This window comes from Ambystoma mexicanum, chromosome 9 (assembly GCF_040938575.1).
Source record: "Ambystoma mexicanum isolate Mex_15411 chromosome 9, UKY_AmexF1_1, whole genome shotgun sequence".
NCBI classification, from domain to species: domain Eukaryota; kingdom Metazoa; phylum Chordata; class Amphibia; order Caudata; family Ambystomatidae; genus Ambystoma; species Ambystoma mexicanum.
The window spans coordinates 957,415,612-957,559,790 of NC_090931.1; the positions used below are offsets into that span (position 1 = coordinate 957,415,612).

General features: G+C 47.1%; 1 protein-coding gene across 1 annotated transcript; it reads left to right on the forward strand.

Moving 5' to 3' along the window:
* The first annotated feature begins 971 nt into the window (after nucleotides 1-971).
* KLHL41 (kelch like family member 41) lies at nucleotides 972-94,983 on the forward strand. Its single transcript, XM_069616161.1, has 6 exons — nucleotides 972-2,154; nucleotides 44,430-44,587; nucleotides 44,676-44,783; nucleotides 63,764-63,949; nucleotides 75,152-75,298; nucleotides 94,559-94,983. The coding sequence occupies exons 1-6, from the start codon at nucleotides 1,057-1,059 to the stop codon at nucleotides 94,668-94,670; spliced, it is 1,809 nt and encodes a 602-aa protein (XP_069472262.1). The 5' UTR covers nucleotides 972-1,056; the 3' UTR covers nucleotides 94,671-94,983.
* The last annotated feature ends 49,196 nt before the right edge of the window (nucleotides 94,984-144,179 follow it).

The window sequence follows — 144,179 nt, forward strand, 5'->3', positions numbered from 1 at the left end:
GGAACATTCCCAGTCTCTAGATATTTATGTAGAGAATAAGTACCTAATGCTTCTACAATGCCCTTTCTGTTTTCACAGGGAGGTGGTTTGTATGCTCTTGTGTGTACTGTGGCAATTGACAATTTACATAGCGCTTCATGTTGGATTTCTTGGGCATTTAAGCGCTCGACCAGTGATCTAACCCATGGTGCACTGCACTGTCATATATTTCCAAGGTGAGCGCGTTGCCCCTGAGAAATCAGACCCTGTCTACGGCAGCGAATCCTTACCACCAGACCACCAGGGAGCAGCGTGCGTATTGCCAATATGCCCATGTGCTGCAACTAGATGAAAGGCCGCCGGGTGCAGGGGCAGCAGCCATGATAAGAATACTACACTTGCAGTGGAGGGATTACAAATGTAAGCATACGAAGAATGACTGTAAACAACGGCATCAAATCAGGCTAAATAACAAAAAGAGGCCGAAACACTGACAAATCATGTTAAAAAAGCTTCCAGAAACAAAGAAGACATTTTTATGTGCACATTTCAGTTTCGGAAAAGAGTAGGATTAAATGTTTAAATTGACGAAGTGGCTAAATATTCATTCGTGGCTGAAATGTATGTTGTAAACTTTTTTTTTGTGAATGTTGCAAAGCTCGAAATGCATCCTGTGTATTTTAGAGGGTATGTATTGTTTGTTTTGCGAATCTTCTGCAGACTAGAGTGCTTTTTAAAACTTTTCTACACGTTTCAGTGAAAATAGTGTAAAAGAAATGTAGGCTAAGCGTTATTTAAGGGCTGGGGATGAGATTGTGAGGTGGGCCTCGTGCTTATTTCCATAGCGACCATAAGCTACAGTTGTTTCTTTCCGTCTGTGACAGCTGCTGTCGCCTTTCCAAATATACCGGCCTGAATTCCAGACTGCAAGGGCCTGCACCTATATTTAGCTGGCGGGATTGCGTTACAGGGTCTTCACGCTGGGCAGAGCAGGCTTCTCTGCCTTTTTGCAGCCAGACCCCTGAGCGGAGAACATCCTGGGCCAGCTCCTTCCCCAGCACCCGTCCGGTTCACAAAATGGATCCCCGCAAGGACCTCTCAGAAGAACTGAGGCTCTATCAGTCCACCCTTCTCCAAGACGGTTTAAAAGAGCTCCTGGACGAGACCAAGTTCGTTGACTGCCACTTAAAAGCGGGCACCAAAAGCTTGCCTTGCCACAGGCTCATCTTGGCTGCATGCAGCCCATACTTCCGTGAGTACTTTTTATCAGAAGAAAATGAGAAGAAGAAGGAGGTGGTTTTGGAGAATGTTGATCCGGCTGTCATGGAGGTGATCCTCCGATACCTCTACTCGGCCGATATCGCCCTCGACGACTCGAACGTACAAGATATCTTTGCACTGGCTAGCCGTTTCCAAATCCCCTCCGTCTTCACTGTGTGCGTTACATACCTCCAGAGAAGACTTGCCCCCAATAACTGTCTGGCTATCTTTAGGTTGGGCCTCCTTCTCGATTGCCCGAGGCTGGCGGTGACGGCCCGAGATTACGTGTCCGACCGCTTTGAGCAAATCTGCAAAGAAGATGATTTCATGCAACTTGCCCCCCATGAACTCATCTCGGTCATCTCCACCGACTCCCTGAACGTAGAGAAGGAGGAAGTGGTGTTTGAAGCTGTCATGAAATGGGCCCGGACAGACAAAGAGAACAAGGTGAAAAGTCTAGGCGAAGTCTTTGACTGCATCCGCTTCCGCTTAATGCCGGAGAAGTATTTCCAAGAACATGTGGAAAAGGATGATATCCTTAAAGGCAACCCTGAGATCGTCAAGAAAATGAAGGTTATCAAAGATGCTTTTGCTGGAAAACTGCCGGAAGTCACCAAAAGCAAAGAGGCGGATGCGGTCAACGGAGACGTGGGCGATGAGGATTTGCTCCCTGGGTACCTGAATGACATTCCAAGGCACGGCATGTTTGTCAAGGACCTTGTCCTCCTGATCAGTGACACTGCAGCTGTGGCCTATGACCCCCTCGAAAATGAGTGCTTCCTGGTGGCTCTGGCCGAGCAGATCCCTAGAAATCATTCCAGCATCGTCACCAACACGAACCAAGTCTATGTGGTTGGAGGCGTGTACGTAGACGACGAGAACAAAGATCAACCCATCATGTCCTACTTCTACCAGGTACAGCCAGCACTTTCCTTTAAACATTGACATTCTGCAACTCAGATAGGTTTCTAAAGCAGTAGTAAATAGCAACGTGTGCAGCAAAGGAAGCACACACCTCTTTCCCTTCCTTGCTACCCCCCTCCCCCAGCCCCTCTCTGCTGCTGTAACCGGTGGCCTGATCCTCATGAATCACAGGCTCTCAGGCCCTTCCTCCCAGTTATTACCAGCACCCCCCACCCTCCCCGTTTCCATTGTCCTGCTGGCCCCTGCATGGTGGCTCCACAAAGCACCCCTGAGAGCCGCTTGCACTACCACTTAGCCTGAGGTGCTCCTCCTGGCTCCCCTAAGCACTTCCCTCTTGGGCTCTCCTCCAGCAAAAAGCAACAACAATATATACAGTCGTGGTCCTACTTGGCATTGTGGTATTCAGCTGTGCATGGGCATTGATGAGAAGTGTGGGGGAGGGGGTGGAAAGGGGGAGCTATTTCAAGCCAAAGTGTGCAGTAAAGGGAGCAATACAGGGCATGTTTTGCAGCACAGGAAGCAATAATAGAAGGCATACTGGGCAACAAAGGAAACAGTAATGCATGTCAAGGTGTGCATTAAAGGACGCAATAATGCATCCAAGATGTGCAGTAAAGGAAGCAGTTATGCAAGTGAAGCAGTGAAGCATGCCAAAGTATCCAGTAAAGGAAGCAACAATGCATGACAAGGTGTTCAGTAAAGGAAGTGGTGATGCATGAGGATGTGTGCAGTAAAGGAAGCAGTGATGCAAGTGAAGCAGTGATGCATGTCAACGTGTGCAGTAAAGGAAGCAGTGATGCAAGGGAAGCAGTGATGCATTTCAAGGTGTGCAGTAAAGGACACAATAATGCATGAGAAGGTGTGCAGGAAGGGAATCAGTAGTACAGCATAGGCTATGACGTATACAGGAAGCAATATGGTATAGTATGGTGGGCAGTAAAGGAAGTGGCATTGCAGTCCCAAAGTGAGCAGTAAGGGGAGTAATAATACAGGGTACGGTATGCAGCATAAGAGGCAGTGATAAATGGCAACATTTGCAGTTAAGGACAATATAATGCATGACAAGATGTGTGTTCAAGAAAAAGAATACTAAATGCAAACTGTGCAGTAAAGGGAACAGTAATATAGGGCAAGCAATGCAGGCACGGGGGTAATAATAAAGGATAAGATGAGAGGTAAAGGCAAGCAATCATAAAAGGTCGCGCGTGACGTGCAGTAATAAAAGCATTAGCACATGGTAAATTGCACAGCAAAGGATTTCGCAGCATGGCTTAGGCGCACAGCAAGCGGCGCGGAGGGCAACCTTCCACCCCACCACTGTGCTGAGGAGAAGCTTTAGGGTAAAAAAGTAAGACTCATGTATTTCCAGAAACAATATGTGCATTCTTTCCTACTCTGTAGGCGGGGCCCGCTGGGAGCACTTCGGCTGACTTCTCACCGCTCTAGTGTGTGATATCCAGAAAGAAAATCCTAGTTACTTTGCTAGATCATGAGCGAGAACCCTTTTATAGCACCTCGAAGAGTGTGTGGACCTCAAGGCTTGCGTTGGGATGTGGTGCTGGCGTTGCCCGTGTAGGAGTTCTCCTCCTCGGAAGTGCGAGGCATGCGGCTGTGTCGGGGCGCATTTATAAAGGCAACCTTAGCTTTTATCATGCACCCTTAGAGCTGAGAGGTGTCTCGTGAGGAGGAAGAAGTTATCCAGGTGACTGGCTGCACTCCCGGCTGCAGTGATGCCGTTCCACCCGCACCCTAGTGTGGCTGTTGAGTATGGTTTGGTACCTAAGGGGAGCCAGGCCTTGAAACCACCTGAAAGTCTTGGGTCTCAGAGTCAGAGTGAGATTACACAACAGTGTGGTAGGTGAGAGTGGTCTCTTGGCTCTGAGTGCTTAGTGTGGAAAGCGGCAGTGGTCTCTTGGCTCAGAGTGTTTAGTGTAAGAGGCCTTCCACAGCACATGTGTGCCACAGATTACATACACATCAGTGTGGTAGGTGAGAGTGATCTCTTGGCTCAAGGTGCTTAGTGTGGTAAGCAGGAGTGGTCTCTTGGCTCAGGGTGCTTAGTGTGGTAAGCAGGAGTGGTCTCTTGGCTCAGGGTGCTTAGTGTGGTAAGCGGGAGTGGTCTCTTGGCTCAGGGTGCTTAGTGTGGTAAGCGGGAGTGGTCTCTTTGCTCAGGGAGCTTAGTGTGGTAAGCTGGAGTGGCCTCTTGGCTCAGGGTGCTTAGTGTGGTAAGCGGGAGTGGTCTCTTGGCTCAGGGTGCTTAGTGTGGGAAGTGGTCTCTTGGCTCAGGGTGCTTAGTGTGGTAAGCGGGAGTGGTCTCTTAGCTCATGGAGCTTAGTGTGGTAAGCGGGAGTGGTCTCTTGGCTCAGGGTGCTTAGTGTGGTAAGCGGGAGTGGTCTCTTGGCTCAGGGAGCTTAGTGTGGTAAGCGTGAGTGGTCTCTTGGCTCAGGGTGCTTAGTGTGGTTAAGCGGGAGTGGTCTCTTGGCTCAGGGTGCTTAGTGTGGTTAAGCAGGAGTGGTCTCTCGGCACTGAGTGCTTAGGGTATGATGCCTTCCACAGCACATGAGTGTCACAGATTACACATCGGTGTGGTAAGCAGTTTGGGGTATCACACATGGTGTCAGAGTGAGATTCCACATCACTGTGGCAGGTGAGAGTGGTCTCTTGCCTCAGGGTGCTTAGAGGGTGTCAGTGCATGTGATCAGTGGTTAGCGGGAGCCCTGTGGCAAAGTGTCAGTTTGGGTCTGGCTGGATCCAGCGCAAGGACTCCGAGTCCAGAGCGAGAATCCGATGGGCACTGTTAACCTCGGAGTGAATATAGAAGCCACAGAATGTTCAGCCATTTTAAACATGTTCTTCACCCCCACAGCCACTACCCCGCCTTCTCTGTCTCCTACACGTGTACCTCCAGCGCCTGTAGACTCTGGCCTCTTTGGCTGCATGTCAGTGGAGATCCGGGCAGAGTCCTCTAGGCAGCACAGTGGGTTCGGCCAGTGCCCCGTTTGTAGTTTCCACTTCCCACGTTTCATGCCTTTCCGACTGAGCTGCCCTGCAACCACGGCATGAGGATGGGGAGTGGAAGGAAGTGTCCTTGTGATTATTTAAAGCGATGCATCTGTCACTTGCCCCTCCCCAGACACTCCTCCTACCCGAGAAGGTGGCTGCCTTCAGCAATCTCGTCATGGCGATGCCGGGATATATTTCTAGACTGACCTCATGCTTTCGTTATTCCTTTTGGTCTGCAACCAATGGAGCGCGCCCTTGTTCTAGAAAGAAGGCCCTTCTCCAAGGCACAGACATGTTTTAGCCCCACAGCCTCGTCCAAGAATCAATACATTGGGCCTCATTATGACTCTCGCGGTAGCATTGGACTGAATGGGAATGGGGCGGACGGAAGCAGGTGCTTTCGTCAAAGTGTGCGGCCGGGTGCCGTTCCTCCCAGCAGGTCAGACCTGGTGGGAGGAATGGCACCCGGCCGCAGTACTCGGAGTATGCCAGTCCGGTAACAACGGTGCAGGTAGCTTACAGGCACCTTTGTTCCAGACCGACACACTTGTAATGAGCCCCATTGTATGGTAAAAATGTAATTTTCCAACATGAACAGTACAGGAAGTTAATCCATCTATGGGCCTCATTACGACCCTGGCGGACAGCCGTGCCTGTAATACAGGAACGGCTGCCGCCAGAGTCGTTTTTTTTTCGGCGGACCCGGTAATTGCCCATTCCAGGGCACCGAAAAAAGTTCTTCCCCATTCCCATTGAGCCCTTTGTGGGTCAATGGGAATGAGGAAGCCGCATGCTGTGCTCACGGGTGCCGCTCTGCCCACCAGGTCCGACCTGGCGGGCAAAAAGGCACCCGCGAGCACAACTCGTAGTCTGCTGGTCCGGGAACTACGCTACTGGCAAGCTTACCGGTACCGTAGTTCCTGGACTGGCAAACTTGTAATGAGGCCCAATGACAGGTGACGCTTTAATGTTCATTTTAAATTGCTGTATCATTCTCTTATGAATTATTTTACTTGTTCAATAGCAGTAATTTAGCAAAACAGAAATTCTAAACTTTGGGCAGGCCCATCCCCATACTGCAAACTCAATGTGCTTTGGAGTTGCCAGTAATCCCCCAGCCGCAGCCACTTCACTTTAAATGCATCCAAGCATTGGCAAAGACAACAGTGTTAGCCTGTATGTAGGCATAGAACAATCATTTGCCTGTCGCTGCCATAATGGTGCCAATATGTCATAAGATACAACAGCTGGAACACAGTGTGCTTATCTAGCCATATAAGTATCTGGCATATGCGTGCCTAACACCTAAACACAAACCGAGACTGTTGACTTTGTCAATGTTTGCTTGGGCAGGACCTGCAAGGAACAGATATGAATCGAGTGGCTGAGCGCACACTTTTTTAAGGCATCTTTATTACACCTTTAGTGCATTTGCAGCTGCAATTAGGCCATTAACTCTCAGAAGACTACTTAAAAATAACACTGCAAGGGTCAGGGTTTGATGCTACTGCTTGATAGGGCTAGCTCAAAGACATCGCAGGGGGATGAGCTTTGGGCGGGGAGAAGCAGCTGGTGAGTGGGAATTGCCGTAGGGATCAACATGGCCTGGGGTAGTCAATGGGTTGGTAAATACCTAACCACCACCCTCAAGCTGTGAGTCCCTACTCACATGTCATCTCCCTCCTGGCTTTACTCCAGTACTCACCTGTGCCTAATAAGCCCTGCCTACTAACCAAAACTAAAAATGGACTGAAGTAAAACTGCAGTCAAAGCAAAGCTCTGGGGTCAGTTTCCTCTCTGGTCATCGGGCCTCTGTTATTTAGCTGTTCTGGTGAGTCACACTCCTCTGATCCTCAGGTCCATCCCTTCCCTGGTGAGATACTGGCAAAAACAAACGGAAGCAAAACCCATCCATGTTCTGTGTGCTGCTGCTGTTTAAAGTGCACTTCGAAAGCCTTAAATTCTCACACTTTATTTTTTATATAGTGCAACGAACCCTCAGGAATGTGAGCATTGCTTATTACCCACGGTATGTGGTGCTCATTTATCGACCTTGGAAGGATGAAAGGCTGAGTTGGGCCCTGCCGGGATTCAAACCTCCGTGGGCAGGCTCTCCACGGATGTCAGAGCGAGCACTCTACTCGCTGTGCTATCTGACCGGCATGGTGGGTCCATGTAATCAAGTTCAGCACTGACTGGAGAAAGAGATAGGAACAAATGCTGCTTCAAAAGCACTTTACCAACTGCCCGAACTGACAATACACTGTGGCACACAACCTGTCCCCTGAAAAAACACTGGTTACACAATGGAACATCTATCCTCTGGGGGGCACGTGTCTGCACTCAATTCCCCTCACCCTCAAACTAACCCACCACAGATACATCAACACAACTCCCCACACTCTTTAAGCCCCACTCTGACAGAACCACAGGCAATCACACAAACAAGTATCTCAACACCCTGGAGTGCACATGAACTACTGTTGCAGGCAGGTCTCAAAATATCTAAACCTTACACCGCACCGAGGCCCGTCTTCAGATCTGCACACATCAACACTGTGGCAAAGCCCTCTTGCCCTGCTGCTGCATTAATCCCCTACCCCAATGCGTGAAGATCCTGAAGCTCCCAGAAAATTAGACAATGCCAGAAGGAGTGCTAGGAAAGATGCAATCACGTAGCATAACAGGACATAGCGAAGGGGTTCACTCATTCCCCCGTGGGGCAGTAGGCATGGGCCAAGCAACTTCTGCGACAGGCAGCAACAGGGGAGAAAACCAAGGGTGGCTCCGATCAGTGCACCAAACCCTCTGGGGCAGTGGACCGACTGGCTGCCAAGACCATACATTTCTATCCCTAATCAATTGCTTTAGCACTGAGGCAGGGCCAGTGCACCAATAATGCAAATCTAAGCGGCGACTTTGGGGGGCCACTAACAGGGAACCACGGGGGGTACGTTACTCTGTTCCTACCCATTCAAACTGTCCCATTGCAGGAGTGTCTGTCTTTCAGTGTGAATCACTAATGAGGACTCCAATGTGTGCAGTTAAGACCGAGTGAGATTCAGTGTTTGGACCATGTTCACGCATGTTGGCTAAAGAGGGAAGCGATGTTTTTAACCTACACTGCTAATTTGACCACATTTGACCACATACTTTCCCAGCTTTACTTTTACTCACAGTAAATCATCTGTCCTATCCGTGGAGGCCCTCCTTTCTCTCTGAAGGGGGTTGGGCGGATTAAGCATTAGCGCCCCCCCCCCCCCAACCCCAACCCTCTGTGAGGGGTAACATTGGGCATTTGGACCCTGGAAGACCGATTTGACAGTGCCGCATAAAGGGAGGTCCATTAGGTGAGCTTAGGCAGATAATATCGACATTGTCGGCTGCCGGGGCGAGGGGTTAGGTGGGGGCAATAAGGCGTTTAGCAGCCTCTACACTGTCGCTGGCACCCCACAAATAATATGTCTGTGGGCAAGAGGAAACACCCTTGGCGTGGGTGTTATCATAGTAACGCAGCACCTAGTTGACAGGGGGCAGGAGGATGGATGGCGTAAAGGAGGCTGGCGAGGAGCACAGGAGAGGGGGTGCGCAGGCAGCACAGTGGATATAAGAAAAGGCGCCAAAGCCACAGAGAGACCTGTGAGGCACCAGAAGGAGTGTGAGGGCGAGGCAGGTTGGAGAGGCGTCCAAGTGAAAAGGCGAGTCTCAGCCAAATGGGGACGCGGCGTGTATATGGGGAGCTGGCACGCGGGAGGTGGCATTCTGGGCACTATCAGAGAATAGTGCTGGGAACTCAGCCATCCTGATTGGCTGGGCAGCGCTCAACCTTAGGAAAAGGGTCTTAATAGGGCCATATTATGTTTAAATGAATGGGCTAAAATCAAGCAAAAACTTTGCAAATATTTCTGCCACAATCACACCCACATTTTGACAGAGAGCGCTAAATCTTCATACAGCTTGAAGGAGGGCACTGGTTTCCCTCTGAACCACTTTTTTATTCTTAAATTATGTTACACAAATATTTAAGTTTTGGGTTTCTAGGCACACAATAATACCGCCTTATAATGTTCACTTACGAAATACCCACGTTGCATAGTAAACCCACATGACAACATGTAAATCCTTAAAGCGACATGTTAAGCCAAAAGAATATCATTGTAGCTTTATGTTCCACAACCTGAATAGTAAACTATAAGTCCCAGAATGCAAGATAATGCACGCCTGAAGAATAGGGTTAACCCCACCTTACTTTCAGTGCTTTCAGACATGCAAAACAAGAAACGGTGGCATAAAATTAGTTGGACGTGGAGATTCTTTCTCACAGACCTCCAGCTCGTCGTTATGCCTGATGCTGAGAGCATTTGACTAGTTATGTTATGTTAAAGGTACTTATATAGCGCACCGTCACCAACAGAATTGGTCCCCAGGCGCTCTGGCGGATCTGTAAACAGGAAGGGTGGGTAGGGTTAGTCGGGAGGGGGGGAGCAGGAGAGTGGGAGAAGTGATGTGCTGTTGGCAGCTTTAGCTCGGTATACACCGAGTACTGGGCTTTGGTGCTAGTATCGGGTCGGGCGAGACCTTGAGTGCTGTAGGTGATGTTTATGTGTTGTTGATGCGGTGTGGTAAAGTGCGTGCGGATTGCTGGGAGAGAGATGGCTGTGTGGCTTTGTGTGGTTTAAGTATGCAGAAGATTGAGGGTTGGGTTAGTGGGGTCTGGATCCTGATTCAGGTACTCCTGATTCCGTTAGAGTTGTATACCTGGGGGTTGGGTTGATGCAGGTTCCTCGTGGGCCGACTCGCTTTGTTGGTGCTGCGCTGGCCCAACTGTATCATTGTGAGTATTGTTTGGGTTGGTAGGTGCATCTGAACCCTTTCTACGGTTGTGGGGACTGGGTAGGTAATATCTATTGTCTTGTTATCTAGTGTGACACTGGTCAGTTGAGGTTTTGAATGGTTCAGGGTCAGAGTGGTGTTGATGTGGTGTTCTAGTGCTTCCGTTTTAGTGTCATAGTGACTAGTGACATAAAATTAAACTTTATTTTTGTACATGTCAAAGTAAAGTAGACACCATGGATATAAACACATCTTAAATGGGTGCTTTGTGCTGCTTAACTATCACAGACGTTCTAAGTAACTGGTGCTTTGAGGTCTGTCCGTTGGAAATGGTCCATCAGGCGTGTGGAGGGCTCTGCTGCTGAAAAAGGAAATGTGTTTGCCAGGTCGTTAAGGTGCTCCGGCTGCAGACCCCCAGACCGCAGGGTGACTTGGGAATGGGCAGTGCTCAGTTGCCCGCCCCCGGCTGGTTCTATATTTGGCCCAGGAGACAGAAAATGCAGGTGGCTATTTAAAAAGAGAATGAACAAGCAGTATTATGTGCCAATGATTTATACTGCACTTCCACCTCCGGTTAATCACATTAAAAATGCTGCCCTTTTATCACAAAGCAGGGTGTCTGCTGACCCCCCCCGTGGACGGCAGCGGCAGCCCTGTTGGGTGCTGCTCCGGTCCACTGGGCAGCCCCATGTTATGGTCGGGTGGCAGCCGACCAGGCGCACATGGGCAGCGCTCACGCTGCAGGTACAAGGGGTGGGGAGTTCATCCCACTGGCTCCGGGGACACCGGAGCTCCACACATGGGCCGGATGGCAACCGGCTTACCGCGGCCCCGGCTCTGGGGGCACCCAAGCCGGGGTCGTCATCCTGGCCCGACTCATAGGGCCAGGGCGACACACAGGGACAACTTTGCCCGGCAGGGGCACCGTCCGGACGGCGTTGCCCGGCAGGGGCACCGTCCTGGAGCTGGGCTCCTTCCTTGGGCCCAGCACACGTGGTGGGGCACCCGCATGGTGCCCCCAAACACACACACACGCGGAGTCAGTTGGGTCTCGACTGACGAGCCGGAAGCGGCTCGTTTACTTCATTAACTTGGTCACGTGGTTCCCCACGTGACCACTGCAGCACACTTGGGCGATACCATGCCTCCCAACAGGGGAGACATGTAACACTCCTCCTTTTTCATAACAATGAAACAAACAAAAATAACAACGCCCCACCATAACCACCACTACTACCACTACAACCACTCTACTAATACACCCTTTATTAACCTGGGTGAGTGGTTTTACTATTACTGAATGCCGCCCTTGTTGACCCCCCTGGCACCATTTAAAGCATGGCCACAATATGCAGGATCACAGCTTCACATCGCCACTTGAATGGGCCATTTTAAGCAAGTCCAGGGTCTGCAGGGTCCCAGTCTTCATGGAGATGGCTATTGAGTCCATATTAAGTAATTGAAGGTCTGCAGGAGACCAGTCCGACATCATACGTGGGCAGCCACCCATAACAGTTCAGTTCACCACTCAAGGGCCGGCAAAGCCGCACCTGGGGGGGCCCAGGGGCCACATCGGCCAAGTCCACTGTCTGGAGGGCGCTTGTGATGGGCTACTGGCACCCTGGCAGCAGGCCCCTTATGTCCCACTTCTTCTCTCTCATGGGCAGATGTCAAAGTCCAAAAGGGCCGGCAAAGCCGCACCTGGGGAGGCCCAGGGGCCACATCGGCCGAGTACACAGTCTGAGGTGCTGCTGTGATGGCACCATGGCAGCAGGCGACTCCTTATGCTTCCCCTCTTGGGGCAGGTTTTTACTGTTGTAGCCGGCAGCCCGCAGACCTCCCATCGGGCCCTCCTTTTCAGGGGGCCACTGTCCTTCTCCTTGCGCTCCTCGCATGGCTGTCATCATCCGACATTGTGCCCCCCTTGCCTTCCCTTCCGTTGTGGGGGCGCCCTCTGGCTACGAGCCCTACAGCAGCCCTCACGACTGTTGCTCCATCCAGCTGCTGCAGGCCCAGATGGTAATGGGCCACCCATATTCTCCTTTTCCATTATGGGCTCGGTGATCATAGGCCCCGCCCCTTTTCTTTGTTCGAACAGGGCCTCCGCAGGAATCCGTGGGCCCATTTTACTTTTTTTCTCTTTTGGCTCCGGTCGGAGCATTTTCCATGTTTTTTTTCTCCATTTTCACCGCTGCGGGCCCGGGTCGTTCAGGCCCCGCCCCCGCACCCCCTCCTCTGCAGTGGGAAACCCGCCACGGGCCTCCATTGCCTCCGTTGTTTCCTTGCAGCGAACCTCGCTGCTCTTTCCCAGGGGGGGGGCGGCGGCTCACCTCCTTACTCCTGCCGCAGCCGCCACATCTCTCCCGCCCGCTCCTCGGAGCGATCTCCTCAATGTTCTGGCGGGCCCAGTTGGTATGCGGCCCGCCTCATATCTCTTCATGCGGCGCCCATCGCCACAGCCGACCGGTGGGGGGGGGGCTGCTCCGTGCTCCACTGTGGCGGATGCCACTCCATTTCTTCTTGGGGGGCCGCACCCCTCTCCCTCGCGGGTGACCACCCGCATTCTCCCTGCTGCAGCGGGGGCCGCTCACGCGTCCCTCCACCTCCTCGGACGGATGGGGGGGCGGGCAGCCGCCCCAGCGGTCGATGCCGCAGATCCTCCCTCGCACGGGGGGGGCGGCAGCCACTCCTCCTCCCGGGGCCACATTTCCCTTTTTGCGGCGCAGCTGCCGACTTGTTCCGTCTCCCGCGGGGGGGCGGGCGGGTAGTTCGCCATCCTTCCTCCATAGCGGGCCCAGTTGGAGATGGGCCCGCCCCACCATTTTCCTCCGGCGATGTCCGCCACTCCTCCACGGACAGAGGGGGGCAGGGGATCGCCTCCTCCCTGCAGCCGCTCCCTCCACGCGGCTGATGCCGCGGGCTTCACCCGACACCCTCAGGGGACGGGCAGGCAGTACGCCATCCTCCTTTTTCACAGGCCCAGTTGGTGTTGGGCCCGCCACGACATGTCTCCTGCGTGGGCCCCGTTGGAGATGGGCCCGCACCAAAACTTCTTGGGGGCACGCGGAGCCCCTCGCCTCGTCGCCATTGTTGGGGGCTGCTCCGGTCCACCGGGCAGCCCCATGTTATGGTCGGGTGGCAGCCGACCAGGCGCACATGGGCAGCGCTCACGCTGCAGGTACAAGGGGTGGGGAGTTCATCCCACCGGCTCCGGGGACACCAGAGCTCCACACATGGGCCGGATGGCAACCGGCTTACCGCGGCCCCGGCTCTGGGGGCACCCAGGCCGGGGTCGTCATCCTGGCCTGACTCATAGGGCCAGGGCGACACACAGGGACGGCGTTGCCAGGCAGGGGCACCGTCCAGACGGCGTTGCCCGGCAGGGGCACCGTCCTGGAGCTGGGCTTCTTCCTTGGGCCCAGCACACGTGGTGGGGCACCCGCATGGTGCCCCCAAACACACACACACGCGGAGTCAGTTGGGTCTCGACTGACGAGCCGGAAGCGGCTCGTTTACTTTATTAACTTGGTCACGTGGTTCCCCACGTGACCACTGCAGCACACTTGGGCGATACCATGCCTCCCAACAGGGGAGACATGTAACAGGCCCCCAACTCTGCCAGGTCAGTCTTTGCAGCTGTTGCGTGGCATGTGGTGTGAGAGGAAAGCCGTGGCACCTGGCGGCAGAGAGCGCAGGCGCGTCCTCTTGTCAGCAGGATGTCGTGCCTGCAGCTGAGCCGGCGTCAATGCATGTCACGTGGTCCTCGGTCCCTTAGACGGAAGCGCGACTGCGCCATTCAAGGCTCGGGGCGTCTGACGCAGCCAGTACTTTTATACCCGAAGGCCTTCTTTTCCTGGCAGCTACAGTTTATTTCCTGATAAACTGAAATCGAAGGGTATGTTTGCACTAAACCATACACCAAGTTACAGTATTAAGAAAATAGTAAATCATCTTTCTTATTCCTGGAGGCCCACCTTTCTCTCGGAAGGGGGTTGGGCGGATTAATCATTAGCGCCCCCCTCTATAACGAGGGGTAAGGAACAGTGGGCATGTGCTGCCTGGAAGGCCGGTTTCAAGGTCCAGAGCAAAGGGACGAAGGCTTTTAGTACCCCCATGCTCTTGCAGGGCACCCAAAAAAGAACATTGCCTGTGAGCAAGACGAAAACGTCTCGGCGTGGGTGTTATCATAGTAACACAGCACAGAGGTGACGTGGCAGGAGGAAGAATGGCACAATGGGGGACGGCGAGGAGAGGGGGGTGCGCAGGAACCACAGTGTTGTGTTCATAAAAAAAGCACCAAAGCCGCAGGGGTTAGTGAGGCACTAGAAGGAGTGTCAGGCAGTGGTCGAAGTGTAGAAAAAGAAGCAGTGGAACTATGTTCCCTACTGGCCTTCCCCTACTCCCCACAAACCCCATCACCACGTCCCCTCCCACAGACAGTACAAGCCCCCAAACACATGCACATGCTGTTTAAGGAAACGTGCAGTGCGTTGCCGTGAAAGTGCAAGTTTAAACTTCTTCCTACACTTTTATTTTAAAACAAAACCATTCCGGAACGGTTTCTTTTTAAAATAAAAGTATAGGAACGGTAAAACTTGATTAAAAAAAGTAGAGGAACACCGCTCCCGCTCACTTCGACCACTGGTGTCAGGGTGAGAGAGGTTGGAAAGGCATCCAAGTGAGGTGAGTCTCAGCCAAGTGGGGACGCAGAGTGTAAATGGGCAGCTGGCATGCTGGAGGGTGGCATTCTGGGCACTATCAGAGAATAGTGCTGGGAACTCCACCATCCTGATTGGCTGGGCAACACACAGACTTTGGAAAAGGGTGTTAATAGGGCCATATTATGTTTGCAGATATGTCTACAACAATGCCAGTAGCACAATCACACCCACATGCTGGCAAATAACGCCAAATCTTCATATCACATGAAGGAGGGCAATGAACTTTCTCTGGACCACTTTTTTATTCTCATGTTATGTGTCAAATCACCAGTATGCTGACCTCAGAGCACCCATGCTTGCCCGGGGGTTGGCATATTGGGTCAATGTCTGGGTTTTCATGGCCAATCTCTAAAAGAAAGAGGTTTATGGGAGGAGGGAGGGCTAAGGGTTGCGAAAAGAAGAGAGTAGGAGTGAGGCATTCGGATGAAGAGTGTTTGAAAAAGTGCATTGGTCCGGTTACCTACAAGCCTCATGTAAATGTTGTAGCAGGCTAATTGTGGAATGTTTTAAGAGTGAACAGTAAGGATGGATGCAGATTATCGTAACCATTCCCAAGTAAAACTGGTGAACTGGGGGCGTGTGGTTCCCCAAATGTGCTCAAGCAGACCGTGTTGGTAAGGCTGCTCAATTCCCCCGGATGTGTCTTACCAGAAGGTCAAACGCCAGAATCCTCTAGGACTTTGCACCATGAAGACCAGGGACGTCTAGTCAAGTCAGTATGCATCAAAACTACAATTCCGGGGAGGGAAAAAGAAGGGAGAGTAGAGAGACTATTGTTTTTAAATTGTGAAGAGTGTTCTGCCATGGCGTGCTGTGTCGGTGACTATGTGACAGCTGCAACAAACCTTTTGTGGGGTTCAGCCTTACTCTACCGGGCGCAGTGCTAAAGGTGAAATGAGGGCTAATATACACTATCAATCCTAACGGGAACCGTCTATAGTTAATGACTCGGCTATACTTTTGCACGTTTGTCAGGTATGTCAAAGATACATTCAATGCATGCCCACTTGAAAGGCTGTACTTGATAATGAGCAGACCTATAAGACATTCAAAGACAAGATAACTGGCCTTAAACCATACATGCATACAGTGTGATATATGCAAAGCATTGCAACAACACCCTGTTTTAGTGTGCTGCTTCATACTAGGATTTCTTTATTGCGTGTAAGCGCTGTTAAAGGGAGAATGCAATGTCCCATTCTCAGAAGGAATTACCACTCGCAGTCAGAGCTGTCCAAATGGACTTAGTTTAGTGATCGTTTCCCTCACTGAAGGTTTTTCCTATTTGGCTCAGGGTATCTGCCTGCCTAGTGTCAGATCTATCCGGCAGGGTGGCATCTTCACGACTCCCGTTCTAGCCAAAAGAAACGTTGTGGCAAGACTTCCACCTCCGCCTCAGACACCAAGGCACAGGTCAGACCTTTAAACTTACCTCAGTCTCCTGACATATCAGCCATCATAAGGTTATTGCAGACACAGGTCCTGACAGTTTGAGACGCCCACAGCGTCCTACCACCATGGGCCCTATGCAAGACATAGACCTATACAGGAACGCTACAGAAGTTCAGGCACTGAAGGCAGAGAACGCTGCCTTGAAACAGATGGCACTCACTGGAGACATCTTGTCTCAGGAAAATCTGTCTCTTGGCACAGTGTTGGACAAGTATGATGGTTTTCCAAAGTGGTTACAGAACTTTCTTGACTCCTGTACCATTCACTTTACTTTCAAACCACTTTTTTATGCTTCTGACAGAGCTAAAGTTGGATTTGTAATATCACACCTTTCAGGAAATGCTCTGTCTTGTACTGGTCACTGGACGTGATCCATTAGTGACAATTATGTTGCCTTTCTCACTGCTTTCAGAGCTATGTCTGATCGACCCGAGATGGTGTTTTCAGCACAATAATCCTTACTTCATTGTCGTCGGGGTTCTCAAGATCTTATGGCTTATACTTCTAAGTTCAAACAACTAGCTAAAGAAGCTGCACGGCCAGGTGATGCCTCTTTTACACTCTTTTGTAGAGGTTTGAAAGAAGGAGATTAAAGATGAATTGGCTAGAGTACCTTGACCAGATAGTTTCCCAGGATTAGTATCACTGGCTCTGCAAATTTATTTCTGTATTCAAAAGCGACCAACAGAAAAAAGAAGAAGCAGACACCATATCTTAGATCTCCTCCTATGACGTCTGGTGCAACCTCTGACGTTCAACCTGAGCCTGAACCTATGCAACTTGGAACCGCACAAGGTCCTCTAACTCCAGAGGAAAGAGCCATGCGGATTGCCCAAAAGCTCTGCATGTACTGTGCTTCCCAAAGCCACTTGGTTAAGGATTGTCCGGTAGTACCACCTCGTCACTCAGGAAACACAGCTTCCCGATCCTAGATGAATTACGGATTCAGGAGAGCTCTGGGTGCTCCAATCTTTCCTTACAAGTATCTGTGATTACACAACCTTCCTTGGTTGTGTTACAAGTAACTATAATCCCAGAAATGCAACAATCAATTTCAACCCTGGCTCCTGTACACTGCAGAGCCGCTGGTCTTTTTGTGGACATGTCATGGGCACAGACCCATACCATAACCTGACAGATTAACGAAGTCGAGCTGTAGATGTATTCTGGCCCCATAAAGGAACATACAGATTGTGTTCAGGTAGTCCTAACCCAACATCTCGAAGAAATATCTTTTGATCTAATTAAGGCAGCATGCTACCCAATTGTTCTAGGGACACAATGGCTGCAACAGCACCTCCGTACATAAACTGGACGGCTATCCTAGTCCAAGGCTACAGTTCACCACCCCGACAATTCCATGGTCCAATGGTCAATCAATTGCATATCAGTATCCAATTTGCAACATTTACCCCAGGAATACCAAGATTACCAGGATTTCTTTTCAGAGTCTTTGGAGAAAATGCTCCCCCCCACACAGACCTGAAAACTGTGCTAATGACACAATTCTGAAGGGCATAGTTCCTTTTGGACAGATGGTCATTTTCTCAACCCCAGAGAAGAAAACACTGAAGGATTATCTGGAGGTTACCCTATGCAATGGTTTAATCAGAGGATCTAAGTCACCTGCTGCGCCCTTGTTTAGTCTACAGAGGACTTAACCAGGTGACCTTGAAAGACACATACCCTCTACAACTGAAATCCTTTAAGCCTTGCATGGAGTTGTGATTATTTTCTAAATTGGATCTCAGATGGGGCATATCACCTGCTCTGTATTCGAAAAGGCGATGAGTGGAAAACGGTCTTCAGGACACCTTTCGGCCATGGTGAGTATCTGGTTATGCCGTTTGGGCTCATGAACACACTGGCCATTTTCCAGAGGTTTACGGACAACGTATTTTCGGATTTATTGTTCCAATTTGTTATTATGTATCTCGACGATATCCTGATCTTTTCATCCAACCTTGAAGACCATGTAAGCCATGTCCGATAAATCCTGGACAGCATCATCATTTACTGGCCAAGCCCAAGAAATGTCAATTCAATCAGCCATTAATTCATTATTTGGGATTTGTGATTTCTCAATCAGGCATTTCTATGGACACCCAGATGGTTGCGGCAATCTTGGACTGGCCCACTCCCTCTTGCGTGAAGCAAATCCAACGCTTTCTAGGGCTGGCAAATTTTTACAGAAAGTTAATTTATGATTTTTCTGCTTTGGTTCTGCCCATCACTGGACTACTGAAGAAAAGTGTTCCTTTTGACTGGTCTTTAGCATCTGAAAGTGCTTTTTGGTACTGTACTCAAACAAATTCAGGAAGATGGCGAAGAACATCCCTTAGCCTACCTTTCATGGACCCTGAATTATAGTGAAAGCCATTGTTCGGTGTTAGAAAAATAATTGCTGGCAATCCGGCAAGCTTGCCTATAGTTGCAGCATCTTCTTCTTGGGTCCGCTGATTCTGTAAAAATATGCACAGACCACAGACATATACAGGCCTTACAGTCTTTAGAGTGTGGGAACAGCTGACAGGCCGGTGGGCCTTTTTCTTCACTCAGTACTACTTCTTTCTCACCTACACTCCCGGAAGCCAGAACATCATTGCCAATGCCTTATCCAGCAGATACATTGATGTAAATGATTTTATCATGCCATACTCTAACATTCTCCAAGGAAAAGAAGTTTATCCCGTTGACAGCTTTATGAACCAAGTAAAAAAAGGAAACTGTCAAGTCAACTCTGTGCTTCAATAAAGTATCTGCAATCCCTGGAAATTACGGAGGGCCAAGGTCTATTGTTTAAAGATCACAAAGTATTAATTCCTACTGCAGCAGCAGGTGTAAGTGGATCTAGGTCACCTGGCCTAAGCCCCACCCACCTGGTGCCTTCCTGCTTGCCACTCCTTTTCGCCACTTAGCCAGCCCAGCCCTCCTGGTGCCTTCCTGCTTGCCGCTCTTTTCCCTACTTAAGAAGCCCTCCAGCCTCTTTTCCTGTACAGCTGGGGAGCAGGTGTAAGTGGATCTAGGTCACCTGGCCTAAGCCCCGCCCACCTTCTTAGCCCTGCCTCTTGCTTCCTGCTCTTAACTCTTAGATGAAGAGCGTCTCTTGCCCGGGCGTCCAAAGTGAAGGGCAGTCAAAGAAAAGGGCTATTGCTGTTTGGACCTGTTCGGACCAGGAGGATCCACGGTCAGACCCCCTGCTAAGACAGCAGGTAAGCATGCACCAACATGTGTTTACACCTTCTGTCCCAACAGGCCATCCCCACCCTCTCTGGTCCTCCCGTGTTGTTTCCTTGTGCACCCCCCCTCCTGCACACAGGAGTCTGTCCTGATGCATTCTGGTTTCACCATCACTGTCTTGTGGCCAATGTTGGATTATACTTTTATGGACTTCATTGATTCACGGTGTGTCACCCTTTCTCAACTCTCATGCTGGACTTCCTTTGCATCCTGTACTCATGGTGGCCCTGAATCATGCTGTTCCATCTTCATCTTGTATCCTGGCTTGCAACATTATGTGTTACTATTGACTTCTGCAATTGTATTCGCTCTCCTCTCTTGCTTCTCCACTCTCCACTCTTTTTGACTGCTTACTCTCTGTTCTCTCCTCCCCTCTCCTCTCCCTTTTCCTATCTCATCCCCTCCTTCCCTTACTTTCTTCTATGCACTTACTCTATCAGAATTGTCCCTGGACCTACTATGATAGCAACCTCGCCTGTCGCTCCCCTATCCCCTTACTGTTGCCCCCCCTCCCTCCAGCACTATCTGAAACGTTGTCAGGCCTAGTACGATAGTCACTTGTTTTGTTCCTCCCCTCCCTTTCTGCACCCCTCTCCCTCACCTTTTGTTTTCCTCCGGCTCTACCAGAAATGTCGTCAGGCCTAGTACGGTAGCCGCCTGTCTGTTTCCATTTCCTTCCCACTCTGCCCCTCTCTTCCTTATCTATGTCTTAGAACTTGCCCTATCTGAAATGTCATCAGGCCGAGTACGATAGTTAATTTCCCATCCTTACTGTTCATGGCCTGTAAGAATCTCGTTGTATTTCCCTTGTTCCCTTCCTTGCCTTGAAGCGCTTTGAAACACATTGTGTATAGGCGCTATATAAATAAACTATCATATCATATCATACTGAGAAGTCTAGAAAAACAGTTTTGCATCTGCGTCATGGCTCACTCCCTGTGGGACACAGAGGAAATACTACTACGAGAAATACTATTTTGCGTTATTTCTGGTGGCTCTCAATGACTTCTAGTATTAAACAGCACGTCAGAACATGCCACCATTGTGTTCAAACTGAGGAATCCAAAGAAAAGCCGGTTGGCCTTCTCTTGCAACCCGTTTTGTCTTCACGACCTTGACAGAAAATAGCAACAGACTTTATTGTGGAACTCCCTCCTTCTAAAGGTTGTATCGCTATTATGGTCACTGTTGAGTATTTTTCCAAAATGGCTCACTTTTCCCTATTAGCCAAGTTACCCACTGTGGCAGAGATGGCTTGTGTTTTTTAAGCGGATGTTTTCAGGCTTCACGGCTTGCCCTCAAACATCTCAAATCGAGGTTCCCAGTTTGTGTCTCGATTTTCGGCTGATCTGTGCTGTATCATCGGAATTCACAGAGCCTTGTATTGTGGATACCATCCACAAAGCAAAGGGATCATGGAGAGGGTTAACCCTATAACAGCATTTGAAATGTTTTGCCACACAGGTCGATGAAGACTGTGTTTCTCTGCTCCCTGTGCCCAAATTTTCATATACTAATTCCATCCACTCTTTTATTAATCAAAGTCCTTTCTTTTGCCTATGGATTTCATCCTACTGTGTTTCCGTTAAGTAAGGTCAAGTAAGCATCTATCCTGTCTGTGGAACAGTTGGTTTTGGATCTACAATTCATCAACAAATTAGCTGTTGAGCATTTGGAAACAACACAAGAAACCCTAAAGAGATAAGCAGATCGCAGAAAAAAAGAAGCCCCTTCCTATGAACCTAATGATCAGTTATGGTTCTCCTCTAGGTACTTACCGAGACACCTGTGTCCCTCAAAGTAATCTCCAAGATATTTCAGATATGTCCGGATCGTGTGGAAAATCAATCCTGTGGCATATCGTTTACAATTGCCCCCTTTTTGGCACAGGATTCATCCTGTTTTACATGTTTCTTTATTGAAGACATACCACCAACTTTCTACCCCGGTGTAAGTTCCGCCTCCTCCGGTCCTTGTTGATCAAGTCCCACAATATAAGGTCACCTGCATATGCGATTCCTGCTACCGGCGTGGACGACTTCAATATCTGGTGGACTGGAAGGGATACTCTTAGTGACCGCTCATGGGAACCCAGCTCCAACATCCACACCCCTCCTCTCGTACAGCGATTTCATCGGCTACAACCAGGTATGCTCGGCTGGCTGGAACATTGGAAGGGGTATACTGTCATGAGCACTCAGTCCAGGACTTGGTCCCTGTGGTCTAGGTGTAGGCTTCCCTGTCGTCGCATTGCTGCAGTGCTCCATTCCAAGATGGCGCTGCCATTTGACATGTTTCAGGACTCCATTTCTGATCCAACAGTGCACCCCGATGTGAGCGCCGGATGCCGTGTTTCTTCCGAAGGCAATATCCAGCCGATTCAGGAACGGCTCTGTGTGTCTCGACGCTAAGGTATCCTTGCCCTAGCTCAGCGCTCCCATTGTGCTTATCTCTTTCTTCCTGGCTCCTCCAGGACCCTCCTATTCCTTGTGTACCTGGTCTTCCTCCTTCTTGGTCCATCGCCTTCCTCCCTCCAGCCTCCTCCCTTGGTTCCGGTCCAATTCCTGGATTACCTTTGCAACTTGTGGTTTTACCTTGTAATCTGGATTCCAGTGTTCCATTTATCATCTAGATCAGGTTTTTCCCTCAATAGAGTTTTTCCTGTTTGGCGGCTGGCTCGGGGTGTCTCCCTGCCTGGTGTGACATCTATCAGGCAGGGTGGCGTCTACAGAAAACCACCCTTATCTTCACGACTCCTGCTCTAGCTAAAAGAAACGTTGTGGCAAGGCTTCCACCTCCGCCACAGACACCAAGGTACAGGTGTGACCTTTAAACTTACCTCGGTCTCCTGACTTATCAGCCTGTCACCCCTGGTAAGGTTTTAAGTTGTGTCTTATTAGCCCCAGCAAACAAAGCGGTACTATAATCAATTTTGGAATTGATGATTGCCCTAGCTGTAGTCGCCCTATTGTGATCATACAAGAACGGACTTAACTGACTCAAAAGCCGAAGGTAATAGCTACTAATGAGCCGATGGTAGCATTTATATGTCCAGCCACGGACATAGTGGTATCAAGCGTAACTCCAAGAGATTTGGCTTTACGCATGGTTTTACTCGGCCAATTATCCACAATTTAAAGATCATACGTTTTATCAAATCATTTTGGCCTTGCAGCGGAGGATAGTAAAAGTAATAGTTTACACGCTGTTAAGGCACATGCCATTGGCATTCCTCCACATTTGCACATTTCAGAAGATCAGGTTCAGGGCTGACGAGTCGACTTGATAATTCCCAGTCAGTTCTATCAGGATGTGCATATCATCAGCATCATTCTCGAAGGAAAAGCCCTGCCCCAAGAGGAGATCATGTAAAGGCTTCATGAAAATAACGAAGAGCAATGGTAAACTTCTTCCAAGTAAATCAGTGATACAGTCCCCAGAAGAGAGAGAGAGAGAGAGAGAGAGAGAGAGAGAGAGAGAGAGAGAGAGAGAGAGAGAGAGAGAGAGAGAGAGAGAGAGAGAGAGAGCGCGCGCGCGTGCGTGTGTGTGTGTGTGTGTGTGTGTGTGTGTGTGTGTGTGTGTGTGTTTTTCCCCTCCGCTTACTGGTGGTTGTGTTTGTAAGTATGCATTGAACATTGCCCAGGATGTAGCCCTACCTGTGGAGTGCGAGTCTCGAGAGGAATGGCCACCACCTAACCCCTAACCATCTTAGAATGATAAGGAGATGTTAATTCAATATTACCCATGAAGCTATGGGTGCCCAGGACTGTCCACCCCATGACCCTCGGTACCTAGTGTTTACCCCAGGCATTTGGCAAGGATTTAGCACATGCATATGCTTTTCAGGGTAGCCATAGATCATCAAGCAATACGTATGGAACATCACTACGCTATGTGTATGCGATTCTGAACACATTTTATGAACAAGGCAGTATGAGAAAAGAACGGATATGAGCCATTATCTGATCCTGGAGGAGCCACACACTTTCCATATTATTAGTGGCAGAAGCCATATGGCCTAAGGAAAGGGAAATGCCACCTTGGTTGACAGGAAGAATTTGAACCTGTGACAGGCACTGAAAATCACATGCATGTAGATAATCCAACCAGCCCTAGAAATAGCCTAGAAACAACAAGGACATGACTTATCTTGACACCTTCGGAGTTATGGCGTATCCCTGTGGCTTGAACCACCAGGCCTTCGATGGCAATACCTTCTCCCTGAATCAGTACTCTTTTGAAGTAAACCGGAAAGAAAGACGCAATCTCTGCAAAGGGGCAGGATGTGCCTTGCTGATCCTTGCTTAGCGTGCCAGTTTTCGAGGGCTATATGTAACAAAAGACTTCGAACTTCATGCATGTAACCTGGTGTGAAGGTGAACACATCTGACTCAGGTGAGAACAGGATACATTACAATTGGACTACTTATCTGAAAACCCACTATGGGCAAGGATTCTGCGTTCTGACCCGCAACAGTGGTAAATTGGGGCCGAACCAGAGGACAGCATAACAACCCAAAACATGACTGGAAGTTACTAGATACCATGTTGGGAGATCTAACAGAAGGCAACCCCCATCCATAAATGAACCCTGCAATACTCATTACAGGATGGGGACAAGTACCCGAGTGTGAGTGCCCTCATTTATTTACTGGTAGCTGGACCAGGAAACAGCAACCATTACTATCCATATTGGAAAACGACCTTCTACTACCCCTAGGAAGGAGGGATACTAGTCTGGGAGCCCAACTTGGGATCTGTCCATGCTTTTGCCTTGGTTAAGACCAAGGTATGCAGAATGCGAAGAGCACATACACCTCGTCAACCCATTTGTCTACGGGAATCAACATTTGCTGCTGATTCTGAGAGGATCTATCGATGTTGTCTACCGTGCAATAGGCTTGTTGAAAGACACAGTGTTAACGTCACCAGGATCTGGAGGAGGAGGAGGAACACTATGTGATGGACAAGTAGATGAACAGAGGACATGGCTAGAGGTGGCTCTGTGTCAGGGAATTCCTATTTTGCACAGCAAGTGATACCAGCATGCCAGAAAATGCATTACTAATCAGGATCCATTTTACCCATTCTTACTACTGAAAGAGTATCTTGCTCATTCATAATAAATACCGTTTGAGGTCCCGGCATATGATCCAGTGGAGCACAGCACCGTGGTATGTTTCCTCCGCCTGTACTGCATGACAAACCCTGATCTGGTGATGCAATAAATCTATACCTGGAGAATATTGGTTGTATCTTAACACATTCCATACTTTAAACCTTAGAGGGAATAAAGATTGCGTTCGCTCAAAACAGAATTTTCCCATTATGCCTAATCACCACCTGTGGTGGTAGAGGGTTGTGGCTACGCATACGACTCTTGATGTGACAGGCATACCTATTGCACACGTTCCAATCGTAGATCATGCAGAGCACTACTCAGTATGAGTGTACTTACTTTTTCCTGACCTGGACATCTCTTGTAGGAGGAACAACCGCCCATAGCGTAGCCCAGAGCACGATTCATTTCCTGGATCAAGAAGCCCTGTATGATCAGGAAAAAACACCCTTCGAAGGAAAGAAGCGCATGCTCTATCCATGGGACTAAAGATGTCCATGCAGTTATTCAAATGAGACATTTTTTAATAAGAAACATATGTATATCCGTTTGCCGACTGTAACACCCATGAGTTAAAAACATGGCTCCAGAAGGGTTGATGTATCAAGGAGTGACTCATCAGCATTTGGCAGAAACCCATGCATGAGGATGCTTAATAGGGTCCCGTGTCCTTCTCTCTATTGATTGTGATTGGAAGGAGAATCGCCCAACATGCAAGACCCGTATTCTTTCAAGACAGTCTCCCATCCAAGCACTAACCGGGCCTGTCGATGCTTAGCCCTTGACCTCCCGCCCACCAGCCCCCCCCCACCCCCTCAATCAGACAGCATCTGACATGTTCCAGCTGGTTTGGCAAAGCCTTGTTGCAGTTATCACGACCTGTGATTTCTTTTTCCGAAATCGTGGTGCTGAAAAACAGAAAGTATAGCATGATTTGCTTGAACCCTGAAACAAGGGGAGGGGGGCACACCTTCGAACCGATGACTATCCTTAATCCAGGCAACTGGAAACATAGGTACAGACCCAGTTCATACGTATTCTTTGGGCCATCTAAAAGAATAAACCTGACATATCACAAAACAAGATATGTTTGCTTAACATCATGCTTTTTAGTTTTTTAGAACTGGGAACTGCAACACTCCACTTCACCAGTGGTGGGGCCATGATACGCGTCAAGCTATTGGGTTTCCTTGTGTCATGGCTTCCAGGACAGCAATTAAAATGGTGATACCATCACCCCAAAAAACTGCTAACAGAGTATGCATGGTCTCGGGAATATTAATCGGAGTTTGCTAAAAGAAAAGAAATAGTCAGATATTGTATTCCAAAAAACGGACACAGGCTTTGTTTTGGCGAGCTATCAGTTTATTTTCTTGCAACACAGGCGCAACCTGCCCTCTGATGTATGTGGCCTAGTGTTTGCACTTCTATGAGGCGGGATTACCCAGCTCTTTGCATACATAGCATGAATTATATCTAGCGGAAGCGCCTGTGAAGCCCCCAGGAAGCCAACAGTTAGTCGCTCCCAGTCACTGAACAGATGGCTGCCATTATGCTTACCCTGCAGCGCCATTTGCATTGGTGTGCAAGCTACATTCTTTGCACTATAGAAATCAACTCATTATGCCTACAATGCTTAGGCCATTCTTTATGCAGAGCAGTAATGAGAGATATATACTTAACCTGCGACTAGGTGCTTAGTGGCTGTGAATAGGAACAAGTCTGATCAGTTAATTGATGTTTCTTCTTTTTGTTGTTGTGAAAACGGTCTTTCTGCTTGGCCGCACTCCTTAAAGTCCCAACACAGCTGTAAATCATGAAGTGCTTTGTTTGTGTCTGTTAGTGCTTCAAAACCAGTAGGCAGCATTCATGACTTCAATGCATTGCACACAGAAAAACACAGCGCCTGTCGACAGCTCATTGCACTCGGCGCAGAATATGTGTTGGAACCTTAGCATACTTGCCAACATTCTGTGACCAAAACGATGTAGGATTTTTTTTTAAGTTTCAAAAATAATAATTCCTATAACAATGACATAACAGGAAAATACAAAACATACATTGTTGGCACCTTTGAAGCATTCGAAAGTACACAACCCATCAAACAGTAACAACATGGCAAGAAGTTGAAATTCTAAAAATGTATAATTTTGAATGGTAACTTAACACCAAATTCAATTACCTAACTTCACAGAAGGTAATCACACAGAGCTTGTAGGCAACGTTTGCCACTACTCTGTAGTGGCAGCCCAGGCAGTACATATTTATTGCAAGTTGAACACTGAATGACATGGCGACTGATACCCCCCTCAGTCTGATAGGCAGGTGCTGTGTGATGGTGTTACACTCTGCCACTTGCCTTCACTGGTAGTTCACCTAAGGGTTGTCCCGGCAAGAGTGCAGGACAGAGTCAAGTAGCTGTCAGATCAGTGGATTGGTCTGAGCCTAATCAAAGTAATGACCTACCAGTCCACTGTATAGACAGACTACTCATTAATATGATGCATGCTTTGTCCTGGAGCCTGCCTTAGAGTCACAAATTACCTGCCACTGTAAAAAGCAGTAGGATCTGTCACTGAAATCTGTAGGCGGTAGGACTGCTTAAAAAGCAGAAGCCTACTGCCTAAATCTGTAGGGTGGGCAAGTATGCCTTAGTAATAGAAAAATCCTTTACCTGTATGTGAGCTGCTGACAGCCTTCACAAAGTTAGTCAGTTTGTAAGGTCTGTGCTGCGTTCGTTGACTGCAGCTAGACCCCAAGATGCATTCAGGTGTCATTTCATCTTTAATCAAGTAGTAGGTGTCCAAACCGGATCCGCCATTGCGCGACCCTCACACACGGTAACTTATTTTTTTCATTACTATTATTCATGTGGCCGGGTTTCCATGGGTGATGGCTACAACAAGGAATCAAATGGTTTAAATCCAGATTTGCAACCGCCCAGTATCAGTGGTGATTGTGTGGTGCCGCAATAGGCCTCCGCAACAACGTGACTGTGACGCGTAAAAATGCTCAAATGTTGCAATCGAGTGACCGCATATACTGTGAACTTTAGTATTTCCCCTTTGTATTATTTGCAACAGCACAGCCTGCATAGGATTTAGTGGATATAAATGACCCCCAGACCTGCAACAGTATAGCCATGGGTAAAGAGGAAATGGTGGGTGACGGGGGAGTTGAAGTTTGCAAAAACACTGCCTCCTTTGACCCCTTCTTACCTTTTGTAAACATGCAAATGAAACTGGCAACAGCCCAGTCCCAACCTTTTTCCTGGTCTCTGCATGGAGACAGAGAAACACAAGCAGAGGACAAGGAGGGGCGGGGGTACATACTCCCCTCAGGGAGTAGAGGAATATTCCAGAAATAGTTGCAAACTTCGCTGGTTTCTGCCTGGAAGGGCACGAAGCCTTAGTTTAGTAAGGTCTGTGACAAGACAAGGGTGGACGTGAGGTTATGTATAGTTTTCAGTGTTTTGACCAGAAGAAAATGTAATCAAAAGAAGGGACACGAGCTTCCCTCATTGGCCTGCAGAACTTTCCCGGAGGCCACTGCTCGTGTGGTTGGTGGTATTACGTTGTCATTTGGTGGCTGCATGATGGCCGGTAGGTGTGCTCAAGACTTGCCAGGAGTTGTGGGGGCTCCTAATCAGATAACCATATTGGATCCCCTGATGCTAATATTAATGAATTATTTATGCATTTCAAAGAACTTTGTTTGTATGATTGGCCAAAACATGACAGATGTAATTGTCAACTCTACAAAGCGATTTAGTTGAACCGCCCATGCTCCTATATTTTTTGTAATGGCGCTAAAACATTTTGTTATGCCATTTAATTTGCACCACACTGGTTTCTAGCACAATTCTAACAAATGTTTGTCTTCTTGGCCGTCCCTTCCCTCAACTCCCTCCTGAGACACTTTTTGTTTTTAAACACATCTTTCAACTAATTTATAGTGTAGCTTTCACCACCGTCCCAAGAGAAAGACGAAGGTGGCTGACCGCATAGTGTGATCCTGGGCAAATCTACTTCTTTCCCTCAGCCACATTTCCCTTATCTGCCCCAATCTCGAATGATCAGACACTGGATCACCCTACCCCCAATGTAAGGCAGTATGTTACCAATGGATATTTGTATTGACCTATCAAGATCCTGGACAATCCTTTTGTGATTGCACCTCTGCTCACTGGTGTTAGTCCTTATTACATGGAGTGGAATTGCTGAGTGCTCCCAGTGTTGGGATTCGTGCTCGCAGTGTTGTCATCCCTCTCCAACGTGTGATGACATTACGGGTACACCTCTGAGTCACATCGTAGGAGCGGAGCTGAAGGGGCGTGCTCTACGGCAACCTCTCCATGTGGGAAGACACCTCTGCAAGGGAAAGCTCTCAATCTTTCAATGGGGCCTCTCCTAGGCCCCATCGATTAATGTAACCATGGCGGGCGCTGGAGACAGCCCCCTACCACTGGTATGGGATCCCCATCAATCTTCTGGGTCCCATGGGATCTTGCTACCGCTGACCCCATAATGATTTCTGAAAGCCACTAGAGCATCAGGCTTGTTTTTTTTTATTGGGTGTTTGTGAGGTCACAACCTCTTGGGAAACAAAGAACACAAGGCAATGATATAACAAGCATTGGCAATGCCAACCGTTTGGGCTTTTGTGTAGGCATGGGAAAGGCACTTGCCAGGCACAGCCGTAGTGGTATTGACTGGCCTTTGGTGGTAGCAGGTGCAAAAATGGTACGAGTACCTGGGCATTTAATAGCAGTGCCTGGCAAATACCTAATACTAATACACAAGCCAAAACGTCTAGCTTTGCCAGTGCTTGTTTTTAACAGGACTTCGGCAAAGGACTCATAGGGCCTGATTAAATGCTCTGTGAATCAGGCCAATAGTGCTTATAAATCGATTATAGCTGGAGGGAGACCTGGTTAAGACATTTTCATTACACCAGTAGCGGGTTTACAGCTCCAATGAAGTCATTAACTCTCCAAAAACTGCTTTGAAAAAAAAAACACTGGCAGGCACTTCAAGTGCAGAGTTTGATGGTAAGGCTTGAATAAAGCGAGCTCAAAGAGTTCCCATGAGAAGAAGGTGTTTTGGACGGGGAGGGGCAGGAACTGGGTGGGAATGGCCATAGGAATTAGCATGGCCATGGGCAGTCTATCTGTACTCGAATGCAATAGTTTTGGCTTATAGGGATTGCTAGCAACACCTAATAGCCCAAAATAAAAATGGAGACTCTACCTCCATTGAGTGCCCTCATGCGCCATATCCTTCTATAGTGTCATTGTAGAGCCGGGATTCCTACAAGAAATACTGGACAACAGCGAAATACTTCGAAATGAGCCAACGTCGCTGACCTCTGGGCGAGTCAGGTGGGTACCCTATCCCAAAATGGATGCCGCAGATTTCTGCGATTAGTGGTGTCTTTGGATACCTGATGATCCCACAAGAGTCAAAAGGCACTAGATCACCAGTCAGGTTTTTATTTGCTTCCCGTAGAGGTACCCCCAAACAGAGGGCCATTATGGGCAACGAAAAACACAAATAAGGATTGATATGAGACTTCATTTTTCGTTTAATGTCATCCTCCAAATTTTTCCAAAGATTCCCTTTCGATCCACAGTTCCCTGCAAGAGCCACTGTGCACGCAGGGGCTCAGCGGAGGGGTCCTGGGAGGCCTGGCTCTCAAGAGACAGGCCCAGCCCATCTTAATCCAAAATGTCCTACTGACGTCACGGACCACATGGGATTATTTGATGCAATACGGTTCTGATGCCACTACATCGCTGGGCGTGTTTCGCTTTTGCATGCGGCCATAGAAGGCTTCATATAAGGAGTCTATAGACCCCCCCAAATAAAGACACAAGAATGCTATTATTAAATCTTCGCTCTCCAGTGATATAAGGTAGCTCGGGGCTAGCCCAATGGGAGGGAGCCTCACACGTTGTAGCTCAGCAACACTCTTGCATTGCCTCATTGGCCTCTTTGAGTTTAATGAAGTTCCACACCTGGAATAGTTTAGTTTCTGTTAGAATATTAACTTTTGGCCTGAAGTCCTCCTCATATCTCACTCGCGATATTTTCATAACTCCACCTCCTAACGGAACACCACACCATTATCGCAAGGAATCGTACAAAAATGTCAACCTGGGAATTGCAACGGCTGAAAATGTCGACTTTTTTTTTAACCCCCCTTACACCACATATATATGTGGGGGGGTTTAGAGTATAATATTTATGTGTGGGAGAGTGCGGGGGTCTCCCCCCACATATATATCTGGTGTAAAGGGTTAAAAAAAAGTCTGCATTTTCGGCCGTCGCAATAATCACATAGATCCGGAGGTTTATGTTATGCCCTCAGCCGCTGTGTTTGTAGAGGTGGTCTTGTAGAATGAGACTGCATTGGGGATCTAAAACGGTTGTTGATGACCATACACAATGCTAGGGGTGCAGGGGGAGACCAGCCCTCTCTGGGTTCTCTTATGTCATCTCTGGTTATTTTAGGGTATTGCGATAAGGATCTATATGATTATTGCGACAGCCGAAAATGCAGACTTTTTTTAAAATCCTTTACACCACATATATATGCGGGGGGAGACTCCCCGCAGCCCCCCCATATTAATATTATATTCTAAACCCCCCCCACATATAAAAGTGGTGTAAGGGGGGTTAACAAAAAAAAGTCAGCATTTTCGGCCATCGAACAAATCAAATGGAAATATGAGAAATCGGGCGATGTCAAGTTTTGACCCTGACATTTTTGAGTAGTTTAGCCGATCTTAGCTTTATCACTGTGTTCTGGTATTTGTAGTTTTGTGTTATAAATGAAGGACTATGAATTCTGGAATGCACCCATATCACTCCTATCCTCATCACCCACATCACCAGGAGCCACATCGCTCAGACCCACTCCACCCAGACGATCCAGTTACCGGCCTCGGCATCAGACTCATCCGCACTGCCCGGCACATTCACAGAGAAAACAGCGCCACACTCACCAATCACTCAAGGGAACAACTAACACTAATATTCACCTTGTGTTGCCCTGGAATATTGGAAAGCCTGAGCACCCTGAAAGAACAAACCGCACACTCCAACTACCTGAGGGCTGTAGGGAAGGCGGCTTGGCTTCCCTCCTCGGGTAAATGTCTCGTGATGGGAACCCACAACGGGGATGTTATTATCTCACCCACCCTCACAGCACTAAACTCAAAGAACCCATGCAAATGGTGAACGCTGTGCTTGAGTTTGAGAAGAGTCAAGTGACTGTGCTCTCTGCCATGGTTCCCACTCTGGCTGCTCTACAACAGGGATGTAAAACCTTTGGACTATAACTCCCAAAGGACATAGTCAACAGTGTTGAATCATGGGAGTCGGAGTCCAAAACATCGGAAGGGTTGCAGGGTCTGTCACCACGTTTTAGCCTGGTTATGGTAGCTCCGTAATTCTCTTGGCGAGCCTTGGCAGCAGGAGGTCATTAAGGTATTAATTGGCACAGTATATATGTGCTTCACATTACAGATCTGGGAACCAGTGGAGCGCAAGCCAATTCTGCCAAGTGACCCAACATCATGTTTGCCTACACCTAAAGTCGACCCTGGCTTTTTCAGCAGACAGCAGGGAGCCTTCTGTAGTTTTGCTTTTCCCTTCATCATTCTGGACCTGTCTGCTGTTAAGCACAAAAAGAGCACCTCTGATGTCAGCAGAGAAAGGTTAGTTGGCAAGTGTTGTGGAATAAGGACACAGTTACATCGATCTACAAGCCTGCAGGTTAATGCTTGGATTAACTATGGCAATGCAGCTTTTAAATTATTACCTTATACGAGTCCCTTAAGGTACTCCTAAATCATGGTTACCTTGTCATATGTGTCTAGAGAACGCTTGAGGTCACTCTGCCAGAGTTCTTGCAGCAACATGTACAGGGCCCTGGCAGCTGCCCCATTATGCAGCATGTTTGCATCAGGGTGAAAGCAGTGTTACATTGGCAGACATGTTGTGAAATCCAGTTCAACTGTGTAGGTTGGGGAGAGAGGTTTTGGAAGTTACTTTTAAGTGTTTCTTTGGTGTCTATGCAGCCTGGTATATTGATGTGTTTCCACTTTTGTGCTGCATTTTATATAGTATTGTTTTTCTTGTGTGGTACAACTTTGAGTGATAAAATGGAACCATACATTATAGTGACTTCTTATCTCTGCATTTTATTAGCAGGGAACATTGTCACTGGTTATGTTTTCCTTGTGTGCTACAACTTTTAGGATGGCATCTAATGCGACACTATATGACCCAATATGTACGTTATATTCTATGACTTCACTCACAGATTAGTGTTTTTGCAAGATAACATAATTGTTTCAGTGACTTTTGCAATAACGCTAACATAAAGGTAATTCAGGAATAATGTGCGAACATTAAAGATGTACATATATTTTTGTATTTCTTATTGTAACGTATATGTTCTGGTGTCATTAACAAAAGTAAAATTACAGAAATGAAAATTACACGTAGCTTCTCCTGAAGATAGTAACAACTTCCTTGGTTCCACTCCTAGATTCAAGTAAGTTAATATAGGTTCAGATCAATAATGAACATATTTTTATAAAATGTTTTAATACATGCCAGAAACATTTCAGAAATATTTGGAGACTATATGAAATATACAACAATCGAACTATAGGATTACCATGTGATGCAGGCAGGAACTTTATACATCAACATTATTTTTCCGATTATGATAAGAGTAAATCACAAGTAAATATACATTGTATATTAATTGGATAACTCTTAAGAGTTTTATTTGTATATAAAATATGTTTCAATATTTTCTTTAATTAGTAGTCTGATACTGTAAATAAGAAAAGCGCCCTGAAAAAGCTCACTATTAGGGAGTTGACTTTCATGTCCCATGTCGTGAAACACGTGTAGGCTGAAATCAATTTGTGGTATCATTCAGTAACAGATTGCTATGAATACGAAGGAGCTTTTGATTTACAACAAATGCTGTAAGTAGCAGAACCAAAGAAGTTGTTACTATCTTTAGGAGAAGCTATGTGTAATTTTCATGACTGTAAATTTTCTTTTGTTGATGTCACAAGTACATATATGTTACAATAAGAAATACTATGATACATGTCCATCTTTAATTTTCGCGCGTTATTCCTGAATTGCCTTGATGTAAGAGTCTATGTTTGAAGGCGGGGGCAGGTAGCAAGCTGGGTAATTGGATATGGTGCAAGTTTTACATTGGGTACAACTCAAATTTATATTTCTTCCAAGACTGATATGGCGCAAAAATGGGACTCGAAATCAATACGTGCAATCACGGGAGGATAGCTCAGGGGCAACGTGTAAGACGACAAGGAGCAACACAGTTTCGATCCCCGGGTCAGCGCTTTGAAACCTCTGGGTATTAAGTGCGTTATAAATCTTGCGTGAACATGTAAGATGATTTACAAGATCAACGCAGTGACTTCTGATCCAGAACAACAAGGCTTTGTTGGTATGCAAATGAGACCTGGCTGATTTTTAGTGCATGCATGATTGGTTCTGTCTGGTTAGAGAAGTTAACACACAAATAAGGCCGTGCAGCAAGCAGGGAGTTTAGCGATCTAGCAGACATTGTGAACGGAAACATCGATTATTCTCTCCAGGGGCTACAAAAAAGATAAACATTGGCAGAGACAGTAGATCTGACTTTGCAAATTCAGAGAGGAAGCCTTTCAGGCTCTGTGCTGTGTGGTCTTTACACAATACATGTACTTTTCACCAGTGGGTGGCAACCTGTGCGGCATCCTATCCGCTGCGGTCTGGATAGTCAACCGAGAGGGTCATGAAAGATCTGGAGGGCCGCCGGTCGCCCAACACTGTTCTACATTTGCAAACGCAGGTCTATAGGTCTTGCCAGTGCTTGTTCTATTTAGTAATAACACACACACCATATTGCGAATTTCTGCATCAAGCAGTACCGGGTGCCAAGATGTTGCCACTCTAGATCATACTGAGTAACACTCATTGACACACAAAGCACCCAATAAAGCTGCACAGTCATGCTCTACTTCCAAGTGTCATGCTTTCACCATGCACCACCGGCCACCTACACCTGTTTCACCTAGCACAGCATGTGTCCACCTTTACCGAGGCTGCATAGCTGTCACATTTATTGCAACATTTTTTTTATACCACAGATGGTAAGTCTGGGTAAAGGTAAATAGCAGGGGAGGGGATGGGGGAGTCGAAGGGGTGGTCGAAAAAGAAATTCTGCGAAGTTGCTGTTTCGCAAAAGAAAAGAAAAAAAATCACAGACCCACATGTTCTTTGGGTTGGGGTCTAGCATAGCATCATCCTGTGCTTGGATAACTGGCATAATGTTGCTTTGCTTTAAGAAAGCCCCCGCCACCATGGATGGGCATTGGCAAGAAAGAGCGAAGGGAGCTGGGAGTGAGCCAGACAGGACAGGTGATGGCTCCAGTGTCCATGCAATTCATCCAGGATGGCAGTGTCTAGCTGGCAGTGGGTTAATTGGGTTGTGCATACACGTGCTGACCTGTCATGAAATACCATGGATTCCATGACACGTCATATGGATATAGTAAAGATGCATTTCTGCATAATGCACCTCCCACCCCCTGTCGCCCTCTCACCAGATTAGAGAGTGAAGATGCACGTGGCCCATTACATTAAGTTATGGTCATCTCCCCCCAAAATGGCTCCCCTAAATAGCTAAGCAACATGGACCCTACTTCTTCATACACCCTCTGTGGAGGGAGATGAGGGGGAATAGAGAAGAGACTTGCACGAGAACTGCCAAGTGCAAAGAGAGCGGAAGGGGTACTGGCGGCCTGGATCTTCCCCGCCCTGCCCGATACATCACAAGGGGCACTGACGGCCTGGATCTTCCCCGCCCTGCCCGATACATCACAAGGGGCACTGACGGCCTGGATCTTCCCCGCCCTGCCCGATACATCACGCAACTTGGACACCTACTTGATAGCCAGAGAGGGCAGAGTGGGGGTGGTCAGCACCAGGAGGTTGGGTTGCGAGAAGGAAATACCTTGGCGGATACACAGATGGTTTAAAAATTTCCTATTCACTCAATCTTTTTTCCTCCGCCTTCGGATCCGATGTCCTGTCTTAATTTATTCGTATGATTTTGTAATTGTTTGCGCCCCGATGCCTGCAGGCTTTCGGCGCTCTAGAAATAAACAAATAAATACAAATAAAAATGTATCTTGCGGACAGGGTGGAGAAGAATGATTATGACCAGCAGAACTTTCCACCTTTTCGAGAGGAATGTATTTATTTATGCATTCATAAAGCGCGCAGAACCCTTGGAAATCTCAGGGTAAAGTACACCAAATGTACGAAAAGTGTAGCGATTAGAGAAGAGCTGGAGAGCAGCGCAAGTAAGGGAAAGAGAGGGAATTCTGCCGCCAGTGCCGCGTGAAGGAGGTGCGGGACTTTCCTGTCCCATGAGGCATAGAATGCAATCGTGGGTGCAGGTAGGGTGGCCAACTGTCCCGTATTTTGCAGGATTGTCCCATAATTGGGGACTCTGTCCCACAGTTCGCAGAGTGGTGTGCAGAACGCAGCTTGTCCCGACTTGCTTTGTTCCCTGAGTGTGACTCCTGGAAGACAGCAAATCCGGACAACCTATGTCCAGCACTGCCACTCTGCAAACTGAAGTGGCCATCTACACACCATGGCGCTGCCACCTGCTGCTTTCTTTCTCTGGCCGGCTCTGAGGCCTGGCTTCTTTTGAGCCTGCAGGTCGAGCTGCTAACGCCCTGACACCTGTCTTCATTCCAATGCTAATGCTTTGTTCCTGGGGACCTGATGGTCATGTTTGCAGTAAAAAAAACGTGATCATCACCTCCCAAGGACAAACCATTTGCATTGCAATTAAGCCAGGTGTTAAGAGCCATTAACACATTTAAATTACAAATGGGGCGGGCCAAACGTGAATGACGCTGTGATGTCATCACTGCCTTTTTGGCAAGTGTCCCGCAAAAGGATATCAAAAAGTTGGCCACCCTAGGTGCAGGCCTCTTGAAAGTCTCTTTCAGAAGGAAAGCTGCAGGCACCAGCCTGGTGTCCTGCAGGACTGGGGGAAAGTGCAGAGATAGGAAAGGGGCATGTATGCACAAAGGCGGCACAGTGCATGCCGAGCAAGGCCAGGAATGCAATCACTTCATGGCGCTCCGAAGGTAAAGACACGGCCCGATATGGCCCCAATGCGCGCCCTGCCGGCCGGCATGTGTATGCTTGACTTTATCACCTGGCCTACAAAGCTCAAAACGGTTTAGTGACTTACTCAATAGCGGTAGGTGTTATTTTTTCCCGTCCCTTATTTCCCCCACATCCCCCAGTAGTATAGGGGAATTATAAGTAGATAATGCGAGTTTGCCTGCAAAAGAAATACATATGTCATCTGGCAATCCCAGTTATGACCCCTCCATCCCTAAAAGATCACTCCAAGGCATTGGGCCTCATTACGAGTCCGGCGGTAACCGAGGCGGTAAAACCACCTGGTTACCGCCGGACTCGTATTACCATTCCACCTCCGTGATTCCCGGAATTACCGGGGCATTACAACCCCGGTTTTCCGGGAATCACGGAGACGGAATGGTGTTAATCCCCATTCCCATCGAGTCCTATGGGACTCGATGGGAATGGGGATCATGGAAACACCGGCAGCATCTCATAATGCTGCCGCTGTTTCCTCGTCTGCCTGCAGGCGGGCGGTGTTAAACGCGCCAGGTCAAACCTGGCGGGAACATCACCTCCCGCCTGCAGGAGTCGGGATCGCCCGGCATGGAAACAACAGTGGCGGCGGGTTTACCGCCACCGTTGTTTCCATACCGGGCGATTTGTAATGAGGCCCAAAATGTATTACTCCAAAACGTTGAACTTGTTGCCTGAACTATGGTGCCTGGGGAGATGAGGAAAGGGCTTTAGAACTTGCAAAGAGCAGCAAAGATCCCAATACCAAGTCTCCCTCCTGGTGGACAGGACTTCCCTGCAGCACTTCCCGGTGGCAAGACCCGTCTAATATGGATAATTAATCAGGATCTGCACGGCCCCACTCTTTCTATTAAAGATTGGAAGTGGTGTGAAAAGTTAAATGTCTCCCAAAAAAGCCAACTGCAGAGGTAATTTCTGGGGCTAATTAAGATATCTGTACAAGCCTGTTGATGTTCTCCAGGGTGCCACAGGGGATCACTTGCATGTTTTCAAACTAAAATGTGCATGGGGGTGTCCCTATAAATGCCGAGTTGAAAACCTGGCATTTTCAAAATTGGGTATCCCCCCTCTGACCAGATTATCTGTGCCGAAAGGAGTTGAAAACCTGGCATTTTCAAAATTGGGTATCCCCCCTGTGACCAGATTATCTGTCTTCCTAACATAGTGCCTCGGCGCATTGACCCTACTCGTGGCACGTAGCAAGTTATATACACCAGAATAAAATATAGTTAGGGCCCAACATAGCGCCTTGGCGCATTGACCCTGCTCGTGGCACGTAGCACGTTATATACATCAATAAAATATAGTTTGGGCCAGGAGGCTAGCTCAGGGGCAACGCACTCGCCTTGCTGCACTCGCCTTGAAAGCAAGATGATGCGAATAAATAACCAATTATAAATTAAAATTATAAATTATAGTTTGCTTATGATATGCAATACGCATTCATAGGCGTAACTCCCTGGTGTGATGCGAAATTGTGTGAAAATGCTCTTCAATAAAAAGATTTGGAACAAAAAACGTACAAAAGATGGTCCATTGTGGTTCACATTGTTAAAAAAAGCATCCCCCAAAAACATCTCCTTCACCCCGCCTTCATGTTTATTTTCAGCATTTTTTCAGGGTTTTATCATGGAATAACGTCAGTAGAGATCCCAGTGAGCCATAGGAAAAGAAGCATGTCCAGCTGGCACTGACTAGCATACCCCTTGGTCTGGAATCCCCGGGGCATTGGGTGTTTGCCATCCTGCTTGAAATCGATCATAGTTCACTTTGCTGTATATCAAGCCCACAACATGTTTGTGGACAGGGTCATTACGAGTTGGGCAGTATTCCAGCGGTAAATCTGCCAGAAAACCACCTAACAGAATTACCATTACCGCCACTTGGCATTTTCGGCGGATATGCTGCTGCAGTAATTGTGCCAAAAATGGGCAGAAAATCAGCAGATTTACTTTCAGCTTAAAGCTGGAGGTGAATCCTCCAACTTTCTGCCCAACTATGCGGTAATGTGGCAGTATATAGTAATATCGCCACATTTAACCTGCACCACAGAGTCAAGTGGTCAGTGAACTAAAAACAAACAGAAAATAATACTTGATAGAATATTTATAGACAATAAATGGCAACAAAACAACATATAAGTAAGTGGCTACCACCCCCGTTTTAGCATAATATCACTAGCTCCAAAATGTTGTTACAAGCTGTGTTACTCACAAATGCTATAGGTTAAGTAACCACCTACGTAAGGGCCTGAACAACAGGCATCTTGTGCCTATTCCATGCATTTAGGCAGGTAGGGTCTGCAACCTGTGTCTCTCCCGATGCCTTGGGCTGCTACTCCCATGATACCTCTTCATTGACCATACTAGCTACAGCTGATGGGAGTTGTAGTCCAAAACATCTGGAGAGCTACATGTTACAGACCCCGGCATTAAGGTATATGTAGTCTAGTAGCATTTCCTGTTGGGTCAGTCTTAGTAGGTAATATGAAACGGGTATGGTTCAGTTAAATAGATATATACTTCAATACTATATATAGTCTTCAGTATGTCTTTTATTTAGATCAGTGGTTGTGTCCGTCCGTACAGCCAACACGCGTTTCAACCTATAAGGGTCTTTATCAAGGCCAAAAGGCTATATTATTTCCAAACAGAATATGTACATAATATTGAGGAGCCTGTTGTATCATATACCCTGTCTCCCTTAGTGACGATTACAAGCTTGGCTTTTCCCCTTGGCTGCATTAAGTTGCAACAGCCAATCTGGGTTGCCACATTAGTGCCATAGGATGTGTGGTTCAAACAGGTTCTACCTGATTTCATAGAATCTAGTTCATTGTGTGAGAATTGGTGGATTTCTTTTTTCTTTAAAGACATTTTACTGCAAATGTATTTTGTGGGAGACCCCCCCATAGATCCCCGTCCCCTTAGAAAGTTGGGTGTGTGTGTAAGGGTTGCGGGAGGTCTACCCCACATTTCTTGCAGTAAAATGCAGTACAACAAATGGTGAAACAGGATTTGGTGAAATCCCTGTGATTAAATGACATGGAGCCACTATTCGGCTAGGGATGATGGGAGTTGTACTCCAAAACATCTGGAGAGCCAAAAGTTTTCCAGTGAACGGTATTGAGAGTTCCAGCTTCACCTAGACATCTGGGCAGGCGAAGAGAAACCCCTGAACGCTCACACCCAAAATAATTGCAACCCACTAGGGGAAAAAGGGCCAGCACACCTCTTGCCAGGAGAACAAAGTTTTATTTGTACATAAAATTGAAAAAATTGAAATGCACCAGCAAAGCACTCTGCTGCCACGGAACGTTCTGGCAAAGTTCATAAGTGCAACACTTTATGAAGGCACACATCGTCATCAGTGATGTAAATTACATAAGGTGCAAATCGAAATGGCTTATTGGTGTGACCTGTACATAGGCTACCTGCTCCATAAGGGATGCCAGGTCTTTGGTCCCAGTCTGTCTGTTCATCTTCCACGTGAGTTCCTCCTTGTGTGTCATAAGGTACAAAGATACAAGTAATTGACAATTATGTGAATAAAAACAATACATGCTTTATCTCTAATCTAATGTGCACCTGGTACTGCAGACAAAGCTCTGAGGATACTTCGAGGTCATATCATCACACACACTAACCTTTTTTCCAGACAGGTTTCGCCACCCATCCAAAGCTTCCCACACTCGTTTTAGCAATGTTGTCTAATCCCCCCCCCCCCCCCGGCACCAGGCAGCACAAATCACTTGACCTGTGGTGAAGGCAACTGGTCCCTGCTTTCTGATCTTTTCTGATCGATTGGGGGTTTAACCGTTTTATGGTTGGGGGTCTGGGACTGGCTGGGACCTTGGAATGTTGGAGGTCTTGGGATAGGGACCTCTAGGTACTATTACTTGGAACTGGGGCAGGGAAGGTTGGAGGCTCGTGCCCTGCTTCTCGTGGGATCGCTTTTCGCAGAGAGCTCTCAAACCCCTTGTGGCTTTGCAGGGCACATTCCTTCTGGGATACGAATGCTAGCGACATGAGACAATGAAAATTCTATGAATCTGGAATCTCTACAGCTCTGACCTTTCTCACCGATGCCCAGGCTACGCCCTATTCCCTACTCCGGCATGCATCCTCCCATGTCCATGTGTGGCTTAGGCTGTGACTCTGGCTGGGAATCAGTTCTAATATGGCGGCTAATTTCTAAAATGGTTTCTAAGTTCTCACTGTATGTTAAAGCTAAAGCATACACCACCCTCCCCGCACAACAGCCCCTGGTGACACCACCCTCCCCCCTGTAACCTCCCCAAGCCCTTACTGCACACTCCCAGGTCTCAGCCGCATTTGAAAGTGCTTGACGGTCAGGGCCGAACGCCCCCCTTCCCAATACAGGCAATGACTAACATTCCCAAGGAATATTCCAAACACCATTAAAACCTACATAACCATGACGAACAGACTAATTTAAGAGAACATTATTTTCAGACTTCAGCAGAGAATTGTAAAGAAGCACTTGCTCCAACTATTAAAGTAGTCGTCAGAAGTGTTAGAAAGAGGGGGCTGGGGGGATTCAGACTCGTGCACGATAATCTACGGGGGGGGAAACCGTGGATACCTGGAGAATAATACTATAAAAAGGAAAAACTGGTTACTAGCCAGGACCTTAAAGTGAACCAGTGCCCTTGGTAAGTACTGCAGAAAGAGTAGAGGGGCAAATGTAGAAAAAGACTTTCAATGTAAACACTAAGGAGAGGACGGAGAAATTGGCTCCAAAAGAGTGAGTGTAAAACCAAATTATGAGCAGTCATAGATTTTCCTGGCATTCTCTCTGTGTCGCATCATGTCTGTATCTGTAATGCCCCAAAGTGCTCTGCAGTGGGAGATAAGGCCAATGTCAGACACTGTAAATGCATTCATAAAATAAATATCCTGCGATACCCTGTGATTATGAGCCGACCTGCACCCTCCATGCCCAGGAAGTAACATATCTCTGGGAAGCAGACGATGCTGAATAGGCTATTTAATTAGACCCATATAAGACCCTATTAGGGCAGAATTTGTGGATTGTCTCCCTAATACAGGTTGGTGTAGTAGTTCAACCTCTGAAGAGGACCAGATACAGGTGGCTTTAATAGTCCAACCTCTTGATAGGACCAGACACAGGCTGGTGCAGTAGTGCAACCTCTTAATAGGACCAGATACGGGCTGGTGCAGTAGTGCAACCTCTTAATAGGACTAGATACGGGCTGGTGCAGTAGTGCAACCTCTTAGTGGGACCAGATACGGGCTGGTGCAGTAGTGCAACCTCCTGGTGGGGCCAGGTACAGGCTAGTGCAGTAGTCCAACCTCTTGATGGTGGCAGATACATGCTTGTGCAGTAGTGCAACCTCTTGGTAGGACCAGATACAGGCTGGCACAGTAGTGCAACCTCTTTATGGGAACATATACGGGCTGGTGCAGTAGTGCAACCTCTTGGTAGGACCGGATTCAGGCTGGTGCAGTAGTGCAACCACTGGATAGAGCCAGCGCTCTAGTAATTTCCACTGTTTGAGGCATTTCCAAGGTGTGATTTTCCTCTTGATGTGTAACTGGAAATGGGACTTTTGCAGGAGGAGGTTGGTTTGGGTTTGGAAGGATAGCTGTTTATCAAACACCATTCTAAGGTTTTTGTTTTGGTTCACTGGGATTGAAGACAAATCTATTAGAATGGGCCATTAAAAAGGCAAGTTTTTGGGGTGGGTATGCCAAAGTCATGGCTGAGTCATGGCCAACTGAGATCATGGCACTGATCTCAGTTTTAGTAGCGTTTGGGCGGCAGTTGTTGTCAATGGCCCAATCCAGGAGCATAACTGTGATCTGTTGCTCTGTCTCAGTTGAGGTTAAGCAGTATTTGGGATTCATTCATACACATGTGTGAAGCCAGGGTGACAGTTCAGATGGGGTTTGCTAGGAGTCTGACCTACACATTAAGCAGCCCAAAGAATGTTATGGAGCCAGTGGCACTACAGAGGTTAGATCCATCTGGACTGATCAGAAATCTCTGATGTTTACCTGGGTTGTTTGGTCTTTTATGGATATCTGGTCGTGCAACCTATGAATCAACCATTGGTGGTCCACCATATCATAGGTCGCGGAAGGGTTTAGAAGTGTAAGGGCAACTCGGGCTTTCTTGTCGGGCGATGAGACCATTCTTGCTCTCTTTCATGTAGAGAGCTTTCTGTGCTTCTTTTAGGACGGAAACTTGATTTATTTCCCCTAGTCGTGTTTTTTCTCTTCTTTATTGAGCAAGTTAGGTGGTCAATCAACATTTCCAATAATTGACGAGGCCTGGGATGTTGGCGATTGGGCAGTAGCTTTCTGGCCTGTTTGGGTTCCCATTTGGTTGTTTAGGAGGGGCTTTGCATGGTGGATTTTTAGAAGCCAGGGTATTGCTCGATTTTGTAGGGAAGCATTTCAGAAGTCTGGCAAGGGCTGAGTCAAGATAGTTGTGAAGTCTTTCACAAGGCTGTCTGGGCTGTGATGGCACTGCTTCGCTGATGAATTTAGTTTTTTTTAGTTACTTTAGTTAGTTCCTTTGTATTCATGGTCCCTGATGGCGCATGGTGAGATCTTGGTTTGATGTACACGAGACCTGAAGAATCGTCTGTGGCACTGACCTCGTTCTCAGACGATTCTAATTGGAAATCCCGCTAGTGCCAGTGAACCAACCGTTGGCATTGTAGATCCTATATAGAAAAGGTCAATTAGCAGGAACATCAGAGACAGTGGTCAAGGGTTAGTTACTTTAATAGAGAGATCCTGGAAAGCGCCTATTAGAAAACCTAATTGTATTGCAACTCAAATTATCAATGAAGAACCTGGTTCCAATAAGAGTAGACAGTAACAATTTAAGAGGGCTAGAGCAGGTTTAGTATATTCGCTAGAGAGACAGTTTGTATGTGCTTTGACTTTAGCTGTGGGCAGTGGTGAGATGTCTATGCTTGAACCTTACATTTCATTTGTTGCCTGGGGTGGAGAGGGAACTAAAAGTGGCCCTGGACATGTATTTCAAAGTGGCCCCATAGTAGACCGGATAAGTGGATCTAGAGAGCAAACTGAGCCCCTCAAACTAGGATTTGGGGGGTCTCCGCCAAAGAAAATGTAGAAAGAATGGTCCAACACTTGTATTTAAAAGCACATTTCTCCCTGTATTCAGATTTAAAAATAGTTAAACATAACAAACTGACATAATACTTTTGTTAACAGTGAGGAATAACAGACTGGAATCGTTATAACAAATGATTTGCTTCAAAGAGATATAGTGAGTGAAAGAGGAGCAGAAAAGTAGTTCACCACACTAAAGAGGCCATTGGGGCCCAGGCCTACCTGGAAATAGCCCGAGTTCCCTGTTGGCCAGCCCACCTCAAATTGCTGCCATTTCTAACAAGCTTCCACGCAGTACCTTAATGTTCTCTCACTGGTGCCCTTTGTGGACACAGTACCCGGGGGAGGAAATGAGGGAGGCAGATTGTTATTCCGGGGGGGGGGGGGGGGGTTCATGTATCATTCCAACTGCAGTCCTAGACATTTTGGGGGCGGTGTGGGGGCGGTTGCTGATTTCGGAGACCCGTGGGTGGAGCTACTCTGGACTGCTTCCGTAATGCTGGTCTTTGCTCTGTTTCAGCTTGACAACATCGCTGGCGAGTGGATTGGACTCCCGCCCATGCCTTCTGCCAGATGTCTCTTTGGCCTGGGTGACGGCGACAACTTAATCTATGCCATTGGCGGAAGGGATCTCCAGACGGAGGAGTCTCTGGATTCATGCTTGTGCTACGATGCCAAGTATGTTATATGTGTGTCTGTGTTCCATCATCTCATCAAACTAATCAAACATTTTGGGTTGACCAATCTTCCCATTTTCTGATTTCAGTGAAGTCGCTTGGAAAGAGGTGGCCAAACTTCCCATCAAATTGTACGGCCACTGCGTGGTATCGTACAATGGCATCCTGTATTGTCTCGGAGGAAAGACCGATGACAAGTGAGTGCATGCCATATTATAGTGTTTACCTCGCATGAGATTAAAAAGCCAGCATATGATCTTTTGGTGTGTCACTCTCAAGACACAGAATATTTAGGCAATGAAAAAATATGAAAGCTCTACTGCTGTGAAGATGTGTCTTGAGGTATCATGTTATTTTAAGTCTTTTTGATGGACACTGGAAAATGTAATCTATACCCATGTGAATACTCAGGTTTTGAATTTCTTTTTGATACTGCACTGAGTGGCTGAGACCTAAAACCTCCAACTTCAACTCCCTGTGTTACTGTATAATTGGATGATCTAAACTTCAGACCCACTCTCCCATTAATGTAGGGTGGGCTGTCTCTAGAAAGGGTCAATATAGAGTTCACTAGCGACCTTATATGTTTAAGAGTGTATATGTCTGCTCATCACGTGCACTGGAGCCTACTGGGAGATATCTCTGTTGGAGGGAAGCATGATGGTCCATTAAGAGTTAATGCCAAGGGAGACATTTGTTCAAAGGGAGGTTAGGCCAAGCAGGAGGTCACACAGGCCAGGTAGAGGTAGCTTCATGTGTCCCTGTGGGCAGACCCGGAAAATGGCTACCCTTTGAAATTAAAAGGGCGCAGAATTCCTTTGAGCTCTAGCTCCTCCCATTGGCTGGAGTCCCCTGTCATCTTGGATTACGGTGTGGCAAATGCTGTGGCCTCCAAGCAAAAGAAATGATGTCACAGTGTAGAAAACGTAGGTTGGACACTGGCCAGGAACCAATTAGGATTACCCACTGTTCCAAGTCCAACCCTAGCATGTGGGAACTATACACCGGCCACTCTGGTCCCACTGGACTTCAATGAACTTTACCTGTTGCCAACTGACCCGAGGATTGCCTGCTGACTGTTAACCAGCATTGAAGGAGACAACTCCCCCAACTCACCCCGGGATTACAGGAATAGAACTTTGCCAGAGATGGGCTTTCTTTGTTGTGGAAACTCTGCCACAAGCTCTGATTAGGTTGCTATGGCAATTATGTTAACTTGATGATCTATAACTAGTTAGCAGTTCCTAAAACACTTGGAGCCAGTGGGCTGGTGCTTTCCAATTAAAGAAGACATTGGGGACAATTTTTAGAAAATGTAAGCATGCACAAGTGCTAGTAGTTGCCATGAGAATAGGCAACCATGAAACATTGCAGAAAAGATCCAGGGGAGGACCAACCCGAGACCCCCGCAGGAAATTTCAGCGCCCTGGGCTCTGCTGGTGACTTGAATTGGTGGGAGATGTATCTCTCAGAAAAATGTTGACCTGGAGTTATCAAGATGGGTACCTGAAGCAGTGCAACTTGCAGATGGCTACAGCGAAACAGGACAAAAGACTTTGGGCCTCATTACGAGTGAGGCGGAACGGGTTAACAGGCTCCACTAAAGGAGGCGGACCCGTTAAACCCATTCCACCTCATTACAAGCTCCCCTCGTGGGACCCGGTAAGTAACGCCTGGTCAAACCAGGCGTCCTTACCGGGTCTCGCGAGGGGAAGAGGGAGCAAACAACGGTCCGCTCGTAATCGGCCCGTTGTTTGCTCCGTCTCCCATTCCCATTGAGCCCTATGGGGGCTCAGATGGGAATGGGGAAGGTCCGGGCCCGGGTTCCTGGAGGGAGGAATTACTGGGCCCGCCAAACTCGGAATGGCCCGGTAATTCCCCATTTTGGGAACCCGGACCGGGACCCGATTTCGGCAGCAGCCATGCCGCCAATAGCGGCATGGCTGCCACCGAAGTCGTAATGAGGCCCTTTGTCTCCCAAGAACCGACTAGGACAAGCCACTCAATGGATGCAATTTCATTGCATCCCAACAAAGCTGATGAAAGGCACATTCTCATGCTCCCTTTTATTTACAAAATACTTTAACATTTTTAATCATCACATGTTCATACAGTAACGTTACTCGTATATTAGTTTGAGGTTACATGAGTAAAGAAGATATTGAACAAAACATAACTCCATGACATATCACTTCCACCAGTTCCCGTACACTGTTCCATTGGGGTTGAACTAACAATATTCTCCCGTATAATACTAATCTGCATTGAAATAGCACCAGTCTCATCAGGCCTTAACAAAACTCCTCTGATTTATTGCAGATCATACTATGCCTTTGGGGGCTGACCCTCCATCTATACACGCTATGTTCCAAATACAAACATCTGTCCACCACTCCTCTCCAGGATGACAGTTGCGGCATCTCCCGCACTGTCCCACTTTCCCTGTTTAGTTGCAATTCCTCTTTTGACATTGGCCAGAGGAGCGGGTGCATAGGGTTTGCCATATTTGTTAAGGCCTACCTCACCATAGACTCCAAAGATAACCAGTGCACAGCCCCTCTCCAGTGGTCGTCGAGCAGCCTGACCATTCCAATTATTTTCCCCCAATATCTTTGAGTTTTGGGTTCCTCCTCTAGTAGGCGATTAAAAGGCCCTATTTTTTTCAACACATCAGAGACTACAGGGATTAGGAACACTCCCAATTGTATGTAGAAACTCCCTGGCATAACATACCCTGGGTAGGATTGCAAATTGAATTAACTGAAGCTTACTAGAAATCCTGCCCTCTCTAGGGCCCATCAGTGCTTTCGCCCGGTTGTCATCTAAAGTGCCTAGTCTGGATTCCCAAATGGACCTGAGTTTATCCAAGTGACAAGATGTAAAGGTTAATATATATTATTGGCTGTCATACGCCAATGATGTTGTATTATTTGATCATACATACATCGGCGTTCAGCGATCAGTGAAAGCCTTAAGCGAATATGCAGTGGAAAATAAAATGGACTTTAGGTAGCAACGTGGTTTCTCCATTCATAAGCTAAATACGGCGATAAGAAGCTCATGCCTCTGGAGATTCACCGTTCTAGGGAAGCACTACTATTATCAACTGTCTTCGGTCTGCCGACAGTTCACTTTGGTCATGACCTGTGTAAAATATCTTGAGCATATACCTGCTAATTCCCCACCTATTTATTCAATGGTCAAGGTCATTTGGCCCAGGGTTTTACCCAACTCCAATTGCATTATAGCACGTTCTATGCCCTACATCGTGATATCTGCCTCTAGTTCCTGCAAACCGTTTCTCAAAGTCTTTATTCAGAGGTTTTGGGGGGGCGGGGTGGGTATTGTTACCAGCCCAAACCGCTAAGGTGCTAGGGAAGTTTCATGTAGGTGAGCACCTAACCCACTATGTTTTCCTTTGGGTTTTTGCTGCCCCATGGGTAACTCCACCCACCCTGTTGCTGCAATCACATAGCCTCTTGCTAACTTACGTATAGAGTTCTCTATTCTGTAGTCATCTGTTCTTTATTTTTCAACAATTAATCATATTCAGCCATCGCCAACATGTGTTTCGACCTATTAACACTGGTCTTCATCAGGGTGTTAAGCTGTTCGCGTTCACAACTTCCAATTGCTTCTTGATCTTTTCGTTTTACACACTTTTCAACCCTTGATTAAATCTAAATGTATCCAACATAAATGAGATATTCTCAATGCTCCACGTTCTTATATCTACAGGAGGTGCAAAAATCTTGCGACCCATTGGCTCTGCACCAATCTTCACATAATTACTCTAAAAAAATCAGCTTATGTTGCAAGCTAGTGTGCCATCGGGTCAAATCCCAGCACAATGAATCATCTTTTGGGCTTATTGAAGCCCAGCCGCCTCTCACTGGCAACAGATTGTGACATTCCGCGTGGCGCCACTAGCTTGCAACATAAGCAGACTTTTTGAGAGTTTTTGGTTGGTTAGCCTAGTGGAGTCACCCCCTGCTGTTTAATTTTACGTATAGAGTTAGTTGCAGCTCATGCTGCCATTAAGGTATCGCACACTTTTGCCGAATGGCAACTTTCCCAAACACATTTCTGCCAAATGTTTTACCTCTTTTTTCTTTTTATCACAGACGGTAAGTATGGGTAAGATATTTAGAGGGGTGAGGGCAGAAGTGGTATTGCGGGTGTCTCCTTCTGCTTTCTGTGATTTAAAAAAAGAGGTTAAAACAGCTCAAATAAAATTGTCTAAGTTGAAATTCGGCAAAAAAACTGTCTCATAGATCCACCATTAATGCTCACTTGGATCAGCTGTAAGCCAATCAGCACCCTTTTCCAGATGAGGCACCTGAATTGAAGGGAGGGACATTTTCTCTCACGTTGGTTGATTCAAAACTAGGCCATACTCAACCCTACATTCTCGTTGGAACCTCAGCTCCTCTGCCTTGTATGGCCATGGCTGTGTCCCACCTGGCTTCACCGGACTGTTTCTGAAGATCCTAACAACTACTGTACGTTCTTGAACCAGTGCATGTTGCACGTTATTTGTCACCCTGCCGCTCTCCCTGACTCTGTTTTCAAGGGCGCATTCCTGCCCACTTTTTTGGTAGGGTCTCCAGTAGATTGGACAAACCCTTTGCTAGAGATCAATGGCCCTCTGTTATATGACTCTGATTCTCTAACTACAGCCTTGGCAAGGGTTTCTGATGCCATTTTCAAGCTTCTGACGTGAAACTCCTTGACCTGTGACAAGGTAACAATATTTTATTGCAGTAAAACACCCAGATGGCAACCACAACTGGATGGCCCAAATGCAAGAAAACGGGTTTTCTATTAAGGCTTGTGGTAAGAACTAATGGGTGCCTTACCATCCATGTCTGCGTGAACCCCAGAAATTATCAGGAAACTCTAGTGCTCATCCCTAAAGGGAAGAAAAGAGATGAGCATGAAGGAGCACGCTCCCAAATTTTGCCAGGCACCCTGCAGCTACCGGTTCCACATGTAAACCTATGGCTTACCTTGTCTTAGCCAGGGCCTCCGCCATTGGAGACAACAGTGCACTACATGCAGGCATCACTGGAAATGATCCTGACATAACATATGCACATTCTCTGCATATTTCCAATGACGCAAAGTGGACCCGGAACTCAGACAAGCCATAGGTGGTACTTCTTTGTTATCAAGGCTGGTGGTAGAGCATAGTATTGATCTCTAGATGGAATGGGTAAATGGATATCCTTAATTGATGCACCTCTTTTTTGTTATCCGTGGTACACTACATTGGCAGTCGCACCACAATTTCCACAAATGACGGTGTCTTTCTAACAGGGCTGTGGTACCACACATCTAAAAATCTAAAGTAGCTACCAAAGCTCTACAACAACAGGGAATGGCAATGCAGTGACTATTCGGGCCCATGTTCGTGTTGTCACCGTCTATACCGCCATGCTAATCTGCCTATTGTGAAGTATTTAGTAAGGTGCAGTCTTCCTCTTTACCGCTGCCCATAGATCTGTTCCCAGGAATGAATACATCACGTGGGCGGATATATGTACTAATGGAAAGAGAAGACACATATGTTCTGCCGTACCTCAATGAATGCCTTGCAATGGAGTAATTTGCCATCCAAAGTCTCTAGATTAGATTTGAATATTTGTAACGGGCTTAAGACGAACCTATCCGTATAAAGGCGCAGTTGGACCACAACACTTATAGCACAGAATGAAAGGAGGGTGGGAAGTCACCCGGTAAGCTGCCCTGATACTATTTAAACAGGTAGGTTTTTAGGGCCTTCTGAAACTGGGAAAGTGTCTGACAGTGACTGATCTCCAAAGGTATGCTGTACTAGAGTCTAGGTCTAAACACAGTAAATCTTCTGTCTCCTCTGGACACAAACATCGAGCAGGGACTACTCAGCAGCCACTGACCCCTTGAACGGAGTGTCTTCAGGGGGTTGTGAGGACAGATTTGAGTGCTTAGGTACTCCAGGGCCAATCAATTTACACACTTAAAAATCAAGCATGCCACCTTCAATTTAATGCTGTCCTCCACTGCCAACCAGTGAAGTGTTCTACGAAGCGGGGAGACATGGGCCAATCTACCAAGCCGGCCAATCTGTCTGACTGCCGCATTTTGGGCCTTCGTAACACTATACAGTTGCTTTTCAGGGATGCCCATCAGAAGGCTATTACAATAGTCCAAATGGGTGTTTGTCATGGCCCCCACCACTGCTGCATGATCCTCCTCGGGAATAAATGGTAAATCCCAAAGGAGCATCCGCAAGGAGTAATAGGCTGACTGATCGTCAACCCCAACCTTTGCTTCGCTGCCCAGGTTCTCTTGCCATAGGCAGCCTAAGTTCTTGATTTTAGTAGCAAATTGAAGCTCCTCACCGATATACGTGGGGCAAAGGATTCTCTTGCAGCCATGACCTGCTGCTTAGGTCCGAACAGGATAAACTCAGTTTTGGCAGCATTCAGCGGAAGCTGTTTTTTTGTCATCCATTTATTTATGTCTTCCAGACAATGATAAAGCCTCATGAAGGCCTCCTCAATGTTATCAATTTTAATATAGATTTGTGTTTCGTCGGCATATGAGTGGTAACTCAAGCTATGACTTTTCACAATGTTCAGCATGGGTCGCATGTACAAATTAAACAACAGGGGAGATGGTGAGGATCCCTGCGGGACTCCGCAACTCATCACAATAGGGTCTGAGATATAGCCCCAAATGTCACCTGCTGATGTCTGTTAACCAGATATTATCCAAAGAATTTCATGGCCTGTTCAGAAACATTCCCAGGCATTCTTTGGCGTTTGAGTATGATATCGTGATTGACTGTGTCGAAGGCCGCGTAAAGGTCCAGCATCACAAAAAGTGTAGGCCCCCCTTTGTCCGTGACCTCTAACAACTCGTTCACTGATAGCAAAGCCGTCTCAGTCCCATACTTAGGCCGAAATCCTGATTGGAATCGCTCTAGCAGCGCCTCCTTCTCGACAAAGGTCTGAAATTGAGAGGTAACCACTTTCTCTAATATGTTTCCAGGCCACGGTTTCTTTAATAATTGTGTAATGATGGCATTTTTTAACTCACTAGGAACCATGCCCTGGGCCAACGATTTGTTGACACATGTGGCCATAAAGGGAGTGATATTCTTGGCTAAGCGTCAAGCAGTACAGGTGGGTAGTGTAAACAAAGCATCGTTGGTGGGCTTGAGATTCAAAATGATTCAAAATGAGAGATTGATTTAAATACTCTATAACTGGTTGAAAAACATACCTTGCACAATTGTCATTGCTTCATACACCTGGCTGGATGCCCAATCCTAAGTCATCTATAGGATCTACAGGACCGGGGCACAACTGGCCCTCCTGGGCCTTTACCACAATGCTCTCCTGTATTGCTTTCATTTTTTCTTTAAAAAATACATTGAATGTATTAGCCTGTGCTAACAAGGGTTCAAGGGAAGCAATACAGCGCTGGATTGAATAATGCACATTAGATAGTGTTATTGGGTATAGAACAGTATCAACTTCCTCCTTAGTGCAGTTGTGTTAGACTGAATGGAGCATTTAACCTGGTCCGCATTTGATCAGGAGATTAATAGACAACAGCCTTCTGAACTGGGCCCCTGTCAATATCAGGTTATGACGTCTGGCCTGTGCAATGCACCTGCAATTTTTCAGCACTTTGTAAATGATGTATTTTATGAAATCCTGGATCTTGGTTTGTCGTTTTGTATCACAATTACCTTCTTTTATATCATGCCACCTTGCCAGGACATCAAAGACATGTTTCTTGGGTTCTGCAGACATTGCGCATCCGCCCCCTGCATGCTAAAGCGGAAAGTGTTTCTGTCATTATGCTACCGTGGAATTTCGAGGGTTCATCCTGACCTCCCCAAGGCATTGGTGTGGATTCTGCTGTGGTGGGAGCCATAATGAGGTGACTAGAATCGGAATAACTCGAGCTCTGCAGGCGTTTTTAGAGTTGGCTCCCTTTTACTCTAAATGTATTCATCGTTTCTCTGCCATTGCCAAACCTCTGACAAGAACCACAGTGCCACAAGTGTGGGCTCAGGACAGAGCTGATTAAACCCCGTGGAGGCCCCTAGGCAGCCGAAAGGTTGGGGCCCCCTCCACGCAAATTATCTCCTAGTACGTTTTTATTTTTCTGCACCGCTTTATTTTAATCTGTTGCCACAGGGCCCCTAAAAGGAGTGGAGCCCATGGACCAGTCATCAACATCCTTAAACAGGTTTTGACAACAGCACCAGTCCTGCAACATGCCAAGGCAGACTTACCCTTCATAGCCAAATGTGATGTTTCTTCATTTGCAGCCGGGGCTGTTTGAATAGGTGAAGGAACATCATGCAACAGCACAGAAAGCATAGAAGCAGGTGGACAAACATTGTGCTCCTGATCGTACAGTGCCAGAGGGAGACAATCTGTGGTTGCCAACCAAATACCTCGAGCTCCCAGGGCCTTGCAAACTCTTGCCTGGAAATGTCAGGCCTTACAGAATCCCAAGGTTGGTTGAACCATTGACTTTCATATCCCCAGATCCCTGGCGCGAGGCCACTGCATTTTTCAAATTTATCTTCTTACACTATGTCCTTGGGAGACTGTAGTACCCGTTCCACCACCAGTCTCCCCTAATGAATGTCACGGATCAACCACGTTTACAGAGTATACTCTTTGATATTCTAGACTCCCGACAGGTCTAATGGAAACTACACTAACTGGTGTATTGGGAGGGATATGGACCAGAAGACTGCTCATGGGAACCCATTTCCAGCGTTCACAGTCCACATCTGGTAGCAAGATTTCAGCTACAGCATACCTCTCACTTTTGCGGGGTGCAGGCCCGGAGGAGGGTTACTATCAGAGTTGTTACTAATACCCACCTCTTGTTGCATCACCCAATATGGCCTAATGTATCGCAGAGAGTGGAGGATGCACTGTGGGTATGCTGCACGCTGCCCATGAGACATTACTACATCAGTCAGCATTCACGTGGCACAGGAACCTTAATTGCATACTTGCGTCCTTTTCAGGAGGTTCCTCGATCCTTAATGAGTGTTTCTGTGTAGAGTGTTTCTGAGCAGAATTAAGTCCACAATCTCTTGTTCAATTTTGATCTCTGTCCTTCCTTTTCTCCACCCCGGGTTCTTCTCCTACCGCTTCTTCCAGGTTCTTTGGCCATTAATTCTCCATCATAGAAGCCACTGGACTTTTTTCCCATTCCTGTTTCCCTTCAGAACACTGTATTTCATCTGCCTGCCTACATCGGAAATTGATCCTTGGACCCTCTACGGACCGTCTTTGGGACTATCCTTGTACCCGACATCTACATTCGTCTTTTGAGATATGATGCTGCCTTCTCCGTCGGTTTGCTCTCTGACTTACGTTGAGAACTCTTTTCCTATCTAGACTTTTGACCATGGATTTCTTCGGCCATACCTCATTTTCTGGATTGCCTTTGTCTGCCTCTTTCAACTGGTTTCTTTCAGCCACGTCTGGCAGGTGTGTTTGTGGAACAACTTTGGTCTTATGCCATCAGGCATCTACATTCACCTCGACTAAATGTCCTCTGGATTCCTCGTTCACTCTTGCCCGAACCTTCACAGCACAGGTATTTGATAAGTGGAAGGGACGGGAGGTTTCTGAAGGCGGTTGCGTATATTGGTAAGATACAGTTCATATCCTTCTGCCTGCAGTTCCCCAGCAAACATGTCATGTATTTTATTACAGGATTAGGTCACAACAAACATGACTAGTCCCAATCAGTACTTGATTGCACTGGTAAGAGATTAAACAATGATCCCAAAAATGGCCTAATTACCTCCCCCCCCATATTTCCTACCACCCATAAACATCCCAAACCACACCTTAACTAGAACAAGCTTTTATGTTGAGATTGGGGATAAAAATAACTTTCAACACTCTACGACATTCACCCCTCAATCAATACCCCTTCAGCCTACAACATTGTTAATAACAAGATCCAAAGGATATCTCAAGTCACTTGTGGGGTCACTTCTTTATGCGTCTTCCATCACTAGTACGAGGGAACATTTTCTTCCTTCCGGGAAGGACCTTCTTCTCAAGCAGCTCCTCTGTTTGGCTTGATTTCACTGAGCGCCCATCAGTGAGGCTCACCCTGGTTAACGCACTCCTTTGATTTGCCTCTCCCCACCCCGACCTCTGTCAAGCCATACTTGAAACCGTCGTAATGCGTAGAACAGTCGGAGTACATGGAACGAATGGCGTACATGGAACTATTGAAGTGGGCTCGATCGCAAGCACCTAAGGTAAACCACCATATCACATCTCCACGCTTACTCTCTTCTTTACACCACCACTCAACTAGAACACAGCAATGCTATGACACCATTCGGTATGCCATCATTTTGCCTCATACTCCCGATCACTCTAACTAAACACTGCTGGTTACACACCCTCCAGCTTAGGCGTTCTCCTCAGGCCTAACACAGCCAGAATCGATCTGGATAACAACCTGCAAGAACAACCACATACTCTTGATCTCTCAACCACCACACCGACTGGTAAGAAACAGCTATCACACGAATGCCACACCAGCTGCACACATATCCGGTGCTCACACACACCTTTTGACTCCCTCTACTTCTCTCTACTGACTTGAACTTCAGTTCCCGAGGACGTTCAACCTACCAGCGCCTTGAGACCATACCAATGGTACATAAGGCGCTATATAAATGCAAAATAACATAACAAATGTCTGCCCAGTCCCAAGTCTCCTGCGGGTCTGAAAAGAACCGAGTCCTGTTACCTGCCATCACCTTCACAGTTGCCAGATACATTAAGTCATATTTTATTTTCAAGATGCAGTCTCACAGCTTTGAACCAGCCACCTTCATGACCCTCCTTCCTCCTGGACTTGTTTGACAACCTTCGGGCTCAACCTCAGACTGAAACTAATCCTCCTGACAGAATTCCTCTAAGGGCCCTTTGTGTGTTCAGACAAACCAAGCACCCTTATGATGCCTCTCCTGGAGCAACCCTCCACATCCTAGCCCTGGTCTTCGAGATCATTAATTCATTATTGGTTCTATCTGCTTTTTCGGTGTTCCTACTGTATCTTGAACCTCCAACTTTTCCTTCTGTCTCCCCCAGACAAAAATAATGTATTCACACGTCCTGTTGAAGTAGACTGATACCCACTCCAATGATATACTTTTTAAAAGTGTTTTATTCATTTCCAAATGGCTTATAGCACATTCGAAATAGACCAAGTTTCAGGCTTGCTCCGAGCCAGCGCAGGCCCAGTTTCTTGCCCTTCTGTCACGACTTATGTAGGCTTAGGCACTGTATAGGTTTCCCATCTTAATTTGCTGCCCTTGCTTCCGTGGTTTATTTATAGCCATGAGCTCCATCCCTACACAAGAGGCTTTTTTAGGCGAAGCCCACTACTCCAAATGGGGAAGCTTTGCTGATCGTCCCTCTTCTGTCCAGCACTCCCCATTATCTCGAGAACACATTTTTCAAACCACTAAGCACTACCAAATACCTTAATCCACATACTGCAGTCCATATCAAGCGGGGGATATCTGACTAGGGATATCTGAGCATAGAACACCCTCCTCCTTCCCAACTGTCTGCTGGTTGTTTTCCGTGTAAATTGCAAGTTGGCAATTACAGCCTTTAGAGTTCTGTAGAGAAATTGTCAATTTCATCTGCAGCTCCTTGTGGTGGTTTTAGGGGCAAATATGCACAAGCTAAAGTCCTCATGGGAGCTCTGCCTTGTCATGCCAGGGGTGGAGGGTCACAACTTCTCAAGTGTGTTTCCAGAGTTTTGGAATGTTCTGTATCCCCCGCCCCCTCCATGTTAAACTCCACACCAACATTGTCCCAATTCCACACTCATTAAAGGACACATTATTTGCATGCCACTTTCCCCTCTTGATGTCAATTTCCATTTATATATTATTTTTGTCAATCACACGTGTAAGTATGGCAGTTGCAACACTCAAACCACGTGTCACAGATGGCACAAGAATCACTCCAACTCTCTGAGACAGTTCAAGTGTTTTCATTGAACTACGACTGGACCCCAGGGCCGTCACTCTCCCTTCCTCTTCTCTCCCTCTCTCACCTTGTAAGGAACCTCCTTCCGAGCCCAGATGTCCTTAAACCGCAGATTAGTGCTAACGAAAGTTGACCGTAACTTTCTAAAGAGCTATCTTACGCTAAAGATGATAGTCTAAAAGCACTCTTACTAAATTCCCTCACAGGCTTCCTAACTGTCCCTCCTCTACCCAGTGGTTAGTGATCTACTGGAATGTGGGATAGTGCCTTACAAATACCCTGTAAGATTCAGGCTTCTTCTAATATCTCCACTCTCACCCCTCTTTCCTCTACTCTAATCTCCTCCACCTCGCCCCTCCTACCAACCATTTGTCCCTTAGATGTTTCCACTCCTATTAGGTATGGCCTCCATCCATTGATTTTATTCTTACTTCTACTACGCCGCCACCGCTCCCACTAGTACTCCCTTCTTCACACTACTGCTCCCTTCTCCACGCTATACAGGCACCCTTATTTCACTCCGTAACAATCCCTTCACAACCACTCCTTGCATTAGCTTTCCTACACACTCAACACACACACTCAAACTGCAGAACTACTTTCACTCCTTATCCAATACCTCACCTGTTCAACAAATCGCCTCCACACTCCACTGCCCCTTCCTTCCTCCTTCTGATCTCTTGGTCATCCTCCACCTCTGACCTTGCCTGAAAATCCCAGACTTCTGTCACCTGTTTAAACCCCCGTCCCTCTGCTGAGATTGGGTAACTCTCCCTCGCCAATCTGGCCCAGCCTTCCCCACCTGGGGCATGTATGTGTAACAAAAAGTCACAAGTAGGGGGGTTAAACTCAGCCCAATTTCTCCACACAGGTGTGTTGCATACGTAGGCTGGTGGCCTGGAAAGGCCAATGTTCATGTCCATGTTTCAGGTCCCCGTTCAATGGGGTCTCTCAGTAAGAGGGGGGTTGTTCTCCTTTTCTGGTGCACAGTCATCTGGATGTCGTGCAAGCTTGTTTGTCTGGTTCAGGAGCGCTGTGAGGTCTGCAGTGTTGGGAAGCGGTCTCGGTCTCTCTCTCTCTCTGTCTCTCTCTCTCTGTCTCTCTCTCTCTTTCTCTCTCTCTCTCTCTCTATCTCTTTCTCTCTCTCTCTCCTGGTTGTAACGTGTCTGTCGCAGTGCAGGTTTGCCTCTGTATGCCATTCTCTTGCAAAGACAAGACATGGCAAGAGCATACAGCAGTATGAAAGATTTTGGCATTAGGTGGAGGGGCAGGAATTGGGACACTCTCTGCTGCCGCCATCCACCTTAAGGGGTTCTGGGTGGCTCCTTGGTAGTCCTGCCACCCCTATCTGAGAGGGATTCCCATCCCCTCTTAACAAGGTCAGGTTTACTGGACTTGTCACACACAATACATTTTCTTCACACAATGGGACTTCAAATGATCTGTATCACTGATCATTTTTCACAGTATTATTTTTAGCTCTAACTGAACTTGGTGTTTGCCGGCCAACATGCCACAAATTGTTTGAATCTAATCGAAGAAATCTGGAATGGCAACTGCTAAAAGTGATATATTTTAAGCAACTTGATCATCAGATTCCAAAGAAATCCATGACTTGATTAATATGTTTCTCAATGAATGACATTCAAAACCTTTGACATCTCTTTAAAGACTCATACTCTCACCCAACAAAGAAAGATGTGCCAATTTGAACAGGGCATGGCATCATCTTGCAGTCACATAGTTATTACGATAGTACTCCTGGAAAAAATGGTAGCAGAGCTAAGTTAGAACCGAACTAGATGTGAAGGACATTCCCTTGTCTGGAATTCCTCATTTGCTTAAGTCTTTATTCAAGGCTCTTATTCACAGGCCAATTTGAACAGTTAAGCTTTAAAGGGTTTCCCCAAGCACAGGTGATTGGACTGCATCCTCAGGTTGGGTTCCAGCGCATTATAGAGCCTGGATTTCTGGTCTCTGAGAGAGTGGCCTAGGTCTTTAAAACATTTATATAACTCTTGGATGGTTCACAGATCTAGTAAACTTTGTAGTTTTGATTGTGACGTAGCGAGAGGCTAGTACCTGGAGGCATCGCCATCAAGCCATGTGCATGATGCACAGAATCTTGATTCTAATTCTGGATGCCACTAGCCGCCAGCTGAGTGCTTTTAAGACCAGTTTCACAGGTTCTGTGTTTGCCAGGTTAAGCACATGTTATCAACCTGTGGATATGTTGCTTGGGGATATGGGAATTGGTTATCACCAATGCACTGATTAACTTGGTGTACAATTTGAAGGAGCAGGGAGACATTTCAGAGAATAGAGAGCTGGAAATTGAGGACCTTGAACGTAGCATTAACATTGGCCATAAGAGAAAGATACGCCTCATAGATGATAGCATGGTTCTTAGCTTCATAGATATGTTGGGGGGGTGCTCCAGGTTTTATGGGTGAATTGATAGGGCTGTTTCGGGCATATATGCTCCCAATAGCAATATCTAATGTTTTCCTCCATGTAATGATTGATCCATCCTCTGGTATAAATGCTCTAGGCATTTGCTGATGATTTACAGACACCCTCTGAGTTTTCCCGAAATTGAGCCGCAGGAGGGAGATGGAGAATCCCTGTTGCAGTCTTGTTAGTACTTTTTCCAAAGAAGAAACCTCCCAGCCTATCTAGACTTCAGAGCTTCTTTTAACAAGAAATTATCTAATCCATACTCTGCTCATTTGAGTGATCAAGTGAGTTGTTTCCCGCAGAGAAGTTGAGTATCAGGACACCTTGCCAGTCTTAGTCAAACATGGCAAAGATGTTCCCTCTGATGTCTGGCAGGGTGATTTCAATACCTTTCCCTGGCTTGAAACGTTATGGTGGATCATTAACGAGAAGTTTTCTTTTTCCCCAGCTGGTCTTGTTACTTCTCTTTCTAAATGTTACAGGGTATGGCAGTGAGATTGACCTGTACGGGTATCAGATGATGATTTGACAGGATGTGTGGCTTTGCCATTGATTTCCTCACAAGGGGTGTCATGATGTTGGCTTTCTTTGTACATAATTCTAAGTTGATACACATAAAAGCGCCAAAGCTTACAGAAAATAAGGTAGCAGGAATAGTTGTTAACTGTATCACAAGTCTTGGGAGAATCAATGTGCTTGTCAGCAGATAAGTAAATATCTTGATTGACCCTTTTGACAGGTTGGAGACAATATTTCCTGCCAGGCCGGACAGGCCCAGGCGGGAGAGGCCCAAGTTAAGGTTAGGAGAGAAGCAAGAGCCATTACAGTACCATTAATGCAGGTGTTGGCCCACTCTGAAGGCTAAAACCACCACTATTACCTACGTTCCTGCAAAGCACTCAGGAGGATAGCTCAATGGCAACGTGCTCGCCTTGGAAGCAAGACAACACGATTCCCGGGTCCGCGCTTAGAAACCTCTGGGTATTAAGCGCGTTATAAATAACATATCATATCAAAGCGGGTGCCAAAATCTGGTTTAACAAGTTTTTTAAAAATTAAATCTTATTTTTATTCCTGTAACTTAACTCTGTTTCTCTGTTCCTTGTGCTTACCCTTGTTAACTTTTCAGTACCAATGTTCACTCTGTCTGGTCTGGATTGAGCTTCAGATAATGTATCTGAGCCAATTTAGCCAAGTGGTTTGGCAGGCACTCAAAGGCTATCTCTGAGACTCCTTGTAATCAGGCATCTGAGACCTCATGGAACTCGTCTATCACCAGTGTACCAAAGACCCCATACAATTAGCTTGTAGACTGTCACCCTGTACTAGCTTTCCACAGCCAAGAGGATTACAGTGACGTTTGATGCTGTATCACTTTTAATGGGCTCTAGCAACCACCTGGACGATATCCAAATTCACCAGATTTGGCATCAGCTAAAGAGTTTTTGAGTGCCTGCCTCTCTTAACGTGTAACACACTGTGCACGTGGGAGTGGAGGGGGTGGTGGGGGTGCGAAAAGATCTTGTATTCCAGCTGCATTTACAAAATGAAGAAACAGCCAGGACACACGGGTATGTATCACTCTCCATGCTTACGGAAGATAGTGGGAAGGCACGGCCACCCACCCACACGCATCTAACATCATACACCACTTTAAGACACATCGCACAACACCTCTGTCACAAGAATGCAGCTATCCCCCACTCCAAAACTTCGGTCTAGCTGGACACATAATGAGTCTCCTGCACTCGCATACTCTCCACACTACCTCACAGCACCCATCCACAGGCCAGCGCGACATGGCTTGGGATATGTTGGTCAGAAGACAAGGACTGCCCATGTCGGGATTAATGAACACGAGAATCGGGTGTAGAAATGACACGGCACCATTAGTCTCCCATTTTCTGGAATACCAACACTCACCAGATGATCTCAAATGGTGGCTCATAGATGTAGTACGCAATCCACTTAACCCACAAAGGAGTCTACTCAACAAAGAGGCACGTTGGATACATCGCCCCAACACAGTGGAAATGGGTCTTAATGAAGAGTTCCGCTCTAGTAGGCTTGTGACCCTGTCATCACCCCATTATAAAGTGCTGACAGGGACCGCGGATAGTGTCCGGTATAACACTAGATCATTTAAACCCGACTACTGGGGTTGACCCAGTGTCCAATTTGTGACTTTCTCGACTAGCAGATTTAATTGCTAGCTACCCAGGCACTTGCCTGCACAGTGCGCGGCATCAATACATTCCATTACTTTCTGAGGAAATGATGATGTAGAAACAGAATCTGTTCTACGATTTTGCAGCTCACAGAAGCCACTTCCCTGACATAGTCAGCCCCCAAGCACGCCTCAGCTCAAGGGACTCACCCAGAGCCTGAGACACCCAGATGAGGACCGCTTCACACTCGGGGAAGCGCCTACTTGGAGAGGCCTCTTACTGTACCCCCTGAGAACGCTATTTTTCTCTTTTAAAATTCACTTCTTTTTAAATGACCTTGTGTTTGATTCATTGATGAAAGGAGCATGAGGTAACCTTATTTCCGATTTGCACTTTTTTGGCTATACTTCCCATGGAATACATGGGACTTGAGCCCACAGCAGTGGCGCAATACAAAAGATGCAGGTTTCATTACAGCCTGTTTTCTCCTTTTTTTCCCCACTTTCCTCTCGTTGGCGGTCACCAATCACGTTCAGTTTGGTCCTGAGGAAAGCGGACATAGCCACAAAAGTCCACCGAAATGTACAGCCTCGCGTGTTTGACTGGCTCACAACAGCGGGGCTGCACCGTTATTACATGCATACTAGTGCCTTACATAGACATCTGAACTGTTTGATTGCATTCATGTGACAACATCAGAAGCAAGACACAAGTTGTCTAGTTAGATAGAGAGGCAAAACAAATTGTAATGTTTGTAATCTCAGCTTTATTAACTGCTCAAACTGTTTTTTCTGGAATTGTATTTACACATAATTTTCTCTTTTCTTTTTTTGTTTTTCTTTTTCTTTGAAGTACCTACAGTACTCATCCCAGGGTGAGCCTGTTATTAACATTCAGTATACACGCCTGTTCTTTGCACTAATATTTATGTCTAAAAACATGTGAAAACGTTCTTTGTTAATGTATATAAATTGAATAAATGTATTGGAAGTGACAAATCCAAGGATAAAATATGACTTTTTCTGTTTAAATATATACAGAATAGCCAAATGTGCTCCCTGAAAAATGTAGGTGAGATAAGTGTTAATGAACTCTGTCAGCACCGAGTCCAAAATCTAGTGATTTATCTCGCTGGAGTAATCCTGTTTTGTTTCCCTGCCAGGACATTCTGTTGTATTGGACTTATGTTCCCTGGTCCTGGACAGAGTAGGGGCTGGCCCTGACATGCACAACTCGGCATGGGTAGCGAGCAGGGACTTGGACACTGCTGCCTACCTTCGTATCGGCTAAAACGCACACACGCATTCTAAACTCCTCTGACGGATTTCCCATACCTTGGACTTTGGTCCCCTGAGGGCGTTCACCTACAGTGCTTTGAGGCCATACCAATGGGAAAAGGCGCTATACAAACTACAATTACATTACATCACATTACCAGGATCATGCTTTGGGCTATCTACAACCCGCATGACCCGAACAGGTTTATCAAATAAACTTCATTCAGTATTGCTAGCTTTCACCTGTTTTGGCATGAGGAAGTGGTGGGGAGATAACGACCTACACAGAGAAGATTATTTACCTAAGTATCGTTGGCCATCTATTTTACACATTCCAAGCATACATTACAATACGGATACATAAAGCCAACCTCCTGGAGACACAATTTTCCAATCTCTTAACCTTCATTTAAAGTTTCACTGAGGCTTATTTTGAACAGTTTCTGTTGCCCTTCCATTTTCTAGTGAAGGTGCCTTACTCTGTTAGGTTTCTCGTCCAATTTTGGAGCAGATTGTGGTACTTGTTCTCTTTACAACAGGTTCTCCGCAACCCAGTACCTACACTCACAAAGGGTCATGCTCTTTATCATGTTTATTTAGATAAAGTATAGGCCCACCCAGAGGACAAAAAACATTAGCACATGTGGTAGAGCTACCAGCCCATCAATGGGAGTCTGAGTGCCATCCTGGCTGCCAACAGTTCCGCCACAGCGGCAAACTTTCTTTCAGTCGTATGCCACGACCCCCAGGAAAACATGTACCCATAATCATGCAGCCCCCCCATCCCACCATCCTCCCCTGCTTGCCAGAATGGAAATAGTATGTGGACTCACAGTTAACTCCCTTTACTCTTTGTAGTATTGTTTGTAGTTAGTTTTAGGGCAAATTACCCTGTGCAATCCGGTGTCTCCAAAAGAAAAACAATCATTACACTTCACAAGGACCTTTCACCTCGGGCAAGCAGGCCTTTGCCACCCCAACAAGCTACCCACCAGCCGTTGACACTATAATACCCCGATTGAGTGGCCCGTGTCAGACTCTTGCCACTTGCAAGCACTGAGATGATAGGTGGCGTTATGACAGCATTCAACGGCATTCAAATTCTCCACCACAGAAGGATGAAGTGTTGCCTCTGCCTTGTTTGAAAACCGCCTTGTGTCACAATGTTCCCTGTACACGTTGCTTGTATTTTACTCCTTTCCTTTTCTCGCCACAGGAAAAGCACTGGCAGAGTATTTGTCTACAACACCAAAAAAGGCGGCTGGAAAGATCTCCCACCCATGCGGACCGCTCGCTCAATGTTTGGCGCTGCGGTCCATAAGGGCAAGATCTACATTGCCGGTGGGGTTACCGAAGATGGCTTGATCGCCACAGCTGAAGTGTATGACATTGGCAGCAACAAGTGAGTAGAGCAATTCCATGCGGTTCTACGTTTAAAAAACCAAAAGAAATACAGTGAGGCCCAAAAGACCGAGGTTTTTTTGGTCGAATTCCGAAAATGTTTTTTTTGTCTTTTTCGCTTTTTTTGTAATAATACAGGGAAGACCCCGCACCCGCACCCCCCCACTTCCCCCTACCTTTATTTACACCCTTACCCAAACCCATCCCCATCTATTCATTAATAAAAGGTTTAAAAATCCTGGCAAAATTCCACCAAAAAAACCCTATCTTTTTGGCATCGTTTTCTGATTCGTTGTTTCAGGGCGTGGGGGGTATTACCATTCCATACATTTAAGTACAGGCATGCCAGCGAGCATTATTTGTATATTTTCAGAAAAAAGTTATATAACAAATAAGCCATCATGGGAATGTTTACATCAAATGGTGCTGTGAAACTTGCATATATAAGAGTTCTATTAGGCATATTTCTCTCTAGCACCTTGCCATATATTTGTAGGTATTGCACAGAAAATATTGCTAGAGAGTAATGACAAAGATGGCGATAAGGCGGTTCCCCTGGGCATTAGAGTGGCTAGAAAGATCTGAAGACACACAGCACAGGCCTGTCCTACTCCTTTAGGTCTCATGTTACCCATACTCCCAGCTCTTATTCCTTGTGTGCCCCCACTTCGGTTCCAAAAAAGGAATGCTGTCTTTCCACTGTTATGGCCATTGCAAATGGTAAGCCGGTGCAGGTAACAAAATGGACGCTTTCGACTAAGATTTCCATAGACAACCTTGAGTACCTTTTCTATGTCCTTCAGATCTTGTATGTGTCCCTTCTCAACTGGTGGGAACCGATAACCGTACGCAGAAAGCTTGAAGGCAGATACACCAGATCTGGCATCAGGCGACCAAACAGGAAAGGCATTACTACCTGGCCAAACAGTGTAACTGCTCCTAACGTACACAAAAAGTATATGGGCCAATCCAAATGGCCACCCTACAGATCTGAGGGACATGCTTTATGGAGGCTACAGAGGCTATATTTGCTCTAGTGGAACAGTTAGAGTTGGTTGAGTACGTTGAGCAGGTGCGATTTTCGTCCACTAAATGCCATGATGATAATTAAGAGAATTTGAAAGCCATTGGGAAATTAGCACTTTCAATGGTTGATCGACTTAGTTCGTTCGACATTAAAAGTCACAAACATAAGAGAAGTGTAAGTAAGCTTGTTGCTTTAACCAAATATAAAACACAGTACTTATCACACACAGACTGTGCAATGTTCTCTGTGCTCTGGAAGCATAGGGCCTACACGTTTGCTGGTCCGGGAACTACGGTACCGATAAGCTTGCCGGAACTGTAGTTCCCGGACCGGCAAACTACGAGTTCTGCTCGCGGGTGCCAAAACGGGCGCCAGGTATGTCCTGGCAGCCATAACGGCACCCGCGAGCAGGGCATGTTGGATCCACCGGCACCATTTTCAATGGTGCCGGTGCATCCGACTTCCCCATTCCCATTGAGCCCTATGGGGCGCATTTCATTCCGGCGGTCGCAAATGGGCAATTACCGGGTCCGGCAGGGCCATAATGACCCAGTAATTGGCCATTCGTGGGGCTAGAATTTTTCAGAAGTTTGGCGGCAAGGCTACTGCCAAACTTATAATGAGGCCCATCTCATCTCCTGGTTGATGCAGAAATGTGTACTATGCTTGGGGATGATGGATGAGTCCGTGGGGTACCACCCGACTCGTACAGTATGGGTTAGTGTGATGTCACAAGGAAGACCTCTTCTGAAACCAAATATGCCAATTCATAGGATTCCATTGCATTTGCCAACATCAACAGCACAGCTCACATCAAAGACAAGATGTGCCTTGCTCACAGGAAATGTCCATCAAATGATCTCGTCAGCACAGGATTCTGCAGCATCTTGGATCCATTAGCATAGTCTCCAGAGGATAACTCGGGGACAACGTGCTCGACTTGGAAGCAAGACGACACGGAGCAACACAGGTTCGATCCCCGCTTAGAAACCTCTGGGTATTAAGCGTTTTATAAATAACCTATCATATCATATTCATTTAGGCCACTAACTTAAAAATTCATGACATGGAGCTTCTCTATGTTCAATTAAAAAAATAAATCCTGCAGTGTGAACAATCAGAAACACCTAAATATTTGTGAACTCATTATTAGCATTGTAACCTGCAGGAGGCCCAGTCATCAGTGACACATGCTTTTGGTTCAATATAGCAGACTCATTCTCGCCTATTTGAAGCAAGGGAGTCAATGTAAGACTTCTTTCGGGTTCTCTAAGAAGCCTATCACACTGAGACAGACCTTGTATGAAACCACCAACAAAAGCAAAGTACTACTGAGGGATCAAGGTAAAAGGTGGGCTGGATAATAGGATGAAGGGCAAGACACCACCCTGAGGTTCAAACAAAAAAAGGAAAATATTAGTAGATACGACCCCAAAATAAGGAGGCCATAGAATACTGAGGAATAATGGTTACATGTAGGTTGGATGTGAATGACAAATAGGGAGTGAGTAGGTCCAAAGGAACAAGGAAGGAAAAGGGAAGTAGGAACCTATAGCTTATTGAACCAATGGAAGAAATACATAGTCTGATGAAGAAAGTCAGAATACTTGCTGGAAAAAGGATACAGCGCCATGCACAAATCCAAGGAACTCTAACAACCAGAAAGTCAGAGGAGGCAGCATGAGCAAGAGTGAGAAAGTACCAAAGAACCAGAAACCCAATCGAGCATAGTCCACGGTCACAACTAATGCCAGCAACCAAAAGGATCGCTACACACTGGATAATCCAGTTGTGGAGCACTGTTATCAGTGAAAGTCCACTTAAATAGCATTTCTGCCACACATTGTCCCCAAGTATTGCAGGAGACAAAAATGCAAGGACAAACAATACAGACTTCAAAATGAGTGCTGCACCTGGCAGAATCCAAGAGGCAGGCTGGAAGATGGAGTGTTGAGCACTGCACCAAGCCCTGGAACCCCACCTTCAACCCCCAGCACAACTCAAGGATTCATCCAAGAGTGATCGATGGATGCAGCACTGAGTAAGAGATGCATCATCTTCATCCATTTAAAAAATAGCGGGTGGGAAAGCTGCCCATGGCAATGTGCACGCTGCACCCTGTACCAATGCACTGAGGCCACATGACCATTTTAACCCAGCCCATCTCCATCAGTGGCCACTAAACTCAAGCACAGAAATCCAGTCCCTCCTTTTGCAGGTTGTGAATCTGAATATTTTCAGGATAAGGCATTGTAGCAGTAGGCATAGTATAGAACCCTCTACTATTAGGGTGAAGGAAACCTCTCAGGCCAGGGCCTACGGAGGGAAAGGCATGCAGGATGTTGTTGTGCTCTAGCACCTTGAAGCGTCTCTTGTGCTAGATGGAATTACCAACAAAGATCTCAGACCAAATAACCGGACAGACTCAAAGAATATGGCAAATTACTACTTTTATTCTGAATTCTATGGGGATCATGTCTACTTATAGAATACATAATGGTTAGTACACCATTGGCTGTCTCTTATCTGTGAGGAATGCCTCTAACTACCTCTAAATACATATAATACTGATTATAACAAACAGAATAGCAGTGAATTGGTCTATGCAACATTGTATAGCAGATTGCCCCATAGACCCACTGATTGGTTGCATTCTCACCCAACCTTGGACTTTCGGCTCGGCTAGCAGCACGTAAACGAAACGAAACCCAGGTGCTTGGGTCACGTCAGATTACTCCCCACTTTCCCAATTAGTCCATCATCTCTCATTAGTCCAGCCATTAGCCAAGGTTTCCCGTCTGTAGTTGACCTTGTAGCCTGCTCTCTGTTCTGGGACATTCAAGGGGCTGTAAGCACATCACTATCTTCATCCAAGCCTTAATGAATAGCCCTTGTTTCGAGTCACATCTGAAGAGACCACAAATTGGTCTATTTCAATCTCTTGTTTAATGCTATTTGATTTAATTATACTGAGTTTCACTGCTCTTCTTGGCCTCTAGAGACTTGCTCACTCCACCTTATAGACGTTATACACTTTTAATTGTCCAGTACTTGGCTCTTGCAGATGTTTTCTTCTTTAATCTAAGAGAAATATGTCTCGTCCATGGCTTATCCGTCTACCTCCCTTCGTGCTTTGCAGCTATTCCTTAAAAATAGTATCCTTGATCCCAAGCCAACATAGACTCCTCTTTGTTATGCACATAAAGCTGTTCTTCCAGTGTCTCCTGACTCTGCACCCCTGATCTGTTTCTGAAGTAGTAGAATTGATTCTTAACACAAGCCAGCACCCATTTTCCAATTATGGCTGTCCTAGCCACGTTTTATATTCCTCTATAGCAAGCTTCTATATATCTTATCTACCTTGCATTACTGCGCATTTACACTTATTGGTCAGCAAGTTACTGTCTTTTTTTGCATTCATGATTACTTTATCGTTTTGTACATGTTTCTCTCATCACTTCAGTTACATCATTACTCTTCGGTATTTTCATATCGTTTCAGTATGTCGTCATATAGCTTCTTTATGACATCACTCTGCCCACGTCAGATTTCACTCAGCACTACAGGATATCCAATGGTGTGTTCTGACATCCTTCCACACAACATCCTTCTAAATATTCAGTGCGAGGGTACATTCGATACGGTTGTCTGAGTGCATATCATCTCTCGTACACTCGATGCAGTATAGAAGGCCCATATGGGGCCCTTCTCCTGCTGTTCCAGTACGCCAGCGATGAGGGGGAAGGAGTTAGGGAAAATGCGCCCAACTGCTCCTCTACATTGTCTTTGCTGGTTTGACCAAAGGCGATCTCAATCTACTACCACTTTCACTGAAAAGGGGTGCGGTAGAGACCCTTGCATAGGTCCTTCCTTGGGGAATGCCAAAGGCAATGCATTAAGACAGTATGCATTTTTTTAAACTGTGTTCAACAGGTCTATGGGATGCTCATTGCCTCTGGAGATTTTACCTGTGCAGTTGTGTTGTTTGGCTGTGAAAATTGCTTTGCGATATGATGCGAGGCTGGGTCAAATACCCAGTCTGGTGTGAGGGCCTCTTTTTTTGTGTCACACTGTTTGTGGCAAGTTATTCTTTTAAGGCGAATAAGAAAACCTATTTAACAGCATTGATTCTGGGATCTGTTTGGCTTCTCTGGAAACATTGGCAGGTTTGACAGCTTTGGTGGTGTGATCTGTCTGTATTTTAAAGAGAATGTTCATGAGGACACAGTGGAGGGACCTGTGTAAACACCTCTGTCCACAGGTTTGTTAAGTTTTCAGGAAAAAAAGTAATTTTGCAAAGTGATGCACAAGCTTGCCAGATTCTGTGGGTACATTGATGTGAAGTATTTGAAGTTTATAACAGACTTTGACACAGTCAGCAAATAGATCGGTTAAGTAGCATGTTTGGATGATTTATCTGCAGCCCTCTGCTGAAGGTTCTAAAACCATCTATCCTAAGGGCAAGAGAGGGATCCAACCAAAATATAGACCAAACCCTCCTTATGGGTAGCTATGGCAGAGGAGGCCGTCTTCTCTCCAGGCATGAGAAAAGGCTGGTGGATAGGTACAGTAAGTCCCAACAGTTAGCTCAAGAGCATACACTGTACCAGTATTCTGAAAGAATACACTTTGATTACATCATTACTAACAAAAAAACACTAAGTTCAAATAAGTAATAAGTTTAGGACGCATTACACAGTAAAACAAAGTTGGTATACAAAGAGTAAAAGGATGATTAGACCCTTCCCACTCCAATAGATAATGTGAGGCCTATACCTGGTGGTAGACTCTAAACAATACAATACAAAGGGGTGGAGAAAAAAAGGATTCCTATGCAGACCGGCAAGACCAGTAACATACACATACTGCCTCATCACGAGTTTGGCGGTAACCCTTAAATGCAGCGGTAACGCTATTACCGCCACATTTAAGGGTCAGCCAAATCACAATCTGCTGCGATTTTGCCAATTTTCGATGCTATTACCGCCGGCGGTAATACCGCCGCCGGTAATAGCACTGAACATTCCCCATTGGGCCCAATGGGGAATGGGAAATTCCTCAATGGGCCCAATGGGGACTTACCGTTCTGCCAAACCCGTGATCCGGCGCTAATAGCACCGGGGGGTTGCTAATAGCCCCGGCGGTAACACTGCCGGCGTTAGCGCCCAACTCGTGATGAGGCCTGGAATTACAGTGTCAGTACATGGGTTCAACAATTGCTCTTCACACACAACCTCTAACAAATTATAGAACAAATACCTAAAAAAGAACATATGTTTGATCGATAGATAAATATCAATATTAAACACCAGCAAAAGTTACGGTATGGTGGTTTTAAAGGCTATCAGAAAAATCCTTCTAACTGAACCTTGAAAACAGAATTAGCAATTTCAGTCAAGTCATACACTGCACAGCACCACCCAGTAGCCATCACTGAAAGTTCACCTCTTGTTCAGATCCAGGTGGGCAATGCATTGTGGGTATGCAAATTATCTCAAATACCAAGTCTTTTCTCAAGGAAAATGTATGTCCAAATGGAAGCACTATTTTATACATACCATTGTTCAACCCCAGACAGACAGCTCAAGGGTTCAAAAAACAGCAAACATGTAACATGTTGTATACCCACAATGCATTGCTCATCTGAACTGGGGGTGAGCTTTCAAATATGGCTATTGGATGGCACTGTGCTGTGTGTGAGTTGGCTGAAATGGCTAATTCTGCCATTTACAATGCTTTACAAAAACGGAGTGAAAGGGTTACAAAACAGACGCAGAGTGCAACACAAAAAAACTGTGAAATCATGGACTGGGCCTATCTAGATTTCAGTTCACCATTCGATATACTCAAAAGCACCAACAGTGACACAGTGTCCAATGATATCGAATGGGGGAAGAGTAAACTAGTGATTTATACATTAAATTCCCTAATAATCACTGGTACTTCCTAAAAGTTTCAGGGTTTGAAAGAGAATTCCAGGGACCCAAGGAGGAACCAAAACATCTGACAAAGACCCAGTAAGTATCCATTTTCAGTAGCTTGCATGCGTACAAAAATGTGTAAAAAGGTTTGGCCATAGAAAACAAAGGAACAGATCCCATAGGCAAGTCGTGATTATGAGTTAAAACAAGGTAAGTACGGATGCTATCCCAGAGATGCAATTAAAGAAGCAACCAACTCCCTAAATCACCAGAGGGGACCCCCATGAAGAGCTCAACTTCAAGTTCGAGACTCAGTGAGCCAGAGAAGGATGGAAGAAAATCAGGATTTGGGCCAATGGAAACAAACATTGGTTTGTGGTGGACAGGGGCTTGCAAAACTCCACTACTCCTCACCCCACGGAGCCCTTAAGACAAATTTACCCACAGCCAGAATCTGCGATGGAGAAGGCACCAAGAAGACATATGAATCCAACCAAGGTTATTCAGTGAGCTCAAGGGGCAAGTCAGAGCAGTCAGCAAACAAAGAATGGGCCCATGGTGGGAGCTATGGATGCAGGTAACCCAATATGTCCGAAGGTGGTGCTGAGGTGAAGTGGTGAAGTGGTGATCCACCACTGGTCTAGGCCATGGAGACTCCCTATCTAAATGGGCTTGGTCAAGGAGGATTTTCCAAGGGTAGCACAGCAATGACATAAAAGGTCCTGGCACTAGTGCAGCCATCAAGGAGAATGAGAAATAGCCCAGTAATGGATTCCAGTAGCCAAAGAAAAAAATGAAGCAAGGACAAAGTTGGGGGTTGGGGGGCAGGGATGTGGGAAGAGACCTGCCAGTATGACAAACTGTTGTCCTCGTCCCAAGCAGCAGCCCATCCTCGCGGCAGATCTTCAAGCAATTCAGGAATCAATATTGATGAGGAATGCCCAGGCTCTCCGCTATATATGCACATTCACTCAGGGACTGGCCTAAGGCAGCCCCATCTAATCGCACAGCAGGCTGAAACACACATGTTTTGGCAGCCAACTGTTAGGCAGAATCACATGCAGTACCCTTTGGGAACACTACATGCAATTAAGACTACAAGTGTAAGCACAATTTCACCTTTGGTACAAGCCTGTACTACACAGTAAAGTGGTAGTGATGGCTGAGCAGCCAGACTTATCTCATGAGTTTAAGTGAGCAGTAGAACAAGTTACACAAAGGACCAACTAATACAGTGATTCAAACAAACACTTACTCAAGGTTTCTTGGTAAAAGAAAATACATTTATTTACTCAGTCAGTTAGAAAACATTACACTAGCATAGGCAGCTCAATATCACACACTAATAAACCACAAAAATACATGAATAAATGAACAAGTTTAGCTCCCGCAAAGTGGGAGCAAAATGGCACTTCAGATACTTCTTAAAGGGGTAAAAAGACAAGGTTATAAGAATAGACAGCCCAAAAACATTCATAGGCAGGGCAAAGGGTTTCATTTAACTACAACTAGCAATTTATCTACTAGGCCTTGGCCAAAGTCAATGGTTCAGAGTCTTTGCATAGGATAGCACAGTTCTGGTAGATAACGATTAAGTCTTTGCCACGGAGTGTAGAAGGATTTGGCTAGGCGAAAAGTTTGACGAATGTTTAGGGAATGACAAGCCTTCGAAGTTGAGGAAAGTTTCACGCACTTTCTCAATGGCCAAAAAGATTTCCAGACCGCGTTTGCACAGTACCTTGTTAATGAAGAAGAGCTGTAGCTGAGGCAGTTGTTCCTGGCCGTTCGAGCAGATCTCGCTGTTCCTGAGCTTCAGTCGTGGGGAAAAGCATTATGTCGGGAGGTTCCTGCACTGCCCCGCGATGAGGCCAAAAGCTTTAGCAAGACGTTGGTTTAAGGTGTGAGTGCCTTAAAGTCCACGAGCTGGTTTCCTTCCCTTTGGTTAAGCGGTTTTCAACAGCACTCTGATGAAAATTTGACCAGATGGGGACGGTGTCCAGGTGGCTTGCGAGTTGGTTGTTCCTACTAAACTCAAGGGAAGGAGTTAACTTTGAAGGGCTTCTCTGTCGATGGAGTTTCAGGCGATTTGGACCTGCAGCAGGGCTTCAACAGTCATCCAGGAGTTGCAGGAGTCCACTTCCTTCAAACCTGCTTTTAAACATTTTTCCCCCATTCATTCCAGCCTAGCTGTCACTCACACAGCAGGGTGGCTGTCCTTGCCGGACAGCCAGCTCGCCAATCACGCCAGAGAACATTCAGGTCTCCTAGGAGACTAAGCACAGGAAGTTTCGGGCACCTCCCTCACATCCTGTCCACCCCAGACACTCAGGTGCAATAGGAGGGCTTGAGCACTGAAGCCCGCTAAAGGCCAACGAACCAAGGGACCAAACGTGGTTTGGCGTGCAGAGACAAACACAAGAAGGACTTTTCCTAAAAGAAATGGTGAAAAAAGATGACCGGAGTCTGTTTTTACAAAGAGGTCTTGGGCGCCATATTGAAAAACATGGCTGACCTGATTTTTAGCTACCATTGTTAGCAGTCGGAAAAAATCACGGTAGTTGATCTAAACCACTGCCACCAGCCATTTAAAGTAGGAAAAGGTAACATTTGACTGTTACATGAGTGTTGTGACTCGGGAAGCTAGGCAACCCCTCCAGCACTCTATAGGAAGATAGTGTGTGCTGGGTAAGTAAATTTAAAGAGACTAGTAAAGTGAATTTAACTTGACATGCTCTGGGCGACAGTAGTCAGTCCCAGAGAAGGTATTTAAACTTTGGGAAGTCTGAAAGACATCCCTGTGCCACTGCACTGAAGGTGCTGTGTGACACACAGAAAAAGATGATGCCAGTGGAGTTGTTTTAAAACTCCATAAGCAAAGAACACAAAAGTAAAACACACATCAAAATACATGGAAGAGTGGGAAAAAGGCTCACACTCTTCCCAGGTAGAAAAATCAAATCTTAGTAATCCAGCAAAGTTGCTGGGGGTCTCAAATGGTAAGGGAAATTAGCACATTTTGAGAACTCTCCCTAACACCAACCAATCAGGCTAGCCCTAAAACATCCAAATACTCAGGTTCATCTGCACAGGTTGAGAATTGGGCTCATCTGGTGCAGAAAACCAGGCTAGTCTAGTTATATCCACTTTAGAGGGTACAGGGCTGGGATTTGTGTGAGGCCACATCAGCACAGAGGCCATTTTAGGCCTGCCACAATTCCCCCACAAAGAGAGAGGCCAAAACAAAATGGCCAGGGGTATGATTAAAAAAATATGTTAGAATCCCAATTGGTACCATACTGTAACAATGGGCTACTAATGCGATGAAGCCAAAACTAAATTACAGCTGCCACCACCGATCAAATCCCCCACCCCCCAAAACACTTGTTGGATGATAGAATCACCCTAGGGTAAAAATGGGATGCTTAACATTCCCTTCTCTCCTAGGAAGAATATGGGGTACCACAGGACAGCACATCAAAAATGTAGAAACCCCTCTGATCATAAATATAAAGCATAAGATTTAGAAAAAACAGCAGAAAAAAGCAGTGATTTGGGGCTCCCATAAAATGAGATGAGAACCCCAAAAACAGAATTCTATCCTAACACGACACATGAGTATGGACACATTCAAATAATGGCGTTAGACACGATAAACGGCGTGAGCTCCAAATTGCGTATTTTGCAATGCTGTTGTAAGCATGTAATGGAAATATTTTCCCTGATCTTTACATTATTTTACTCAGGGGATTTTTAGAGCAATGGCGCAGTTTAAAAAAGCTGCGGAGCATGAGCCAGGGAAGGGATAGGACATAACACATAGGGGCTGCGAGAATAGCTCACGGACAAGGCGCTCCTCGTGGAAACAGAAACAGGGAGCAGCATGGGATCCAGCATGAAGCGTGATATCAAAAAAGCAGTTAGGCCGTGGGGGGCGATTCGCTGCCCATTTGCTAGAGAAGTAAAGGGGGAGGGGGAGGTCGAGAGGGGGGAGCAGATGTTCTGTTTGGGCTGGTGGAGTCACACATGTTCTTAGGGGCACTGTTAATGTTCCACGAATATACCAAAGAGGTCAGTCATGAAAGCAGTGCAAAGATTTGCTTTTAAACAAACTTAAAATAAGTACAGCTAAGCACAATATTCAGGAATGATTAGGGAAAGTACATTTATATTTTTTACCAGGTGGAAAAGAAGCAGTTGTTAACTTGGCTTCAGACTTTTTAAAAATCATTTTAATTTCTTGTCTCTTTCTTTGCAGATGGGACTCAATTCCTGAATTCCCACAGGAACGAAGCTCAATAAACCTGGTCAGCATGGGAGGCTCCCTCTACGCCATTGGTGGGTTTGCTATGGTCCAACTTGAGTCTCAAGAGTATGCACCCACTGAGGTCAACGACGTCTGGAAGTAAGTGCACCGTATTGCTTACAATGCAAACAAAAAAGCAGAGGTCACGAGAGGTCACCAACCATGACGTTTTATAAAAATACGACACAGCCGAAAAATAATGAGACAAACAATATCAAAGCCAATACTTGATAATTTAACTGATAAGTATTATAAATTCCATTAAACAAAATGAGTGCATGAATAACAATGTAACACAGGGAGCGTGGCTAAAACAAAAATATTTGGCTAATGGTACAAGAGAATATATTTCTAGATAATGCAACATAGCACAGTCCACATACACATATGTCCAAGAAATGTCCCCAGATTACGCAATACACATTCTGTCACGTGATATCACCGGACATAGCACAGAGCTTTCACACCTGTCACCTCTTAGGCAATTTCCTCAGTGTGGAAATGCCTCCCATTGGATTTATAAAAGGTTAGGCAAGCCGACATGTGTAGAGATCCATAAGCAAGCCGCCACGTCTTTGGATTGGGACGGTGCTCAAGAGGGACAAGACTTTTGCACACAAGACGATCCAGAGACACTGGCACCCGAAAAGAACCTTCGCCTGCAATCTTGTGCACTCATAAAAGAATAACATTTTCAGGAACCTTAACTGCCCTCACAAAAGTTAACAGACAGTGGGCCTCATTATCAGTGTGCCAGTCCGGTAATAACGGTGCAGGTAAGCCTACGGTCACCGTTGTTAATGGACTGGCACACTACAGGTCTGGTTGCTGGAGTTGCTGTGCCCAGCAGGTGAGATCCAGCCGGACACAGCAGCCACGGTAAGCAGACCTACACGGAAGCACCGGCACCGTTACCAACGGTGCTTCCGTGTTCCCCATTCCGATTGAGTCTTATGGGACTCAAATGGGAATGGGGATTAACACTTACTGGCGCCTGGCTTCCCGGGAACGCCGGGGTCATAATCTCCTGGTAATTCCAGTAAGCCAGGCACCAGTAAATATTGCAAGTCTGGCGGGAATGTGCCGGTTTTATCAGCACAGCTACCGACGGACTTGTAATGAGGCCGAGTATGATTTTTTAAGCCTTGAAGAAGTGACCGAAATGTATAGAAGGGAGATGGCCATGGAGGGGACAGTGCTCATACCAGCAGTGTTAAATATGGCAGAAGTAGCTACCAAAGAGGACATTGGAGGTATAATAGCAGAGATCAAAGCCCACCGCAGTGATACCCTGTTGTCACTATCAGATCTGCGTGGTAAGGTTGAGACTTTTGAAAGTAAAATAAAAGGCCTTGAGAGCAATCAACTAAATGTGGACCTAGTTAAGATGCGATTAGATACTCAAATGACTGACCATGAATTAAGGTAGGAAGAAGTTATCCTAAAGCTCGGCAACCTAGAGATTCAAGAACGATGAAACATCATTCAGATTATTGGCTTGAGAGAAGGAGATGGTGAAACACCCTCCCAGGTCGAACAAAGGGTCCAGGATATTATCGACCTTCTGTTCCAAGTGGAAGGAAGGAAGAAAGTTCAAATAGAAAGGGAGCATAGAGGAGGGAAAGCATACAGAGGAGGCCTGAGGTCAATCATAGCTAAATCCTCCACTACAAGGAGAAGATGGAGGTACTGGCCAGAGCGAAACAAACACAAGAACTGGAGTTTGACTGTTCGAAGGTCAAATTTACCAGGACCTGTACGTCTGACTCTGTAAAGGAGAGACTGCTGTCTTCTCACACAGTGGTTAATGAAAAAGGGGATAAGGTACTGACGGGCCTATCCATTTGCATTATTGTTTGAAATTGACCAAGAAGAGTTCAGGGTAACCACAGCGGTGGAAGCAGAGCAGGTCCTATGTCACCTGATGACCAAGTCAGACAGAGCGACAACACCAGGTATTGCATCAGGAGCCACACAGGAGCGCCATGCACATCCAAGTGGCCTCCTGAGACGAAAAAGAGGTAAAGGAGGCCAAAAATCCATAAAGCTGAGCAGACCCTCTCTGGTGAAACAGCCATGATAGTCCCCCAGGTTGGGATGTTATTAACTGGAGTAGTTAATCACCAAGAAGGTGGAGGACAAAGTAGCCCAATGAAAAGATCCAGTGAGCCGTAGCCGATCTCTGGTGTCCCTCTGAAGGAAAGGGGGCGTCACAGGGGATATGATTCTGTTTGGTTTGTTTGTTCTAAAGTTATTGTTATTTGATGTAAATAGGGGTTATAAAAGGGCAGCAGGTAGCAGTGGGGCACTTGTGAGAATTGTGAAGGGAAGTGCACACCAGGGGGGGCAGAGGTGGTTAGGAAAGAAGGAACAAGAGGTCCATGTTATGCTTAGATGGCTAATGTGACTGGGGCTCCAGGAGGGGAGAACCGAATGATAGTGGGGTCTCTTCATGTTAAAGGTCTTAATTCGAGATAAGATGTGTTTTTGCAAAAGAAAATAAAGAATTTGCACCAAAAAAAGGCGTGCACTGCCCTTGCGTAACTTTGTACCGCCCATGCGCAAAATGTAAATGTAAATCTTTAAATCAAAGTAGATGTGAAAAGAGCAGAACAGTCACTTCAAGTGAAAGAAACACCCAGGAAGAAAGCAAAGCCCTTAGAAAGTTATCGGACCCACAACATTTGGAGTAAAAGATTTGCTTCCATTTTTCTGAACTGAAATTGACAGTGTAAATAAAAAATGTAAATAACGTTTTGTAAAGCGCCTTGTCCCACTAATTGCCCTCACATTGCAGAAAAATAATAATTACAGCTACTCTGACCTTACGCTGTGATAGTCGTTCGACCGATCTATACGGAACGTCAGGCAGCACACATTGATCTCCCTGAAGGATTTATCATACCAGCCCTTGGGGAATGACTTCAGTTGTCATTCCTGAGGGTCATCCTGACCACGCCCATTCTTCCTATCGTTCAGAAAACCCTGGGAGGTGGATCTAAACGTGGATGCAAATTCCCAAGAATTGACTGAAGGAAATGAAACATTGAAATATTTCAAGACCATTTCCAGTTGCAGACCAATTGTATTTTCTAGGAAAACATAAAGTGGGCTGTGTGTAACATTGTTTTCATTTGTATGTACATATTTTTATGTGAAAACGGTAATGAATTAGCAATCAATTTTACAGTTGGCAGGTTCACATTGCTGCATTTTGCTTCAAATTATTTTTCGTTGTAAGTCAGGACGTTACAAAAGTTAAATATGCCCAGAAATGCAGTGTTGCAAAATAATCAAGACTCCAAAATGCACAATGTTGCAAATTGCGCCTGAATAATATATTTTACCCCAATACTCAGAAGCAGCCTATTCTTCCTGCAGCATCTTTTAGAACAGGAAAGTGTCTCTCTTATCTCGGGCCTCACCGATCCACCTGTGCATTATTCATTACTGACTTCTCAACAGGCAACAGTGTTTCAAAGACCCCTAAGTACACCCCTTTGATTTTGTTAATTGGCGTCTGACAACTCCTCCCATTCCCTCTGTGGAGGAAGCGTTCAGGTGGGCACCAGTGAGGATCTACTGTTTGCAATCCCCCTTAGTACTAGAGCCCACTGGTGTCCAAGCCAATGTTGGGTTTATGTTGCATAATGAGGGATCTTCATCAGCCTCTCACAACCCACTATGGCAGCACCTGACTCGTACTGCAGGAGCACTAGTGGGGCCGCTAGACCCCCATAGGACAGCCAGTGGCTTTATCCGCTTGGGCCCCAGCACCACTGCGATCTCTTGACCTTCCAGTGAGTGATGGCTGAACTATTCATCTGCCTCCTCCACTAGCACCCTGTGCTGTATCTGTGCCTATCTCACTCTGCCTATCCTAACTCCATTGTACTCTCTCACTTGTCTGTGTTCATCTCACAAACCCACATTTAGCTGTGTGCCCTTGTGCCTTTTCATTCGAAACCGAATAAAGCTGTGTGCATTAGGGCCGTTTACTAAAACCGATTTTAGTTGCATTTTTCACCGTTGCCCTAATTGCATTGCTCTTGTTATTCTCTCTGTAACTACTAGCCCTCTTGTGAGACTAGGCTAGAACTGTGCAGTGCAGTCACCCTTCTCCCTTCAACTTCCCTCTGCCTCCCTAATGTCACTCACCATCTATCCTATCTTCTCTAATTACTACTATATCTCCTACCCACCCTCTCTCACTAAGTCTGAAATGTAAAAGCACCAAAAAGACATCCTGTGTGAAAACCCTGGCCTTTCCCATCGCAGACACCTATGTCCACGCAACTTCCAGAGAGGTCTTCACTGATATCCTTTCTTCTGTCCCCTCTCCAGATTAATGGACCCTTCCCTTTCACTTCCTCTCCCATTAACGGTGGCATCAAGTGGGAAGTCCTCTTGGCTGGCTTCTCATCCTCACGTTGCATCGTTAATGTCTACCACACTGGCACTATCCTGGTCCAGGGTCCTCAACCCAACCTCCTTCTCTTTGACTGGATTCCTGCCTCCCTCATTAACTTCCTTCCTTCTGCTGCCTCCCCCCTACTATTCTCAATGCCCCCCCCCTTCTGTCTGGAGTACCACGCTCCTGTTCTCCTCCTCAGAAAACCTACAAAGGCAGAGACCTTCTCCGCCTGGTCACTCTTAACACCCGTTCTGCCAACAAACACTCTGCTGACATCTGCCTCCTTCTTGAAGACACTGACCTCGACATCCTCGCTTTCACCGAGACATAGTTCAGTGTCAGCTCAGTCACTGCTTTTGACTCCCTCCTCCCTGATGGCTTCAAGATCATTTCCAAGCCTTGACCACACTGTGCTGGTGGTGGGGCCACCTTCATCTATCTTGAGTGTGATCCTTCTCCCATCTTACCCACCCAGCTTTACTCTTCCTTTGAGTGCCTGGTATGCAATTTGGTCATCTCTCCCTCCTCAACTCTGACCATTGCTATCATTTACTAGGCTCCAGGTGCTACCACCCCGTTCCTCTCTGAATGGGCTGATTTCTGCTTCTCCTTACTTTCAACCAGCTCCAACCTCCTCCTCTTGGGTGACTTCAACATACAATTGGACTCCCCTGTCTCAGAGCCCACTCTTTTCATTGACCTCTGCATCTCTTTGTCCCTCTCCATTCTCCCCTCTGTTCCAACCCAATCGGCTGGACACACCCTGGATGCTATCATCCATTTGGACCTCTCTCTCGCCCCCCCTCTGGTCACCCCTCTCTCCTGGTCAGACGATTCTCTCCTTTCCCCCTTCCTGGGTCCCATCGGCCCTCCTACCGCACCCTCGAAAGCCCTGCCAACCTCGTTCACAAACATCCGCCTGATGAAACGAGTGGCAGCAGGTGCCTATGTTTCTACCTTCATACCCCCTTAATCCCCCACTGCAGACTCCATGGCTGACTCTACTCTCAGCAACTTCCACTTGGCCATCACTAAAACTCATAACATCCTTGCCCCAGTCATGAGGATCCGCCCGAAACCTGTTTTTAAGTGTAACACCTGGTACGACTCTGATCGTATAGCCCTGAAACGTAAGTGCAGAGTGACAGAATAAAAGTGGCAAACCTCAGGCTCACCTTCTGACAAACTGGCCTGCCGCCATACAGACTCTCCATCCGTGCCAAGAAAGGGGCCCACATACAGGCACGGGTATGTAGCGGGTGCATCCAATAACACGGCTGAACTTTTCAAAATCGGCAGGGAACTAGCCAACCCTTTTGCAATCTCCTCCTCTCTTCCGTCCCAGGCCCTCTGCAATGCACTAGCCACACCCTTTGCCACCAAAACACTGGACATCCTAAACACCCTTGTTACTCACCCGCCAATCCCTTGTGTGCCCCCTCCTGAAAAAACCTTCAGCAGACCCTACCTGTCTACCTGTCCAGTCAACTACGGCCCTAGTTCAATCCCCCTCTTCCTGGGGAAACTGTTGGAGAAGCTGGCCTTGCCCCAACTCAACTCGCACACTGAACTTGTCGGCAGTCTCCATGACCATTAGTCTGAATTCCAAGCACCCTGAAGCACGGAAACTGCTCTTCTGAACACCCATGAAGAACTCCTCACATCCCTGGACTCCAACTCCCCAGCCGTCATCATCCTACGTGTTATCTCCTCTTCCTTTGACACTGTCAACCACTCCATCCTCATACAAAGGCTCCCTTGGTATCTCGGAACCGGCGCTGGAGTGGCTGACCTCTTTCATAGTGGACTGCTCTTCCCAAGTCATCCTGGGCACTGTCTCCTCTCCTACTTCATTCTCCACCTGTTGTGTCCCCGGGGTTCTATCCTCGCCTCCTGGCTCTTTAACATCTACCTTGCTCAGCTTCCACTCCTCATCTCCTCCTTTTCCCCCAACGTCCAGTGTTATGCAGATGACACAACTCCTTTTCAGACTTCCTGCTGACTCACTCGCACCTTCCTTCACCCCTGACTGCCTATCTGCCATCCAGGCCTGGTGTACTTCCAACAATATCTGCCTCAATGCCAGCACAACTGAGATCCTTCCGATTGGGTCCCCTGCCTTCACCTTCTTCCCTTCTCTCTGGCCTCCCACCTTGGCTGTCCCGTCTGCTCTTTTTTCTGAAGCCGGAATCCTTGGAGTCATCTTTGACTCCTCTCTCTCTGCTTCCTCCCTCCCTCACACTCAGGACATTGCCACGAAGTCCTGCTTTTAACTCTTCCTCTCAAAAGAATTCTCCCCTTTCTCACTTTCCCCCAGAAGCTCAATGTTTCCCAAGCCCTGGTTCTCTCTAGGCTTCACTATTGCAATAGCCTCCTCCTCAATCTTCCTTCTTCCACTCTGCGACCCCTTCAGCTAATCCAGAATAGAGTAGCAAGATGTATCCTTGGCCTCAAGCCCAGCGAGTGCATCTCTCCTGCCCTAAACAATCTTCACTGGTTCCCGGTTGCTGCACGGATCAAATTCAAATCCCTCTGCATCATCCACAAGGCTATCTGGGACCTGGGACCGCTCTATCTGAAACTCTCTATTACAAAATACTCCCCTCCTAGACCGCTACGTTCCTCTGGCTCTAACTCCTTGTGTTTAAATCGTTTCGCCAAACATAGAGCAGAAGGTTGTTCGCTTTCCTCAGTTGGATCCCTCCTTTAGAACAGCCTCCCTCTCCCTCTACGTCTCGAGTGATACCTTCTTAAATTCCGAAAAAGCACCTCAAGACTTTCCTCTTTTCCTCCTCCTTCCCTTCTTCCCTCCTCTGCTAACCTCACAGTTGCTGTGATTGGTGTTTTAGACCCTTATGCAGCCTCTGGGCGTCTGACTAGTAACACCCAACCTTCCCAGTATCTGTCTACATTCAGCCCTTGCCTCTGCTCACCCTCCGCCCTGGAGACTCACACTTTTCCACCCAAGGCGACTCCAGGCATTATAGCACTTACCCTTACCTTGCACGTCATCTGTGGCTCACCCGGAGCATGGACACCCCAGCACGTACCCCACTTCCTTGCTGCACTTGCACGTTCTGAATACTCACAAGGCATAGTAGGTTTGTCCGTTCCTTCCCCTCGCTGTATTTATATTTGTGTATTTCAATCCCATGTTCCCTCCCTGTTGCCCTGTGGGTGATTTGAAACAGTATTTATTTGCTTTATAATCGCCTAACAAGCAAACAGTAAAAATAAATAAATGTCCTGAATGCGCAATATCTCTACTATTCAAGTGTGCTGCGTGGAGGGGCAGGAGTTCTGTGAAGGAGAGTGTGAAAGTCCTTGTAGCATGCCAGCTTGTTTGTATCTTCAAAACATTAGATGCTATGGCCTTCAGTGCTGTCCCGTCCGGGTCTGATCTCTCAAGGTGGAGTCAAAGGCTGAAGGTAGAAAGGCTAAGGCGTGCATGAGACTTTTAATTTATTCCTCAACAAAACCACTAAGGGATCCAAGGGGAACTGAATACCCACAATTTGGCAGATTTAGGTAACAACTGCTGCTCAGTAGGGCTTCATAACAGGGCAATACCACCAGATATGAGCCATGGATCCGACCTACACACACCGCCTCCAGCAATGAGGGGAGACAAGCGGATACATAGTATGCAAATGGTCAGGTGTGAGATACCAACAGTAAAGAATCTTTTACCAATAAATAGTATTTTCCAATAAAGTGGTAGATGTGAGTGCCCTCCAAATTTCCCAGGAACTATTAGGAATCGTGCAACCTAAATCCTTCTCCCAGCTACTTATGTATGTCTCTGTTTCTTGACCAGAAGCTCATATATATTGTTAGACCTTAAGGCAGGAAAGATTGAGATTCCAATTTCTCAAAAGGCCTTTGGCCACTACCTCGCCATCCCCTGGTTTTAGGATGGGACACCTAGTATCTAAGCTGTGCAGAATGGAATCTCTCAGACTCCAATAAAGTAAAGGTCGCCTTACACTGCTCGAAGGTGAGGGGGATCCCTCCGTGATATAGTTGACTCAGCACCTGTAGCCAGCCTTCCTGCCATCTAAGGAAGTCTCTGCAAGTCAGACCAGGGGTGAACAAAGGATTATGAAAGACCGGTGTCAGCGGTGAAGGGTAGGTGGTAAGTCAGTATTTATGATTTGCCCTGTCCCAGTAGGTGAACGTGGTCAGAGTGGAGAATAAAAAAGAGTGCCTAGGATGCCAGCACTTTGATGAGAGCCAGGTCAGGGAAGCCAAAGGATCACTGAGACATGCCTGCTCGAACTCCACCCAATGCTCAGCTGAGCACCTGGGCAATAGAGTATAACCGATATTTGGGCCGCCAATAGGTACTGGTGTATATGTTATGTTATGTTATCTGCACTTATAGAGCGCACGGTCGCCCAAGAGCATCATGGCGCTAAAGAGGAAGACTGCTCAGGTAGGGGAGGAAGCCATGAAGGTGGAGAGCTAAGAGAGAACGGTCTTGAGTGCTCTTCTAAAACCAAGGTGATTGGGGATTTTCCTCATTACAGGAGGAAGGTTGTGCCAAATTTTAGCAGCTGCTACGGAAAAAGCTCTACCGCCGGCCCTCACACGATTGAATTTTGTAACAACAACAAGAAGATTTGCGGTGGAAGAGCGTAAATCGCGTTCGGGGAATAGCGGGAAAATTTAGTCTGCAGGAACTCGGCCCCTTGACCGTGAATAGCCCGATGGACAATACACAGGGCCTTGAAATGAACACGTTGGCATACCGGGAGCCAATGAAGTTGGCGAAGCACCGGGGAGATGTGAGCTCCATACAGGGTGCCCGTGGCTAGCCTGGCCGCCAGATTTTGTGTGCGCTGAAGCCGCTGTAGGCACTACCACACCTTCCTGTCACTTCAGATTTGTTTGAACTCTCCTAGACACTCTGGGAGGCTTCCTCTGCCAAACAAAGTCCCAAAGCTTAGATTGCAAGGTTTGAGAGTGCATTAAGGGAGCAGTACCGAGAGGGCCTGAAAAGCATAAAGTAATCGAGGTTGCACATTCATTTTAATGGCCGTCTGCCTACCAAACCAGTACGCTTCCGAAGATGAGGTCTGCTCGGGGCATAGAGACATTGAGATCTGCTGATATGACATAATTAATGGTGTATCCAGAGACCTCCTGCAAGAAATCCGGCTCTTTAGTAATCGCTGGAAGAGTAGACCTGGTCAGTCATCATGAAAATAATATAATAATAATGTAAAAAGCCAATTTGTGTAGTTCCACCAGTATTAATTCCAGTAATTAGAGGCTTACTTCTTACACTTATGTATTATGTTTGCATTTTTTTTAAAGCGCACAGGCCGTTGGCATCGAGGCGCTGTTACAGGAATTGTTTCTTCTTTAGATGCGTCATTTTTTTTTTGTTGGTCTTAGTTGCGTATTTATAACGCACTTAAACACCCAGAGGTTTCTGAACGTGGACTCGGGATCGAACCTGTGTTGCTTCGTGTCGTCTTGCTTCCAAGGCATGCACGTTGCCGCTGAGCTATCCTCCCGGGAAAGCCAGAGGTTCAAGGGCTAAAGCAAAAATAAGCAGAGATAAGGAGCGACCTTGGCGTGTGCCTCGATGAATGGAGATCGGGAATGAGAGTTTATGATTCATTTTTATTGACGAAGATGGGCAAGCAAAATTTGCAAGAATAAGCATGCTGAAACTAGGGCCAAAACCAAAAGCTTTTAAAACTTCAATTAAATAGGGCCAGCTAATGCTATTGAAAGCCTTAATCGCATCAAGATACAGGAGGGCCATCTGGATCTTCCTCTTATTACACTAATCCAAAGCATTAACAACCTCTGAATGTTAGCCTGAGCTTGGTGGTCAAGGATGAAACCTGATTGGTCCAGTCCCACCAGCTTACGAAGCAAAGAGGTAAGGCAGCCAGGTAAAACCTTAGAATAAATGCATGCATCGTAATTCAGGACAGCTAAAGGTCTATATGCCGAAAAGTCTTGTGGGTCCTTTCTAGGCTTAAGCAAAAGAGTAAGATGAGAGCCTGCCATAGGAGAGGTCACACAGAGCCAATCACTAAAAGAATGTTAAACAGCCGTGTGGTACTAACTGGGCTGCAAATTTCTTATGAAAAGCTGTGGAGAACCCATCGAGGCCAGGCGATTTGCCTGAAGGAAGAGCCAGGATAGCCTGCAAAACGTCCTCCTCCTCAATCGGGCGCTCAAGCTGGTGCTTATCTTCCTCTGTAAGTACGGGGAGAGACAAGCATTGTAAATATTGCTGCAGCTACTCAGCGTCTAGAGTCTCAGCCTGAAAAAGAGAGGTATAATAGTCGGTGGGAATATTCAGCTTAGTTCCCTCATCAGAATAGAGTTCACCCCGGAAGCCCTAAGACACCTAATATGATTCCTAGTTTGGAGAAGGCACAATTACCTTGCTAAAGCCCCACTGCACTTATTACTCCTAAAGTAATAAGAATTGTTTAGTGCACAAAAGGGATTTATTTGCCTCCACTGTAAGTAAAGTCTCCATCTCCCCTTTAGCATTCCTGAGCTGGCGGTAGGTATGATATAATATGATATGATCGTTTATTTATATAGCGCCTATACACAATGTGTTTCAAAGCGCTTCAAAGTAAGGGAGGGAACAAGGGAAAATACAACCACATTCTTACAGGCCATGAACTGTAAGGATGTGAAATTAACTATCGTACTTGGCCTGACGACATTTCAGATAGTGCTGGAGGCGTGGTGGGGAGGAATAAAACAGTAATGGGAGGGTGGAGGAAACAGACAAGGTTGCTAGGTCCAGGGACAATTCTGATAGAGTAAGTGCATAGAAGAAAGTAAGGGGAGGAGATAGGAAAAGGGAGAAGGGAGAAGGGAAAGGAGGAGAGAAAAGAGAGTAAGCAGTCAAAAAGAGTGGAGAAGCAAGAGTGGAGAGCGAATACAATTGCAGAAGTCATTAGTAACACATAATGTTGCAAGCCAGGATACAAGATGAAGATGGGAACAGCATGATTCAGGGCCACCATGAGTACAAGATGCAAAGGAAAACCAGCATGAGAGTTGAGAAAGAGTGACGCACTGTGAATGAATGAAGTCCATAAAATTCAAATCCAGCATTGGCCATAAGACAGTGATGGTGAAGGAAGGCACCAGGTGGGCGGGGCTTGGTAAGTGGTGAAAAAGAGCAGCAGGCAGGAAGGTACCAGGTGGGTGGGGCTTAGGCCAGGTGACCTAGATCCACTTGCACCTGCTCCCCATCTGCAAAGGAAAAGAAGCTGGAGGGCTCCTTAAATAGGGAAATAGAGCAGCAAGCAGGAAGGCACCAGGTGGGCGTGGCTTGCTAAGTGGTGAAAAAGAGCGGGAAGCAGGAAGGCACCAGGTGGGCAGGGCTTGCTAAGTGGTGAAAAAGAGCGGCAAGCAGGAAGGCACCAATTGGGCGAGGCTTGCTAAGTGGTGAAAAAGAGCGGCAGGCAGGAAGGCACCAGGTGGGCGGGGCTTAGGCCAGGTGACCTAGATCCACTTGCACCTGCTCCCCATCTGCCTCCGGGAGCCTGTCCACTTATGTTCCTGTTCCAAAGTCAGAAACCGTGCCTCGATAGTGGAAATCTGTGTATGTAATGACTTGCGATGTGCTACTGATAAACAAATAAACTCACCCCTAATCACAGTTTTGCATGCTTCCCAAAGTGAACCCAGAGTAACCTCCCCCGTGTCATTAAGCTGGGAACACTGAACAATATGGTTCCTCGCCTTCTCCTCAATAAGAGGGTCTTGCAACAGAAGATCATTAATACGCCAAAGAGGGGCCCTGGGCAGCCGAACCTGTCCCATCAAAACTAAAAGTGTAAGCAAAGCATGGTCTGAATGAACTTTACTGCCAATGGTGGCTTCTAGGACAGTGTCCAATGTGGAGAGGGGGAGGGGGCATGTCAATTCTGGAGTGATAGCCATGCACATGGGAGTAAAATGTATAATCCCTCTCGCCTGGGTGTAAATGTCGCCAGGAATCTTCCAAACCTAAACCCTGAACCCCCTGGGAGAGCAAAGCCGCAGAACGGATCCATGCAGAAGAGGCCAGTGAGGTGTGATCCCTCTCTGAATCTATTACGGTGTTGAAATCACCCCCAAGAAATAATACGCCATCCGCAAACTGGGTAACGGTCTGAAAAAGGAGGTTAAAGAAAGAACATTGATCATCATTGGGGCCATAGATAGAAAAGAAGGTAACGGGGGAACCCCCAATGCCCCCGACAGCCCCACATATCGCCCCTCCTTATCTGCGAGTACCCATCTCTTGACAAACAATGTTTTGGCCTTAAGCAGTATTGCTACTCCCCTCTCTTTAGTGCCTCCAGTAGCAAAAAATGGACGAGGAAACCTACGAGAGGTCAAGCGCCATTCATCAGATTGCATCAGGTGGGTTTCCTGTAAGAAAACCACATCGGGATCACAGTGAGCAAGACAATGAAGTAACGCTTTCCTCTTAAAAGGAGAATTAAGCCCCTGTATATTCAGGGAAACAATCTTAATAGACAGTTCCATGCATAGCAAAGGAGCATTCGAGATAATTAACCCCGAGTATCATATCAAGCAGCATAGCTCCCACATACTGTGCCCAAAAATAGATCCTCCACCAAAAACCAGAACACCCACCACCCCTTCTGAGGGGAGACCAACAGAGAAGAACCTTCCCAAAGGCCCGTACTCTAACAGTGAGCAATACCCCATAGTGAACAATCCCAAACCCCAGTATCGCATACATGCCCCTATGCACCACTTTCTCTTCCAAAAGAACAGGATATGTAACTGTCGAACAAGTGAGACCGAAAAGAACAATGGCAAACACAAGAAAAGGGCCAACGTGGCCAGTGTGGCCCCAAGTGGGTCCAGAAAAACTATGGTAATCGATGCCAAAGTGAAAGTTGTAACCTGTGTGATTCAAGGGGGGAGGGGTGTAGCTCCCAGAGCAAGGGAGGGGAGGACCCGGCAGCTAGTAGAGATCAGATCAGTTAGGAATGGGAGGGCATCATTCACCAAATGTCAAAAAAGCAAGCCTCGGCAGGCACCCCCCCTCCCCCAAATCGACCAAGGCGCTCAAGATGGACTCTCCGCCCAGCGTCGCTCAAGGGATTTCTGCTGTCTTTGCCTTTGTCTGTCATGGCTTGTAGGCTTACGTGTCCATCGAGGCCGGTCCACCGCACCCCCCGGGCCATCCTCTGAAGAAAAAGTCATTCCAAGTAAAGATGAGACTTCCTCCAAGCAGGAGACTTGGCCTGGAGCATTCTGGTAGTCAAAGGGGAGTTTAAAGGCTTCTACATGTGATGTTATGGTCACGAAGCCAAGCGGTGACTGAAGGAGAGAAGCAATGTCCACTTTTGTAGTAAGTGCCAGAGGTTCATCCTCGTCTGCCATATCCTGAGAGCCAGTAGAAGAGACCTGCTTATGTTGGGCCGGAGTGGTCAGGAAATCTTAGATATCTGAGGACTTGGGCTTCTTTGACTTGCCGGAGGACATGTTAGAGCCAGGAAAAGGAGGAGAGCGGCCACAGCTCCCCTAATATTATTGAGCAGGCAAGCCAGTTGACTCTATGTTTGGATAATATTGAAGACACCTGTCTGCCAAACCTAGAGCACCGCAGCAAAGAAGGGCTCTCCAGAGATACAGAACACCACAATACCAGCAAATCAGAGGGGCACACCATTAGTGTAGAGTGGGCCCCCAAGTGAGTATATGGAGAAATACCAGAGAAGTACCCCAGTACCTGCAGAAAGATCTGCGTGGGATCCAATGACGAGTTATAAAACAGCCAGAAAGCGAGACTGTGCAGGCAGCTTTTTAGACTCTCCAACCTTTAGAGCCGCCATTGTGTGAATCCAAGCCTCATGCCGATTTTAAAACACAATGGAGGCCTCACTACAGCTTGTCAGGTGACGTGAACTTGTCAATATCGTTGCATGCAGCTGCCCAGCATACCCAGCAGAGCCTAGGGTCAACTCAACGCCAGCAGTAGTTCCAAGTTCACAAGCAGGGGGGCCGGCAGCACCTCTCAGCCAGCTTCTTCCATGCACAACAAGCCTACGCCACCCCCTACAGCTTCGGGGCTCACAGTGAAGAAAATGCAGCCAAAACAACAGTGTGGAGGGTGGGGGCAAACCGCAGAAGAAAGCATCTGTAAATGCAAGGGCTGTCGCGTTCTCAAATGCAAATATCTATCATATCAGCCCCTGTGCAGTGCTCCACAGTTATTGCCCACCTTCAGCGAGGTGGGGAGGGAGCCACGCTAACCCAGCCTGCCTGTGGAGGCCCCAAGTTGTCAAAGTGTTATGCTGCTAGGTACCTGTCCCATGGGGACCCAAACCATGGCGAGCGACAAGCACAGAGAGAGGGCATGCCAGCGAGGGCAACCACGCGCTGGTCAGCAGCATTACAGATGTCACGGTCCCCGCCGCTCCCCGCAGGTAGCACCTCCCAGGACCAAGAAAGACTGCAGAGGTCAGGTCAGGCGCCGGTGCCACTCACTGCTAAACCTCTCTCCTTCTTGGCCCGGCCGTGTGGTTGCTCCTCCTCACCACTGCCACCACCTATGGCGCCAGACCAGCCCTGTTAAGGCTCCTCATACAGGCTGTGCCTCGGTCCGTTCCAAGGCAGCAAAGCAGCCCGCCACAAACTCCAGCCGCCTGTGCCACCACTCCTCACTCAGCCCAGTACATGCAAGCCCTGCTGGACACTTCTCACTCAGCAGCCACGCATCCAGCCGGCGCCAATTTGCGTGCTGTTAGTGCGAAGACTGCTATGGTGGGGGACAGCTCGCCCTCCAAAGCACCATTCAGACTGAAACTTGTACAAGACAGGCGCAAGGAAGTCCCCCAACCGGCGGCACCATCACGGATCAACGGAATCAACAGAAAGCCGATGTGGCCCTCCTGCAGTCCGGAGCCGAAGCAGAGAGCAGCTTCATGGCTCTCCAGCCAAGCCACGCCCCCATCCTGCCAGCTTCTGCTGTAGGCTCCATCAGGGATGTAACGACCAGAAGTGAGTTGGTTCAGTATTCAATAGCTCCACGTGATAGAATGCCATTAAGCAGGCCAACTTGGAGTGTACATATTCCTCTACCAGAAGATTGAGTTTGTGGGGCCATGGAATCTTGGCTAAGGGAGACCATGTGGTATCAGTGAACTAATGTGCACTGATATTACCACCACAGTTCCCACCTCCTGTTATATTTGTTGATCCTAATCTCCCAACTCTGTTGGTAACAAATTGCTGCCGTTCTGGCAATCTGTTGTCTGCCCCATAGCTTGAAGGAGCTATTGATCCCCTTGAAATGTACTTCTATGGCATTGCCCAAGCAGTTAGAGCACATTACACCACCTCAATTAGGCCAAAACCTGAGCCTGAGAAGAATACTGTCACTTCTGAGTTGCTCACAAAGAATCAGTCTTTAAAGCGTTGCACATGAGAGATCCATTCCATTAATGACTGGTGTTGTCTGGGAAAAACATAGCTTCTTCCTTGTGGTGATATCTTGGAATTCCTAAAGAGAAGGCACAGTTTGTCTTTGCTCATCCCCAGACAGCTTTAGTAGTAGCGCTTGCTTCCCAGGGAGGCTACAAGGCTGCTTTGAGAGTCCCTCTAGACAGAGACATCAAGGCCTGGGATTTGGCTGCAAAGGAGTTCACTAGTGCCATAAAATTATCTATGGGGCTTATCCAGCTTTGACATTTTTCCTCAGATTGAGAGCACACATTTTTCAGATCTCCTTTCCCAAGAGTACACTGAAGGGTCTCTGACTTAACCGCAATTCTTAAATATGTCTGACAAGCAAAACCTTCCGCGGTCACTTTGATAAGCATGCATGATTACCGTCTTGGCATAAGAGTCTAAGAAGGGAAATGATGATATACAGTTCGTTAATTCTAACATCATGTCCACCTTCACCCAATTCAAAATGGCTGCTTTTATGGCCAATCCTTTAACTCCCATGTAAATGTCAAGTATTCGCCCTTCAGAATAACATATTCCCTGTCCTTTACAGTCACACCAAAAACGCTACAATGCCAAATCCTCATGAAAGCAGCAGAATGAAAAACCCAGGCCCATGAGTGGAGATGATGAAGTCAGACCCAATTTTTCTGTCAACAGGGCGGGATTTCTAGCCATGCTCATCCCAGGGGCATGCCACCTGCATTTATCAAACCCAGACAAGAGGACTGTGGAGACAAGGATATGTATCCTCATAATTTTCTCCACAATCAAAAGGACAGGGTGGGCTACAGTCCATGATTCTGACCTGGCAATTCAAGCAGCAATAGCTGACTAAATGCCACCCATCGAAAACATTCAGCATGCCCAGAGAGCCTACAAGAGGCCCATTTTCAAGTCCTCGTCTGGGAGATCCACTTGAATCACCAGGTTGGGGGCCGAGCAGCCAGTTCAAGTCGTTTCCATTTAATTCCAATGCTCATCTGCACTTCACACGTACATGCGCACCAATTCCCCGATGACTGGTTGATCAGGAACTGGACAACAAGCTATCCTCACCCTCCACCACATCACCTCTTCATTCAACAAGCTCAAATCAAATTTTCATTTTAAACCGTGTTCTGTTTACTGTATATCTTCTCTATACCTTTTACGTGATTAAGTTACAGGGCCTCATTAGGACCCTGGCGGAGAGGGTATTACGCCAGCGTAGTGCATGGCGTACCTCTCCGCCATACTACGAGTTCCCGTAGCGCCATGGAGGTTTTCTCCGCCTGGTTTTACCAGCCGGAGAAAACCATGGCGCTACGGGACCTCGTTGTTAATTACGCCACCGTATTTTACGGTGGCGTAATTAACTCCTTCCCCACTCCCATTATACCCTATGGGGCAAAAATGGGAATGGGGAAGGGCAGAATGGGGATTGGGGATTTACCGCTCCGCCGAGGTCGGAATGGGGCGGTAAATCCGCCAACCCCCATGGCGCTATCGGCGGCTTTCCGCCATGCTTCGCGGTGCATTTAGCACCGCGAAATCCGCCTGGGTCGTAATGAGGCCCACAGTGTTTTGCTATGTGTGATCTTTTATAACCAGTCTCTTTCTCTTGTCCTTCCTCTGCTGTCGTTCTGCTGTTAGATGGTGGACCTCCGCCCCCAAATCTGTCATCCATGACTCTCATTAGTACCCGCTCCACTCACCAAACTCTTCTGACAAATACCGGATCAGTCAGCTCAATCTATCACGAGTGCTTTGTCTGTCGTTTGTGTTTTTTGCATGCACAGATTAGTCACTGCTCACCAGGGTGTGCCAAAGAGAACATGCAATACTCAACTGGCAAATTAAAAAAAACAGTTGTTCCAAGATAAAAAGGAGACGAATTTGGCAGCAAAAGAGGACATCAATACCTGTCCCAAAGCCAACTAGGATCCATGAAAAGCAGACAGAGAAGATAGGGTTTAAAAAATACACATTTACTGGGATTTGTTACACAAGTGAACCAACAAGGGGAAATGCGATGGATCAGGATGGCTTCTCCTGGGTATTTGCTCCTTCAGGTCATGGGCTCAGTAGCTGCTTATACACTGGCTTGATTTCCTGGGATATCTCAAGAATTCTTAGTTACTTAGTCTTGGGTTTTTAAAGTGCCCCTGTACTTCTTTTTGTCTCTGGGTGCTTGTGGTTTCAAGTCCTCCACTTCTCGTCCTGGTTCCAGAAGACCCCTCTCCCGTGACTAATGTGGGTTGATGCATGCAAAGGGATCCCCTGGGGTGGGTAGCAGTGAGCACAAACCCCAGAGCAGCCACCAAGGAGATGGCAAGGCACTCCGTGGCAGTGGGCTTGGCTGGAGTCCTCTGGGCACATCCCTTAGCCTGGGTCTGCTCCCCAGCACCTCAAGCTTATCTAACTCCTTGATGATGTGCACTGGTCTCGGGCCCAAGGGTCTCGCTTGCCTCTCCACCTGTGCCTCCTTGATGCCTCATCACAGTCTATCACCTTCACCCTACTTTAACTTACTCTTCACATACGTTTGGCGCTTCTGCACTGCCTGAACTCCTCTCCTCCTTGTTCCTTTCTTGACTGTTCCTCTAACCTCATCTATGGAGAGTCTTCTCTCCTCTGCACCAACCTCCTAGATATATCCCCAAACAAATTCTTATTAATCCCCCCTCCTCTGTTTGCTCCTCCATCTTTCCTCTGATGTCGTTTCACACCTTTGCAAAATCCTCCTTGACCTCGCTCCAGAAGTTACCTCCAAGGTCTTTCTTCCATCTCTCCTCGACCTTAAATGCCTCTTGACTCCATCTCCACCCATTCACCAGCTCCAACCTACAAAACCTGGACAACATGCCAGCCCTTTCATAGGGTCCTGCTCCTCCCCTTGGCCCACCTTCTTTACTATTGTGATTAGCTGTGGGCAATTATTAGGTCTCATGTGTGACTGGTACAACACGATCGCCTTGTTGGAGTCGGCTGTAGGCAATGTATGGCTATGGTGTCACAGGTCTAGCATATGTGAGGCTGAGCTGCCATTTTGGATTTGTAATACTCTGTTTGCCCAAGTGTGGAGGGGACCACCCGCGCACAAGCTCTCCCACATCCCTTTCTGGCAGCGTCACTGGGACAGCCATGGAAGCTCTCGGGGTGACGCCTGCTCGCCTCTTAATTATAAGCAGATTTGGGCATTGATTTGTAGAGAATTCACAATGCAAGGGTGCTTCCCACCACCTTAGGGCTTTACCAACGCAAAAGCCTCCTAAAGGGGAAGAGAGTATAGCAGGTCCCATATGTCGGTCCGCTACCAAAGATCTGGGCATGGTGGTGTAGGCCAGGGGATAAGTCCCTGGGTCCCAGCATCACCTAGATGATCCGGATAACTGTTATTTGCCACCTGTGGGAAAGTGGTGAGGGAAAATAAACAGAATGCCACAGAAGGAAGACTTATGTATGCACACATTTTAACTTAAGTTTGTTCTCTGCAGGTATGAAGAGGATAAAAAAGAATGGAGCGGGATGCTGAAGGAAATCCGCTACGCCTCCGGGGCCTCTTGCCTTGCAACGCGCCTTAACTTGTTCAAACTGACGAAGTTATGAATACATAAAGTGTGACTGCTGCTTCCAGAGGTGTTCTTGTCAGCACAACTATAGACGTTACTGCAACAGACTGCTGTACAGAGATAGTTCAATGGTTACCTGCCTGCCTCCATTGTCGCTAAGCCGCATACCAGGCCTGAAGTGTTCGCTAAAACCTTACCGGTGGAAAAACCAACCTTATATTTTTGGGGGTAACAAGAAAGTAAACGTTTATTAACAAATGTGTGTCTTCCAAGGGCAAGTGAATTAACATTTTGTTCAAGAAAAATAAAGCTGCATTATATAGTTGTAATTAAAGGACCCAATGAAAGGACATGTTTTCAATCATCATTGAACGAGGATACATTGGATGGTTGGAAGTCGTGGGATACGCATCGCTTTGCCGATCCCCTTGCCATCAGATATACGCTTGACCAAATGTAACCAAGCTTATCTGCTGCATACCCCATCCGCATATCACACCTTGGGAAATGGTACTAATGTTTACTTGATGACTTGTTAAATTCTCGCTAGCAAGGTTTTCCTCTAGGACCTGTACAACGCTTCATGCTCCCAAGCTAGGTGTGTGCTATAAAAATATATAACAAGGTTCCAAGATTGTGTTCTGGGGGAGCTGAAAGGAAGCAGAGGTGGGTTTTGTGGGTGGTATTCTGTGTGACGACACAATGCCGTTGGAATTATGGTTTTCGGTGGTGCCAATGTGTCGCTTGGGTATAATATTAAGGAGTCTCTTTTTGGTAGGGTAAGAGAGGGAGAGAGAGGGTGTTAATCTTTCCTAAATCTTTCAGTGCATCTTAAAAATGCTCTGCTGCTCATTGGGGCATTCCAGGCTTTTCACCAGTCAGCGGAACCATAGCTTTTTTAATTGACTATATTCACAGTGCGTGCATCCAGCAAAGAACTATGTGGTTCACGGTGGCAGCCATCTTAGTGGCTGGCACACAAAACGACAAGAACGCAGCAACTATTTTGGAGTCGATACATGTGCCTGACCCAACAAGGCTGCCCCACTGCACATGAACTGATCTGTTTTTCGGACACTTGCAATTTTAGCTTGTGCATGTCCGTGGATGTCCCACTGCTGCCTCCTTTCTTCTCAAGCCCATCCCATTTCCCTGGCTACCAGAGGTGTCAAGTATGTCAATCTTCTTGAGACTATGCCCGCCGAGAGACACTCTAGCCGCTCTTTCAAGTGTAGGAAGCGACCCGCTAACGAACACTAAAGAGGGAGATATTCAGCTGGAAAAAGGTAGAAAACAATTTGGGCAAGAGAGACCAAGGGCACCTGTGTTAAAAAGCAAAGTCGGGAATCTGGCTCCTGAATAGGAGTGATGGCATGTATGCCTATGAACACTCAATCAAATCCTCTTGGTTTTAATGAGCAATGCAGGCTAGCGACATTTGTTTCAAACCTTTGATTCCAGCTATCAAAACGAGACCTGGCCCCCACACCACGGGACGATAGCTCAGGGGCAACGTGCTCGCCTTGGAGGCAAGAAGACGCGAAGCAACACAGGTTCGATCCCCTTGTCTGCGCTTAGAAACCTCTGGGTATTAACCGCGTTATAAACAACCAATTACCAATCACATCAGTGTGAGTTCCGTAATAGCCATCATGGAGGCAGCCTTACAAAGTGGATCTTAAACTGCAATTAAGGGTACACTGCAGGAAAGTGGGATTTCCCATCCTCCCAAACCAGGGTATCCACTGGCTTGCTGTTTTTCTGACTCTTGTATCACATATCACAAGCACATCATTTTTACTGACCACCAGGCCCCTGACCCCAATTTCCTCCCAGAATGGAGGAAGCTCCTGACCCCAACCTGGCAAGAACTCCTAACATATGGATTGGCATAAAGTAGACTAGTATAATATCCTGGGCCAAGAGTTGTTAGACACCATGAGCAGTGTCGGCTTCACACAACACAGCCATGGCCTAACACGTTCACATGGTCACACACTGGCTGTCATGTTTTCCCAAAATTGCTTAATTTCCGAACTCAAATTGACACCGATTTTCTGTTCAGATCCCTTTTTCTTAGAGGTCAGGGGGGGGGGTTCTGGAATTGACCGTCAAAAGAATATTTAATACTCAATACTGTACTTTGGGATCCAATAAATCTACTAAATTCAGTCTTGAAAATACATGTTGAATGCAGAGCTTGCATAATCTCGGCTACTTGACTTTTACGAGAATCATCAACACCCTACACATGCTGGCTCCTCCAAGCGTCGGTAATCTGTGGTTTTGTCAACCACACTTATCTCACAGATGTTTAGTTTGACTCCTCTTGGTCATACAACCAACATAAATCTATGTGTAGGGGAGTATGGGGTGGCACAGGATGGGAGTTTGGGGTGGGAGAGGATGGAGCTAGGGGGCAGAGAGAGAGGGGTTGTATGTGGGTCCCCACCCAAAGAAAAGAAAACCAACCAACAGGAGGTCGACGAGGTAAATGTGGTTGATGACACCACATAGAGCCCCAACATTCGTATGACCCTGCTAGTGCTAATAACAAATGGTTCAACCTACAATCATCTCTAATGAAGTAAGAACATTGGAACGAAATTAGGCCACATCCTACACCCTTTTAGACAAGAACAAGTGTATCCATCATGCAACAAACTACAGATATATCATCCAATAAAACAAGACAGCCTTCTACCACCATCAAATAGTCCTCGCCAGAAACACACCTACTGACCTATTAACCATATGCAAAGAACTTTCCAATTCTGTTAAAACATAGGTATCCTTGCGGACCTCCCAAGTCATAGTGGACAATATGGCTATCATTTTTTATCAATAGGAACACGTGGCACACCAGCCCATTTGGATGTCCACCACATGCGCTGCTGCCAACCTTCTCCATCTTTCATGGATTTCCAGCCCATCTAGCTGGAGGATACATTGTAAACCTTCAATGCCATGAGAATTCCCACAGTCCAGCCTTTTCACACTCCACCCACCTGACCAAAGCACTCATCTTAAACCGGGTAACACTGGCACATCCGTTTGTCACCCATCCCAGTTAATAGCTTGCATGTTAGCTCCCTCCAATCAGCGACTATCAACCCTCCCCTGTTGAAATAAGCTGCTAACTCATCGACCTATCAAACTAGCCACACATAATCACCCTCTCCTTTGAGGCTAAACTCATCGTTGGGATGCTGACAAAACAACTCCAAGAATACGGTGAATAAAATATTTCAGACCAAGTGGTAGGGATTCCCACCTGTGATAACTAGCGAATCATGGTTCCTTGACATAAGAGAAAAGATCTCGTAGAGCTCGGGCACAAAGCGACACACAGCAATCATCATCTTGCATCTTCTTGTGCTCTATGAACGGAAAGACCACTCAATCCTGTGGTGTAGACTAACTAAATGCAAGGGTCTTGATGGCACTTCCTGAAACGGATCTTGCACTTCCTCATTGATGCAGAGCCAGGGCGAGCTGGAGGAATTTCCAGTCTAGCCAAACTCCCTGAGGCACAGAGCTCTCCAGCGTATATCATGTTGCCCTTAACTGTTCAACGTCTACAACCACTCGTTAGCCTACTGTTTGTGCCCTCCCTGCTTATACGTGTAAAAATGAATGAAACAGACACTCCCTGGACAGGGAATAAGGCACAAAAGAGCAGGCTGCGAGAGTTCAAGGAAACGTTTATCTAGATCTCTGAGAGTGCTCTGACCACATCAAGGTTACAAAACATTTATATAAGGGCATTGGCATATCTAACATATGATGCTACGTTGGACCCGGATTGGTCAGCCAGGGTGGTGTCTTAGGTGTGGGCATCATCTCTTCCTCCGGGTTGGTTGCTTGGTTGGCGGGAGGATTGACGTCAGACATCTGTGCTCCGGATGGGTGAAGGTCAGGTCGCTGTGAAACACGGTGGTCACTATCTAAGGTAAGAAAATACATTCTAAATAATGCATGCACTAAATAATGGTTGATCAAAAGACCCTCAGTAGTTTATCATGTCATTGTACAAATCACTAAGGGATCTATATCATCTATAACATTTGGGTTATACAGGTCACATGTTTACGGGTCTTGACCACCATAATACTCTCATTGAACTGTGGGGTTAGTCTCACAAGAATCTCAGGTATGTGGCATTTGTTAGTATTGGGCACGATATACTGCAGCAGGGGTCTAATGTTAGTTGGGGTTCTGTTGGGTGGGCTTCATAGCATGGTCAGCGGTCTGGCACATGAAAGGAATATCTTGTAGGGACACAGGGTTAGAATGGCAATAAGTTCCAACTGGTGAGGGTAAGAGGGCAAGGACACTTTTGTGAAGATGGACGAGCTATGTGCTTGGCTCATGTTGGTTCACATGCAGGACAGTGATCTCAGAGGAAAAGAGATGTGTTACATGTATTATTTGTTGCAAGCATCTCCGGCTTCAGCGTGAGAATGGAGCTGCAGAGTTTTCCAGTCGGAGTGGGAACGAGGGTGGGGGCCATGTGCTCCGAGCTGCCGCGGCGTGGAAAAGGGAGAGAGGCATTTTGTACTATCGCAGTGAGGCTCAGTGGTCCCATCTACGCAAATGTAACCCAAAGTTACCATTGCATAAGGGCCAGGGGCATACCCACCACTAGAGGCACTTGGTCTGGGTTTTGTACTGAGAAGTGATGGCAGAGAGGGGCCCATTGGCCCCTCACTCCCAAACATTTCCCCCCTTTCGTTACATCTAAAGTAACAAATACTTTTATTTTTTATTCTTTTCATTCTCGCTTCGGTAGTACTCAGCCTCCGCCACAGCCTCGTCCCACGTGGGGGTGCCTTTTATTGGCATCCACGCTCTGCATACACTTCTTAAGCTATTTCCTCTTCTGGCATATTCGTCTGGTGTACACATTAAGTAAATTCCTCCATCCCCATCTATCATTAGTTGGGGCGCTGTCGATGGTTCAGCCGATTGCCCTGCTGCCGATATGCCAGCCGATTGCTCTGCTGCCGATATGCCAGCCGATTGTCCTGCTGACCCTTGGATATGGCTCTCTGGTATTACCATCAGGGCTGTGTGGAGGGTGGCTAGAGCACAAGTTCCTTTCCACGATGCGGGGAGGTGCAGGTAGGCTTGTTTTTCGCAAACCCAGTACATATCCATTAGTGCAGCGGTGCCTTTCTTCATGTCAGGTAATATTACCGTCTTGTTACATTTCTTTGTCTCCCCCATATTCACTCTTCCTTCCCCGTGGAAACACAGTTCATGTGGCACTTCTTTCTGTATTTTGATAGGCTTTTCTAATGCTGTGACCCACGTTAGCTTTGTGACATGTTGCGACCAGATGGGGTCACATACCTCCTTTATCCATTGGAAAGTGTCATTGGATAGGCCTCGAAGTGCTTCTGCTTTGCATTCGATAGTTTCTTCGTGCCACTTACTTTCTGAATATTGCGTCCCCTTGATGACAAGAAATGGTTCCTTGAGGCAAATTACTCCTTGGCGTCTGCTTGTGCACGTTCTCTCATTCTCCAGTTTTTTCAATGTGACGGTGTGTGCTTGGAACGTGCTCTTTATTCTGCACAAAACAAGATGAATTAAACATTGGGCCTCCGACAAGGGCACTTCCTGTGGTACTAACATTTTCGGTGTCCCTGATGCATGCGGGATGAGTGAACAGACGTAGCAGCTTTCATTTGTTGCTTGCTTCGCCGTAGCACTCATGTCGGAATACCATTTATTTGATTGATCAGGGTGGCGGGGGTCTTCTATTTCATCTAACCCCAAGTCATGATAAATGTCGTATCTTTTCCCTCCCACCCCCCTTTTTCTCCTCCTCCTCCCTTCCTTGTTATTGCTTTTCTCCTTTTTGTAATGTATTGGAAACATTCCAGCCCAGATTGTATCATTATTATTCAATGTGGCATGTGTATCTTCACCAGTAGCAGCAATGTCGCGTGTGGTAGGATGTGTGGTTGTCTGTAAATGTGTACTAGTGTTAGTTAAATCATTTGTCCAATAATAATCTCCATCGTATTCGTTAAATTCAAAATCATCACTCATATTTATGTTCAGACGTAACAATGATACTCTTGTTGGTCCTACAGTGGCGTGTTCTGAAGGTTGCATCACATCTGTATTGTTCATGTTAATCTCATGTGATTCTTTCCACATAGTCTTCACCCCAGTCCATATCAAGTGCAACACTTCCCGTATCATGTTAGCCCCGCTCCCCCCCCCTGTGCATGTCATTTACCAGAGATAGAAGGGTATAATACCACGCCATGAAAAATAACATTACTGACATCAAAACTGCAGCACATTTCAAAACACATTCAACATTACTGAACCTTTTAGCCCTAATGGCGTCCCTATCACTATCTAGCATTAATTGGTTCTCCGCGATTGTAGTTCGTTGGGCCATTTGTCACCTGGAGGGGCGATATTAATTTGTTAAGTCACTACAATATATACATGTATTTACATTTCTTGTTCAACTTCACATTTAATCATCATTTTTAGTCATGTTTGCTTGTTTACTCTATTACACATTTGCTTTTACTATAGAGAGGAGGAGAGTGAAACAGTGATAGAGAAACACGTGGAACAATGATCGAAAGGAAGAGAGAGAGGGAGAGTAGAGAGTAGAGAGGCGTGGAGATACTATCGAACAATCAAAAAAAGAAAAAATGGAAAAGAAGGAAGTAGGAGATAAGTTGTGCAAAACAAGATGCATATCATAACTTTTATCTCTGCACGTTCTCTTTACCGACAATTTTATTATCCCTTTTCAACCTCATTTGTGGTACCAGCGGTACCATCTTGTTCCTCCTGGGGGATTGTACTATCGTGTGCCCTCCTCACATCTGATAAGTGCACCCAATACTTCAATCCTTTCACCTTCAGTGCCGGGGGTGTGCTATAGATGACTCCGTAAGGGCCATGAAACCTTGGTGAATTCCACCTCCTCACAAAGCTGCGGACATACACGTGTGCTCCTGGCATCAGTGGCCCGCTTGAACTGTCTGTGGCCGGTGTGGTAGTATCAGTCGCCACATTTTCAGTAAAAGGCGGAGCTATCGGTCGCGCAATGCTGCGTACTGCGCATGTTAACTGGGTCACGTATTCCTTGAACTCTTCCCCCAGCACTGTGGCAGCCCTGTGCGCGTCCGATGCTCTTCTAATCGGGGATACTGGCGTGTGTATTCGCCTCCCAGTTACAATTTCGTGGTGGCTCGGATGGTGGTCTTTACATGGTTGCGTCCTGAGTTGGAACATTGCTAGGGGCAAGCAATATACCCAGTTCTTCTTCAGTGTGTTACACAACTTGGATAACTTACTCTTCAGCAATCCGTTGATCTTTTCTACCACCCCATTCGCCATCCGATGATAAATTGAGCATAGTTTGTGTTTTACCCCCAGGAGTGATGTCACTTCCTTGAAGAGGTCATTCACGAAGTGCGTACCGTTGTCTGATCTTATCACATCGCATATTCCCCATCGGGAAAACACTTCCCGAACAAGGAACTTTGCTGCACACTTTGCATCTGGGTGGGGACATGGGCCCGCTTCTACCGATCTCGAAAAGGGGCATACCACCACAATCAAATATCTCGCTCCATTACACCGCTCTCCCATATCAGCATAGTCTATATGGAGCTCTCTAAATGGTCCTGTTGGTCGGGACAGTGTACCGCGCAGTGTTCTCAATGTCATCCCTGAATTATATGTTTGGCATGTTATGCATTCTACAATGAATTTTGACAGGTGCTCTTGCAAATTGGGGATGAACCAGTGTTCCTGGATGTCTGCGGCGATGTGTTGTTTTGCTACTGTTGGAATGCTATTTCTAGTAACTCTACGGGCATTACTACCTTTCCTGTTGTCTCCTGTCTCCAAATGAGATGCGTGGCTGATTGTTTACATCCCCGTTTGCTCCACAATTCTTGCTCCTCCTGTGGTGCGCTTCTTTGTAACTCTATTATCTGCGCTATTGGTGTGTTACTGTAGGCTTCTGCTAGTGTGTCTGTAATAGTTGCTTTTAAAATGCATTCAAGTGTTGGTGTTACATTGAAATACGAGGCCTCCTTCGCCTCTGTGTCGGCTGCCGCGTTTCCCAATGAGATTGCATCTGTGTTGTTGGTATGGGCTTGGCATTTCACCACTGCCACTACCGATGGTACTGTTAATACATTTATTAACTCATTCAACAATGTTGCATGCTGTACTGGAGAACCGTCCACCCTCCTGAATCCCCATCTACGCCACCGTGACAACCATGAGTGGACTGTGGTAGTTGCATATGCTGAGTCTGAATATAGTGTCACCGCACATCCCTTAGCTGTGCGTAGTGCTTCGATAAGTGCAGTTAGTTCGGCTGCCTGTGCAGAGTAATGGGATGGGAGGCGCTTTTGCACAATTGTCTCATAGTCATCTTCCTCCATGCGCACTACCGCCATCCCTATGTGTTTTCCCCCTGTTTCGGGGGTTTATTGATGCTGACCCATCTATGAAATATATTTCTGCCTCCTTCACAGCGTTTTCACTTGCTTTTGGGATGTCATCACCTTCCCCCTCATATGTGGCACAATCGTGTTCCTGTATCTCCTCTGTCGTACATAGCTCTGTGATGAATGTTGCTGGGTTTACTGTTTTGCACCTCACAACGTGTACGTTGGGGCTCGAAATTATTATTTCATATGCTGTTGCTCTCTGTGTCGTCAGTGTTGATTTTGATCGCTCAAGAATGGCGAATAGGGAATGCTCCGCATATAGCGTTACTGAACATCCCATGACAATGGTGGTGCTCTTTTCAATCGCGAAGGACACAGCTGCGAGAGCCTGTTCGCACGCGAAATGGCCTTGCATTACTGGGTCTAGTGTCCCACTGTAATAAGCCAATGGTTTGTGACCTATACATGTTTTTTGTGTCAGTACTGCCGTCATCAGTGTTCAATTCCAGTGTGAAAACAAGAAAAATTCCCTCTCATAATCTGGGTTCGCGAGTACTGGGGCATCAGCGATGAGGTCTTTTAATTTAAAATACTGTGTCATCATTTCATGTGTCCATTTTATTGTGGCTCTATTTTTCTGTGCTTCTTTTAATGCTTGTAGTAAGGGATGTGTGTATGCCGCGTAATCAAGGATCCAGGCTCGGCAATAGTTACAAATGCCAAGAAACTTTTGCATGTCTTTCCCAGTTTTTGGGATTATTATGTTGCGTATAGCAGCTGCTCTGTCTGGGAGTATTCGCTTCCCATCTTTTGATATTAGCTGTCCGAGGTATACAACCTCGGCGAGGCAGTATTACAATTTTCCTTTGTCCACCTTGTACCCCTTGGTAGCTAGCACATTCAGTAGTGCTATCGAGTCTTCTCTGCACTTTTCTTCTGTATGGCTGCAGACAAGTAAATCGTCTACGTATTGAATGATGGTGCTCTCTACATCTATGTTTCCAATGTCTTCACGTAACACCCTGTTAAAAATGCTGGGACTTTCGCAATACCCTTGCGGGAGTCTGCGATGTTCATACCTGTTGTTCCCTAATGTGAACGCTGTCAGGTATTGGGATCCTGGGTCGAGTGGTATGGAGAAGAAGGCATTCTTCAAATCAATTACAGTAAAACATGTTGATTCTTTCGGTATGCTGCACAATATTGATGCCGGGTTAGGCACTAATGGGAACTCTTTTTGAATGACGTCATTGAGTGGGCAGAGATCCTGGATCATCCTAGACGCCCCTCCTTTTGCTTTTTTGATCGGGAAAATCGCTATATTACATGGGGAGTTTGATGGCACTATGATGCCTTGTTTTAGGAGTGCATTTATGGTTTCCCTAATTCCCTCCTCTGCTTCTCTCGATATGGGATATTGTTTTACCCTCGGCGGTATTGCACCTGGCTTGAGTTTTATTTTTATTGGTGTCACCTCATGCAGTAACCCTACATCGTGGGGCCCTGTGGTCCAAATTTCAGGTGCTACCTTTGCCATGTCTTCCTCGAATATAGTCAGTGGGGCATTAACACTAGCCATGAGCGGGTTGTGTACCTCTCTGTACTGGATCATAATATCACATGGTATACTTATTTCCATTATTATTTCTGCATCATCTTCACTATCAGTGAATAATTCATCTTCTGTTATGTCTCGTAGCATTATGTTTGGGTCTATGCATAACACAGTTCTCCACTCGCACCCCTGCGCGTCCAGTCCTATGACCACAATACGTTCGCTGGATACCTGAACTGCCTCGATGTCTATGGACATTATCGTGCCTGCCACGATATCTGTGTGTGCAATTGAGCAGAATATGAAATCTGATGGTGTTCTCCATTCTTTTCTCGTTATCTCTGGTACCACACATGCTAATACCTTGATGCCATAAATGAACATGCTTATATCAATAGGTATCCCTCGTACCACAACTATATTCATCACTGTGCTGATCATCAACATGGCTCGTACTGGGCATACTCCTGGGGTTGAACACACTATTCCTTCATATTTTGCTTAACAAATCTCTCCCCATCAAATTGATCGGCACGTCTTTGTGGTACAGTAAGGGTGTGCACACGGTTTTTCCCCCCACCGTTATATCAAGATCTTTAGTGTAAGGAACTTTCAAAATAGCCCCAGAGAACCCCTGCGTCTCCAAATTCCTGCCTGAGAGCGGAAACCGCCCTTCCATAAGACATGACTTCTCTGCTCCTGAGTCTACCATAAAGATAAACTGCTTATTTCCTATCTCTGCCCCCACTAGTGGTTCCTCTTCTGCACATAGGGTGGTAGATAGGACTGGACACGCAAGTGTTCCCTGTGGGCTGTCCTAATCTGCATTTCTTTCTTGGCCTGGCACTGAAAAGACATTGGCCCTCATTACGACCCTGGCGGAAATCGTGGCGCAATATGCACCATGGAGCACGGCGGAAAACTGCCGATAGCGCCATGGGGGTTGGCGGATTTACCGCCCCATTCCGACCTTGGCGGGGCGGTAAATCCCCATTCCCCATTTTACCCTTCCCCATTCCCATTTTTGCCCCATAGGGTATAATGGGAGTGGGGAAGGCGTTAATTGCGCCACCGTAAAATACGGTGGCGTAATTAACAACAAGGTCCCGTAGCGCCATGGATTTCTCCGCCCGGAAAAACCAGGCAGAAAACGCTCCATGGCGCTACGGGAACTCGTAGTAGGGCGGACGGGTCCGCAGCGAATAACGCTGGCGTAAACCCACTCTGCCAGGGTCGTAATGAGGCCCATTGTCTCCAACCACGGTCACGCCACGGTATGGTGCGGGCGCATCGTTTGCGGCTGTTGCAAAACAATTGTTGTTTGTGTTTCCTACTGCGTTTTGTCTTGCCATAGGTTGTGGCGATGGTTGCTGTCCTTGCTGCATCTGAGGGTCGTTATAACACTGGTCCTGCTGTCTTCCTCCTCCCATCGGTAGTCTATAGGGGCTACCTGGGTGTGGACACCCCCAGCCTTGCTCATTCTCCATGGACTGTTGGCCCTGGAAATACCCTGAAGGCCGCATTCTGCAATCTCTAGAATAGTGCCCCCATCTTCCACAGTTCCAGCATGACCCTTGTGGCCCGCCTCTCGTTCCTTGACCACCAAATCCTCTATTCCCCATACCTCCAAACCCCCCTCTCTGGCCACGGTACCCACCCCTTCCTCTTGCTAGTCTTTCTTGCCACTGTTGTCCACCGTACTGCTCTTCTCCGTTCCACGGTTCTTGTCCTCCTGTGGCCCGCAGTGCCGCTATTGTTACTGGTCTGTTTCCCGCTCCTTCATCCCCCTCGTTTTCTCTGTCTGTAGCTACACTGTCGTTGACGGTGGCGACCTTCACTAATTTGTTCTGTACCAGCTTTGCCTCGTCTGCTGCCAGCCTTTTTTGTGCTATCTCCTTTTCTCTCTCGTTGATCCTCCTGCAGTGGTGTACAATTATGCTCTGTATTTCAGGCCAGCCAATGGCTTCTATCCCAGCTATTTTGTCCAAGGCCTTCTGTACCTCCTTCGGGAGCCCCTTTTTGATGATAAAATAGAACAAGGCAGTGGACTGGTTCCACGCCATGCCAGTTTCGCTTCTCCATAAATCCTGCACTCGCAGTATGAATTGCGTAGGATCCTCGTTCTCCTCCATTGTACACTGCATCACCAAATGTAAATCTGGAATATCTGGAAACGTGCGCCGCAATGCATCCCACACTTGTGCTCGAACGTTGTTGAACGCCGACCCATCGTGGCGGTCACAACTCATTGTTACCCCGGGGAATCCGGTCTTTTCCCACACTGTGTCTGCTTGGTTACCAATTGCTAACACTAATAAACTTTTCACATCCCCTATCGCTAGTGGCACTCCTGCGATGTTATTCTCAAAGGCGTGTATCCATTTCCCAGCCCCTCCCGATAGTGGGGGGAGGACCTTCAGCAAGTTGTTTTTATCCATTTGAGCCCATGGAATGTAGTGTGGCCTACTTGCTCCTTTATGTATCAATGGCATTTGTAACTTGTGTTTCTTTCCTACCTTACTTACCGCACCTTTCTTTATTTTACTTACCATCATATTTCCCCCTCGCTGTCTTAGTCTACCCTGCCATAGTGGTGGCGATGGTGTATCTGGTATCTGGGTAACGGCGGTTTGGCAGTGGGGACTCGGCCTCGGCAGCTGCCTCTTCATATTCGTCTAAGTCACTCCACACCTCTTCTATTTCTGATTCTTGCTCATTGTTTCCTTCACATCCTTCCCCTTTCTCACTTTCTGGGGTGGGCGGGTGTATAATCCTCACGGGTTTGTCATTTAGATGAAACAGGAACTCCCCTGAGTGCCATTCTTTCTCTCGCCCTTGTGGTATATGTGTTCCTTGTGATGATATTGATCATGCTGGCTCTGAGATTGCTTGCGCCACTTCCCCTGCTGTGCTTAATGTTGGCGTTAGATCTGCCATAGATAACGGTGGCACCTCTCCTCCCCCTGGCAGAATTTGGCCTCTATCGCACAATGCCCTTAGCCGCGTTATCTCCATCTGTGCATAGCTGGTAGTCTAATTCCCCAGTTAAGTGTGCCAAATTCACGGTGGGTGCCTATTCTTCTCATTCACTCCCCACCTCTTACACCCTCTTACTCTTTTCCAAGAATTCTTTCGTACCCAGAAAAAGAATGTTCTAAATAACTACTCCGAGTCTACTCAATATACGAGACTCCTACTGTTTTCTCTGTATCTTCACTTATTTATTCTACACTGGACGAGACAATGCTACGCGGCGCCGCCTTCTACCCCATTCGGGCTAGGATACCACTTCTCTTTTTCTCTTCACTTCTTACAAAAACCTAATGGCCATATAAAGGACAGATCAGAAAAGCCTCATCATCACTCACACAGGGCCTACTCTTCCCTATAACCCATTACCACCTGTCCCCCCTATTTCCCCCTTACCTTTCCTTAGTAACCTTCGCAACCGGCACGCACGTGTTCAGTCAGGTGACGCGGGGGTCGCCGCTTGCAATCCGACCCCAGTCAGGCTCGTACCCCAACCAAGCCGTGGCCCGCCTCGGCGAGCAGCTTTTCAGTCGGGTATTCGTCAACCGGGAACCCTTGACCCTTCTTCGTAGTGCGCACAGGCTGGTCAGCCGCGGAGGCAATGGCTTTGCTGGGGGGCGTCCCGGATCTCGCCGTACGGCACCGGCCTCGAGGCACCTCTCTGATCACTTCGCAGGGGGTCACCAAATGTTTGTGCCTTCCCTGACTTATACGTGTAAAAATGAATAAAACAGACACTCCCTGGACAGGGAATAAGGCACAAAAGAGCAGGCTGCGAGAGTTCAAGGAAAAGTTTATCTAGATCTCTGAGAGCGCTCTGACCACATCAAGGTTACAACACATTTATATAAGGACACTGGCATATCTAACATATGATGCTATGTTGGACCCGGATTGGTCAGCCAGGGTGGTGTCTTAGGTGTGGGCATCATCTCTTCCTCCGGGTTGGTTGCTTGGTTGGCAGGAGGATTGATGTCAGACATCTGTGCTCCGGATGGGTGAAGGTCAGGTCACTGTGAAACACGGTGGTCACTATCTAAGCTAAGAAAATACATTCTAAATAATGCATGCACTAAATAATGGTTGATCAAAAGACCCTGAGTAGTTTATCATGTCATTGTACAAATCACTCAGGGATCTATATCATCTATAACATTTGGGTTATACAGGTCACAGGTTTACGGGTCTTGACCACCATAATACTCTCATTGAACTGTGGGGTTAGTCTCACAAGAATCTCAGGTATGTGGCATGTGTTAGTATTGGGCACGATATACTGCAGCAGTGGTCTAATGTTAGTTGGGGTTCTGTTGGGTGGGCTTCATAGCATGGTCAGCGGTCTGGCACATGAAAGGAATATCTTGCAGGGACATAGGGTTAGAATGGCAATAAGTTCCAACTGGCGAGGGTAAGAGGGCAAGGACACTTTTGTGGAGCTTGTCGAGTTATGTGCTTGGCTCATGTTGGTTCACATGCAGGACAGTGATCTCAGAGGAAAAGAGATGTGTTACATTTATTATTTGTTGCAAGCATCTCCGGCTTCAGCGTGAGAATGGAGCTGCAGAGCTTTCCAGTCGGAGTGGGAACGAGGGTGGGAACGAGGGTGGGGGCCATGTGCTCCGAGCTGCTGCGGCGGGAAAAGGGAGAGAGGCATTTTGTACTATCGCAGTGAGGCCTGGTCACCAAGATGGAGTCGAAAGGGGGTACAAAAAATGGATGCCCCGTGTCCTGCTCAGTGGCGCCATCTACGTGAATGTAACCCAAAGTTAACATCGCGTAAGGGCGAGGGGCGTACCCACCACTAGAGGCACTTGGTGCGAGTTTTGTACTGAGAAGTGATGGCAGAGAGGGGGCAATTGGCCGCTGGCTCCCACACACTACCCTTCCAATATTTCTTTTAAAATATACGAGGACAATACACTGCTCAGAATTCAGCTGTATTCTAACAATGTCCTAAACATTGCTGGTTGACTGCCGGCTATCCATCGCCAACTAAGCCTCAATCAAAGCAAAATGGAAATTCTGCTTTGTGGCCCCACCCATGTGAAAGCTTTGAGAAAATCTCTCGTCACCCGACAGGGGAACAGTCCTATGATGGGCAAGAAGGTGAAAAAGCTAGGCGTGTTCTTAGATCAGAAGTCCTCCTCCTTTCAGCCTATTTCTGCCACAGTGAGCAAGGTCCACTTCGTCCTCAATAGGTTACCGGCTCTGTACCCGAATTGCATGATCCAAATCCTCCAGGCTTTGGTGATGTCAAAGGAGGGCTGCTGCAACAATCTACTACTGGGCTAAACTAAATTAGCTGTGAGTCTCTCTCTAGGTAGGGTCTGTGTTGAGAGCACAGAGGCATTTGTTTCCTAGGGGAGCATTGTGTGCTCATGTTGCAAGGATAGATTGGCTTTTGTATGTAAGTTTGTGTAGATTTATAGAGTTCTGTGATTTGATGTCTGTAGGGAGGGGTTTTTAATTGTGGTGTCAAAGTGGCATAGTTGGTATGCACCGCACTTCCAAAGACTAGTCCACTCTTGTGTTTACAACAACCTGTCGGTAGCAACATATAACATCCAAGTATTACTGAAAGGTTGGTTGCCAGTTGATGGCACAGACCTGTGACATCACTTCCCCACCCCACCAACTCTCAGTGAAACGAAGACCCAAACCAGTCCGTAGGAAATTCAGGAGAGCAGTGAAGACTACTGTTCCAGAAGGCCTTCCCCGCCAATGGCTGAGCCCCGCCAGGTCCCTCCAATTCCCATTGGATGCTCTACTGCACTTCATTTTCCTCTCGACAGGAATATTCTACTTCATAGCACTTGTAATGCCAAGGTCTTCACGAGCTGGCACATTGTTTTCTACTCCCCTCTTACCAGGCTCGGACTGGTCTATAGGCCAATAGGCCCATGGCCGAACCAAAAACACAAAATGCTAGTGTGGGCCAGTTTTTTTGGGTCAAAGTGGGACACTTTTTTGGCCAATGTGGGCCAGTTTGGAGTTACTTCACTATGTGGCTACTAGTTTTGACCAGTGTTGCTGAATAAATATTCTTTAAATTCCACAATTTGCATCACATTTAATCAAAAACCTCGCCGTCGGGTAATATTCAAACAGTGTCACAAAAGGAATGAATTGCCATTTGCAAGTGTCGGACACTTTTTCATTGGTGCCCGAGACCATTTTATGGCCCAATCCGACCCTGCCTTTTACCCTAGTCCCTCTCCCCATCACCCTACTCGCTCCCCCTTTATCGATTACGGTCTGGAGTATCACTTATACATCTGGTGCCTCCGAAAACACAGAATAAATCAAATGAAATGAAGAAGTTTGCCCTGCCATTGCTTGCCTCTTCTCTTTCTCCAAAACCTTGCTTCACGCCTGCAAGCACTGGCATCCTTCTGCTGCCTCCTCCATCCACATGGAAATCGCTTTTAAGGGCCGGTCTCCTCGGGCACCGTTCATTTCGTTTCATCTTTCCCAGTGCCTTCTACCCAAGGTGCTGCCCTTGCCCAGGCTTCTTCCTGGTCCATCCCAGCCACATTGTGCACTCTCGCCATCGCCCTCCCGTGTGACACTGGTCAGTTGGGCCACTTCACGCATCTTCCAACCAATGAACACCCATCAGGCTCTGGAGGCTTGCTGCATCTCCTCCATCTCTCCTTCCCCTCCAGCCCGCACTGCAGACCCTGCTGTGGGCAAGGGGGTGGGGGGCTGGGCACGAAATAGTGGATCAGTGGCACCAGCTGCTAACCAACTACTTATCTGCCCAGCGTCCTCTGCCTATTTCTACACGTATGTCTCTGTGTGCTTGTGTGTGTCAGAATGCATGACAGTGTGAGGAATTGCCATCTGCAAGGACGTGGGAGCCCTAGATTGATTTGTATTAAATAATTAAAGGATGCAGGTAATTCCGCCTCTGAAGGGGCAATCTGCTGCCAGGCTTCCCTTGTCATAGGTCCATGCCACAAGGATAGTGTGCAGGCTGTGCCGGAGCATCCATTAGGCCAACTAGGCACCGGCCTATGAGCCCAACTACTTTAGTGGCCCCACAACAACAGATCAAAATGAAGTGGCGCAGAAAATGAAAAACTTATCAGGAGATCATTGGCGGGGGCCCCGACACTTCGCCTGCCTAGGGACCTCCACCGGGTGTAATCTGGCACTGTGTGTATGTGTAAATAAATGAGTACTTCAAGCAAGACACTGGAGTCCCAGATAGGGTGAGTAACCTCTTTACTTAAATTTCCAGTTACAAGACTTCATGTTCCAAGTTACAAGGGACACCGAGACATCCATCGGCACTCTCTCGCTCAGGCAGCTCCCTTCTGAACTTGCATATATGGAACACTCACAGGGATTCACACATCAACATTCCACAGGCACACAGGCAGCTCACATGCTCACAGCATAACATAAGGGAAGGAAGCAGATCGCAACAGAGTCCTTGTACCCCGCTGCGTCAGTATCCTGCCTTGCAGCACCTGCATTGCGAATGGACTCTGCATTTAGAGAGTTGGGCTTCTCTCAGCAGGTAGCCGTGCCTACCCACATTAAGGGCAATATTTGGGACTGGCTCCTTACTGTGAATAGTCAGTTCGGTGAGTTTGAAGTTCCACCTTGTCCGTGGTCAGATCACAGTCTTATCTCCTTCATCCTGGGATTATCATCACAGAGTAAGAGGAGTAATCCAGCTGGGGCCACTTCTCCATCGAGGAACATGCGCACATTGTCACTGGAAGCCATGTGCCCCTTTATATCTTCCTTTGATCAGGCGTTGTGCAATCGTGATTCTGCAGCGGATATTGCCTTTGGTTGCCAGAAGGCTATTGCTGATGCGCTTAATCATCCTGCACCTTTAAAGACTTCTTCTCTGCCACCCAAAAAGCGAAATGCATGGTACACTCCTGAGATGCATGAGCTGAAGATCATTAAGAGGACACGTTTTAATAACTGCCTTAAATCTAGATCAGATGACGATAAAGCCCTGTAAGTATTATAGAGTGGCACTTATTGGTGCTAAAAAAGCCAACTACAATATGAGAATTCTGAAGACTGGTCCAAACACTAGGGCGCTTTTTAAGAGTTCTGCGAGAACTTGAGAATCCTTGTCCTGCTGACTCAAGCAAAATGGTTAAGGGCAGTATGTGCTGTACTTCCATGCACTTCAAAATGTTGTTGTGGGCACACAGGAACTTTACTTTTAGTCTATTGTTGTAATAATGTTATATGTGATGTTTTGTGTTGTGCATATGTAATTAAGATAAAATAGAGGGGGTATGTTGTATTTGTAAAATAATAATCATGAAGAAATGCTTGAAAACAGAAATTTAAGAAAAATGAATTATATATATATATATATATATATATATATATATATATATATATATATATATATATATAAAATCTAAACTGCCTGAGAAATGAAAATATCATTCAATTTGTAATTCTCGCTTCGAAGCAATTGTGAGCATAGATTTATGACAGGCACACATTTTGTGTCATATATAGTTTCCCTTCTGTATAGCCGGGGTACAAGGGTATATCATGGAAACCGGGTATTCTGATAGTACAAACGCATATAGTTGTGGTACCCGGGCTTTTAATGACAGTACTTGATATAGGTTTAGAGTGTCGGGCCATTTGATGGCAATAACTGTCATGGCGTGAGTACCTGGGAATATTGTGACAGTAACTGGCATATGCTGCATGTACCTGGGTATAAGATGCCCATTCCCGGAATCCAGTGTGAGTATCAGCACATTTATTTAATGGCTGTAATCAGGCAAGTGTAAAAGGGCCTGGTTATATGAAAAGCAATACATGGAATGAGTAGCTATTAGCGTACTGCCCAAATACAAAGCATATGTGTGGAATACCTGGCCGCATAGCGCTCCATGGACCACGACATAGCATGTGTGTGGAATACCTGGCTGCACAGTGCTCCATACACCACGGCATAGCACGTGTGTGGAATACCTGGCTGCACAGCGCTCCATGGACCACGACATAGCACGTGTGTGGAATACCTGGCTGCACAGCGCTCCATGCACCACGGCATAGCACGTGTGTGGAATACCTGGCTGCAAAGCCCTCCATGGACCACGGCATAGCACGTGTGTGGAATACCTGGATGCACAACGCTCCATGGACCACGGCATAGCACGTGCGTGGAATACCTGGCTGCACAGCGCTCCATGGACCACGACATAGCACGTGCGTGGAATACCTGGCTGCACAGCGCTCCATACACCACGGCATAGCACGTGCGTGGAATACCTGGCTGCACAGCGCTCCATGGACCACGACATAGCACGTGCGTGGAATACCTGGCTGCACAGCGCTCCATGCACCACGGCATTTCACGTGCGTGGAATACCTGGCTGCACAGCGCTCCATGGACGACGGCATAGCACGTGCGTGGAATACCTGGCTGCACAGCGCTCCATGGACCACTGCATAGCACGTGCGTGGAATACCTGGCTGCACAGCGCTCCATGGACCACTGCATAGCACGTGCGTGGAATACCTGGCTGCACAGCGCTCCATGGACCACGACATAGAACGTGCGTGGAATACCTGGCTGCACAGCGCTCCATGCACCACGACATAGAACGTGCGTGGAATACCTGGCTGCACAGCGCTCCATGCACCACGGCATAGCACGTGCGTGGAATACCTGGCTGCACAGCGCATCATGGACCACGGCATAGAACGTGCGTGGAATACCTGGATGCACAGCGCTCCATGGACCACGGCATAGCACGTGCGTGGAATACCTGGCTGCATAGCGCTCCATGGACCACGGCATAGCACGTGCGTGGAATACCTGGCTGCACAGCGCTCCATGGACCACGGCATAGCACGTGCGTGGAATACCTGGCTGCACAGCGCTCCATGGACCACGGCATAGCACGTGTGTGGAATACCTGGCTGCACAGCGCTCCACGACCACAGCATAGCACGTGTGTGGAATACCTGGCTGCACAGCGCTCCATGGACCACGGCATAGCACGTGTGTGGAATACCTGACTGCACAGCGCTCCACGACCACGGCATAGCACGTGTGTGGAATACCTGGCTGTATAACGCTCCACGGACCACGGCATAGCACGAGCATGGAATACCTGGCTGCATAGCGCTCCATGGACAGCGGTATAGCATGTGTGTAGAATACCTGGCTGCACAGCACTCCACGGACCACGGCATAGCACGTGTGTGGAATACCTGGCTGCTTAGTGCTCGATGGACCCAGCATATTTGCCTGTGTAGTGGATCCTTGCTTGACATTTGAAATAAGTAAAGTCTTTTAGCTTCACTTATCTGCTCAACTGATTTATGTTGGGGGCACTGGTGAGCCCTTAAGTCTACCAGCAGCCCTACAGATAAGCAGTGTATCAGCCACTTTCACTTCCTAAAATTAGGCAAATACTCCCAAAAAAGAAAAATAGGGAGTAAAAATGCTCCCCACAAAAAATGGGAAACCAACACACAAGAGCTTGTCCCCCTGTGTTCACCCACACAGCTCCATGGATAGGTTGGGACCAGTAGAACAGGTTGTACCACAGAAAGAAACTACCACCATTGCTACCCAATCCGGAGAAGTAAACATGTATCTTTTAATGTGCACAAATAACTAGGGGCACAGAAATATGCATTACAAAAATATGTCCTCCTTACAGTTAAAACAGGGTTACTCACTTATAAAATACTCCCATTGGGAATGGGACTCACTTTTTCTCCTTAAAAATCCTATGACTCCCAACTTTAAAAAATAGGGAGTAAAATGCTCCACCTTCCAAATCTTATCTGGAGCGATACCAGTGAAGGAGGACCATCTCCCTCTTTCATGTTTTTCTGTTTTTATTTTGTTTTTTTTTTACTGTGGCATCACAGTGCTGCAATCCCTTTTTCTAGCAACATTTTTAATGCCTGTAAGATGTGCCCAGGACAGGCTGGTGACAGTGTACCATGATTGGTATCTTGTTGGGCACCATTATTTTATAGGCATGATGCCATATCAAGTGCCACATACTTAAGAGGGCAGCTCCATGTGGGTTAAGTCCTGTCTTTCAGCCATCTTGCTTTTTGGCCATCTTCCTGGGATCTCGGGTCAAGAAACGCCATATAAGGGCATGAACATTTGTAGGGTCCATCCAGGTCTTCTGAGCAAATGCCTTTTGTGTGACTCAACAGGATAGGACGTGATTTGGGATAATCTAGTCCCAATACACATCCTTCCAAGGAAGCGGCGGTTGCTGGGCAGATGTGGTTGTCCATTGGTGGGTTGGGGTAACATCCTGCAAGGATTTTGGATAAGAAGAGCTTTGCCATCATTTTGGAGGCTACCCACTGGAACCAATAGTCCAAATATGAGAAGACGGCTGAGAAAGATCCCAAGGACTGCTGCAGAAGCAAACCAGCATTGCCGATGCCATCTACCGGTGTCTACTGCTGCCTCTCGTGCGACCAGAGAAGAACCACGATGGCGTCCTCCTGCCTTAGACCAATGAGTGCGCCCTGAGGCCTACGGGCATGTGGCGCATAATAAGAATTGAAATAAATAAATAAATGAGAACAACTGGTCCTGTGTCGGTGGACTTCAGACGTATCGCTGGATCCTCCCGGGGATGACCATTCACTGACCAGGCGTCTCTGTTGCTACAGTCACCACCCTGAGCTGGAGCAAGGAACTCTGCAGGTCATCGACTTGCAGCCCAGGAACAACACTGCTGTCGCTCCTAACTGTGTAGTGGAGCCTTTCTGTAGCCTCTTATCTACCATCATCCCGAGTCTGTTCTACTGACCCCCTGACCAAGGATTTTGCGACTCACTTCTTTGCCGGCTGAGTCCTGGCAGTCCATCCTCCTTGTGACAGTCAAAGTTGCTGCTTAGTCTGTTGGCGCTGTCGCAGACCCAATCCAATACAATCTTCAGCCAAAGCAATTGTGAACCCTAGACTCCCACTGATAGAACCAATGACTGAAGGAAGTGTGCCCAGTGATTCTGGGTGCTATATGGGCGGCCACCTCGAACATCAGAGCAATGGGTAAGAGTGTACTTACCTGTTTTGGAGCAAAATCGCTTATAGGGATGGCCTGGGTGCAAAGCCCACTCCCAAACACTCCCCTTGCCTGGTTGCGATTGGTGGAGCTCTAGCCAAGGGTAGATTTGAAGGATCCTGCTCCGGCCCCAGAAGAGTGTCCAGTTTCCCACGTTGCTACTTACCTGTTGGCCTGTGCAACGCTTGTGCAGGGAAATTTTGGACCTCCTGCCCCCCCCCCCCCACCAGGTACTTACCTGCTCACTAACACTTTGAGACATCTTATTGACCTTCTAAGGAAGGACTCCCCTAACGAGGGTCCGGCATTATTATAAGGCAGGTGTAATATGCTGCTTTTTAATCTCTTCTCTTGCGGATGCAATAGTACAGTCGTGCATTGCTTTTTTGTATTGCTCATAACTGTGTCGGAGGGTAACGTGTGGTGTGGTCTCCTTGAGAGCTGGGGGGTGGGGGAGTGTATAAATAGGAGTGCTTGGTAGTGTATAGCATTCTTGAGTTTTTCCTAAATGGGTTTGTCCAAGCATAATAAATAGTATATGTTTATATTTCTGTGTGCTGCTTCATTACTTGATAGTGTCTGTATACTTCTTCATCAGTTAGGTTGGCCTCCAAGAACTCCCCGCATGGCAACTTCTAAAAATGGGCATATGATAGCACTAACTGGGCATAGGGAATGGTGTCAAGCAACACTTATGTATGCTATATTGCCCCTTGTATGCAAGGCATGCGCACAAAGAACTCACACAAACACTCAATCAAAAACATGTGCCAAAGCACACATTGCGCTATACCCTGCAAAACACATACACTTAAAAAAAGAGAAAGACGTTGACATGCTTGTTCATTTTGGGGATTGTGTGTTTGGAGATCTGCCACTTCAGCTGTGTCATGCCTTTACCAGAATGCCCGATCTCACCCCCCGCCCTCCGTCTGATCATCCAGAGACTGAAGTGTGTCTTTCCCAGTTCTCTCGCCTAGCTCAGGCACAGGGTACTGCGGAAGAGGGGGTACACGCCTGCCAATTCTGCGGCAGGCATAGAGGGCCCAAGTAGTTGCTTGTACTGCCTTGTGATTTCAGTCACCACCAAAATCATCCTAGAAAATACCCAAAGTGAAATATAGTCTGTGGACTGATTACGGCAATGACCTGGCACCCAGGGATACCCTCAGCACTAGGGTCTAATTTCGGTTTTTATCATGAAAATGTTCAGCTTGTTTTCTGTCAACCACATTTTGCCAGACATGGTAACTGAGACACAAGCACAGACATTGATTTGCCCAGGAGCAACAGTTGCGCTCACTGGGGAAATCCACGATTAGACCCACTAAGACAGGCCAGCATTTTAAAATGAATCTACTGAGATATCCGTAAAATACTAGATTAGATGGTGTTGCAAGTTGAAGCCAGTCAACCAATTTGAAGTACAGCATCGGCGCGTCTAAAAGAACGGGGGAAAGCAAAATAACATTATTAACATCACTGGAGTTAACATTGCGTCCAACTTCCTATCCAGAATGGAACAGGTTTCGGACAGTGAATTCAGAGGCAAGATGTCCGAGGCCAGGCCTAATTTGCTCATCAGAAACATGTGATGTTTATGTTAAATGTTAAAGGTATTTGTACCGCGCACCGTCACCAACGGAGTTGGTCTCCAGGCGCTCTGGCGGATCTGCAAGCGAGAAGGTGGGATAGGTTAGTAGATGAAGCGGGAGTAGGATAGTGAGAAGAGTGGTGTTCTGTTGGCAGCTTCAACTCGGTATACACCGGGTGCTGAGCTTTGGTGCGAGTATCGGATCAATGTCAGTTCTTGTGTGCTGTTGGTGCGGCTTATGTGTTGTTGCGGTTTTGTGAAGTGCGTGTGGGATGTTGTGCGAGAGATGGTTGTGTGAGATTTTGGAGTGAGATAAGTCTGCAGAAATGCTGAGTTTCTTGTTAGTGGGTTCTATGAAGTTTAATATGCTAACATTCAGAACTCTGTCAGAGTGTGGCGCTTGTGTGGCACTCGCTAATCATCCCAATCTCATCAAGATGGGCGAAGGGGTTACGCCTGGCAGGGTTTTAGGTTTGTTTGAGGCGTTCCGTGTGCTGTTCTAACACGCTCTGTAAGTGTTCTAATTCTGATGGAGTGAGTGTTGTGGGTTGGCTTTTAGTTGGTGCGATGCACTCGCCGTTCTATTCTAGTGCACTCTGTAGGTGTTCTAATTCTGATGGATTGATTAATGTATGTTGGGTGTCTATTCTCCTACTTGGGTGTTGTAGCAGGTGTTGTGGTCTCCTTTCACATACTTTCTGTTAAAAAGCAGGTTCCAGGCTCTTTAAGATTTCTTCAGGTAAGTTTATTTCCAAGTTCTTAGTTACATATCTACACAGAACACTCACTCAGAATATTCCATCATCCACACATAAACATTCCACATGACATCTCAAGCTACCGGACCTCAGACACAATACAACACACTCCCTCCTTTACTAAACCATACATGCACAGAACAAGTCACATATCAGAACACCACAACTACCACCTTCCAAGATATACATACGCACACGTAACACTCAACTGGCAGACAGACACTTCCACGGCCAAACCCAACCATCAAAACATCACACCCTGACAAACTACATTCCATGTACCAATAACAAAAATAATGTAATCCATCTGCCTGTTCCTGCCACAAACAAGCAACTGGGCTCTCACCCCAGGACCTGGCCAACCCTGAAACTGGGCTACTTCACCTACATTCCTGAACATCCACAAGACTGCTACACCTCCTACCACCTGCCCCCGCCTACAAGAACGCGGGTGTCCAGGCTGCCACCCTGGAACCCCAGCAGGCCTCTAGACTGCCACTCTAAAGAACTGAGACCTCAAGGCCTCCAAAAAGACTATCACAACCTCACTCCAACAGGGATTCACAAAGTGGAAACCTACAACATCACTGCGATCACAGACACCCATGGTCTTAATACCATACTCATTACACCAGGCCAGGATGTACAAGCCTTCCAAACACATTGGGAGCGGTGGCCACGCACTCCCAATGCCAACATCAATGACTGGTAAAAACGAAACAGTCTTATAGCAAGGAAAACATCCTAACCCAAAACAAGCTGTTGAACCCATGGATACAACGAAATCCACAATAAATACCACAAGTAACATAGAAAACTATTTACTCATCATCTCAGGATTTACCACACTCAATACTGACGGGTCATTACCAGGGGTCCCCAGCTACCCCTTTGCCACCAGCTACCTATTTTCCAATGTGATGAGAAGGATAAAAAAAAACCCTAGAGGAGGCGCTACCTCCCTCACAGAACATCCTGATCGCTGTTCAACCTTTACCGGAATCAGGTAACCCCCATAACCAGACCAATCCCCTCAAATGAAATTAGAAGATCCTAACATCCTCAATTGAAAGAGTCGAGGCGCTACCTCACTCTAGAACAATCGCATGGGTGTTCAACTTTTACCACGACAGGTAACTACCCAAACCAAACCAAAACAATGTAAGGAAAACTATATACCCCACTGGCATTACCCAAACAATTGAAACCATGCATTTCACACTGCAACACTTCCATGCTGAATGTGAGTCCACCCAAAACCCAACACTCACTGACTCTCTCCAACCTATCTGAGTCAGATTCATCATAACATGCATTCCAAAATCATAGAATGCTGCAACCATATGCTGTAAACAATACATAAACCGCATTGAAAACATTTGCGTTGTGCACATTTGAATACAAAACCATGTTGCTCATAGTAAGTAAAATCCCAAAACTAACACTTTTATGAACTAAAACGTCCATAGCCATTTGTAGGCTCTTAAGCGAACCTATGAGTCCATAGCCATTTGCACAGGCTCTACTGACATGTGCAATATAGCTGAAAATCCTCAAAATGATTAAAGCTATCAAACTCATACACATACCACCCATCTTACACTAACAGCAACGATTTATGCACATTAGTGTCCCTGTGCCATGGTGCTTGGCACTCGAAACCTGCAATTCCTCAAAAGAATTATGCTAAATACCCTTCAATACAACATATTACCACACTATATTGTCACCGTTTCACTTACCCATTTACATAACAGAACAGCGCTGTTTAAGATGCATGTATATCTTCTATAAACACAAACTCATTTGCATCCTCGCAGTGCCCCCATTCTACAGATTCACATCGCACCAAGGCACTCACCATCCTGCACATGCAAAATGCTCCGTCAGTTTTAAATAGGTATATTAAAGTTCCAAACTACCACATTATGGCTGTTACTCTCTGCACAAGCCTATACCCCACCACACTGTCATGACCTAAAAATGTCACCTTATTTGTTGGCCGCTACCTGTCGCCTCACTAACTGAGACGGAGCGGCATGCCAGCATCACAATCCGCCGAAAATGTCTCTTTTGCCAAGTAGAGACCACAGCATTTGGCACCTAAACAAACCATGTCTCTTGGATCCGATTCGTATCATAGGGTTCCCATGCTCCAAGCATTATTCATTCCTGCCTTAACATAGCTGCACACATATTTTGCTTCCTTCCTTCTAAGACACATGTCTTGCCAAACATCATATTCCTTAAAGTACTTTCCCTTTTACATCCTCAGGGCAAACAGCACTTATAATACAAAGCTCTAACAATAGCACATTCCAAAGAACATTCTACGCTTCACCATCTCACCCTGCTGCATGTGTGACATCATCAGTCACTACTGCTCAGCAGGGCTATGCAGAGCTTCATAGGCCAACGGTTGTTCACTTCCCAGGAGACCTCGCCACTAAAGGCTCATAAATCACCAGAGTTTCAGACAGCCAAAAACATGATGCACACGATAAGCACAGTACGGTGCTGCCAGGCTCCCATAACTTCAAAGCCTGCAATTGTCTCGTGAGAAGGACACCGTTTAAAACAACAGCTCCCCATTGCTATGAGTGCACAGGACATGGGAGTGACGTATAGTCAGGCAAACAGTCCTCCTTGTTCATGTTAAATTCACATCAATTTCTCAGTATTGCCAGTATTATCTTTCACCTGCTGGTCCAGCGCAATCTCCAGCCCCCCGGGCAGAGCTCTGCCTCCTACTTAGGAGCTGCACATCCAAAAAGGGGCCTCTTTCTTGGACTTCCCCTGAACCCTGGGATGCAGTCCTCCTTCCTGCTCCTGGAGCTGATCCCTCTGCAATGGGGCCCAATTCATGTTCCTGCCCCTGCGCTCTGGGGAGCCATGTAATGCAGATGATGGAATATTCTGAGTGAGTGTTCTGTGTAGAGGCGGTTACAGCTGGCTGGCCCTGGGTGATGGGAGCCGGTGTTGTCACAGCTTATGTCCTTTATGTCTTCATGTGGATATGTAACTAAGAACTTGGAAATAAACTTACCTGAAGAAATCTTAAAGAGCCTGGAACCTGCTTTTTAACAATGGCGACAAATCGGTCTTTGGTAACCTACGTGCCACAGGATTTTCAGCTTTTGGCACGTAGGTTACCAAAGATCGATTTGTCGCCATTGTTAAAAAGCAGGTTCCAGGCTCTTTAAGATTTCTTCAGGTAAGTTTATTTCCAAGTTCTTAGTTACATATCCACATGAAGACATAAAGGACATAAGCTGTGACAACACCGGCTCCCATCACACAGGGCCAGCCAGCTGTAACCGCCTCTACACAGAACACTCACTCAGAACATTCCACATGACATCTCAAGCTACCGCACCTCAGACAGGCACAATACAACACTTTCTGTTTAAATATGTCTGCTGGGGGTTTGGATATGGTACGGCCGGGAGGCAGTGGATGCGTAATTTAAGGGCTTTCGTCTCGGTCTGAGTAAGTGATCAGTCTATAGTAACGTCCTGTTGTGGTTATTTCCCAAAATATCTTATGGTTTGTCGTAGGGTCCATTCTTTGGTTTCTGTGTATGTCCATTTTGGGAGTGAACGAGGTTGGTGTTTTTATTCATCATTGTTTAACGGGGTGGGCAATCTTGTGCGTCGCTGTTGTAGTTATGCTGTGAAGAGCCATGATTTGAGGAGTTTCCTGAATGCTAGGTGATTTGCTGTGTTCTGTATATTCTTAGGTAGGTCATTCCAGGTTTTCGATGCCTGGTGAGAGAAAGAGGATCCTCCAAGTTTTCTTCTGTTATAGGGTTTTGGTCCCAGGCAGATGTCGGTGCCTGATCTCAGTGTTCTTGTTGGTTGATGTAGGCGTAGTTTATCGCTTAGGAATTCTGCGCCTTGTTTATGTTTTGCTCTGTGCATGATGCACATGGATTTTAACTTTATTTGCTGTTTTAAAGGTAGCCAGTGTAGTATTTTTAGCGCGGGTGTGATGTGTTCTCTTCTGGGTAGCTTGAGGAGGAGTCTGGCTGCCGCGTTTTGTATGCGTTGTAGTTTTCTTAGTAGTCGTTCGGGCATGCCCAGGTATAGGCTATTGGCGTAATCTACTCTGGACATGATCAGAGCGATGATGGTAAGTGTTTTGTTGGTGAACAACAGGAACGGAAGGATCCTTTTTGCCGCTCGCAGGAGGAAGAAACATTTCCTGAGTAGAGTGTTTACTTGTGGCTCTAGAGTGAGGTAGTTATCCATCAGGACCCCTAGGTTTTTTACGATTGATGATGGTGCTGGTGTGGTGCCGAGCTCTCGTGGCCAGGGGATGTAGCTGATGTCTCCTCCTTTTTTTGAAAAAAATAATTATCTCTGTTTTACCTGGGTTGATTTTGAGGTGGTTGAGGTTCATCCAGTTGAATATATCACAGAGGCAATTCTCTAGTGTAGCAGTTTCTTCTTGGGTGTCTTGTATGTTGAAGATTATTTGAGTATCGTCGGCGTAGTTGTAGCATGTGAGGCCGTGTTTTATGATGAGTTTGATTAATAGGTACATGTAGATGTTGAATAGAAGCGGGGAGAAAGATGATCCTTGTGGTAAACCGCACGTGGAATCTCTAGGTTTGGACTTAAAAGGTTTCATCCATACGGTTTCCGTTCTGTTTGTTAGGAAGGATTTGATCCATTGTAGGGTGCTGTCTGTTAGTCCTAGTCCTTCTAATCTCTTTATGAGGATGTCGTGGTTGACAGTGTCGAAAGCTGCAGATAGATCAAGGAGAATCAGGGCGGTACTGTTGTCCGAGTCTGCGTTCGTTTTTAGGTCGTCCCATATTGAGAGGAGAGCTGATTCTGTTCCTCTCATGGATCTGAAACCAACTTGTGCCTGGTCTAGTAGGCAGTGTTCTTCTATGAATTCTTGGGTCATTTTGTAGACGTACGTTTCTAGAAGTTTGGCTATGTAAGGTATGTTGGAGATGGGTCTGTAGTTGGATAGGTCCTCTACGTTTCCTGTTGTTGTGTCTTTGAGTAGCGGCTTGATGTAAGCCGATTTGAAGGCCTGTGGTACTTTACCTGTTGAGATTGAGAGGTTGAGGAGATTCCTGTGGTATTCCATAGGGGTTCCTTGTTTGAGAATTGTTTTGTATATCTCCGGGGGGCAGGGGTCTTCAGGAGAGCCTAATTTGTTGCTTTGGTTTACCAGTTTGACGAACGTTTCCACTGATATTTCTTGGAAGCTTCGTAGTTTGTTTAGATGTTCCTCGTGGGTGTCCATGGGGTTTGAGGTATGATCGCTTGGTCTGTTTTGTATGGTGTGTTGGATGGAAGTTATTTTGTTTTTAAAGTGGTCTCCTAGGTCATCGCATAGTTTCATCGATGGAATTGGCGTGTTGTTGCAACCCAGTATTTGTTTTATTTCGTTTATGATTTTGAAGAGTTCTTTTTGGGTGTTCGGTGCTTTGAAGATTCAGTTGTCGTAGTGTTTCCTCTTCGCTTTTTGTATTTCCTTTTTATATGAGCGGATCTCATGCAGGAATTTCAATTTGTTAGCAGTGGTGTTGTTGGTCCTCCATTCACATTGTAGTTTTCAGTTTTTTCTTTTCATGGCGCTGAGTAGTTGGGTGAACCATTTTGCTGTGGTTTTCTTATGTGATGGGGTGAAGGGCTTTTCTTTGGCGATGTCATGTAGGGTTGTTGCGATGCATGTATGGAGCAGGGCAACTTTTTTGTCTAGGTCAGACTCTTCCATGGTTGTCGCTTGTAGTTTGCTGAGTTCCAGGAGCTCGGTTAGGTTGGTGTTTTTTATGGTTCTCCAATTTCTTTTCATCATGATCAGTGGTTTTTCTTGTTGCTTCTTTGTTGGAGCGGCTGTTGTGATTATGAATGGAATGATGAGGTGGTCGCTCCAGAGTATTTGAATTGGGAGTGCTGTGGTGATGAGATCCTTGTTGGCGAAGATTGCATCAAGTGTGTGCCCTGCTGAGTGTGTTGCTCCTTTGACTAATTGTTGTAGGTTCATGGCTGCTAGTTGGGCGGTTAAGGATTTTTGTGTGGTTGTGGTTTCTTCGTCGAACCATATGTTGAAATCTCTGAGGATGATCAGATGGTTGTACTTGATGGCTAGGATGGTGATTGCTTCCCTGAAGGCGTCTATTAAAGTCGCATCATAGGTTGGCGGTCTGTATATCAGTATGAATTTCAGGTTTGTTTTGGGGTTTACTGATAGCCGTAGTATTAATGATTCGTATTTAGTCCTGAAACACTTCATAAAAGAGGCATGTCTGACTGTGCAGACTGTTGGGGTTGCGTTCAGGAAGTTGGGTCGTTGGAACACATGTTGTGGAGTTGTGTGAGGGTTCGCAATTTTTGGATTGAGGTTTGTGATGTGTGTGTCAGGATTGTTGGAGGAAGGTCTGCCCTAGATTTTAGGACGGTGATCTTGGGTGATGATTCTGGATTGGATGATGTCAGTTCCGCCCACAAGAAGTGGATTTTCCGCGCATTCATTGTGGCCAAAAGGCTGATTCTCTGTGGATGGAAAGGGAGGGTCTCTCCTTCCTTCGAGGAGTGAATCCAGGAAATGCATTGCCTGTCCAGGACAGAGAAGTTAATATATAAATTGAAAGGTAAATTGTCTACATATGAGAAGATCTGGAACGTGTTTAATGACTTCTTTTAATTTTTGTTCTTGTACACATTGTGTTACTGTAATGTTGCTTGTTGCTGATGTATTCTATGTATTGTATATATTGTAAATAAATAATAAATAAAAAAAGAATGATTCTCATTTATCGATGTTTAGTGGATCTTACATATTGATGGCCAGTTGCTCCTTGTGGATGATCACTAGCCCCCCCTCTTCTGGATTTCCTGTTTGCTTGGATGCATTTGAAGTTTTCAGGTAGGCAGTTGTTGAGGGTGATCTTGTAGTTGTCGTCCAGCCATGTTTCGGTTACAAATAGGATGTCTATGCCTCCTTCTGATAGGAGGTTGTATATTTCGGTTGAATGTTTGGACATTGATCTTGTGTTTATTAAGTTACAGTGGATTCTCTGAGTGTGGTTTTGTTTTGTGATTATTTGTTGTTCAAGTTTGTAGTTGTCCGGTCGTGGTGTTTCCGTATTGATGTTGGTAGGATGAAGAACGGCGACAGCTGCTTCTTCATTGAAGCGGTCCAATAGGTTGATAGCAGGGCTGATCAATTGTGATGCTTCTGCAGTGATGATGCTTGGTTGAAGATCAGCAATGGCTTCTTCTTCATTGAGTCCGATTGTTAGGTTGAAGGTAGCATTGTTGGTTGTCAGGGCTTCGTGTTGTGTGGGATGTTGTGGAAATCAATGGTGCCCTTCTGTTCTAGTGATGTAAGGGGTAATGAGGTTGGAGTCATCCCACTCTCTTGTTGAGTGCTCCTGTCTTTTTTCCGGGTGTTTCGGGAAATTCTTTGCATGTCTCGAGGTTTCCGTGTTGAGGTGTTGGTGTTCCGTGGTTGTCGCGAGGTAAGGTGTGAGGTATAAGACATTTTATCTCACAAGGTTTGTTCCGGTTATGACCGCGTTAGGTGTGTTTCCTGCCAATGAAGCTGCTTCTTCTGGGTTCTGTTGGTGTTGTGTGTTTACGTCCCTTGTTGCACGATCTTTCTCAGCGCCCTTTTCTGGGTCGGGCCATTTTTCAGTTCAAGGTGCAGATGTAGTAGGGTAGTTGGTCCTCTATGCTGTGTTGTGCAGGCGCAGTAATGGTTATGTTTATGATTATGTCATATCTCTGGTATTTATATAGAACACAATTACTGTCATTGGCCAGGCCTCATTGTATCGGAGGCTCGGTTGACCATAGGCCAGATCTGTGCTTAAAAGCCAGCTGGGATAGACTGGGTCCTGTGCAGGGACATCACCGGTGTTTGTGTGATGGTCTACAATGTGTTGAGGACATGCGCGACACTGTCTTACTTGTCGCTGTGGCAATTGAATGCTAGTGTTTTAGAAGTGTGTGTTCATCAGCTAAAATGCATGGTTGAAAATGTGAGATCGATTGCGTCCACTGACAGTTAGTGACCCGATTACTCACTGATAATCTTCATTACTCCGAGTCTATCTTCTTCGTCACAGTCCAAATATAGTGAGGGGTGTTAACTCACCGACAGACCTCTGCAGATACTGGGATGGGCCATTGCTCCTCCCAAACTCAGGCCAACCATGTGATTTAAAGTTCGGAGTGCAAACAGGGTTGGTAGGAAGGGAGAGGGCTAAGTCGAGGAAGATAAGGACTCAGAGTAATGAAGATTAGCGTTGAGTAATCTGGTCATTACCTCATTGTCTTATCATCCCTGTCCCCTTCCTATAATAGCTGGCATGGATTTATCAAGTTGCTTACTGTGGACCACAACGCAGACCAATTCGTAGACCAAAGTGTTTGGCTGATCCATGATGAGCCAAATAACCAGCTTCGTTTGGAGAAAGAGGCGTCACGCGAGATGGACCAGTACCACGCTTCTGAAATACAGTGGGTGAATCCCAGCACCGGGGGGGAAAGCAGGTATTATTATGTCATTTATGGAGCACAAACCTAGCTTCAGGAAGCAACAGAGCGCTTTACAATCATAGGGGGACAAACACTGAGGGAAGCAGAGAAAGTGGGGAGCTGAAGGGGAGGTGGGGAATTTGGCAGCAAGGCATCTACAAGCAACCAGGGGATGAAAAAGTGGGGAGCAGAACACCCAGTCTAAGATAGGATGGGGAGTTGAGGGTCTGTGGACCTAAGAGTTAGAGAGATCTTCCTCGCAGCAGCCCTAAAATAGTGTAGGGTGTCCACTCACAGAAGGTAGGAAGCACACATTTCTAGCCCCTGCCATCAGGCCTGTTTCTTGGCTCGGGCGAAGCGGGCAGCTGCCCGGGGTGCAATTTCCCTCTGGGGTGCGATTGCCCTGGTGGGGAGTCGCGATTGCCCTGGGGCGAGCAGTGGCACCAGGTGCTGCCTCTGCCTCTTATGACTATGTAACCTAAGTTATGTGAAGGCTACAAACAAAGGGGGGGGGGCTGCCTATATAATTACTATTCCTTTGCACTTCATTCAAATGCAGTTATTATTTCTTGTGAGGCTGTCTACCAGCATATCATTTACTGACATGCACTGCCTAGCTGTGTACAGAAAATGCAGTGAGAAACTCAGTTAAGTTGGTGCTCAGTTTATTATTGATAACTGACCCACTTTTTTAAAGATATATGCATATTAAAACATATGGACTATGCAACATATGAGAGAACGCACAACTTGAAATTCACAGAGTGCAGTACATATCATCTCCTGAATTTAGACATTTTACAAATATTGTGTAGGGTACAGCTAATGAACATCAGACATTTACTTCCTGCTAATCCTCATAACAGTAATAGACATAGGCATTATTTCATGCCTTTGCAGCTTATCTCATAATTTGAGAAACATACAAATGTCAATGTAGTCACAAAAGTGTTCATTACTTTCACATGTGAACATGGAGTTTCCAAACAAAGCCAAGTACATTACTTCATGTGGATTTGACATACAGAAGCTCCAAATGTAGAGAGGTCTTCTAGTATCTTCCTTAGGTGGAAATCTATTCAGTGTGTTCCATCTAGATGGTGCGACCTACAGGAGGTCTATTTTTTTTACCAAAAGTCAATTTTCAGCCAGGCTAGAGGGTGACCTTGTAAAAAGTCGACGTCTGGATATTGAATCAGATCCCGAAAAGGAGGGGGGAACCAAAGGGCACCTGCAAGGTTGCTCTGAGGTTCATGGACGTTTCGGCATATGGTGTAGAAAAGCCTTCTTCTGGAGCCAAGGCACTTGTGTCCCTTTACGGTAATGGCAACGGATTTAGTTGCTATTCTGGCTTGTTGATTTGGAATGGGAGAATAGGGGGCCCATATTAGACGAAATGCTGCGGTTAAATCATCACCCAGCGATCGAAAAGTGGCCCTTTACGGTAATGGCAACAGATTTAGTTGCTATTCTGGCTTGTTCATTTGGAATGGGAGAATAGGGGGCCCATATTAGATGTCCACTCACAGAAGGTAGGAAGCACACATTTCTAGCCCCTGCCATCAGGCCCGTTTCTTGGCTCGGCGAAGCGGGCAGCTGCCCGGGGTGCAATTTCCCTCTGGGGTGTGATTGCCCTGGTGGAGAGTCGTGATTGCCCTGGGGCGAGCAGCGGCACCAGGTGCTGCCTCTTCCTCTTATGACCTAAGTAACCTAAGTTATGTGAGTCAGAGAGGCTCTCTGAGCCCGGGCCACCATTTATTTGCAGTTTTGCACTGCTCCAAAATCCTTTGTGATGAATTCCGGAATCCGCTAAGCTGCCCGTTTAGTTCACAGTGACTTTGGGCTGAACTGCACAAAATACCCAGACTCACCATTAGTGGAAAGGTTGCTTTAACGTGACAGGCCACGGCTTACACATTACACTAACCTGGCCCCCCAGCCTTACAGACTAAACAAAATGTTAAAATGTAGGTGAACCCACTTCCGCCCCATTCCCTCCTGTCAAATATTCCTTCCCCCTTCAACTCCCCCACACCTTTCCAACCTTTTTAAACTTTATCCATGTCCTCCTACTACCCCCCCCCCCGAGGCACCACCTGTCTTTCTTCCCTACCTCTTCCCTCTCTTGTAACCCCAGGTTAGCCTGTCCGTCCAATCAGCACTAACCACCCTCCTTACAGCGATAAGAATACTTTGGCTTCAACCAACCATCATTTAAATAACCGTGTCCTCAGCAACAGAAAAACCCTCTGCAGAGTTGTTCTTTATGACCTAAATCCCCTATTATCTTCCTATTTAAATGAAATCACTTTTTTTACATACCTCCCCCAACAACCTCACTACTAGACATAAAATACTCAAACTGAAAGAACCATTCTTCAACTCTTCCTTCCTCCTTAATTTCCCTCCTCCGTTTACCTCCAAAACCACTGCTTCAAATTGCTTGCAATGCCACCATAACATTTCTCTGCTGCCCTTTCCTCTACCCCTAGCGTCCCTACCCAACGCATCATTGAAGGCTAATCCCCTTCCGTAACTTCATAATTAAAATTGACCTCCAACCGCCATGGCCAACTTTCCTCTCAACACCATCATAATAGCCCTCGTTCCCTTCAAATACCCACCGATAACAGTTCACCTGGAAAAACACCACACCCAAACTTCACCAAAAACTTTAAACCCTTCCATTAATAGACACCCTGCATTGGTTAACTGGTCCCTTATTCTCTTCTTCAGAACACCACCTCCTGCTGCATCTGTGAAAGAAACGACAAATGAAGCACCACACGTAATTGAACTCAAAGCGCCTTACTGCATTCTGTTAGTCCTCCCCTTCCCATACCTAATGCTTGTCACTCTAAAGCTCTCATTACCTTTCGCCCCCAATATTTCCTTGCATTTCAAAACCCTGCTCCTCCTCCTTGCTTGTCAAATCCCCACCTCCCCTGTAATGTTTCCCATGCTGCTCATGCTCTCCCAACCAAACCCCTTACCACCATGTTTCTGGTGCCCTTTTCTCCCACCTGACATGATAACCGAAACCTATTCTTATTCTTTGCGTATCTGCTCAATGTTCTGTTTCACAACAGAGCACACCACTGGCCCTCTCTTCCCCATTGCAACCAGATAACTTCTTTTCCCTCTTTATTTATTGAGTTTATTTATTTATGATTTTTAAACTAGCTTCACTGTCCCAGACCTCCCACAATTAAACCCTTGTAACTCTGCACCAGCCCGCTTATGATGCACAACCACCTTGGACATTATGCCCAAAACCTTGTTCATCCTGCCTCGTCCAACCTCTCCCCCTCTAACCTGCCAAAACCCCCACAGTCACCAAAACCCCTTCCTCTACTTTTGACCCATCTAACCCACTCGCTCCCCTGCAAACACTTCCTCAGACCCCTAATAGGCCCTTGCTAACACCTTGGACGCTTTTACCTAATTTATTTTTAGAGGCACACCGTCTTGCCCTTATTCCACATGCTTATTTCCTCCCCTCTTCCCTATACCACCCACCCACTATCCCTCTGCAGCCACCAACAAATTAGTTCCGAAAACCCAAGCCCCCACCGATGCTCCCCTTATTAGTAGTTTGTTTATTTTTTGCCACCTAAGAGCCCTGCATGTGATGTGGTGTCAATGCAGTAAGTATTACTGAGGACATCACCCCAGTCTCCCATCTTCCGTATGCTCTCCCCTCAAGGACCGCCCCCTCCGCCAACTGTTGCCTCAACTAACCCCTATCCTTTCCCATATTCAACACTCCACCCACAAACTGTCTCCTCTCCTCTCCCTTGCCAATCACTGTAATCCGTTGTAACCCTAGACCAATCCCAACCTCGTTTGCTTGGGGGCCAGCATATTGAACAGCATCTCACGGCCATCTACCAACCATAGTACTCCTACACCGGTACTCCCCTGTACTCAACCCAACCATAACAATTGCTCCCCGCTCCTTGCCCAGCACCCTTCATTATTGCTCTCCCACTGCACCGGGGGTCGTACCTGCACCCTGAGTCCATGCAGTTTAATTCCCGCTCCACCTCACGCAGTAACTCCACCACCCTCCTCATTTGTCAATGTACCCCCGTGTTTACCATTGTAAATACTTGCTTCCCCACTCTGAGCTACAGACCTCACATGGTGTCCCCCCAATTGCACGAGTTGCCATACCCGCATCCTCTGTCCTTGCAGTTTAATTCCCTCTGCGCAAAGCATGCAGTAACACTGCAACCCTCCTACACCAATGCACACCGTGCTCTCCATTGCAAATGTTCCATGTCAACATTGTTGCCCCGCCCCCGCTGCACCAGGGGCCTTCCGTGCACCCCCATCCATGCAGTTCAATCCACACACCATGCTACTTCATGTAGCATCACTGCCCATTTCATCCACCGCTCTGTTTCCGCCCTTTCACCCAAGCGCACATCCTCCCATATAGCCCCATTTTGCACCCCACCATGTTTATTTATTAATTTATTTTTAAAATCCTTGAAATCTTTCCCTTCCTTTCATTTTACCTTTAGTATTTTTTCTTTCTTTTTTTAAGCCATATTCTCCATCCGTGTGCCAGGAATGTATAACTGCACACCGCTACAATGCTCATCCCTTTCCACACAATTCTTCTTCTACCTACCCAAACTTTTCCAGTTAAAATGACATTCTCTGCATCCCTGATTATCCGAGTTCGCCATTAGTCTAAACTTCCGTGTTGACCTGTATTCACCCATCTTAACTGTCACCAAACTCAACTGTCACCCAACCAATTTTCCACGTAAGCCAACAAAACTAACAGAGGTATGACAAAATCATTACTTTGTTGCCGTTAACCCAAACCCAATAACTTCTCAACCCGATCTGCTCCTATCTCCACTATTCCTTCTTGTAGGAAACCCTTTCCACCGGTCACTGCTACCCATTCTGCTATGACCCCTCCCCTGAAGATTTCTGGCTGCCGTCTGCATCCTGCCCACCCCCAACCCTGTCCCAGGAAGGGCAACCAATAGCTGGGCTGTAAAAAGGCACGGGCCGGGTGAAATGAATCTACACCCACGAGTTGAACCTCAAAGGTATGAACATTATTGGTAGAGGTGTAGGGATGAGCTGCATCCAACTCCAACAGTCTTATAATCAACTATCATCACAGCTCTTGCCAGTCAAAACCCCGCACACTAGAACCTCCCCAGATTCCAAAATATGAGACAACCCAACAATGCACAGGTAAGAAATGAGGGAGAAAGGAGCTGTAAGCCCCCAAGGCAGGCAAGGGAAACAGAGGGTGTAAAGGATCACAACACCGGGCATGCAGTATTGATGAGCTCCTAAACCACCATGCCCAGAGGGCCCATAAAACCACAGCACCCCGCTTCTTGCTCTGTGCCAGGCCTGGGCCCAATACCTTATGCCCCCTAACAGTAGAGTAAGCCACCTCCTAATTCACCTTAACTTCTGCACTCTTCTCGCACTTAATCAATCACCCCTTCCTTACCACTAAATCCCTGACTTCACTTTGAAATAGAACTCAAACTATCTTCAACTTCCTTCCCTCAACCCATCCTTCACTAGCCCTTCACTCAGCCACCGCCAAATCTCTCAGGGTCAAACTCTTCGCCAGGCAGAGAGTGGGAGGCCGATCCCTCTCCTATGCAGGTGCCTTCTTCTTGAATGGCCTCCCTGCCCCTCTCAAACTTGAGCCCGACCACCTAAAGTTCAGGAAGCTGCTCAAGACATTCCTCTTCTGTTCTGCTTTCGCTTTACCCTCCTGACCAACTTGTATGCTGTGCTGACTGACTACCCTCAGAGTTTCACGGCTAGCAGGCCCCCCTTTGACCTGTAGCTCCTGACATGCCTCCAGGCTTACCGCACACTAGGGGCTGTATCTGGAACCCTACAGCCCCCTACCTCCTTGCACTTACCCAGAGCTGTGTTGTCTCCACTGCACTTACTCAGTGGACTGCTGCCCTGCTTGCACTTCCCTCTTTTCTCCCCCTTGCTCGGTCTGAATGACACAAGGCTTAATAAGATTGTTGTTTTGCCCCCCCCTCTGTGTTCCCTCCCTTATCTTGCCCCCCCTGGGAAACACTGGTGTACAGGGGCATTAAAAATGGCATATTGTATGCTCCTTCCACACTCCTGGCTCATCCCAACTGTCACTCTCTTCATCCTCATCGTCCCTTTCATCCACCTTTCTGGCCCTCAGGTTCTCCAGTGCCATTTCTTAGTATTGTTACCCGCCCAATCCTGTTCCAACCTGGGACATCCACTCTTCCTTCATATTTATTATTTATTTTCCTTTATTCTTTAATGCTTACTATACTTATTTAAACACATCCTCTACCCACCAAATACACCTTCAACATCCTTCACACCACCAACCTTATCCTTACCCTCCCCAAATACCAATGCACCTTTAGTTCAAAACCTGCTCACCTCTTCGTCCAAACCGTCGAAGCGTGGATCGCACACCCCCTTGCCGCTGCACCACCACTGGGGTGGGGAGCCGTCCAAAAATCTCTCCCCACTCACTGCGAACTCCATCACTGCTGCACCACCACTGGTGGAGCCATCCACAATCTCTCCCCATTCTCTGCAGGTGAAGGCATTCAAGCCATCTCCCTACACTGATATCCAGCCCAGGGATGTACTAATCCCCTTCCGCTCCTGTTGTAGTGGGAGACCGCCCTAGCCATCCCCCCCCCCTGCTACTGCTCACTGAGATGATAGCGTTCGTCAACTCCCTTCACCCTTGTAGACATCTTGGTGCTGCACTCAGCTCCCAGCATACCAACACACTGCTCCCTACCCGCGTTCCCCATATCTACTCTGTCCTTCCTCCCCCCCTTAAGCTACCCACTGGCTGTCAACCTTACCCCTTTCGGCCGTTTGCCATTCCCTGCGCCCCTCTGGATTATCTGCAGCGGTGCCAACACTCGCTTGCCTTCTCTTCACAACAGCAGAGGGCCAGTCACAAGATAGGTGCTTTAAATGTTAAATGCCCCTAGAACACAGAGCTGCCCTGCTACCTTTTAATCGCACCAATGCTTGCGAAACATGACGTTTTCAAGTTAGTGTAAAACCCTACCTTCGGGCACAGTAACTGGTTTGAACCCCCGCGTAATGGAAGTCATTATTAGTGACAAAATTCCTGCAAAGTTCTACCATGAACGTTTTTGTTTACTTCAAGCAGTTATGCCCTTAAGCGCCCGCCCAGATACCCCACAAAGAGCACCTCCCACCCAACTTCCCCGTACCATACAGGAGGGCCTGGCGCCGAAATGCAGGAAGGGTGGCCATATATATCCCATGGTGTAAATATATCCCCCCGCCCCCCCCCGCTTTGACCATTATCTGTTATATTATCCAAAACAATAAACATATAAAAAATATAAAAAAATAAACCCACCTCCCTAAACTGTACCAACCACTCTTACTTCTGACTCCATAACTGCTGCATTAGGCCTAGAGGGCTCCCTCATTAGTGGTGCCGGCAAAGGTCCAGGCAACACAGAACAATGTTAACCGCCAAATGTTTCTGAACCTTCACCAGAACCTGTATAAATAACCTGAGGGGCGCTCTTTCTCTGACCCGGCGCGCTGGTCGGGTGCAGCACCCAAAATCTCCCCAGGGAGTAACGTGTACCGCATGCTCCCTAGGGCCACCCTTCCAAGCCAAGCTCGGACGAGGGTCTACGCAGATGGAGTGGGTTATATTTTGTATTGATGTTCAGTCTGGGGGTAAGGTGAGGGGACTGGCTAGGGAAGGGCGTGTGGGGGGGGGGGGCCTGAACCAATTTACAACGCCACTAAAAAACGCATCAAAATGACCCAGGAGATCAGATGATTCTAATCCATTTCACTTACTCATGAGTGCAGTAATGCTAATTCAAAAAAGCACTCAGTGATTCACAGGCTTTTATGACTTTTCTATAATGGGCTTCGTCAAATGTTTGGAATGCGCTCCGTGGATCCTTAAGACGAAGCGCAAGTATTTCCCATTGGCTTACGCTTTGGGTTAAGGTATTGCAAGCTCTGCACATTGGGGAATGCTGGGGAGCTCTGGGTGTGTGATTAGGCTACCCGATTGGGGGAGAGGTACATGTTCACAAAAGTACACGTTTACGGCAATTCACAAAAATGCTCTCTCTCTCTCTCTCTCTCTCTCTCTCTCTCTCTCTCTCTCTCTCTCTCTCTTTCTCTCCCTCTCTCTCTCTCTCTCTCTCTCTCTACTCACACTCACACTCACACTCTCACACACACACAATACCCTTCCCCACAAGCAGCTTATTCCCACCACACCATCCACACACGACCTATGCACATGTACGTACAAACGTATGCATCACAATTACACCCCTCTAAATCTACAATACCCTTTCTACACCACACCCCCACCTGCCATACATTGTACTCCGAGTCCAAACACACGCCACAGTCAAAAGTATTAACACCTAGTCCTCACCAGCACACTGTATCTCCACCACACCACGGACATTCCTCCCACGAACACCCACACACACCACTGCCACTACCAGACCACCCGAAGATCTGCACTGTACATTTATTGAGGCAGCCTTTTCCCAAATATGGCACCTGGAGCTAGGAACAGCTTCATTAGGGAGATCTTAAAGCCTTGACTAGTATTAAAGTGTTTAATTCCAAAGAGGACTAAGTCAAGGAGGGTGAAGGTAAGTGGGAGGCAGCACAGGATAGGTAGGGAACAGAGAAGGTGAGGAAGGCTTGCGATCACAGGATAGAGGGCATAAAGAATTAGCTAGGTGGGAGGACGCAACCGAGAATGAGCGGAAGGGTGAGAGGTGCAGGTGCTGCATAACCAGCTAATACTGAGGCAATGGGTGGAGGTGGATAATGGGAGGTTGGAGAACATGCGTGTGGAAAGGTTCAGTACTTTATTAGGGTGGATACGGAATAGAGTAGAGGTCCAATGAGGAGGCTGGAGCAATAATGAAGCCTGCTTTGAAACAGACAGGAAATCCGGTTTCTAGCAGAGTATAAAGGCGAGGCGGGGAAGGCTTTTCAGATGGTGAGTAGGTTAAGCCAGGCTGCTGTTGCCATGGAGAGGCTGAACCGCTGGAGTTTTATGTCACTACCAAAGAGAACCCTCTTGTTGCAAGCGTTGGGCAATAGGCTAAAATAAAACAGGAAACAAATGACACAGGGAAGGGGTCAAGGGTTGAGATATTGGGAGCTCGGATGAAGATTACTTCAGTTTTCGAACAGTAGATGAAGAGGCAGTAAGAAGTGTAATCCAGTGATGAAGAGGCAGTAAGAAGTGGTTACATGTGATTTTAATGAATCACAAAACAACGAATGAATTTTTAACAAACAAAAAACATCTAAAAAAATGTTTAAAAATTCTTTGTTTTTGCGGGGATCCATTCCAAACCCCCCTTTTTTATTCAAACTTTTCCCCCACCCCCAAAACTATTCCCAACTACATATATATATATAGTTTTAAAAAATATATTTTTTAGATGTTTTCCGTTCGTAAAAAATTCAATTCGTTTTGAATTCGTTAAAATCACTGCATACCGTAAGAAGTGCGATTAGACAGCTCTGGAGTGGAGGAGAAGGAGAAATACATTTGGGTGCTGTCAGCAAAAAAAAGGTGCTATCAGAACCCAAAGGTGAAGACACACTTGCTGAGAGGAAAAGAGAGAGAGAGGGGAAAAGAGAGTGAGAGAGAGAGAAAGGGAGAAGGTGAGAGAGAGACGGTGTAGAGAGTACCGCGGACAAGGACGGATCCCTGTAGGGACCTCCCACTGGGAAGGCACTGCAGAGGAGGGGCTGCAGTTCATAGAGATGGAGACCGGATGTTAGACTGGTAGTAGGCGATCTATTCCAAGAGCAGCATCATGGAAGCCCATGAGAGCATGGGATGGAGATAAGGCTGGCGAACAGCACCAAAAGCGGCAGAAAGCTTGAGGTGGACGAGAAGTGAGGAGAGTTTAGAATGGGGAGCAGTGTTAAGGGACTTGGGGGCATGCTGTTTCAGTGGAGTGTTTCCTCCAAACCCCTCTTTGGAGGCCCCCACTCATACAATGCAGAGGACGGTTACCAGTCAAATGGTCGAAAACATTTGGTCGACAGACAATTTGGTCGACACCATTTGGTCGAATGCCAAATGGTCGAATTTTTTTTTTTTTTTTTTTTTACCCATTTTTTGGTTTTTTTGGGGGGGGTCCCCCCCCAACCCCCTTTTTTTTCTTTTTTATTTTTTTTCCCCACACGAAAACCCACAAAACACATATATATATAAAAAAAAAAAATTCGACCATTTGGCATTCGACCAAATTGCGTCGACCAAATTGCAGTCGACCAAATTGCAGTCGACCAGTTGACTGGACACCGCAGAGGACATATCTGCGATGAGGCGACCAGGAGAATTGTTCGTCCTTATGTGTCTGGCTGTCATAAGTGCTAAATTGAACAACCAAGAATATGTACATCGGTTCCTCCATTGCGAGTCTGACTGTGGACTGAAATGCCCAGGTGGAAATTACAGTTGACCTGTTACACATGGTTTTACCGAACCACCCATCAGCATGCGAGTTTATTGCGCGATCTACTAAACTGACAGAGCAAGTTCTAATGAACTCCCACTGCACGCTGCAGAGAGTCAATGGCGCTCAGCTCCCTTTCACGTGGGCCTATGCTGACGGGTTACTGAAGCTCTGCTTGCAGCACAAGAGGAGCTGCACCTGGTACTGGATTAAGGAGGGCAGGATGTCCGGAGACGATTGCAGGAAGTAGGGAAAACAGAGATTGTAGGGGCAAGCTATGGGGAAATTGATAAGGAGCAGAGGCTTGGGGGATGGGGCCCAATAAATGCTTTCGCAGCAGCAAAGTCAAGGAGAGTGCCCTTACCATAGACTATACATGGACACAAAACCAAGACCAGTGTTTACTGTTTGTGTACTCTGCTTTGTCTGAGGAATTACTGCAAAGTTCTTGAATCACAATGTTATAAAACCGGTTTCATTTATATAGCAGTGATCTATTGACGTTGGGTTGGAGTTACTTACCCGTGGAGTGGAGTTTGGGGGTGGCGCACATGCCGAGCGGTGGATGGGGGGCGGTGCGTTTTAGTGTTTCGTCCTGGCCAGTAAATGCACTAGAAACTGCCCTGCCTGCCGTAAGCGGTGGATACTTTTGGAAGAAACAGAGAGGTGATATGAGCGAGAGTTCCTCATGTGAAAATCTTAGGAGGGGGAGCATTGTAGACAGTAAAGCCACCAATCTCTCTCAACCATTTAGCAAATGTACTCGCCCCCACAAAGAATATTGTAAGGGACAGCAAATTTATTGGAATATCCTCCCTGAGGAGAAACAGATTTTTGTAATGAAGTCAGGACAGAAGGAATATCCCACAAAGAAAGAATGGGCGAGAGTTCAGAGAACAATTAACCTGGTGGCGCTGGGTCAGTCCTGGCAATATTAGCCCAGCGTTCTGCGAATGCCCTTAATGAAGCCAGTTGGGGCCCAAGTGTGGGAACTGCTAGCTCCTCGGAGAACCGCTCCTTAAGAAATTCAAGACTTTAGCTGGCCAATCAATCTGTAGGGCAGTCTTTTATGTATTTACATCATTTCAGAAAGGATCCCCCAATGCATGTTATAACATTTCAGGGTGGATTCTCTTGGAATGTTGGATTTCCATAGAAACTTCAGAAGATATTCCAATGTCCATCAGACCTGTCCCACTCAGCAGTCAGGCCAATATCCCGCGTTCACTATCTCAGTGGCGATAATCTCCCCGCCTCCGGGATGAAGGAGACTTGGGAATCAGGAACTGGAATCGTCAATAAGGCTCTTACTATGGTCCTAGAGGCCATCCTGCAAATCCTGAATATTACTTTGGAAGTCAGTGGAATTTGGGTATAATTATACAGTAGTCTCTTGGGCCAGTGTTGGGGTAAAGCAGCCTCACCCATGTTTCAGGTCTCTGTGAAGGAAACATTCTTTTGGTAATCGGGAGTTGCGTGCAGACACCACCTCAAACAACCTCCAACTCCAGAATACAAATATTCTGAAAAGTGTGTCCAATTTGATATTCTCCGGGGCGGCAGAGGAGCAGGAAGGGGAGGGAGAGCCAGGGTTTTTTCAAAGCAGTCATCTGAGAATTAACTTAACTGGAGCTGTTAACCCGCTTGTGGTGTAAGAAAAATGTCTTAACCAGATCTGCCTTCAGACACTCGATTTATAAGCACTATGTGTGTCCTTCACTGAAGTCCTGTTAAAAACAAGCATTGGCAAAGCCAACAGTTTTGGCCTGTGCAACAGTATTAGGCATTTGCCAGGCACTGATATGAGATGCCCCGTTCCTTGCATTATTTTTCATCCGTAACCATCAATGGGCAGTTAATACCGCTAAGGCTGTGCCTGAGCAAGTCCCCTTCCGATGCCTACACCAGTTCAAACTGTTGGCATTGCCAATGCTTGTTTTTTACACTTTGACCCATGTGCTTCACCCACTCCCTGCTGTCAGGCATCACCTTTTTAAATGCCAGAGGGAACTATTAGTAAGACACACCGTAAAACACACAGAAACAATGGCGATCGTGGGAGCTGAACAGCACCTCATAGCCAACCCGAGGACGGGAAAGAACATATGTTTTATTATCGACTGTTTACCAGCAGGTGACCAGCTGGGGGCTGCCCCCCCCAACCCCCTCTCATTGCTTGGACCGTGACGAGGAAGAATGGACGGCGAGGTAATGTCATGTGTCATGCGAGCGTGACAGCCCGCAATGCGTCAAGGAACGTGCCGCTACGCACTTGTAATTTCGTTTTAACCCCAGTATACATGCAGCATTACAGGTCCCACAATGTAACAAAATCATGAAGAAATGAACTCCCAATATATTCTAATAGTTCAATTGGAAAATATGACTTACAGGCATGCATTAGTTCCAGGCCTTTTTTTTTTTTTTACTTTCAGGGTGCAGGGTATGCCTTCAAAGTGAACCATTTAACGAGAACAATGTTCGTAAAGGTCATGTCAAGGTGGCACCTGCTCCAGTTGGAAGGCACCAAGGGCGATGGATTATGCAGCCTGCAAAAATAGACTAGTTGGAACCCGGGCGGTGAAACCGCTCTCGTGTATATATTTAGATCCATGAAAAGCAGCTGCACATGCACGCAAGGCGCTTATTTTCCCGAAAATCTTGCGTTCAAGTTACGCCCCCCACCCTGCAAGTCTACCAGGCAGGAGCCCAGCGTTTTAAATTCCCAGTGCTATCGTTCCGACCCGCCCGTTGCCGCTGCCTACACAGCACAGGGCTCTCTGTAAGGCATATGGTCCGTGGTGGGTGGGGGGGGGGGGGGGGGGATCTGTGCTGCAGATGGCGCTGAGTGTGGTGTGTCACCCCTCCTGTGCACATGGTATCTCCCAGGGCTCGTTGTGCTACTGACCAGTGACTTTGAAAACAATAAAAGGAATGAGCGGCTTCCCGCTCATCAGCTTTGGAACCAACTGACTGTGATGTGCTGTGTGTTTATTACCAGCGCCATTCTGGTGCTGCGTAGCTGACTGAGGGCCTACCTTGCAGGGCCCTCCACCAGGACAGTGCCACTGCCGGGCAACGCTGTCCATCATGGCGGTCATCCATGTTGGCAGAGCCCCTGCAGGGCCACTCTACCTGTGTGCCCAGCAGAGCCCCTGCTGGGCAACTCTGCTGCTGGACACTGATGCCCCTGCTGGGCAACGCCAGCGTGGTCCGTAGTATTGGCCTTGGTGCCCCTTCCCCGACCATGAAAGAGCCTGTGTGCTCATGGATGCCCCCTGCTGAGGTATGTCAGCTGGGTGCCCCCAGCATGTCGGCGGGGTGCCTCGGTCCGCCTGGCCTGCGTGACCGCATGCTAGGACATAACATTGACAGCGAGGAGTGAGGGCTCCCGTTCTCCGTACTTTATGGTTGCATGTTCGCCATAAGGAAAGACGGTGCTCACTCGCTCCGTGAGTGAGCCAACGGTGGAGGAGGCAGAAGCTCCAGTGTGCCCCAGCCCCCGCAAACAGCACCATCGGGTGGTGTCCTGCCATGTTGCCGGGGCCCCCAGAGCGCTCCAAGGCCAACTGGTGCTGTGGGCCCTGTGCTCCTGACATCAGAGCCTTTGAAAAGAAAAAGGCCGGCGGGCATATGAAAGGCTCCATGTCGGAGTGGAAAAGGAAGAAGCCTTGCCATGAACATATTATCCCGGGGTGGGCGGACTGACTATGCTCCGTCGGAGCTGCTGGCAAAGAATGGGGAGGCGCCTCATGCCTCCCCGGTGTTGTATAGCCACCCGTGCCTCGGGTGGCTCACAGGCATACATGCGCACACGCACACATTCAGAGAGACAAGGGACGCGATGCTGCCTGCTACGCGTCCCGGCGGCAACTGCTCGCACGCGCGCGGTTTATTAACCTGCGGATGCGCGGGTCCCAAGCGAGGCTCGTGCATGCGCTACAACTAACTGGGACGTCACATCCCTTATTTTTTCCATCAACAAAACAGTTCAACAACATGGTGCGCTAACAACGCAAAACGGGTAAATTACAAACTGGATACTTCCATCACTGGGGACCACCCTTGGAGACATCTGCTCAGTCCCTGGAGTCCAGGACATAATCCTTGAGGTCAGCCGGCAGTCTCCGGTCTCTCCGCGCGGGGTTCCTCGAGGTGCCTGGCACAGTCCCACTGTTACTGACGTCCGCGAGGGCGATGTCCCTGGTGGGATCCTCGACTGGGGCCTCGGGGATAGTGTCCTGGTGTGACCTTTCCTCTAGACCTGTGGCCCCCGGTGAGGTGTCCACTTTTTTGAAGAAAGATCTATTGCGGGTGACAGTGCCGCGGTCGCAGGCCACTGTCACCCTAGTTACTTTCACATGGGTGACCTTCCACGGTCGAGGCTCGTAGGGTAGAGACAGTTTGCCCTCGGGGTGTCGGTTCCGAACCAACACAGAGTCACCGACACACACCTCGGTGTCGTGCAGTCCTCGTCTCTCGCTCTCCTTCTGATTGCGCACAGCGCGCTCCTCTCGGACTTTGTAATTGTCTATGACACCTGGTCTCCTGCCCTCCACTTCTGGTATCATTCCCCGAGGGCAATGCCCGAACAGCGCCTCAGCAGGGGCAACCCCCGTCGATTGGTGCAGCATGGTGCGATATTCTTGCAGAAACTCCACAAGCTTTTTCAGAAGGTCCTCACCCCCACTGGCGGAAATCCTCAGTACCTTATTCAAGGTCCTCATCATCCTTTCAGCCTCTCCGCTCGCCCGAGGCCATAGCGGGGATACCCTGCGGTGACGGATCCCCCTCTGTTGGAGATACTGGGCAAACTGGCTGCCGGTAAACGGCGGTCCATTGTCCGAGCAAAGTATCTCTGGGAATCCATGCGCCGCAAACATTTTGTCTAGGGCCTTCGTGGTAAACTCCGTCGCGGTGGACTCCACTACCTCCACCTACGGATACCTCGACCACTGATCCACCGCCACCAGAAGATACATGCCTCGACCCGTCGATCCAAAGTCCACGTGGACGGTTCCCCACGGCTTCTCTCTCCGTTCCATAGAACTGATAGGTGGGGCCTTGTCTCCTGGGTTGGCTGCCTGACACGAAAAGCACTTTCTCATGAAGCTCTCCACCATCCCCTCCAAGTCAGGAAACCAGACCTTGGGCCGAAGTCTCGCCTTGGTCTTGACGACCCCCTGATGCCCGATATGCGCCAGCTCTAACACGCGCCCCCTTAACGCCTGCGGGATCACGATCTGCCTCCCTCTTAGGATCAAACCATCATCTGAGACCGACAGTTCGTCCCGCACCTTCCAGATTGCCTGCAGGTCCTTTTGGGCATCGGACTGTCGCCTTGAATTGTTGCGCAGCACCTCTCTCCAGTCGCCACTACTCACAGCCGCCTTGATGATGCCGAACACCTCATCCTTGGATGACTCCGTCGCTATAGCCAGCCTCGACAGGGCCACCGGTAGCGCTCCATCCACCACGTGACAGAGCAAACCTTGACAGTCGGACACACCACTGCCCTTGTCCGTATTTTCTGTGTTGGGGTGTCGTGAGAGATAGTCCGCCGGGTTGTTGGTTCCCGGCCTGTAAATTAGTCGAACCCCATACTCCATTAGGGCTAACATCCACCTCTCGATCCTGGGCGGAGGCTTCGAAGACACCCCCGCCAATATGGGCAGCAGCGGCTTGTGGTCCGTCACCACTACGACAGGCTTGCCCAGGATGTACAGTCGAAAATGGTGACAGCCCCACAGAAATGCTAGCGCCTCCCTTTCAATTTGCGAATATCGCATTTCGGTGTTGGAGAGCCTTGCTCGCGTACGCGATGGGACGCATGTCCCCCCTTTCATCAGGCTGCAATAGTACTGCCCCAACACCCACGGGGCTGGCATCCACAACAATTTCCGATTCCACGCAGGGGTTAAAGTACGCCATGGTGTCCCCATCGGACAGAGCATTCTTGAGGGCCTGAAATGCCTCCTGTTCCTTGCTCTCCCACCTCCACACGGCGTCGTTCCTGGTCAGCGCACTGAGGGGTTCAGACAAGGAAGCCAAACCCTTGATGAAGCGCCCACAGTAATTC

Bases quoted from the DNA above. Each gene is read 5' to 3' on its own strand.
- KLHL41 (XM_069616161.1), top strand. From the start codon at position 1,057: ATGGATCCCCGCAAGGACCTCTCAGAAGAACTGAGGCTCTATCAGTCC. The intron at 44,588-44,675 runs GTATGTTATATG...TTCTGATTTCAG, and splicing joins TGCTTGTGCTACGATGCCAA to TGAAGTCGCTTGGAAAGAGG. The intron at 75,299-94,558 runs GTAAGTGCACCG...TGTTCTCTGCAG, and splicing joins GAGGTCAACGACGTCTGGAA to GTATGAAGAGGATAAAAAAG.